The following is a 143615-nucleotide window of genomic DNA, read 5'->3' on the forward strand; positions in this document are numbered from 1 at the left end:
TGTAAAAAATGTAAAAAAAATAAACAATCACTCATAATGACAAGTTTTACAACTTTCATGAAGGGGTCAGCTTCGAAATCCAACACTATAATCCATAAACCTTAAATTTATATTTAACCGTCGATTATCATTTACGTTTTATTTTTCTTATTGAATTTCTTTTTTAAAATTTTCTTTTTTGAAAACATGATCATCTGATGGATGTAAGAAGATGAACGGTTTAGATCTTTGATATCACGTTTCGATATTTACGGTTAACTAAAATATGAGTTGATGTCATATAGTTTGTAGAAACTTTATAAACACCAAGCAATATTTTCACTAACTGTAAAACTCTAAATATAATATCAACGATCCAAACCATTCATCTTCCTGCATCCTCTAATAGATCATGTTTTCAAAAAAGAGAATCTGAAAAAACAAAATTTGATGAGAACCATGAAGCGTAAATGTAAACAACAATCAACGGTTAAATTTTGATCTATGATTTATATGATTATTGTGGCGAATTTCGAAGTTAAGCTTTTCATGAAAGTTGTAAAGCTTATCATTACGATCAAGTGTTTATATATATTTTCTTTATTTTTTACACTTCTACATTAATTAAAAAACTATTAAAGACTTTACTTAATTAATTAAGCTATTAATTAATTTATACCCATTTTGTTTCAGAAGCAATGGATGCTAGAGATTTAGATTCAATAAACCTTAGTGATGAGGAGCCCGTGGAAATTATAATAGGAACATAACGAGATCTTGGAGGCGAATGTATAGGCAATACAAATACGAGTCTTGCAAAGAAAAATGCTAGAGCAATCAATTTAGTTAAGTGAAAATATACTTAAAAGAAAAATGTGTTTTTATGTTTTGGATGTGACAATATGGTATGTATATACTTATTTAGTATTATGTTTTTCATTTGATTATTTATTGGTTTAAAATATATTTTTCTTAATGTGTAATAGGTCGGGTCATATTACCTGTTAACATAATCAGGTGGATTTCGGGTTGGATCATTGTACCCGTTTATTTTAACGGGTGTTACACGACACAATCCGTTAAGATATTAGGTATGACACGAAAACGGAAAGCACGACACGAATGCCAGGTCTACCTATATGATTCAAAAATTCTTTGAGTACAGCTAAAGGCAACGAAAAGAACCATATACAATGAGCAACTCCATCCCTGGCTCAGGAGTTGAAAAACCAGTATTATCCCACCAACACATGGTTTGGCAAGATTATCAGCCACCGCATGTATTGCCATTCTTTCTAAATGAGAAACTCTGAAGATCGATCATGCAGGCTTATTAGATAACATCAATGTCCCCACTGAGGACACAAAGACCAAAGAGCAGAAAGGGGTTTAGAGAAAAGAGATAGGACCAACTGAGAATTTGTATCCAACCATAGCGTAACCAACCCTTCTCCCAAGCTATGATCATAGCAAAGATGAAGGCTGCAAGTTTAGCCCTATGAGTAAAGGAGATTCCGATATTGTCACAAAAAGCGCTGATCATTACTTGACCAGCATGGCCGCGAAATAGACCGCCAAATCCAGCTTGCCCCAGAAAGCCTTTCCTTGATCCATTTGTATTGCCCTTCACACATCTGCAAATTCAGAAACTTCTTAAAATCCATTCAATTTCAAGGATGAAAATTTAAGACTTTCAATTTACTTTGATATGCATTATATTTTATGTACAGCAGAATATGCATGTATATAATGCTCTTGAAACAAGAATTTTGGCCTTGATGGTTAGAAACCCAAAACCTAAGAAAAGGTTATTTGATTCATAGTGCATTATCCACAGTAAAGAAACGTGCAAGAAATGCAATTAGGATCATATAATCCCTGGCAGCACAAGATGCTTAAGCCTAAACCACAAATATATGCAAGAATTAATAAATCTAATCAATAGTTTAGATTTAATACAGTTTTTCATATATATGCCGCTGAATATCCAACGATAATCAAACATACAGTTGCAAAGTAACCTAGGTAGCTTTAATTTTCTAGCATGCCATGACAACCCATGGAATTTCATGGAAGACAACTAAATGAAGTGATTGTAACTAGCACTCTAAAATAGTCAAGAGGCACTATTCTCCTCCCTCTCTTGTTTCTTCCATGAGCGTGAGTGCAAAATGACTATTTTTTCAAGTGTCCATAAGAGCATATAATGAAGAAAAAAATGAGCAGCAAACACACCATAATTTCATGCATGTGACTGATGGTGTGCTTGTTTTTCAATATTTTTAAAAATATCATTAGATTTTGGGAGCTCATGAGTTACATAAATGAAAGTGAGGATTAAAATTGCATGCCTTAACTGTGAACATACCTGATCGCTGGCGCTAGCACTCCCAAGATGCACGATGACTCTGTTTTCACAGTAGTGTTAATATTGCGACACTTCTCAGCTGACGCAGTTGATGAATTGGCAACCTTAATTGTTTGTTCAACATCACCATGACAACAAAGACCATTGCAGTCATTGTCATAATCATAATCATAATCACAATGACAATCGTAATCGTAATCATAAGCATCATCGTCGCCATCATAAGCATTGAGATTGTCATCGTAGAGCACATCATGATTATCACAATAGTACCCATCATTATCATCCACCTCCTCCTCATCATGATCATCATCACAACAAACTACTGGCGGAACCAAAACCTGGCCGTCAAGAGGGACAAGCTGTAGTCTAAGGCGCCCATTGGATCTATGGGCCCTGAAGTACTCATGGTGCCGAACCTTCTCCTCCGTCAAAATCAACCGTCCATCGGTGGTGTAATGCCTCTTCAAAACCCAAGGCATGTGAGAAGGCAGATTCTCCGTGCGCGCCAGCAACGAAAGTGGAGGTGGAAGTTCTTCATAAGTTCTTTTCTTCTCCTTCTCCCGCGCCCAACATAACCTTTCTTTTCTCTGACTATAACAATCATGACGACAGCCACTAAAGCTCAATTCATCGTCACTTACAACGTCGACACAGGACTCCATGCCAAGGTAGTCCCCAGACATTAATAGTGAGTCGGAGGAGGCGGAGGACGAGGAGGTCGGGGAAAACAAGTCGGAGATCATTGTATCGATGGAGGTGGAGGAGCAGCTTCTACTAAGAGAAGGGTTTTCTTGGGGTTCAAAAGTAGTTGTGAGGGGCTTGAGGTTAAATTCTAGAGGATAGGAATATTGGATTTGCGATTTGGATTTGGATTGGGATTGGCATGGACTAGAATCTATGAAACTGTTAGTGATCCGACTTGGATTGGGGATCTGCATACTGTAATATTGGGAAAAAACATGCGAGACTTACAAGTGTGTTATCAAGATAGGTATGGACTGTCTAGAAATTACAAGGGCCAGTTAGGTAAAATATGTGTCGTCAAGGGTAACTGGGTCTATTCAGGAATCAGCTGAATCACCTGGAATTTAAAAAAAAAAAATTTATTAAAACAAAATTAATTAATATAATGTAAATGTTGACGTGGTTTAACTATGACTGTTCAAATAGAAGGGAATAAAAGGGTAGAGAGATTAGAAGTGTAGAGAATCCTACTCCATAATTATATAACACATTAGATCGTTGTGTGGAGTACGTAGACGCGTCCTACAGCGTGGTTTTGCTAGACTGCACCACGCGTTGCTGTTTTCATGTCTTGCATGCATGCATGCAATGACTTTTGTTGTCTCAATCACTGTCAATCCCAGAAATGGGATTCTTGTGCATTGATTTGATTCAATCACATCGTGGTCATCCCGATCAACGGTCTAAAGTGTATGACTTGTGTGTTACTATTTTTGGTCAAAGTATACTAAATTAGTGATTTTGCCAGAAACAAAAGCAATAACCAGATGGAAAAAGTACAACAAAAGCAAACGAATACGCGTCCGAAAAGCCCGAGAGTTGAATGTGACAAAGTAAACAGATCAGCATGCAAACTTGAAACGTAGAAGCTCAAACCTCGACAATCCGATGGTTAGGCCTGTTTTCAGATTTGTTTGCTTCAGTTAATTTTATGTATAATTAATTAATAACTTATTACTGCGAAACCCTGATTTCATGAGGCATTGAGGCATTCCGGAGATTGTTGGGAGTTGATGATTCTGGAAAATATATTTTTATTGCTGCTAAAGCATGACTGGAAGAGGTGGTAGTATTGAGCAAAAAGCAAGAAATTCAATGAGAATTGAGAAGATGATGGTATTTCCCCGACTGGCCGAATCGAAGACTAACTACAAAGGAATTAACGAGTGTATGAAGTGTTTGTATCAATTCTTACTATCATTAATAAAACTGCTATCGTTTCGCTTCAAAATGAAGCCAAATATTGTAAACATGAAAGATGAAATCTCTAGACAACCCATATGCCGAACAGAAAGAAATGGTTACAGAATTAGGATAGGTAATGAGCTCGATATCATTTGATCTTTCATAAGTATATGAACTAATATAGACAACTATATATAATTGAGATATAGAAATTAAATAAATGGACTTACAGGAGGAGAAGAAGGGATGATTAAGGTGTAGGGCATGCTTGTTGTGGAGTCACAGACACAGAAGGAGCAGGTGGTGGAGGAGAAGACGACGACTGTAGGAACAACACAACTCATGACCATTATTCCAAAGAGACGCACCGATCGAGAGAGATAGAGACAGAGAGAGAGATTGTAATATTGTGTGTTTGTCTAATTGTTGAATGTGGAAGTTAACATATCTGCTGCCTTTTATTTCACGTAGCAAATGTTTTTTTGTTTTTGTATCTTAGCAGAACGAACGTACGTGTATGATGATTGTCTGTATTAATTGGTACATGCTAATTTTAGAGGCGGGGTCGTAGGAATTAGGGTGAAAACCGAGTAAGACTCGGCGCATTGCTGGAGATATCCGGACAATTTTGGTGTTCAGTTTTCACAATTTTGGAAGTGAATTGATCAAAGGAATTAAGGTTTCTGTATTTTATCTGTCACATGCCAAATTTGGCCGGCCGTAAAGATAAATATAGCCACAATAGTATAGTAATTAAATGTAGATCTCAATGTTTAAATTATGACTCATTACTTGTAGACATTTACAGAATATTCAGGATTATAATGACATACTTTTTACTAAATATATTATTTTAGGACAAACTTAAAAAATAGACAAAGGATCAAATTACACGGTGAAAGGAACAATATTAGTATGGTAAGTACATAGTAAAAAAAAGATCATGGATTATCTAATTGCTCTTTGAAAAATTTGCAATCGTCGGAGGAAAAAAAAAAAAAAAAAAACTCTGCTACGAGTCACTAATCACAACTGCCGAGCTTCAACTTCAAATTTCCTTGCCAAGAGCACAAACTATACTTCAATTTTGGACAAGTGTCGTCGTTAGACTTTACACGTGGGATAACCTATTCTGATACCATGAAAAAAGTTGAGGTACCACGATAAAGCCATTTGGCAATATGGGAAATAGCTCAATCTCTTATAAGCATAAGGTTCTTTCTCCCATTAATGTGGGATTCATTCTCAACTGTCATAACCACGAAGGCTCTCCTCGACATATTGAGGGGGGACCACTATCAGAGACAGAAACAGTGATGAATTGGACATTCAAGTTCAACATCAAAGTCCTTGCCCCTTCTATTATGGTCTCGGGTAGTGCGATGGAAAATGTTCAGCTCAACAAACCGATTGCCTCCATTAGAAGGCTTAATCTCTCTAAGGGAACTAGATATTGGAGGCTATGGAAATTTCCAAACCTCACTCCCCTGTCCAAGCTTTATATGCTATTTCTCTCTCTACAGAATTGCTTATACATATTGCTCCTCATGGTGTATACACCACCAGCGAAGGTGGCGTTTTTCTCTCTGGAAATGAAATTCCTGAGTGGTTCATGTTTGTCAATGAGGGAGGGTGACTGAATCTACTTAAAAGTTCCTCAAAGTATTGGTTCGAATTTAAAAGCGTTCTACTGTGTGCATCATTTCATCTCCTTGTTTAGAAAAATTTGAATCCGAAAACGCGACTGCCATTCTTGTTCAGAATCATAACAACAGCACGAGTATGCATATGTAGAGACTTCAGATGAAGACCACCTTTGGCAAGGACACTTACAAAAAGTTCAATTTGGAAGGGGGCGACTTGGTTGACGACGTTATTGTTTTCTTTCGAGATGGAGATGATATCAAGGAAGTAAATACGGGTCAATCTAGCATCGGACATGTTTATCCGTGAAGATATGTGGACGACGTGGGAAGGTTTACTATATGATTCACACTGTCATGATGGCAGCCACGGCCACAAGGAGCCAAAAGTCATGTCGAGTAGGGGCAGTGATGAGGAGTGACCTCCGAATGCAGTCTTGAAATGACGAGTACAGACGGATGAAAAACCAGCAGCTAAAGAAAGTTCATCGAAACATATTAGAGGTCAAGCAGCTGGTTAGAGGATTTGGTTGCACATTGACGATGTGGTACGAAAAGAACCTTGCTGCCTACAAGCATGTTAACAGTGTGATTCACCAAACACAAATGCAGAAAGGGTATCTCCAATTTTTTATTCAAATGGGGATCCCCCTTGGGAAGGGGCCTGTATATATATCAGAAGGAAGCCATTTTTCGGGTCAGATAATGAACACAGAGACCGGAAACAAGCACATTCATTATTTTGCACAAATTTATGTCAGACTTCAAGGTTTATAGGAGATAACACACTTGTCCATGTTTGGAAAATTAGTACCCTACCTGACATGACTAAGCATAGTGCTTATATATCTCACTGCTTTCATCTTGATCGCCTAGCGTGTCCCACGGTACGACCCATTGGCTTCATCTGCTCATGTCATTGAAAGGCACCTTGGAATTACAGCTGAGAAAGACATGATCAACTAATATAGACTCCATGGGACACCGGGGAGGCTTTTAATGCAAAATAAAGTATATGCCTACAGTTTAGTGGAAACATGAGCAAACAATTGAAGCATTATGATTCAAAAGATTTATCTGTGTATGTGTAAATATTTTTTTCGGCACAGTTGATGCAACAAGCTAGTAACAAAGAGTTCTAAAACAGCTTAATTACCCAGATTAAACTACTCCATTATCAAAATTTCTTCTGCCATAGTTACTTTCTCTTATTATCCTTATCCATTTCAATATATTTTTAGACATTTAGTATTAATTCTTAGCACCCCACTCACAATGGAGGTTACGGTTAGAACAACAATGTATAAGCCATCTACAAAGAGATGAACAACACCTTCATGTTTCTGAAGCTATTTAAGCTAATGAACCAGACAAATGGGAGGTTCTCCTCCTTTGCCAACGTAAAAGCGTTTCCATATAGCATACATCTGGAAGGTATCCTCCTCATCATCATTCGATTCAGAAGAAAGCCAATTTAAGTCACAAAATCCATCAACCCGTCTTGTTATGGGATCCTCCAGTACTGATTTAATGTGAAGTAACTTTTGTTGCAGAGGCTGCAGAGCCACTTTCTTCATATTTTCTCTGGCCACAAAGCCAATTTGGGCTTTTCAACTGTATTTCACTGAAAATATAGAATTCCACTGTTCGTTAACAACTACGAGAATTTGCCTTGGTTCCCAACTGTACAGGATAACCAGACAGATGTATAATCAAATCACAAATAGTATGCTAAACATAGGGATAAAAAAGCTTAAGTTGAATATAATTACACTGCATCAGGCGCCACACTAGAATTTGCAGTACCACCGCCTGGTCTTTGATCTGGTTCACTACAAAGTCTAACATCCTTTATTGAACTACATGTCCTTTCAATCAATTTATCAAAGGATGTCAACTTCATCCTCAAAAAATCTTCTCTGCAAGCAGGAATAGGGGCAAGAGTGTTACCCAACCCTCCTAAGCACGTAGAATTTATTTTTGAACTGAAAAGTTGAAAATCAAGATGAGATTAAACAGAAACATTAACTTTACAGAAGACTTGGAAAGTCCGATTGGAGCAGGTAATTGTAAATGTACAAGGTGCATAGACGTGCAATGGTCATCAATTCCAGATACATAGAAATATACCACACATCTCATCCATTCCAGATACATAGAGATTTACTAAAAACACAACCTACGGCATGTCATTGTAGTATCACAGTAATACTACAAGTTTTGTGTTTTAGTTTATTGTGATCTGAATTATCCAGGCTCACCTTCAGTCCTGTCTGTTGCAGATTGTCATAGTAGCCCCTTCTGAAACTGATACCTCCGATTTCAAAGATCCTAACTGAGTTCCGACCCAAAATGGGTTCTTGAGCATTTCGTGTGTATCTGCTTTTAAGTTCATGGTACTCCATCCGTTCGGAAGGGTTATGGGAAACACTGTCTTTTTGGAGAGGTAAATCTTTGACGCTCAAAGGCTTTGGGGCTTTTAATGTCGAGAAGGGCACCATTTCAAAGCTCAATTTGCCGTTCGACAGTGGCGGTATCGATAGCTTAATGGTTGGCGACGTGGGGAGTCACGTCTTTTTGGAGAGGTAAATCTTTGACGCTCAAAGGCTTTGGGGCTTTTAATGTCGAGAAGGGCACCATTTCAAAGCTCAATTTGCCGTTCGACAGTGGCGGTATCGATAGCTTAATGGTTGGCGACGTGGGGAGTCACTTTTGGGTTGTATGATGAATGACTCAATTTGTTAAAAATATGACGATTAGTAGGAGATGGTGATGGTAATTTATGGGGATGGACTACCAATGAGTTCTACTAGACTAACGCCTTTGGTAGTCCATCCCCATAAATTTCCATCACCATCTCCTTCTAATCGCCATATTTTTAACAAATTGAGTCATTCATCGTACTGACAACCAAAAAGTAACTCCCCACGTCACCAACCATCAAGCTATCGATACCGTCATTGCCGGCCGGCAAATTGAGCATTGAAATGTTGACTTCTCGACATTAAAAGCCACAAAACCCTCGAGCGTCACAGATTTACCCCTCCAAAAGACAATGTTTCCCATAACCCTTCCGAAAGGATGAAGTACCATAAACTTAAAATCAGATACAGACGAAATGCTCAAGAACCCATTTTGGGTCGGAACACCTGAAAAGTTAGGATCTTTGAAATCGGATAAGGAAGAAATCGTTAGATGAAAAACCAAAAGCCATAAGCCGCTGTGCCGTCCATTCCTTCGATCTGCATGAAATTGTTGTTGAGTGGATTCCAAAGGAGTAAATTTTTCTCCGTCCCCAAGCAGAAAGCCTCTACAATAACCTACGATTTTGAAATATTCTGTCAGTCAAACCGGGTTTTTCAAAGCAAAATCACTATCTTCACCGGTGAATTTTATGAAATGACGTTGTGTATCCCATCTATAGATCATAGAGGCGGAGCCACCGTGGTGGAAGAGGGACTTCCCGACAGCTTCCGACGACGCAAGATCGTTCCAAGACTTGGAAACAACTTTTAATTGTCCTAATTCTCTCAGGGGTAAGCTTTTCAAGAAGCGACAACAATGGGGCCTTCAACTTCAGTAGCGTCGGGCGGCATTGAAAAGGGTTATTAACTACTACGCCATCATCTCCATCATCTTCTTGGAGGTCTCGGTTTCGCATCCAAGAGGCGGACTCCATTCTTGGTAGGGATTAGGGGTTTGGTTTGGTAAATTTGGCAAGAAATTTTGGCAAATCACAAGAGAGGGATATGGTGATCCTGATGCAGGATATAACTGCTCGCAAAAGGGTCTCAAAGTCGCACTGACATTTGTGGGTAATTATTAGACGACACAGTACCACGTGGCACTGACAGCTTGTAGAACATACCAACAAATGCAGGACACGTTGCAAAATTCACAACTTCGACTTCCAGCTCATTTCCCTGTTAGTCCTCCTTGAATTGGGTCCAGAGGGAGTTCCGATCTGAGTTACACTCTCCTGGATCTCCTATGGAATTGGTTCGGAAGCACATTCGAACGGAACCCATCTTCTCCAAAAGATCCTTCAATTGCAGCAGGGAACCATCAAACTGATTCATCTCCGATTGTTTGAAACCAGAAACCATCTTCTTCGCCATTGTTGATCAAGTTTGCTTCTTCTTTTAAAGATTAAAAACTAAATTAAATTTAAAAAAAAAAAACCAAAAATTAAGGATCGAAATGTTACGAACGCGATTCCGTGAAATATGGACAAAAAAGAGGAAACCCTAATGTGCCTACCGTGTTCAGTGATCAAAAAAGGTGCATTTTTCAATTTCTGAAAAAATAAAACCCTAAAAACAGAGGACGTGAGATTACTGAAAGAGAGCGAAAGGCCGCCATTGCTGATGAAATGAAGAAATCGCACACCTTTGAGTTGGAATTTCTCAGCTTTGAACTTGAAATCGACTCGCACGGAGGAAGGAGGGCGCAAAGCTTGACGCTTGGTTCTTCTTCTGGAAGCCAAAGATGTGAACTTTGCCACTTATCATGCATTTGTTGATGGGCCAGCTGCCAGTGCCACACTTATCATGCATTTGTTGATGGGTACTACCAGCTGTCAGTGCCACATGATAACACTGTGCTATCTAATAATTTCTCCTAATATAAAAAAGAGAGACGCCGCTGCTCTCAATGCTCCAAGTGCTGCTGGCTCCAAAAGTAGTTTGTCTCTCAGAACTTTGTAAGAGCACGTCCACCCTTCTAAGGCCACCGTAAATCGCCAGTTTACATCATTTTGCTTGCCTAAAAAATGCAAACAAAAAAAAAAGAGAAAAAAAAGAAAGTATAAAATTCAAATGACCCGTATGAACAAAATCCAGAAAGGTAGTTCCTGAAGTTCATAGTTCCTTGTATTCCATAAATGCAATAAAAAAAAAAGTCCGTGTCTCCATTTTCCAAACAACGAAGCAAGCAAGCAACATTTCGAAAACCCTAATTCGAACCCAATTTAGAAGTATAACCAAGTAAACCACTTAATCAACAAAACCCACTACTTTTCTCAAAAACCCAACTAATTCAAAGGATACCCAGATGATAAATCCCAGTAAAATTCCAAATTTGAAAACCAGAAGAAATACTCAAAAATATTTGCCTCTTTTGCATTCATAGTTAAGAAACAATGGAAGAAACAAAAATCATAACTATACGCAACACCAAATATCTCTCTTCAAATCCTCTCAACTTTCTCTTCACCAATGATCCACCTCGTCAACCAGCTCGGATCTTCCGCTAACGATTTACACGATGCGGGGATGCTCCCGAGATCACTACCAATTTGGTCGTATTCCTTGAGGGCGGCTTCCATCTCTACCTCAACAGCTGCATCATCTACAATGTTAATTGTTCCCATATGAAGAGCATCAGCATAGTGCTTCTCCATTTCACCATCATTTTTTAAAGGCTCAATGCCACGGCCCTGCACGTTGCAGCATTTCACAATATCAATAAAATCAAATGTACCACATATGTGAGAAAGTAGGTGAACAATGCCATTTTTTAAAGGCTCAATATACAAGTGTCAAACTTCAACGAAATATCGGAAAACCATCCAAGATATAAAACTACTATAGTGCATTTGAAAGAGATTTAAGGTGTCTTATCGGTGGTGAACAATGCCATTTTGTTTGGAAACGTGACATGATAATTGTGCTTCTATAGATGGATTTTAGAGTCAAAATCCCATTTCAGGATGCAGGGATTTCAATGTAGTAGGTGTTGTTTGAACCCTGAACTACAGACCGCAGACCAAAGCTTCAAGCCAGGGATCCGGACATCGAACCCAACCACCCTAACATGTACCCCAGAATCCAATAACAGATCACAGACGCAAATCCTAGAGCCCTGGCATGGGCCCCAAATCAAACCTCAAGATTAGGCCCCAATCCTTGATCCCTAAACCCTAAACCTCGTAAACAAACAACAATAGAGAAATCAGGGAGTTAATGGTTAACTGTTTCTACACATGTTAGCGTTTTTTCTTTGTTTCCTTTCATTGAACTATGCCCAAAAGGTACACTCCCATGTGCAGCATACAGACCTATCCGTTAACTAAAATGTTAACCTACAGGGTTCACCTACAGAAAGAAATTTATAATTATGTTTCTTCAATTTTCTGGTCAGAGAATGAAGTTAATGAACACAAAGACCAGAAAAAAGCGCATTCATTATTTTGCACAAACTTATGTCAGACTTTAAAGTTTAAAGGATATACCACACTTGTCCATGTTTGGAAAATTAGAAGTACTATACCTGACATAACTCAGCATAGTGCTTATATATCTCACTGCTTTCATCTTGATCACCTAGCAGTGTCCCACCGTACCACCCATTGGCTTCATCTACTGATGTCATTGAAAGGTACCTTGGAATTGCAGCAGAGAAATACATGATCAACAAATACACTCCATAGGAATATAGGATACCCTGGAGGCTTCTTTATACGAAACTAAGTATATGGCTACAGATTACTGGAAAACATGGAATAAAGAAATGAAACATTATGATTCAACAGATTTTCTGTGTATATGTAAATCTTTTTGTCGATGTTGATGATGCCAACAAATAGTAACATAGAGTTCCAAAACATCTTAATTACCCAGATCAAACTACTCCATTATCAAAATTTCTTCTGCTATAGTTACTTTCTTTTATTATCCTTAACTTGGTTAGCAGCCCACTTATATTAGAGGTTACGGTAATAACAACATTGTATAAGCCATCTACATAGAAATGCAGAACACCTTCATGTTTCTGGAGATATTTATGCAAATGAAAAAGCAAAATGGGAGGTTCTCCTCCTGTGCCAACGTAAAAGCATTTCCATATAGCATACCTCTGGAAGATATCCTCCTCATTATCATCGGCTTCAGAAGAAAGCCAATTCAAGTCACAAAATCCATCAACCCCTGTCTTGTTATGGGATCCTCCATTACCAATTTCATGTGAAGTAACTATTGGTGCAGAGCCACTTTCTTCGTATTTTCTCTGGCCAAAAAGCCAATTTGGGCTTTTCAACTGTATTTCACTGAAAAAAAAAAAAAAAAAAAAAAAAAAAAGAATTCCAATGTTCAGTAACTACTACAAAGAATTTGCCTTGGTTCTCAAGTGCACAGGATAACCAAAGACAGATGAATAATCAAATCACAATAGGATGCTAAACATAGGGGTAAAAACTGCTTAGGTTGAATATAATTACGCTGCATCAGGCGCCACACTTGAATTTGCAGTACTACCGCCTGGTCTTTGATCTGGTTCACTACAAAGTCTAACATCCTTTATTGAACTACATGTCCTTTCAATCAATTTATCAAAGGATGTCAACTTCATCCTCAAAAAATCTTCTCTGCAAGCAGGAATAGGGGCAAGAGTGTCTCCCATTCCTCCTAAGCGTGTATCATTTCCTTGTGAACTGAAAAGTTGAAAATCAAGAATCTTATTGTAAAAAATGGGAGATTAAAATGAAACATTAACTTTACAGAAGACTTGGAAAAACCGATTGGGACAGGTAATTGTAGATGTACAAGGTGCATAGACATGTGCAAAGGTCACCAATTCTAGATACATAGAGATTTACCACACATCAAAGAGAGGGTCATCAATTCCAGATACATGAAGATAGTAATCAGAATCCAGCTCCCAGAGAGCAGGTTTCCCTTCCTGTGGTTTGAAGTAACCCAAAAATCTGGTAAAACCCACAAAAAGATCAAGGTATTAGAACCTTTTTTTAAGGCAAAAGACAGTACAACAATGTGCAATATAGCATTGTATAGTAAATTGCAACACAGTGAGATATAATACAGTACAACATAATATGACATACTATAATACAACATCGTTTCAATGTGAAAATAATACAACATAAAGTTACTACTACCTCAAGACATTCAAAACACAATATACAACTACTGCAGCAACACAACAAGTTCACATATGCAGAGATGCATCTATTTCTTAATGCAGAATGGAGAAGCTAATGATCGAGATCAATCTCTATATTTTATTTTATCTGAATTGATGGAGATCGTACGTAATAAGTCTCATCTGTTGCTACAGGAAAGAGGAGGTAATACTTAAAAATAGAAAAATAAATTTCATTAGAAACTATAATAGAGATGAACAAATACAAATTTATGGCGTCTTGCTTTTCACCATCAGTGTAAGCGTTGCTGTAGTATCGCTTAATAGACTTCAGGAACTCTCTTGATTGGGTTGTAGCTTTCCACTTTCCCTGCCTCTCAGGAAATACCTAGCATTCGTTATGAGGAAAAGGTTTCAGGAAGAAAAAATAAAGATAAATATGAATTTGAAATCTATCTATACGCATGTGCGCACACACTTCTTACACAAGCACATACACACAGAGAAACATAAATATATTAAATATTTGTTGTAGGTTGCATTCAAAAGGTGGACTCCTTGTCCACTATATGAATTATACTATTATTGTTTATATGTCTTTATAAACTTCTCAAGAAAAACCTAAGTTGAGAGGACCACATTGTTAACACCCACCCTACAATGTGGTGAAATGATCCGAACCGTCTTTCAGGTTCCCCAATCAAGGATGATCCTCACCCAATGTCCGTCTATCAGAAGCATTATTCATCTTTTTATTTCACCACAATTATAACACATTGGTTTTTTATGTGATTTTTTTTCAGTGGACATCTGATTAGAGTTGTACAGTTTTCTTTCATTTTTAACTTTGCGTTAGAATTATAGGGGTTGATCTATCACATCAAGCAACTGATTATATGCATACTCTAACCCAAGAAGAAAATAAGACCATACAGTGTTGTGAGCTGCAGAGCCACCATACTGCTGCGCAAGAGCGTCTCCCATGCTCTGGTACATATCCATGAGAGCTGCAGCAATAGTGCTATCAGGATCCACTTTGGGCAGATTTGTCAAACCCATTGCATGAAGTTGGCGGCCTAGAGCTGCAAGGCCATAAGCATACTGGGCAACATTTGTACGATCCAAACAATCAATGCAATTCGTGCGCAGAACGCCGCTTTGAAAATGTGGTGGTTCACCACTAAAATTATCATTTTTCTTCTGTTGAATAATATCAGATTCCCTGTCCCGATTAACAGAAGAATTTAGAGTTTCATTACTGCTTCCAAACATACTGAAATGTTAAAATTTTAGATAATGCGAAAACTATCACCTTTAATCATATTTATCTGTGGTAAAAAATTGAGAACATGTAATATAGAGAAATTTTACAATATAAAAAGGATTTTTACTTGCCAAACATTTACACTTCAGATGCCATGGGGATATTTTATATGCTTCTAAGCTCTAACAAAAGCGGTACACAATTCTTATTATAACAAAAGCAGTTTTACAAACACCCAAACAGGGCCTACAAGCAAGAAGATTGTATCACAAAGAAAACTAATTCTTCCTGGAACAAAAATTTGGCGCTCACTTGCACCATAGCACCTAATTTCTGCATATCCTATCTTAGATGGAATGACCAACTGAGTTGTTGAACTGAACCACCACCAATTGGGTTATATCAGGATCCATGTTGGTTATGGAGGACTAGATGTGTTCGGGCGTGCTCTGAACAGTGCCAAAGGTGCTTCTAAAGTGTATGATTTAAATATAAACAGGTACAATTTTGAGTTTAGGGAAGCATTTTACTGCTTCTTTAAGAACCTTATAAGTTTTCTGACAAAATATGCATGAAGCACTTTGAGTTTTTTAAATGCTTCTAAATTTCTAATAAAAGCAGTACAAACAAAAGTACATTACTCAGTATAGAAGTGCTCCCAACCAAACCCTATAAGTAAGGAGTTCACAGTAAAGCAAGATTGTGTTTCCTCAATAGGATGTCTGGCACTTGTCTGCCTACTAAAACTTATATGATACAAATTGATTCAAGGATAACAATCTAAGTGCAATGGAGATCTGGAACCAATCTTGAGAATACAGTTAGCAAATCACTGAACCAGCAAATATTGGGGTATATCCATGATTCAATATTTATAATTGTGCATTGTTTACTGGAGAACCAGTATGAAAGAATTGGAAAAAAAGGGTGTAACTTCAAAATATAGCATGCATGAACTGTAACTCTTATTAATAGACATGTCACCAGAAATATGCATGGAAATCAGAAATTAGGCTAAACTGTACAACTAGTGTTACAACTTCATTTTATTTTCCCAACACAAAAAGGACTGTGATTCATATCTATGATATGATTCCAATAACAATTGCAAAAACTAAGAAACCAACATAAAAAATTGCATACCTTCCCGTGCTTGTCTGACTTAATTGATTGAGCCTCCGTTTAACAACACTAGGTTTGCCACTGTAGTAAAAACCAGTCAAATCAAGCGCCTCACTTGCCACAGCACCCAAAACTGCTAAAACATTGGCAGACTTGCTTTGGAAGCAGAAAAGATAGAGAACAGTTAGACCGAAGAAAACAAACATAAACACAAACAGATAGAGATGGTTGAATTGAAAGCATTGCAGAGATATCTATTGCTAAATAAGTCTACTTCTTAGCAAGGTAAAAATGTGGGAGCAAAATGATGTATACCTATGTAAATGATATATACATAGACATAACAAATACATATACAAATCTGCAAGCCTATGAAACAGAATTAGTCATTCTTTATATGGAGAATTGGATACCAATATGGCCCGATACGTATCAAATACTCCAAATGGATCAATACAATTCCGTAAAGAATTTCTAGGTCTTGAAGAAGAATCCACTCCCCAACAATACTATGCGTATGTCTTATTTCAGTTGTGTGGGGCTCCTATAATGGTTCATGTAAAGGAAAAAGAATTTTGGTTCAATTGTGCTAACTGGTTTTTGACAAAACAAAAAAGGGGAATATGCTTTTCATACTTTTTTATGATTGCAACCAACCAGACAAGAAAAACATAGAACTAGCCTGCACCACACCAGATAGGGATGTAGTTTACCCTATTCTCTTAAATATACATACACACACACACACACACACACACATATACATATGATACAGCATTTTCTTTTATTCCCCTATCCTTATTCTAGTTTTAGGAGACTTTTTGTATAGTATGTAATCATGTATCCTATATCTATCTGTGCATCATAGGGGTGTGTGTCTGTGTCCACTTCGCCGAAAAAAGCAAAACAAAACACAAAAGGAAAATGAAAATTCAACTGGTTACCTTTTTGCAAACTTGTGAAAGTCCCAGTGAATAAATTTAAGATGGTTTTCTTCCGAAAATATTTGATTCAAGTACCCAACTGCACTTGCAAACTCACGCCTCAGCATCATTTCTCGAGGCCTTTTTTCGACAGTCTACAATAAAATTGCATGACACATGAAACGAAAAATAAGAAGAAAAAAATTGCATGATGGGCAACTAATAAATATAGCTTAACTTGTAATGCCAGCAAAATATTTATCTCTATGTATGCATGTATGTATGTATGTATCCAGAGTAGGCTATTACTCAAATATTGCTTAGAAAAGAATTTGGCACCAAAAATATTTTTACCAATTAACATCCTCGTAACCGCAACCTCCCTATGACACAGACACACGCACACACATGCACGCACACACGAGTGGAAAACTCAATCACTGTAGATCAGAAGCACAGAAAAAATCGTCAACTTATACTGAACATCAGAGAGATGTGAGAAACAAGAGATGCATTCTATTTTCAATATTGCCCCGCAATATTACACCATACTTATACAATCCTCAACTAGCTACAACTCATTCTTAATAACCAAATTTATTAAATAGAGGATCTACTATGTGGCGATAGCTATCACATAAATATTAGCCACTGCAGAATAGATGCACATTAAACTAATGTTTCTCTCATACAACAGGAAGACTTATAAAACCTCACTTTTAACTATTAACCAGAAACTTCGGCATCATTGTCAGAATTTTCTAGTGTTGTATTCTCTCTCTTCCTACTAGTTTATTAGAGTTTACATAGGTTGGCTGAAAAAATTGCATAGGTTGTTTATGATAAATATCCAATAACCAACTAGCTCTCGGTCTAGTGGTATATCCCTTCCCAATGTTCGAAAAGGTACAAAATAATGAAACAAAGGGGTGTTTCATAATGATCTGAATTGCACATTTATTGAATCCCCCACCCCCATTTAATTAAAACGAAAACAAGAAGACTAAAATAGTAATTGGTCATCCAACACATAAAAATGTTGTCACATCACATACAGTAATAGTAAAGAGTAACAACTAACAATAAACGTCGTCCCAGCATCTGTTCAGAAGGCATTTAGAAATAAACAAACCTTGATCAAATTAAGCACAATAACTGGGTTGCCATATCTCATTGCCAGGTCTTCGAAATGTAGTTTGGTAGCTTGATATGTGGGGTCATATCTCTGTACTAAAGTCAGAATAAAAACATGCAAAAAATGATTAATTCCAATGGCCCTTGTAACAATGTATGTGACATGCAGCATATGATTCAGTACAAATGAAATTAATATGCATCTGTTCTTACATATAATATCAGGCTTAGGACTAAGTCTTGAAGCTTCTTGTGACCAGAAAAGGGGAATCGAGCCACGCATCTGGACAACAGAACTCATTTTTCCTTTGCATGAGCCAACTTCTTCATCGAGGATTATCTGCTCTGTCTCAACATCATTTGCAACCCTTCCCCTATCATTCACTCCCCTTTTCAAGTAACTGCAACACAATTGAAAACATGATTAATACAACAAGAAATTTCTGTATCTCAAAACATTACCAAAGCTAATACCAGTGAAATTTCACCCTCAAAACAAAAAACTTAAACCTTTTCTTAAATTAAAGAAAAATGTATAGCTGAAAATTTTTTACTTTTGTTTTTATATGCCATGTGGACAGCTATGTGAATAATTAGAAGAAATGAAGATGGTGTGGTGTGATATTCAAACTACCACATACCGTGTTCCTGCAAAATGCCGAGAGCGTCTAGAGACCAGAGAAACACTGAAGTCCCTACCAAAGATTGATAGCCTAATCTGCCATAACGAAGTAAAATAAACTTAATCGAGATATTTAACATCTTCAGTTAAGAAGTTTTTCTTTTCAAAGAAGAAACAAGTTTTATCTAGAAAAAACATAAAGAAATACAAGAAACATGGGCGACCAGTCCATCAGACGCCTAAAGCATCAGTCAAAAAGCCTAAACTCATAAATCCCTCGGCACAAGGTAAATACATATGTAGCATGGGAAGTAAATACATAAGATATAAGTTCATCAAAAAAGAATAGATATGGTATAACCAAATTGTATCGGTTAAAATGTAGAGTAAGTCTAAAACAATGCCCTTTTCGGCCGGCTAAAACTGTCTATGGGTTCCACTAACCAAAACAATCTCCTTACCACGCACATACAGTGAGAGAGAGAGAGAGAGAGAGAGAGAGAGAGAGAGAGAGAGGGAGGGAGGGAGGGAGAAAGATTGCGTGTGTGTGTTTCATACCTGCTTAAAATGGCCATGCACTAATGCTATTGTCCAGATTGTGTTATTGCACCTTGATCGAATAGCTTGTGTTAGATAGGCATTCCATACAAATATATTATCAAACGGCATCCCTTCTTCGCCCATTGATGACACATTCTTTTGCAATCTCTGCATTATAGGATACGAGTAACTATAGAAAAAATCTTTGGTCAAATCAACACTGGATAGAAGCTTCTTGTACCTACAATTAAGAAAGAAAAATATAAGTAAATTCTATAGAAGTTGAACTAGGAAGTATGTTAGTTGGTGACCATGAAGTTGAGTAAAATTAAGCATTCAGAGTTCCGTTACAATATATTTTTCCGTTTTAGATATGAAACAATTAAATAATGGAGGGAACACTCCTTTAAGCCCCTCCACAAGAGGGATATTAAGTAAAACAGAAGTCTATGCATTTTCCAATGATCACAGATTAACTGCATAGTTCTCACATTAAAGGTCTCCACAGCATATGGCATTTGCTTCGCCAGTAACTTTCTAACATCAAATTCACACCCTTCTCCATTTACTATCCTAAGTTATTGGCGGTCACCTAACCCCTTCCCAATCCAACTTCCACGTAGTCAATACGAGAAATCATTAGCAGTGTCATTCGTGAACTGTATATTTGTACAACCATGACTTTGTCCATCTAAGCAAATAAAGGTGAACCCCCGAAGCAAACTCTCTCACTCCTCTAACAGGGCACTAATAAATATAAGTCAGGGTTTCTTTCTTTCATGTGTTAAGGAACACTGGTGTAATGACTTAAGTAGCCCCATAAAACTTCACACCGTCGGGACCCTTGTTGGGTAACCTCACCCTTCCTATCTTATTCTTTCTGGTACTCTTTGTGGCCTCTTGGTAGTATGCAAGCCTGATGTATGAAACCACGGTGAGAGACCATGCTGATTATACAATTAAATAACCCAGTGACCGTATATCTCTAATCAAACCAAATATATCTCTGCAACATTTATGCTATCATTTAACAGTCCAGACAACAGAGAAACATGAAAACAAAGGAGAAAATTACCGCAACTCAGTCTTAGAATAAGCAACATCAGTTTGAATCGTGACGTGCGGAATAGTAATCAACTGGCTCTCCTCTATGCTATAAATCGCATGACCACATATACTTCCTATTTGGCGACGCTTGGTGACCAAAATCAAGTAATACGATTCCAGAAACTTAATGCAACCTACCAAAACCCCATACAAAGAGTAAATACAAACATACAAGCAGGTAGTTCATAAATCTCAAGTAAATTTGAGGTCAAAGACACTGACCGGCGATCCCGAAAACCTTGGTGACAAAAGTAAGGCCGCCGGTGGCACGATTGCCCTCGGCGATTCGCTGGAGCAGGCGCTTGATCTCCTGCGGTGAGTACACAACCGGGTCTTCGCTGATATTCAAATCGTCGGGCTCCGAGCGGTCGAGTTTCAAGACCCGGAAGAGCCGCTTGTTCCGATCACTTCCGATCAAGTAAAATCGCTGGAATTGAGAGCGTCAATTGGAGGAGAACGAATAATTGGATTGAATTGAATTGAATTGGTGAGAGCGAGAGCGAGAGAGAGTGAAGAATTGGTTACCTGTCTGGTCTCGTAGAGCTTGAATTTTTCAAGGGAGTAGGAGTTGGGGTCGGCATCGAAGTCGGTGTGAACTTTGGCGGAGGAACGGACGTATTGGGGAATATTGGGCTTCGACTTGTCAGGTTTCGCCATTTCTGCACTGCGGATGGAGGAAATGGAAATTGCCGGTTTCGGTTGCATGTATATATAGTGTTCGATTTGGAAGTTGGAAAGGTGTGTTCTGCTTATTTGTCAGACAGTTCGGTTCGGTGCGAATCTGTTGAAATTTATTATTAAAATTATACGATTCAGTTTATGGGGTTTCATTCGGTTTTACGGCTCAAAATAAATAGGGAAAATTAGAATGATTTACAATTATTAGATTAAACATTCATTTATTTTAAAGATTTGATTAAGGTGTTTTGATCAATTACCACCTCAATCTTTTTCTATTTATTTAATTTTCATGTCACTAATTTAAAGGCATTCATATATAAAGGCATAAGGTAGCTTAGCAACTAATTACCTATAATATAGGAATTTAATTTAATCAATCCCCTTCTAAACATTAAATGACATTTTTTTTAATAAAATAAATAAAAAATTAATTAACTGATTCCTCATTACTTTATTATCAGTACTTTAAAAAAAAAAATTCTCTTTCTATTAAAAATGTCTCAATAAAAAGTCTTCAATACATATTTTTTTCACATATCGATATATAAAAAATATACTTAAAACTTATGGTACATTTAAGAACAAAAGTATCGACTTTTGGTACATTTAGATTTCAAATGTACCAAAAATTCAAATGTACCCATTGTTATGTAACCCTTTTGGTATGTTTAGATTTAAAATGTACAGAGAAACCAAATGTACCATAAAACCAAATGTGCCTACTGTCAGGTAATCATTTTGGTACGTTTAGATTCCAAATGTACCAAAAGACCAAATGAACAAAAAATCACAAATGTATCACAAAACCAAATGTCTCTATCAGATAACCATTTTGGTACATTTACATTCCAAATGTACCGAGAAATACAAAAAATCAAATCCATTGTAAAACTAAATGTGTCCATATTATAGGTAACTAGATGTAGCTATATAATCAAACAAATCTTTATTATGTGTTGGGTCTTCTAAATAATAAAATCTGACAATTTTTTTTATAAATATTCTACTATATTCACACAAAAAAAAAAGAGTAAAATTACAACAAACAATAAAAAAAATGCATAAAGATGGATAATAAATGTATAAATATATTGATATGAAGAAAAGGAAAAAAAAAAACGAAATGTCCAAGAAAAGTCGTAAAAAACTAAAATTTTAAACAAAATTGAACTTATACAAAACTGAAATTAATAACCAAAATTTTAGGAAAATGTTTGATCAAATTTTCAAAAGGAGTGTATGTTTAGTCTAAAAAATTAAAAAACACGGCGCCTATATCAAAACGTCCCAAATAAATATATACATACATGAATCCTTTAACAAGAGGGATCCCTATTTTTCTAAAAGAATAGAGATACTTTCTTGACTATTGGATTTGACTTTATGAAATTGTGTGGCCTGTGATTTAATCTCAACCGCCTGTGATTTAATATCAACCATACAATTTCATTAAAGTCAATCCAACGGTCAATAGGATGTCCATATTTTTATAAATAAAAAAAATAGTGATTCCTCTTGTCAAAGGTTCTGATATATATATATATATATATTATATAAGGTCGGAGGTGTGATGAACAGTGTAGCACAATGGATAGATTTTTGATAGCAAAATTACCAATTTACCCTTGCATATTGAAATATGATTTTGGGCAGCTTTTGAATTTTTTTGGCTAAGGGGCATTTTGGTCCATTAATTTTGTCTAAGTGGGTGACACCAAAGTTTTTGTCTCATGTGTAAAGAATAAAAAAAAATGAAGGGTAAGAGAGAAAATAATAAATAAATGACAAAGTTGATGGTGCCCACGTGATATAAAAAATGTCTTTCACACGTGGATAATAATGTGATTGAATAAGTTGTCAAATGATTGTTTTTTTTATGTAACAAACTATATTATCTACACTGAGAGGAGGGGGTGGGCTTAGCCTCAAAATGGACTAGCAATAATGTGATTCGATCAGTTGTATATTAAATATTATTTTCTCTATTTTTAAACACATTCAAAACATTGTAAGAAGCATGTAATGCTGGTTATAAAAAAGGTTTTTTGCTCGTGAATAATAATATGATTAAATTAATTGTCAAATGATTTTTTTTTAAATAAACAATATTATCTACACTAAAGGGGAGGGGGTGAGCTTGGCCTCACAATGGCTAGCAATAATATGATTCAATCAATTGTTTATTAAATATTATTTTTTTTATTCTTAATGTAAATTCTATAGAGATGAATTTTATTATGTGAATTCAGTTGTTTTAATTGGTGTCACCAAGTTTCAACAAAAAATTTGGACACAAATGCCCCCAAGACGAAAAAAATTCAAAGGCATCCCAAAATAATGCATCAAATAAGGCAGAGGCATTTTTGTCATTTTAACAGTATTTTTTTAATGATTAATTTTTTTGTGCTGTTTTTTTATTTTTATAATTAATACCTGACAATAGGCTAGCAATAATGTGATTCAATTTCTCTATTTTTAAACACGTTCAAAACATTTTAAGATGTGTGTAATGCCGGTTATAAAAAAAGTCTTTCACACGCGGATAATAATGTGATTAAATAAGTTGTCAAATGATTGATTTTTTTTTTCTTTTTTGTAACAAACGATATTATCTACACTAAGGGGAGAGGTGGGCATAACTTCACAATGGGTTAGCAATAATGTGATCCGATAAGTTGTTTATTAAATATTATTTTCTTTATTTTTAAACACATTCAAAACATCTTAAAAAGTGTGTAATGCCGGTTATAAAAAAAGGTCTTTAGCACGCGTAATGTGATTAAATTAATTGTCAAATGATTGTTTTTTTTTTTTTAAAAAAAAACAAACGATATTATCTACACTAAATGGGAGGAGGTGAGCTTGGCCTCACCAACAATGTGTTTCAATCAATTGTTTATTAAATATTATTTTCTCTATTTTTAATGTAAATTCTATAGAAATCGATTGTATTATGTGAATTCAGCTGCTTTAATTGGTTTATGAAAGGTTACTTCTAGCATGATCTAAATGATTCATTTACTTCAAATATTTGACTTTGTTTTTGTCAATTTACGCATATAAATACATTTAAAACATGTAAGTTGCGCGTAGCACGCCGTGATTCAAAAAATCTCTTTTGCACGCGCTCACGCACGTGCATGAAGGCTAGTGTGTGTGTATATATATTTGTATCTTCTATCTTCAATACCAAAGCCGGCCTAGACCCAATTTTGGAGGAACCGGATCTACTCGTTTTAAAATGTAACAGGGCGGGTACAAGGATTTTGAGTTTGAGAACCGGACCTAACCCGGCCCGTTTCAAACGGGTCGGTTTGGGACGGGTCCAATTACCTTTTTTTTTTCTTCACCCCCTCTCTGAGATTTCTTAGTCCCCAGTACGCAAAAAAAAAAAAAAAAAAACAAAGAACCCACCTCTTGGATCTCATCGCCCCTCCATATCCTACAAATTTCCCATTTCCCATTCGCTTGCCGCTTCAGATCCCACCTCCCCATTTCCCCATTCTCAATTCCCCATTCGGGCACCTCTGCTTTTGTTTTGATACAGAGCTCCAAAACCGATTTCTCAATCAACCGAAACTGATTTCCTAATTCGACTGTCTTTCCAGATGCAGCAGGAAATATACATAATCAAGGGCGTCAGTTTCAAGAAGATAGTGTAGGGGTAAAAGTCTAAATTGTGACCCTAATACCAAGCATGTCCTAGAGGGAGACAAGCTAACAATGAGAAACAAGGGGCTTCATTTTTCAAATCACAAACAATCTACCTGTGAAGGATCAATTTCAAATGCATGAGTTTTTTTTTCTTCAGCTGCAGCTACTAGTTCTGCTTCATTTAGCAAATCACTAGGACCAACTCCAATTTCACCCATTGTTTTGCTAATGGCAAAATCATCAACAGTTCTTGAAACACACCTTTTGCATAAAGAACTCCATTAACAGCTAATACAGTGACAATAGCTGCAACAACAACAATCATACTTGCACCAACAGCTGAACCACCAGTGGTGAATCGGTGAAGGTCTAGGGTGACGAAGGCAAATCAGTGACAGTTTGATTGGAATCAGTTCGCGTGCCAGTGATGTCGGCGTTTGGTGATGTCGGTGAGGAGAGATAGGAGTGGGAAAAGATGAGTTGAGTGGGAAGGGGGGCTAGGTCACTCGGAGAAACAAATCCCATCCATTCATTCCTTTTTAAAAAACGGGCCGACTGGGGTCCTGTTCTTTTACAGATTTGGATCCGCCCCGTCCCGTTTCTTCTTTAGAAAAATTGGACCGGGCTTGTACCCGTCCCGACTTGCAGTTCCTAGACCCACTTGCCCATTCCTACATTTTAATCACAAATTCAAGCAAATTATGTAGTTAAGCGTAATTAAGTATTAAATTAATGTTTTTGTTTTAATACGGTAGCACAACTTGATCAAATCCCAATTACTTACTGCCGAATCTGTTTCCCCTCGTTCCCTAAAACCAACAAGAATTGCTAATTACAACATACAACACAGCAGCCAAACAAAGGTCTGTCTAAATGTGATATATTATCTCTTATTTGACCCACCACCCACTACATACTTAAAAATTAACATTAAGCCCTAATCAATCAATTAATTATATAAAATTATAATAAAAAAATTATTTAAATTAAAAATGGTTCGATCCGGTTATTTCGTTTCTCAGCATTCCCAAACCAGAACCGTTTGAGAAGGTCTCAAACGTCCAATTTGGTTTTTGTCTCAATTTTGGCTTTTTTTGTTCAACGTGATTTTTACAATTTTTTTTTTTTTTAATCACGGTTCGACTTGGTTTTTCTGGTTTGACAGCTTTTATACCAACCCCTATTGGGAGGAGATCTTTCATAGTGACGAAAAAATACAGCTTGGTACATCAAGTCTAATTATACAATTAGACATAATTTCAAAAAAAAAAAAAAATCTAAACAATTGTATTATGACACTTCTTAATACCAGACAGTCCACATGCTAAAAAATTTCTACAATCATTGGTGCCACGAATTTTTTACAATTGTAAAAAATCTAAAGTCATTTTTCAATTTTGTGTGTTTAAATATCATTTATTCATCCACTAAAAAAAATAATTTATTCATGGCAATCATGTACAATTCATAACATGAGTTGCATTTTCATCTTTGAATTCCAAAACATTGTTGTATGTAATAACGTTAGCAACATTTAAGACAAATAATAATCAGCTGCAAAATGTGCGGTTGCACTAGTTTTTTTTTTTTTTTTTTTTTTTTTTTGAGTACATCGATATTTTTACAATAGGAGAGATGGAGTTCGGCTAAACCACAAAATAGGCAGCCTAATTTGGTATCGAATTCGCCATTCATGAGATTCAAACCTAAGACCTCTCACTTTTAAACGAAGAGGAATACCACCAAATCTTAATACTGTCTGACACTTGTTAAAGAGGGACATGGTAATACCAAAATGTTACTTGTTGTACACAACCCTTTCAGATGCTCACCTATGCTCATTTCAGAACTCGGATCGGACCTCGCGGGCGATCCTCATTAGAATGAGCCCGTCGCTCGGTCCTGCCTCGCCATTATCGCCGCGCTCTGTCTTCGACTTGATTCGTGGCTGATCATTGGAAGACAACTGTTTTCCCCACACTGAACTAGGGTCCGAAATCTACGATAAACTCACGTTCATCACAGCTTCCAAATTGAACCCTTTCCCTGCCAAAGAGATCTTCATGGGATGCTAGTTGCTGCGTCTATTGTCTCTGGCCTGGAGGTACGAATAGTGCCCGTGGTGTAATTTGTACCTAAAATACTACCATGGTGTCAAGGCATGCGGAATAAACAATGCACAGTCAACTGCGAATTACAATCAATGATATAAAAAGACCGAGGACAATCACACAGAGAGAGAGAGAGAGAGAGAGAGAGAGAGAGAGAGAGAGAACCTGTAAAACCTCGTTAAGAGCATCAGAGACCTTGTTGCAGCCTTCTACCACTCGAACGAATTTCATGGACTTCAACATAACCAAGCCTGGAATCGCAATGAGTTCGTGAAACTTTGTAAGTACCAAAGTATCCGTATTTGAGACTTCTGTTCAATTTGGGATTCTTTTCTGTCTTCTTAGTGCAGTTGGTCCTTGAATTTTCCAATCCCTTCTTCTTAAGATATGTGCCACAACGATTTCCTGCCGCCGCCTCCTTGATACCCATCACGTAATATAGCTACATTACGAGTTTACAACTATTCCAAAGAGCCATAACTTTTGATCCATTTTCCACATCGTTACTCCTTTTCCATCAGTGTATATGCTTCATATATAAAGCTTTGCCTAAGACTGAAACAGAGACACAATGTAATGATCCCATGCGACTTGGTCAATCCATACATATGTATTAGTGTTATGCAGTTTTTAGACGAGAAAAAGGAAAAGGTACTGGAGCAAGCCTAGCACACCTTGGAACGGCAATTAGTAAAACAAAAATCCGAGACATAGAAGATGTAAATGGCAGTAACTCTAGATTTTGAGTGTATAATTTGAATTCTAGAAATAGTTAGGTACTAGTTACAGCAATCCCAGCACATCTTTAGAGACAGAAACACATATTCTCAAACCATTTTTGAGTTACGATTATCAGCATAGCAGACTTTTATGACAGTTCAGAGTCAAGCACAAAACCCTTGTATATGATATGGTATTTTTACTTACATGCTTACATAATCAGTAAGAGAATCCTAGATATGGAAAGACTATAACAGAAACATGTAGATGTGCACCATCTACATTCACAGCATAAAACCTTTGGCAGAACTAAGCTTATCAACATAATCAATTCTGAATACTCGAACAAACTTAGCAACTGGAATACGTGAATCGCACAGCAAACATGATCTAAATGACAGAAACTGAAATGAAATACGTAACTGAAATTTAAATCAATTAATAAGAAGTAATCTATCTAATCTTGAAGTAGACAAAGCCCCTATCTCATAGTCAAGACAATGCCCCTATTCTCATGGTAATGTTAAAGCCCTAATCTGAGAAAAATTGAGAGCTTCCAAATCCAAAAGTAAAAAATTGTAAGGAGATATATAAACTTACAGATGAGTGATGACTTGATGAGCGGGTAGTCACCGTTAGCAATAAAATTTCTCAGATGAGAGCATAGAGGTCTGCAGCTGCAGTCGACTGCTAACTAGTGAAAGCTACACCAAACTCAGTAAAGGTAAAACACAAAATTGGAGGGATAGGGACTGTCACTTAATTAAAGTGCTTTTGCAGGCTCCGTAAGTTTTAAGTTTTAAAGCAGCTTTTTACAACTTTACCAAACCATTTGATGATCAAAATTTTAAACATAAGTCATTCTGGAAAGAAATCCCAAACGCTCCCTAATAGTATCCACCATTGCCGATTATCAAATGCACACCACAACTCACTCTTTGACTTTGCGACTGATAAACATCTGATATATGATCATGAACCATAAACACATCTTGCAAATTAAAACTATATACATAGTTTAATATACATGTGAGGTGGTAACAAGAAACATTTCAGGTGTGAATTCTAGCATACAGCAAGCATTCACATCATAGACCTCAATCACGATACTGCAACAAAGTGAGGTCAGAGTGGAGAAAAGCATCTTGGTTCACCTCCCTCTCGAGCTATTTCATAAGTCTTCATCAGCATTCAGGAAGAGATTGAGCAGAAGAAAAAGGAGAAAACGTTGCAGCTGATTCACTACAATGTAGTGGATGCGGTCGATGATTGGAAGAGCTCATGTAGCTTGGTGATGCATTGCTAGGGCTTGGAATGTGTCCAACAGACATGTATCTTGAATTCGGGGGTAATAAGGTTGGGTAACCCAAGGAATGGGGTGAAACAAAATAGGAAACATGGGACCTTTGAGACGAGGCATTTCGGAGGTCCATTGAACTTCTGCTTGCACTAATAGAAGGGGACTGGCGATAGGAGGACCTAAGAGACTGCTGAATGTGACCTGTGCTAGCGTAAGAGGGAGAATGAGACAATGAAAGGTTCCGTGACAATGATGGTCCTATCTGTATTGCTGAAGATGATGCTATTGATGATCTCATAGATGAAAGTACGGAAGATGCCATGGAGGATGGGCCGGACGAAAGCAATGGTGTGGATTCTGAAGCGGGTAGTTCACCCGTGTTAGCTCTTGCATCACGCTTGCAAACTGGACAAAAGGTTCTCCATGAAGTAAGCCAAGAATCCACACAGAGAGCATGAAACTCTGTCAAAATCCGGGTAAGTGACAGTGAGATATGCATACTACAAAATAATTATTGAAGTCAATATACAGCTGACGAGAAAAGTTGTTCAAGATTCTACATTATGTATGCAAGCTCCATTGACATTGAACAACTTCCATTAGGCTAGGTTAATAGCATAGCAGGTTATCAAAGTGGGAGATTCTTGAAGTTTACCTCCGCAACTACTTCAAATTTTATCACTATTCAAATTTAACCACTAACAACATTCTAAAGCTACTGGAAAGGTATCTGAATTTTCAGCATAAACAAATATTTAATTGCCATAACAACAAGCATTACCAAGAGTTTGTAGTTTGCAGGATAGGATTTGTAATGCCATACCATGAAGTAAACATCAAACAAATGAGATGTTTTATATGATTCTTCCATTGGTTTCTCAATGATTTTTTATAATGTGGAGTGCAGCAAATAAATCAGTTTGCATCCACTTATATGTATTTAGAGACTGATTAAGATAATATTAAAGGTTTGAACTTCAGAAGTCCCATTTGCTGCAATACCTGGCAGAAAGACATAAATTTTTCAAGGAATATGAAATCTGCGGAAATGCGTATCATATTTTTTTTTAACTTTTCACCCCTCCAGAATAATGCCAAGTTTATGCCCCTTATGACTTGTTTAATCAACAAACCAGCACTCTGTTGACTATATGTCTAAGATAAAGCAAAGTTCTTGGAGGGAAGGACCAAATTTGGACCTTTCAGCATACAAATTCATTTAAATAACTAAGTATTGTTTTCACAATATGTTATCCAAACAAAAATTGAACACCACAAGCTAATGTGCCACTGTCTCAACCCCAAGTGGGTCTCTCCTAGTGGCCCACTACTTAGTATTTCAAACAACAATAGATATTTGCCCAAAAATTCAATCAGGATTTCAAGCCTTGTATGAATGCATCAATAAGCTCTTTTTTCCTCTACTAAACAAAGTTCTGAGATCCTATATGATTTATTTGCATAGACAAGTGACTTTAAAATCCCAAAAAGTAGCACAACTTGTGGCACCCTGGCCACCAGGTCAAGCCCAGTTGAAGTCCCAAAAATAACGCAACTTCTGAATACTGGTAATTGGGAAACAATGAGAAATCAATTCTTTGTTTATATGAAGTGAGAAATAAAATGTGACCAACGAATAAAATTTTGCATAACTTAGTAGAGTAGCTATCATAGATGCATTAAAATGCTAATACAGGAAACATAAGCCAACCAATCATACAAAAAAGCTCTGCAAGGAACAATATTTTTTATATGGTGGAACAAAAAGAAACTTACTATGGCGACACGGCAGAATCCTGAGTTTTTCTCCAAAGTTATAGTCCTCAAGACATATAGCACATGTGCTTGATGTGCAGTTGTCCTCTAAAACAGTGGTAAATTTCAAACTTGGCATTGCTTTTACTAAGCGTTTGCTCATCCCATGAAATCCTTGAACACGAGAAGCTTGAGGCCTCTCTCGTCTTATTCGATGCCTGCGAACGAAAAAACAAGTAGCCAGCACTGCAGACATGGCAAGCAATGAAATGAAAGAGATTGCCATGATTGACCATGCTGTATTCTCAAAGCTTGCAATTAGCCACAGCTCCATGTTAGTAAGTCCAGTGTACTTCTTTAGTAGTTCACCAGAAGTTTTCGAAACAAACACGGCGTATATTTTTATACCAGCTGAGCTTCCTGCCACTGTATTTTCCACACAAAAGGGAATTACAGTTTCTAGAATGGGCGAACAAATAAAATAAATAATTAAAACTTAAACCACTTGGGAGGGTAAAAGGGTATAGAGAAAATTAAAAATAGACTAGAAAGTGCACGCACATTAACATATGGTCACAAATCTCAGAACATGAAGAAAGTCTGTGTATCTTCTACTGCATTTATGCATTCTTAAATGAGGTATTCATCAATTTACCCCCTGAACTTGTAAGGATTGGCCAATTTCCCCCCTCAACTCTCATAATTAGTCAATTTGCACCCTACTGTTAATTTTTTGAATTTTCCTCTATTCTTCTATTAAGTAGGTATCCACATGACTGCCTTTAAAGGGCAAAAAAGTCATTTTCCCTACACCTTCAATCTTCTTCCTTTTCTTAGAACTTTCTCTTCTTCTTCCTTGTCTCCATGCTGAGCCCGTGACTGCCGCCAACGCCTCCCTCCTCCGCTGTTTGCAGCCCAGTCCATTTGATATGCTGCTTTTGCAGTTTGCAGCTGCCCACACCCCCGTCGCCTCCTCCCTCGGCCTTGTCTACCTCTGGTAAGGTGTAGGGAAACCTACTTAACGGAAAATGACAGTAGAGTGCAAATTGAAAAAATGACAGTAGGGTGCAAATTGACTAATTATGAGAGTTGAGGGGGGAAATTGGCCAATGGTCACAAGTTCAGGAGGTAAATTGATTAATACCTCTTCTTAAATTACTTGGGGGAGAAGGTTCTTCACCACTACGAAAAGTAGTAGATTGAGGTGTAAACCTTTCGGGCATTGAACAGAAATGTAAAAACTATACACACACATATATATATGTGTGTGTGTGTGTGTGTGTGTATAATTAACAAAGTCTGAATCTATCATTCAAGCAAATAGTCAACCTTCAAACAGTTTTTTACAATATCTTCCTCCTGTGAAACTTTTTGCTATCATTTTATCATCTTTCTAACTTTAGTTTTTAAACACCTAGTTCGAATAGATAAAAAGTAAATACACCTAAGCTGAGTTATAACTAGCAAGACAGTGGTTTACTTAGGAGCTTGTGACCATTTGGGAGGCATGGACAGACTTGTGTGTTGTTTTTTTTATGGTCAACTAGACTTGTGTATTGTTTACATCTCCAACAACACCGTTAATTTTCATTGATCAGTGAGTAATTGCTGGAAAATATGGAGCTTGACAAATCAAAACACTAAGCGTGAAAAATTGTTATCGGAAAAGGTCATTACTTGAAACCAAGATGTTGCTATCTTCATTGTCGTAGATAATTGCAGCTTTGAAGCCGGCCTTTTGTGCTCTTCTAACTTTATCCTCAAAACTACACCCTCCTCTTACGATCAAAACGAAGGGGGAGCTATAATTCGTGCCTTGTTCGACTTGATTAGTCAATGTCGAGCATGCATCAGGAGGCTCTGCCAAATACAATACTCCGCATTCCCCGGAACCCTTAACCTCCGGAGCTGTAATTAACATCATTGTCCACCACAAAAATCAACAAAAACACAAACATGGAAAACAACAAACAAACACACATGCATAGAATTATTAGTTTGGTTTAACTTTCAGCTACTCTTGTTTCCCGCAATTTCTTAGCAACCAAACAGAAATTAAAACATGAAGAAAAAAGCAAAAGCAAAAGAAACTCACCAAAAGTAGCTTCCTTGTCGTCGAAAGAGAGAGTGACGTTGTTCCCCATCAGCACCACATTGGCCTTGGTGATGAAAAATCGGCCGAACAGAACCACCGCCACCGCCACCAGAACCACCGCCAGATTCATAGTGCTCATCAATCCCCCCGATCAAAACCCTAAAGTGTCACCAATTTGGATAATTTAACTCTCAACCAGTTGGGGAAAAGGACAAACAAGGAAGCAAAATTGATAATATAATTTAACAAAATCCATTTTCTGATCCACAAAGCACCTAAAATCCCCCTTTTTATATACTTTGATGCTTTTCTGCAATTTCCTGATTTGATTTCAACAGCTGAGAAAAAAAAAGAGAGAACCCTTTTGATAGCTGATTGATTTATACATAAAAGGGGTTGGTTCAATTTTACAGGAACCCCAGTTACTGCCTATCCATATTATCGTGTGTGCATTATTGATTCGTTAAATATAAACGATTTTCGAACCAAAAACAAAAAGAAAGTTTTAACGAAAAACCACGATACTGTTTACTTTTACAAAAAATTACATTTTTATATTAAAAAGTCAATCATGATAATATTTATTTTACCATTTATTTTGTCATTATCATTAAAACTTAAAGTTTTTAAGCTATTTTCATTAGTTTTCTTAAACAAAAAGTTATAGTGGCTTATTTAACAAAAAGGTAAGTTAGGTTTATTTAACTGAACTATTCTAAAAGAATAAAGAGAGAACGAGGGTGGCGGCAATAAGATTTAATTGTAAGATATGTGTTGAATCATGTCATTGTACCTTTATTTATATAGTAGTAAGATAGATTAAATCTTTATGATTACAACTCTAATAGGATAATAACTACTAAAGAGAATATTAAAAAATATGTCTAGATATAATAGGATTTACAAAATCACATTCCTATTCTAAATATAATTGTAACAAAAGGTTTTTTTTTTTTTTTTAATCACAAATTATTTTTTATATTTTGTCAACTCATCAATTTGGTCCTTTATATTTCAAAATCATCAATTTGTTCTTTTATTATATTGTTTTGGTCATCAAATCGTCTTTACTAGGGGTGGGCAAACGGGTCCTAGACCCACGGGTCAAGCCGGATCCATGCGGTTCGGGGTGGGTCCAAAAATTATAAATACAAAATGAGGCGGGCTGGGCCAGTTCTTGGTAAATAATGGGGCGGGTCGGTTCTAAAGATTGGAGAAAACGATCCCCTGACCCGGACTGTTTAAATCTCTACACACTCCTGCCAAAGCCTTTGGAGGCCCACCAACAAGATGTAACAAGTTTGGTATTCGAGGCCCATCGAACATTGAGGCCCTTTGGGAGGCCAATAGTTTTTTACACTCTTCCTTCCTCGAAATTGTTAATCTTCCTGATATTCGCCGACTCAAAAATCCCTAGGTTTGCTCGCTGCCATAACTCGCCGCTCAGGAGGTACGCACCGCCGTCTCTTCTCTTCCTTATATCTGTTTCTGCTTTGTGATTCTGTAGATCAGAACCCTCTGTTGGCAACCTGGTAGGTTCACAGGCAGGCGCTATGCGTAAAGTCGCCACCTTTTTCGCTGAAGCCCTGGCCTCAAATCTTCAGAGTCTACCATCAGCCGTCGATCGACCACTCATTCTCCGACATGTTGCAGATGCACTTCTACGAGACCTATGGCGGTAAACTCAGTCTTCGAGTTGCACAAGTTGCTGGCCCGACCCTGCACGATTGAGAATGTGCTATGAGTGGTGAAGCAAATGAAGCGGGAAACTGTGACCGTGGTGGAGCATGAGTTGAATCGCTTGGAATCAGTACGGCAGCGGATGAGGGTCTTGATGTCGGACACCAAGTCGAAGTTCGAGAGGCGATCCAAACAGGGAAAAAAAAACCCGTGGACTCATCTCGAACCAAACGGGCCGGGTTAGGTCCGGTTCCAATGATAAGATTTGTAACACCCGGCCCATGCCCACCCCTAGTCTTTACCGTCTACCTCTTTTAAAAATTTTGTTATCTGCTTCAAGGCCTTTTATTTAAAATGGTTTTTAAAATTGATATAAATCTTTACTTTAGTCTTTGAGATTTAAAATTAATAGAAGTGGTTTCTAAGATTGTTCACGGTATATCATTTTGGTTATTATGTGAGAAATTTCTTGTTAAATTGATGATATTTTTGTCAAATCAATCCCTCATCTTAAATCTGTGATTTCTTCAATTTAGCGAAATTTTTTCACAAAAAGACTAAAATAATTGATGTTAAACGATTTCAAGATTACGTCTATCGATTTAACGGAAATTTTAAATCCCATAAAACCAAACAGTTATACCATTTAAAGTATCATTTTTTAAAAAATAGTGTAAAATATTAAAAATATTTTCAGTTCGGTACGGATTATCGAATAAACGGTCAAGTGAAACCGAATACCATACCGAAACTTTCGTCTTTCTTGGCTTTTCGGTTTTTGGTATGCCCCAGTCTCAATGTAGATAAATTTCAGTTCCATTTCGAATTTTTCAATCATTTTATCCACCCCTAGTTATTAATTCAAATATTGTCTGACTTAATTTAAATCAAAAACTGAACCGAATCAGATCAATTGGTCCAGTTCAATCGATTTTCTCTGCTCCTGTGGCCACCACAAAATTATCCTATATGTTTAATTTGAATTGTCAAATCGGTGGGAATTGAAGATGGAGGCCTTCCCTTCTACTTTCCGTGCCTTCCTGTTGTGTGATCACGGTTAAACAACGTTAACATTTTATATTATTATTTTTTTTAAATCTTATTATCTTTATAAAAAATAATAAAAAATATTAATATGACTTAACTGTGACCACACAAAAAAGAGGACAAATAATCTGCCTCCATTGAAAATTACAATACTCTGTCTGTCTCGCTCCAATTTTAATTCCAAAAAGAAAAGAAGAGAGAGAGAGAGGGGGAGGGTTCCCTTTTTCTCTCTGCAACTAAATTAGGGTTTCTGCAGTTCAGATAACCAGAGAAACCCTAATAATCGCAGAGAAGAGAAAGATGAGCAGCCAAGTGGGTGTGAGGCGGACCAGTCTCAGCCAAAAACGCGGCCCCTCCGCCGGGGTTAAGAAATCGGCCCCTCCCGAGAACGGAACCTCTAATGGCACCGCCACCAAACCTTCCTCTCCTCCTCATCCTCCTCCCCTTTCGTAAGTTTTTCTTGTCCTTTCTCGTTTGCTCTTTGTTTGTTTCCCGAGAAAATGGTTTCTTGGAGAATTTGTCTTGCGTTTGTATAGTTGAGTTGATTTCAAGTTTGGGTTTCCTGAGAATTGGGGTCTGCAAAACTTAGCTTTAATTTTAATTTTTAACCGAAAATGGTGTTTTAATTTTAACATTTAAAAGGTCTGGTGGTGGGGAGAGGACCGTGAAGAAGCTAAGGTTGTCGAAAGCCCTAACTATTCCGGAGGGGACTACAGTATCCGACGCATGTCGGAGGATGGCGGCTCGCCGTGTGGATGCTGTGCTCTTAACTGATTCAAATGCGTTGCTTTCCGGAATTGTGACGGACAAGGTTCAAGTTATAACTCATAGTTGGCTGTTCTTGTGAGTTCTTGAGTATCCGCTTTGCTTATGGTACTTTTGCTTTCAGGACATTTCTGCTAGAGTGATTGCCGAGGGGCTGAGACCAGAGCAGACAATTGTATCGAAGATCATGACGCGGAATCCTATTTTTGTTAATTCTGATTCATCAGCTCTTGAAGCTCTTCAGAAAATGATCCAAGGTTAGTTTTTTTATCTAACAAGGTTGTAGTTTTTGGTATTTTTTTATTTATTAATTATTATTCGTGTCTGCGAGTGGGTTTGTCTAAGAATTTGCATCTAAATCTTCATTTATCATGGCTACGTTGGGCAACGCGTATGACTTCATTTCTTTTTCTGTAACAGGTAAATTCAGACACCTCCCTGTCGTAGAGAGTGGTGAAGTTATTGCCTTGTTAGATATCACAAAATGCCTCTATGATGCTATATCAAGATTGGAGAAAGCAGCAGAGCAGGGGAGTGCCATTGCTGCTGCAGTTGAAGGAGTTGAACGCCAGATGGGAGCCAATTTTTCTGGTTCGTATTAATGTATGAAAATATTATTAAATTACTTAGAGTGTGATTGGAAGTTGCTTCCTACAGTAAAGTTTTACAAAAGCCTCTGTTTTATAGAGAATGTGCACTGTATTAACAGAGCCTATTTGTTTATTATTTTGGTACATACATTTGATACATCTGTTAGAATTTAACTTATTCTGTTCTGTTTATCATCATGCATTGCAGCTCCATATGCTTTTCTAGAAACTTTGAGGGATCGAATGTTCAAGCCATCCTTGTCAACCATCATTGGTGAAAATACGAAGTACAGTTCTTTAGCGTGACTTGCCATTTGGTCTTTTTGGGAGGATGCAATTTATCACTTTTGGCTTAATTTTTGTTTAAGGTTTGTGACAAGCTTGTAGCTCTATGATTTCAGGGTTGCCATTGTTTCCCCATCGGATCCTGTCTATGTTGCAGCAAAAAGGATGCGGGAGTTGCGGGTTAATTCAGTTATAATTGTAATGGGCAACAAGATTCAGGGGATACTAACGTATTGTTCTTTACGTTATATTTGTTTATGAACATTTGGAGTTAGATGCCATTCTTGGATGTTGTATGTCCTCTCTAATGAATATCATATGATGCTTGCTTTTGACTGACTGCAGTTCCAAGGATATCCTTATGCGAGTTGTGGCGCAAAATCTCTCTCCTGAGTTGACTTTGGTGGAAAAGGTTTCCTCTAAACCATCGAATGTTTGATTATTCTATATTTAGAATTAACTATATAGCTCTGTTCCTTTTTTGAAATAAGCTTCCTTGAACAAACATGAATCAACTTGTGCTATCCAAATAATTTGTTTAGGTAATGACTTCAAACCCTGAGTGTGCTACGTTAGAGACAACAATCCTTGATGCACTGCATATAATGCATGAAGGGAAGTTCTTACATCTTCCTGTCTTAGACAGAGGTGAGTGGTACTTTTTATAGTACATATTTTTACTGTTTATAGGGTGTATTGACATCTGTTTGTGCAGATGGATGCGTTGCTGCCTGTGTGGATGTTCTGCAGATAACTCATGCGGCAATTTCTATGGTAGTCATCCTGGTTATGGTTTAGATGTGTGCCTTATTCATCAGAGTGAAGAAATTTTTTTTTTTTCATTTTTTCCTTTGCCTTTGGATATGAAAGATGTTGATTTTACATTGCAGAATATATTGAACTTTTAAGGTATGGGATTGCCCAGTATATAATATATATTCAATGCATTCTATTGGTTTAGTTTTTAATTTTCCAATTGTGATGAAGCTCGTCTAACATGTCTTGTGAGTGTGTTTCTCATGGTTGTCTTATTTTATTTTATTTCCATTTCGTTCCTTATATGGTTTACAAATTCTACATGCATCTTTTCCTCCTTGATTGCCATGTAAATTCTTGATTTTTTATCTTTTTCTTATGTAGATTATATGTATCTTATGTGCATATACTGTAGTTGTTGCTGAGTATTTTTTTTTTTTGGTGCATGCGAGTTATGAAATTTTGCCATAAATGTTTGAAACTTGAATTCAAAATTTGGTGCTATAAATGCATTAAATTGAAGGACTTTTAATTTGTTTCCATTATTTACCTTCAAGGGTTAATTAGCCTTGAAACATAAATAATAAATGCAAATTTGGCCCAAATTGAAATGGAAGAAAAAAACTTGGGTTAATTCTAATGATAGTTGCATTGTTTAGGCTTGAATCTAAAAGCCCCTTTGGATGTTCTCATTTATCACTTTTTTAAAGCGTCCAAGGATAAATTGATTAAGTAGTTGTTTATTCCTTTCCTAGGTTGAAAATAGCTCAGGAACTGTTAATGATATGGCAAACACAATGATGCAAAAATTCTGGGATTCAGCACTTGCTTTGGAGCCACCTGATGATTGCGATACTCAAAGGTATTCAAAACTTGCTAATATATGTATTTTGTTCACTTACACAATTTTTCTACAGACTTAAACAGTCTAGTGCTGAAGTGAGACTAATTTGATCGGAAGTGCTGAGGTTAGGAAAACTATACAACAACAACAACAAAGCCTTTTCCCACTAAGTGGGGTTGGCTATATGAATCCTAGAACGCCATTGCGCTCGGTTCTATGTCACGTCTTCTGTTAGGAAAATTATGGAAAGGAAAAATTATCTGCACAAATGCATGTTGTAATTTTGTTTCATCACTGATTCAGTGATTCTGTTTTGGATAACCTGGTTATTCAGTAACCATAATTAGGGTCTTTTGTTTTCAGTGAAATGTCTGCACTGATGGCATCTGATGGGGCAGATGGAAAGTTTTCTTATCCTTCTCTTGGTCTTGGAAATTCATTTGCCTTCAAATTTGAAGATCTTAGGGGTCGAGTGCATCGAATTAATTGTGGTGAGTGGTGGTTGAAGGCCAAAAATCATTGCAAGCATACTTTGTTGTCACTTTGCTTGATTACTTATATATACCATTCCTAGCATGAATATTTTGTGGAGTGATTGCTTGGTGAAAGGATAGAGTTGGGTACAAATTGTTAAACTATTGCACCCCTCTGCGTCAAACAATCAAGTTTATCCTTATCATTTTACAATGCAGTCTATGAGTCTATCTTTTGGTTGCATGGATGCCAAATTGATGCCGGGTTGCTCACCCTTCACTTATCTAAATTTAGAAGCTTAAGTCTTTCTTTAGAATAAAAAGTTCTTATTTGTTATGTGGCATCTGTTAATCCAGGTGTCATCGATTTGGAATCTACATAAGCAAAGAATAGGCCAACTGAGTGCTGTCTAAGACAAACAAAGGTTTACTTGACAGTTAGACTGACCCTTAGTTTTATAGCTTTTTCCATCTTTTTCTCTTTTTGGGAGTATATCTTCTTTTTTCCTCTTGGTTGATAGCTAGGTATAAACTAAAAAATAGGGGGAAGCCTTCTATCATAATCCACCTCTACTAATAGTGTCTAGAAATCTGGGGTCTCGATTTTCATTTATTTAGTGACCAATGGGATTAGTTGTGGCATAGATTCGCTGTGTGGTGACCTTGGTCTCTGTGGTTTGGTTTTTACATTGGGCTGGATCAGCACTGGGTGGGGAGAGCTCTGTGACTGAGTTGATGGACGTGATTTTTTTATTTTTACTTTTTTGTGCTTACAGACCAGATGTTTCAACGCTAGAATTGAACCCACAATGACCTTATGTTTTGCCTTTTCTTATTCTTTTTTTTTTTTTTTTTTTGTTTATTCTCCAGGCATGGAAAATTTAGATGAGCTGGTATCTGCTATCATGAAAAGGATCGGTGCTGCTAATGATCATGATCGTCCTCACATTTTGGTTAAAACTTTGAGCTAATCTTTGGTTTCATCTGATTTATTGGGCTGCAAAGCTTCACAGTGTTTACTTTAGTAATTATTTTCTTTCCTCCAGTTTGAAGACGAAGATGGTGACAGAGTTCTACTTGCAACTGATGATGATCTTATTAGCGCAGTCAGCCATGCTCGAGGAGTGGGACTGAAGGTAGTATAAATGTTAAATCTATGCTCATTTACTGGATTTCTAAGGCTTTTTTTTAAGCATTTTGGAGCAATTATTTTATTATTTAAACTCATAATTGCCTCCCCCCCCCCCCCAATCATCTGGTTGTTAATATCTTGTGGACAATATGTTGATACAAGGTGACAAATGATCATTTAATAACGGTTTGAAGTTGAGAAACTTTTATATTCATAGGTTTGGGGGTGAAGGGCTGAGTGTTTAGATTACAATTGGGGAAAGAGAAGTTTTTCATGAGGGAAAAAAATGAAATACTTAAAAGATAATTATTGTGTCCATTTTTTCTTCTAGATTTTAACAATTATACCGGAATTCAATGGAGGATATGATACAGCGAGCCAGGTTTATGTAGCTTTTTGAATTCGATTGTTGAGGAGCTGTACCTCTACATATTGTTCGTGATAGGATTAGATCACTAAAGGGGTGGGTCGGAGTTTATGTGTAATTATTTTGGGATGTGTTGGAGTTTATACTTGTAACCATTTTTCAGCTGTATGGTTTATTCCTCAAGTGTACCTCCTCTGTATCTCAGGTTCTAAGGTTGCATCTGGACTTCTCTGATTCTGGCCACCCAAGCATATCACAGCCAGGAACAACAATGACCCAAAAAAGCAGATGGACGTCCGTGCAAACCGGAGTTCTTGCAAGTGCTGTTGCGTTAACTGGCGTTGGGGTGCTGGTCTATTTGAAGCGCACGAACCTGTAATGCATGTCCCGATTGTGTAAAAAAAACATACTAGGATCGATCATAAAGGTAGTCAAGAGCCTGCCTTGCGCTGCCAAACCTCGGTGGCAGAGGATTTAAGGAAACCAAACATTTTGGACTCGAAACACGAGCCGGATGAAGGCAGAAGGATAATCCATGCATATTGTAGGTTAAACATAAAGAGCCGGATGAAGGCGACGACCGGAAAATCGTTATATTTTTGTTTCAGATATTACTGTGGAAATGGATCGCGTTTCGTTCGCAAGGGAGAATATCGGGAAGAAAAAAAATAGAGAATTTGACCCCCAATCAATCTGTAAATATCCTTTTGAAAAATTAAAAAGCTCACTCCAATTATAGCAAATTGCGTTTAACCTGTTATGCGGTAGGGATCGCGTCGTAGCAAGTTTAACTTGTTTATGATTAAAATGTTTATATTATAAATTACTTTGAAAAAAAATTAACCACTAGTTGGTGATTCAGTAGTAAATGACGGATTGCGAAACTTCCTTCAAATTAAAAATTGGAGGCCTTGGGTTCAAAATCCATTGCTGGTGTGGAAGCTAGACTTGTGGTCATGTGAGGTTGAAATGTCTTTGCGAGTCTTTTGGGCTTTTAGAAGGGGTGGATAACCGTGGGTTGTCTTGTCCCCCTTTTAAAAAAAAAGTAGACAAAAAAAACTTTTCAAAAAATTAAGTCAACTAACTGTAACTATATCTGGCTATTGTTTTCATATAGTTTGATGACTAAATAATTTTGTTTTATTATTTTGTACATATATTATATTTATAATGTTAACATAAACAGTACTATATCTTGCTATTGTTTTTATATAGTTTGATGGCTAAACAATTTTTGTTTTATTATTTTTTACATATATTATATTTATAATGTTAATATAAACAGTATCGATTATAATTACGAAATTCTATAAATCGATAATAAATTATATTGAGAAACTCTTCTCATCAATAGACAAGTCAAGTTAATTCCAAAAAGGCTAAATAGTCAAAATGATCCTTGATATTTACATAATCAATAGAAATTATTCCTGAGATTGAAAATCAATAGAAATGGTTATTGAGATTGTCCACCATCCATGATTTTGGTTATTTCGTTAAAAACTCTTTGGCCAATTTTCAAAGCTTCGTAGCTCATTCGTTTCTTAAACCAAATTCGACCCGTAATATATCAAATGAAGATAGGAAAGTGTAGAACAAGATTATACCTATTTGGAAGTCCAATGATTGTTGGAGATGGCAAGAAAATAGCCTGAAAGGAAAAATGGAAAACTCGCCGTAAACTGGATAAACTTTAAATGTTCATAACTTCTTTAATACTCAACAAAATCGAGTGATTAAAAAACGAAAATCATATTTCTCAGCGAGACGAAGATAATGGTTGCCATTTTCGAGCCTTTTTCTGGTCAAACCATGACGAGTTAGCTATCAAGAAAGGTACCATTCTCTTTGTCTCATTGAGAAGTATGATTTTAGTTGTTGAATCACTCAATTTCGTTGAGTATTGAAGAAGTTATGAACGTTTAAAATTTACTCAGTTTCCAGCGAGTTTTCCAGTTTTCCTGCAGACCAGTCACCTTTTAGGTTATTTTCCGGCCATATCCGACAACCATTGGCCTTCCAAATAGGTATAATCTTGTTCTACATTTTCCTATCTTTATTTTGATATATTATGGGTCGAATTTGGTTAAGAATCGATTGAGTTACGAAGCTTTGAAAATTGCCAAAGTGTTTTTAATGGAAAGACCAAAATCATTGATGGTGGACAACCTTAGTAACCATTTCTATTGATTTTCAATCTCAGAGACCATTTCTATTAACTATGCAAATCTCAGAGAGTATTTTGGCTATTTAGTCTTCCAAAAATACTTACGGGCTAACTTAACTCCAAAAAATAAAGGGGTGTGATATCCACACACCCTTTTTTACTTCTTACACACCCTTCTAATTTTCGGCCGTCGGATCGAATAAATTGAAGAAGATCAACAGACAAAAATTAACAAAAAGTGTGTAAAAAATAAAAAAGGATGTGTGGATATCACATCTCAAAATAAAACATGGGTGAGTTCATTATTACTCGATTTTTAGTGGGTCAAAATAAAAAGCAGTGTTACATAACCTTTCACCCTGCCCGTCGTCACTGCGTTTGAAGTGAGAAGCTTCAACAGTAGCAGAGAGCTAGGAAATGGAGGACATAGAGGATTTGTTGATTGGGAGCGGCGGCGGAGCTCCTCCTGGTTTTCGTCTGCCGATAAACACCGTGGGATTGAACCCAAAGAACAAACCCATTCCCAATGGCCGCAATACCACCGCCAAGCTATCTCAAATCCTAGACCCACTCGCTCCTCTCTCTCCCAAAGTCCCTGGCACTCAGGTCCCCCCCCCCCCTCTCTCTCTCCTCTCTCTCTCTCTGAAGATGGCTTTCTTCCTAACCTTGTTTTTTTCATTTGGCAGACTATATATATCAAAACATTTGGATGCTCACACAACCAGGTCCGTCTTTAGGGTTTCTTCTATTACCGTTCCAGTATTTTTCTGTAGTTAGTATTAACAATTACCAATTGTACTCTGCAATTTTAACTATATAGTATTAGTTTTAGCTTCATGTTCAATAATTAGGGGCCGAGTTTCGGTTTTTGTTAAGTTTGAGTTGTGGAGAATGGTTCATCAACCGTGTGGGTTTGGTAGCCGAATTGAAAGGTTTATGCGGTTCGTGGAAAGAATGATGGAATGAAAACAATATGTAAATGTAATACAAAAAAAATGGGTTGGGTTTAGGGTTTGTCCCATTGGAAGAGAAGACTGTTATGAGAATGCTACACTTTTATTCCCATCCTTTCTTTTATTTTATTTTTTATTTTTTATTTTTTTTTATGACAAGGGACAAGTTAAATTGTCTAGGTAAATGTGTACTTTGCCTTCAACATTTGACTAATCAGAAATCTGTCATTCCAACGGATGAGGCAAATTGTTAGGCGAATGTTATCCATTGGAGACGGTAAAAGGTGATGGTGCAAGGTACATATGGTTTGCCTTGCCCATTGCCTAGCCCCTTGGAGATGCTCATGGAATTGTCCCATTGGCTTCTGTTACGTGGTTGGTTTTCCAATGCAATGATGTAGATGTGCTCATCAAGTGCCACATGGGTTGGAAAACAAAAGTAGCCACATAGGTTGGGTATTTAAGCAGTTTCCATATGTTTATTGTGAAACGGAGTAACTGAATATATTGTTTCATCTATAAAAAGTGCTGGAAGGGGCTCAAAAGATTAGAGAACATCAAAATTTGAGGGAGTAATATTAGGTTAATTTCTTAGAATTAAATATATAGAAGTTAGTGGAATGTTAAGTGATCATTAGCGTTGGCCGGAAAGCCATTGGGTGGACAGACTACGTCCTATCGATAAATGGTCCACTTACGAAATGCATGACGTCAACTGGGGCTTCAGTAAAGAACTAGCAATGGCTGCATTGCTTTTATAGGTCTCAATGAAATAAAGGTGTATCCAATTAGATTTGCTGGTAGAGGTTTGTGTAGATCTGTACCTTCCATATCAGCTATTTGCTGATTATCCTCTCTTATCAACCTATTGCAAATGGATCTCTTGATATCAAGTTTTAGGTTGTCAGTGTGGGTACAAGTAGGATTTATATGGCGGTAAAGGCTATTTCTTTTGTTGGTTGGAGTGTTAAAGTCCTTTGTTCTATTACCTTGGATTTTGCATCCTTTCTGATGGTACTGATGGGCTACTTACCGTATTTTTCCATTTTATTTTCCCATCTATAAAAAGACAGTGGACTGACCATAATGTTATATTAGCATGAGATCTGGTCTTGTCACTGGAATTGTTTCCTAAATTTTCTATTCATTAGAGAATGCATTGAATTTCTCATTTTTGTTTTCGCCCCCTGCACTTTGTTGTTGTGGCAGAGTGACAGTGAATATATGGCTGGTCAACTTTCAGCTTTCGGGTATCCATTAAGTGACAATCCTGAGGAGGCAGACCTGTGGCTCATAAATACGTGAGGATTCTTTTATTTGTTTCATTTTTTTGGTAGATCTGGTCATGCGTTACCCCTGAAACCAATCTAGTAATTATATTTTAAAGTCAAAGTTAGGGAGTATTTAGTGCTTCAGTCCTTGGGACATTATTTTGGCACTTGCTAGAGTTTTATACGTATTTTATAATTTGTGGCATTGTAGTTTTTGAACTTTAGTAGACCTATTTTAAATGCTATTCCTATATTTAAGTCAACTATTCCGTATGTGTGCTTGCCTTGCTTATCTTTGAGTGCACATGTTTTAATACTGAAGTTCTCTCTTTGAAGTTGGCTTTTTTGTTTTGTTTACGATACTCTTTATAATTTGTCCATTTTTTTAACATCTATGTAAGCACATGCTTATGAGAGATGTCTTTTATTATCCGTTAACTCATAATTCTCCATGTATTGATTTTGTTACTTGATGTAGATGCACGGTCAAATCTCCAAGTCAGTCTGCCATGGACACTCTGATAGCAAAAGGTAAAGGTGCAAGAAAGCCCCTGGTGGTGGCTGGGTGTGTGCCACAAGGAAGTCGAGATCTAAAGGAGCTAGAAGGTGTCAGTATTGTAGGAGTCCAGCAAATTGATCGTGTGGTTGAAATCGTTGAAGAGACTTTGAAAGGTCATGAGGTGCGCCTTTTGAGCCGTAAGACACTGCCTGCACTTGACCTCCCTAAGGTGCGTTTCAGAGATTTGTACCATGGTGTTTGCATTTTATGTTGTCCCTTCTAAAATTTAGTTTTCTTTGATTGTTACCCATTCAAGCACTTTTTTTTGCTTTCTTCACTCCTGCCATCTGTTTCTGTTTCTACCTTATATTGTTAACTAGTCTAGAGATGGGGTATTTGAATGGAATTTTTTTCCACAGGTGAGGAAAAACAAGTTCGTTGAGATTCTTCCCATAAATGTTGGTTGTTTAGGTGCTTGCACTTACTGCAAGACAAAGCATGCTCGTGGTCATTTAGGAAGTTATACTGTTGATAGCCTTGTAAGTATCATGCCATTGGTTTTTCTTAAATATTATATCTGTTTCCAGTTTAATTAGAATTTTAGCACTGCAGGTGGGACGTGTAAAATCTGTGGTAGCTGATGGAGTTAAGGAAATATGGTTGAGCAGTGAAGATACTGGTGCTTATGGTAATTTTTTGTTATAATTCTATTGTCTTGATTGATTAGTGATTATAGTTGAGCTTGATTGATTAGTGATTGTGGAAGTACTTGTTTATCTGGAATACTAGATATATATTAGATAAGCATTGTTTTGTTTTTGTTTTTATTATTTTCCTGAACATTCTCATGATTGGCTGTAGAAAAGAAAACATCTTTTTATTTGGATTATTATTTTCTTAATGTTATATTATTATTTTTTAAAAAATTCGTTATATTTTTTTCCTTATTTCTCTTTTTTTAGGACTACCTATGCCACCCAAATATTATCCAAAACTCTCATATAAATAGGCACTTAAGTAGATGTTTGAAATTGATTAATTTGATTGCTTGATTAAACTTGGTTATGTGAGTTAAAATAGTTTGTGACTATTATATTTTTATATGTATAAAATATGTATTAAAAAATTAGGTCTCGTGAGGCTTCGCCTCATGCCTTAAGGCTTTCGCCTAGGCGGGGCTATCCATCAAACGCCTTGCCCACGCCTTAGCCTTTTAAAACATTGATCCGGGGAGACTTTGTCTCCGTTTTGGAGGTACTTGGTTTGAGTGATTTATACATCCATGTGAAGAATTCTTGCAAGCATGATGGATTGACCCAACTATGTAAACATTGAATTTTTATTTATATACTTAATTAGTTTGTAAGAATTTTTATAATTTCTTTTAACTTGTCTTTCTGCAGTGTAAGAATTTGTAAGGTAATCTCCAAATAATCACTATAAATCTTCGGGTTTTATATCTCAAAACTGCAATGTTGATCTGGTTGGTTGAGATCTATGTTAAACATGTAAAGTATATTTGAACAGAAAAATAGAGTAAATAATAAGTATACCATAGTCATGTGCGTTGACATCTTCACAGTTTTAGTATATTGTTTGTTGGATGTTGGAGGAGAAATCATTTCTGGCAGGACACACCAAAAAAGTATTACTTAAAGAAAAAAGAAGTCAAAATGTTGTTTAAGCCATTGTTTAGTTTATTAATAATCGGTTCCTTGATGTTTACAGGTCGTGACATTGGGGTCAATCTACCAATTTTATTGAATGCAATTGTCGCAGAACTCCCCCCTAGTGCAAGCACAATGTTACGGATAGGGATGACGAATCCTCCATTCATTCTGGAGCACTTGAAGGAAATAGCAGAGGTTTTGCGTCATCCATGTGTATACTCATTTCTACATGTACCAGTCCAATCTGGAAGTGATACAGTCTTGACTGTAAGTCCTAATTTTTTTTCTTCTCTCTTTCTTCATGGATTGGTCCATTTTCTTATAGCTAAGTTTGATGTATCCTTTACTTTATCTTCCTTCGGATTTAACATTTAACAAATGTACAAACCTAGACTTCCGATTACATTATGGTTGCTTTATTCAAATAACTATGCTTATTCATTCAGGCAATGAATCGGGAATATACTGTAAGTGAGTTCAAGACTGTGGTAGATACCCTAACTGAGCTTGTGCCAGGGATGCAGATTGCGACTGATATAATATGTGGATTTCCTGGTCAGTGAGTAGCTTGATTCTGATGTCGTGGCTCCTGTTTGTTTTTGTTTTTCACAAAGATCAAATGTTTTATGCCCACATTCTTTGTTGATCAATTATTGATGTAACATATCTCTAAATTTCAATTTAAGATTGTGACTCGGTGGCACTCCAAAAGCAAATTCAAAAAGCAAGATAAAGCACTAAGATTAAGTTGGAAATGTTGAGGGATAAACTTAGCATGAAAGGGATATAAATGATTTCTGGTGGTAAACTTAGTGATTGTTTACTTCCCAATGCTTCCCCTACTTGGTTAATTTGAAGGAATTGCTTCCCCTGTTCTTCCTTATTTCTTGCCTTTATTAAAGGAAATTAAGGTGGTTTAACATTATAGATAATAACGGCAAGTTTGTAAAGTTTTAAAAAACATGTTTGATAATATTTGGTTGCTAATAACCTAATCAGCGAGTAATCAGTATACTCTCAGCTGCTAAATTTAGCTTGCCAAGAACAGCGTTAACAATAACATATTCTTCGTATCTCTATATTTTGAGATATGGTGGGTAATTTGGGGGATTTGATTACTTTATTCTCTGCATTGAGCAATCCAGAGAACATTACAGGAGGAGTTTACACTTATTTCCTGGCTTCTCAGGTGAAACGGATGAAGACTTTACTCAAACTCTTAGCCTTATTAAAGAGTACAAGTTCTCTCAAGTTCATATTTCGCAGTTTTATCCTAGACCAGGTATGATAATTTCTGGTCAAGTTACTTTGGGATGCCGTAAAGGGCATCGTATGCATATACACAATGGTTAAAGTATGGCATCAACATTTTTCATTGTCCATATATGAGAAGTTGATATAATATGAATTTACAATAAAGTTTATTGTTTTTAGACCATGTGACATTATGCATCCCCTGCTCAGTTTGATAAGCAAGAAAAAGTATACATGGATTTGATTTGAAGAATATTTTATAAAATTACGGACGGATGAGTATAATGTGATATTACTAAATTCCTGGCTACTACTGTTGTAGAAATTAGTTTCTTCAAAATTTGGAGTGCTTTATCACTTTTTGGCAAATAGTCACTAATGTTGGACAAACCGGACAAAAATTGCTCTGTGCCCAAATGTATGCAGGACCAGATATAGAGAAGATAGGAATAAAGAAAAAAGAATAAAACAATGGGAAGAAAGGAGAAGATAGGGGGCAGAGAACAATGGGGAAAAAGGAGGAGAGCGGGCAGAGAGCTAGAAGAGATGAGATAGAGAAACAGAGGGAGGGAAAATTTGGGTAAACCCAGTCTTTATTGCCAATCTATATGCCATCGCTAAAACCTAAGACAGCCTAATATACAGATAATCCTGCCTGTATGATAAGCTAGCTACAAATTTTTAATAGAAACATATTATTAGTTGGGTTGTCAAGGGATTGTTTATCCTTTCTCTGTGAAAGTTACAAATTGTTTTGGAAGGGCAAGAAGTCCAAAGCAATATGGCAATGGTGGTGTTACGGTGGAAAGTTTGTTTTTAGTCGGCTCTTTGGGGATCTGTCTCCATTGAGTTCAGAGCTTCTTCTTTCTCGAAATGTGGTGAGATTGGTAGGCAGCTTCATGTTAATTTGCTTGTGGGAGGGATTTAGTTCTCCCTAGTTTGTTTTTCTTTATGCTGTCCCGTTTCCTCTTTTTGATGTTGTTTGGTCTTCTTGACCACCAGTTTTCCCTTCTGATTGTTCATTTTCTAATGTATAATTGTCTCCTTAGTACATATTAAAAATAAATACAGATTTTCCTATAGATTTGTTTTAACCACTTGATGGCGTCGTTAAATTTCCATAACATTTACATACCAAAACTGGTGTACTTCGGTTTTGGAACAAAAATCTTTCTAACAGAAAGTGAGGATGATAAGTTAGGTGGTGCACTATATTACAGAAATCAATGAGTTAATACATAGATTTGTAATTGGCTTTTGTGATCTTGTTTGTAAATTTAGGAACACCTGCTGCAAGGATGAAAAAGGTCCCCAGTACTGTAGTGAAGAAAAGGAGTCGTGAATTGACTTCTGCTTTTGAAGCTTTCGCACCATATGTTGGGATGGAGGGCAGGGTGGAAAGAATATGGATAACTGATATTGCGACTGATGGAACTCACTTGGTAAGTTTATGTGCTCTTTGTTTGTAACATTGTAGTTTGTACAAGTTGTCTCTTCCTAGGGTATTATATATATCATGTCAGTTAATGTTGTGCTGGGGATAAACGGCTGGCTTCTTTTGTATTGTCTATGGAATAAAACATGATATTCAAGCAGGTATCTGGAGTAATTCTACGCTTTGCTTTGAATTAGTCTCACTTTGCCCCCTGAAATTCAAAATGTCACTTAACTCCCCAAATGTCAACTTCCCGTGTCACTTTGCCCCATTCCATCAACTCTCTCATATGTGCTTTAGATTATGTAGCAATAAAATGGCAATCTCATCAGCATTAAGTGGGCCCCACTCATTCCACATCAGAGGACTTAATGGATTTCTTGCAGAGTTGACAAAGAAATGGGGCAAAGTGAGACACGAAGTTGACGTTTTGGGGGATAAGATGACACATTTTGAGTTTCAGAGGGCAAAGTGACACAGACATTGTGCTTATGTTTAAGGGTGTTTAGCAATAATTAAGCCTTTTGTTTAATGATAAACTTGAGTTATTACTTAATTGCATGCATAATTGAAGAAACTAAAAATTCAGTTTAATGTTTAATAATAAAGGTATTGATCTTTGGATCTACATTTCATTACAATTGAGTTGAACAAACATTTGTTTGTTTGTTTATATTTTCTCGAAGTGCAAGGATGACTTACAATTTGCAGTCTTATGTCTCTCGATGATATAACTCATACTGTTATGTATTGACGCAGTGTTTATTATTTCAATTTTGTTGCCATTTATCTTTTGGTCTATAACACCATGATGGCCATTGTTAGCCAAAGAGTTTTGGGGTTTAGGACAATTATTCAATCGTGGATGGAACTGAAGTGATGTTTACAATTTATGTTCTTTATTTGCCCTAGGTTGGCCATACAAAGGGATACGTGCAGGTTCTTGTAGCCGCTCCAGAAAGTATGTTGGGGACTTCAGCAATTGTGAAGATAACATCGGTGGGAAGGTGGTCGGTTTTTGGAGAAGTGATTGAGACCATCCCTCACATAAACGATAAATCCGCCTCAACAAATGAAAACCGTAGTCAGGAGAAATGTTTCCCTGGTGCCAACAGTTGTGAGACTTGCGCGTGTTCAACTTCGCCAGAAACTTGTGCCTGTGGACCAGAAAGCTGTGGAGGACAGGCTACCTCGGAAGAATGTGCTGTAACAAAGAACGCCGTTCCGCTGGAACACTGGAACAGTAGAAATCCGATTGGATGGTTACCGAGGAAGCGAAAGAACCATGTTGAGAAACAGGTGGAGGATGAAATTGGCTTGCGATCCCAGAACAAGCAAGAGCAAGCCCAAGGATGTTTGAGTGATTGGGGTTTTGTCGATAGGGCTCTTCTAGGCGGGATGCTCATGAGCTTCGTGACAATTGTAGCGCTACTAGTACATCTTGGCTTTAGGGTTATGTCGTCTAATTAGAGAAATTTAGTTGTACTAATCCATTTTTTGGCGAGATTTTCATGGAAAAAAAATGCCATATGAGCTTGCCTGTATCTTCAAGGATAGATTATTTTTGGAGTGATGTTAATGTTGGATATAGCGTGTTGTTGGATGGAAGAAGTTAAAACATAACGGCTATAAGTCATCATGCTTTTCTCTCAAGTGCTTTTCTTCGCTTGTAATTAAATCTGGAGCTACTTTTTATTGATTGAACCTGATTAGGGATGACCAGTATTACTCGAATTGGCTTTTACTTTATAGTATGGAAACAGCAGTCTGGAAGGTAGCGATAAACAACCTGTTTGAATATGCTTTTGAAACAATTAAAAGCGTTTTCAGATTTTACCAAAAGCGTTTTTGATCACCAAAGCGCTTCTGATCATGTTTGCCAAATATAAAGTGCTTTTGAGTGCAAAAGAGCAATTGAAGTGTTTTTTGGTAGAAACACATGTTGTGCGCTTCTTTCGTGAAACACTTTTAAGTGCTTTTCTAGAAAAGCACTTGCATATTTATTAAAATTTCAATGTACATATTCAAGAATTGATCGAGAAAAAAGCACATTGTGGCATCGTCTTTCCAGCTATTATTTGGTTGGGTTCTTTACTAAACAACCTTTTCTTCACAAGAATTAGGCGAATATACAAAGAATCCAGATAATTAACTGCAGGTAATAGCTTCAGTTTCATAGTAGCATATCTGACTTGGATGGCAATCTCTTGAAGAAATTAACTGGTGCAGAATGCATCTTGTTCCTGAACCGTGGATGCCGAAGAAGGTAGACACCGAACAGCACTGCCACAAGCCCGAACGGAGTAACGTATATCAACATGGCCCAGATCAACGCGAAGATGATGAAGATTGCCGTTGCTCTCGGATCCCTCCAACTTAGTAATGCTTGTGCTCTTTCCGCTTGGGTTGCCAAATCTCCAACCACCATCTGCACCCTGCCCGCCACGCTACGCAACCTGTCGTACCTCATCCTCACAATGTCCGGGGGTCGACTCGTGGGGAAGCTGTCAAATTCCTCGTCCAACTCATCCGAGTGGGCAGACTCTGCATGCGAAAGCCGAGCATCCATGTGAGGTGGGTGCCTTGGCCTGAACCTGTAGTTCCACATGCCAATGACGAAGAGGTAGAGGAAAATTGTGGGCAATATTAGTTCTGGGTAGCAAACTAATATCACAAACAAGATATGGACGAGGCAGGTTGTGATCGGGTTTCGCCAGTTGCAAATGTCATTAAACCATCTGCAGACAGTCATGACCCAGCTAAGAACCGACATTATGCGCTGGAAGTTGGCTTTGCTTCTCCTCATACTAAACATATGGTAGTCTATGTCTAACATGTACTCGACAATCTCCCGCCTGAGCGGTGGCTCTGAACGGGCTAGCCTCATTGCTACAATCTGCATTGCTTGGTGGCGGAGCCAATCAACGTGCCTAATAGGTATAGGTTGGACATAATGCATCTTTGGAAGCAATGGTCTTCCATATTGAGCTAACATGTTAACCCAAGCAAAGCAAGTGAACCTCAATGCTAACTGAAGTTCCCCGTGCTTTTTTAAACCCGAGGGTGTGAGCATCAGCAGGGGATAGAAATGCGTATAAACTCGATCAGTTCCTAAAGTCGATAATCGAATTCTCACCTTCCCAATCCTTTTATCTCTCGAGTCTTCCCTGCTTCCGTTGATATGGCAATTGTCGAAAACACCAATGGTGATTACAGTATATGGATCATAAACTTCCCAAGTATACTGCTCATTCCAGCGAGGAGTCAGAGTGTCCAGAAGCGTTCTGGTTCGTACCCACTTGTTTCCGTACTTGGCCACGCAGTATGCATCAGTAGTCCTACCCTCATTTCCCTTCAAAGGTGGAAATTTTCTGGCACTCAGGATCCCAAGCTCAAGAATTCCAATGCCTGATTTCCTCAGGTGCCTGGACGACGGCTGAAAATCGCTGCTAAAGTGTGTGGACTCATCAAGAACATGGTAACCCACGTCTAAACAGATGCGCAGATGAATCTTACTTGAGAACTTCTCCTTCTGCTTTTCAGTTTCCTCTTCAGCAGCTGCTGAAGGCTTGTGGAGATTGAACCATATCGGCTCGGGGAGCTTATGAGTGTCAATTCTCTGCGGAAGGTCTTTAACCGAAAGAATCACCCTCCCTAATATCTCATCCTTTCCAGGACCAACCCTGTCCTCAACTGATATAACTAAGATATCTTCGAAAGGCTCGGAGGCCACGAGCATGAGGTCATCATTCCAAACGGGGTTAATAGTACGCACTTGGGAAGGCTTTGAGACCCTCAGCTGGTTCCCAAGCTGCACCTTGACATATGTATCCAAAGGGCGGTTTCTATCCCAAGGAACAAGATCCTGAGCTTGCAGAATTTGAACTCGAAGGTAATATAACTTGGGGGAGAAGTAAACCTTTGATCGAGTGGTGGCGAGATTGACGTGCCTAATGTCGTGTGCATCGGAATGCCAAGCATCGGGAAAGGACTCATCGGCCTGAGTCCCCATCCAAACAGCAAGCATAAGCTCCCCTCTGACCTTGTTCCCGTGCATGTCCTGCAACATGTACCACTGAGGAGCCAAAGGGCTGTCAGGCGGCAGGCAAAGGGGGACTTCGCTGAGATCGAAATGTAGCCTCCCCACGAAATCATCCTTGGTAAAATCCTTGTCCTTGACAGTGACTTCAAGCAAATTGGATTGCACGCTCTCTTTCGAGAAGGCGAAAACCTGGTGCCACACAGGGTTCTGGTCCTTGTTCAAATGCTTGGTCACCCCTTTGTAGTTGCCAAGCTTCACCTCCACATAAGGATCAAGGCTTCCTGTAACATCCATGGTTGGAAGATCTCTTGCCTTCACCACACTCACGTACAAGTAATGCATCTGCTCAACCAGATCGTATGTGCTCGAGGTCTTGTCCCCTCCAAACCCTCTGTACCGCCGCGCCGCCAATGGTGGACTTGTCTCCACCAGGGAAAATTCCGGGTTCTGCTGCGGAGTCTGCTGCATGTGCACAACCGTGGCAGGACCCGCCCGAGCGAAATCCGTCCTTGTTTCAACGGTGGATGCCTTCATTGGAGGAGGAGGAGGATAAGAACCACCGCCGCCGCCGCCGCCACCACCCATCCCAGTGCCTATGGAGTGAAAAGTTCTCACTTCTTTTTCCTTCTTCTTGATCTTCTCTCCCCCAAAATGGTGGTGATGAATCTCCTCATCGATCCTCTTAGTATTCATTTCCTGCAGCGGAGGAGGATGAGCGGCACCACCAGTACTAGTAGTAACAAATCCATCATTTAGTGTAGGTGGTGGTGGTGCTGGTGTTGGAGCAAAGTCGCCATTGCTGATGTAATCTTGAACAGCGTAGATTCTGAGGGCAATATCGCCTTTGACATGAGAGAAGACACCGCGCTTATCGAGCGGGTACCGTTGGATGGTGGCCTGAGACTCGGAGAAAGGGACGGAGACGCCGGAGATTCTGACTCGGCCGAGGAAGTTCTTATGGTGTCCAGTTTGTCTGTCATTGTAAACGACAACGTCGAAGGTCTTGTGGGGGAGGTGAGAACGGTCGTTGATGTTGAAGACGAGCTTCTCGTTCCAGTAAGGATTGAGGTCTTTTGGCTTGGTCTGAGTCCGCTGCCGCTCCCCTTCAAGGTCTACCTCCACGAAGGGACTCGCAAAACCGTCGCCGTCTTTCGGCATCAGGTCGCTTGCGTCGTGAACTTCCACTACAAGTTTAGTATTGGCCATGGCTAGCTCGGCGGAGTTGAGAGAGCTCAGAGCTCAGAGAATATTGTCTGGTGAAATGGAAGGGTAGCTAGAAGGAGTGGGAGTGAAGAAGAAGAAGACAGAAGTGGTGGGGGAGAGGAAGAGTTGGCGGTGGTGCTGGAGATGAGGTAAGAGACAAACATTAGAAAGAATGACAAGTCGATTGTCTTGGGTCGTCAAAACTTTACTTGCAATTCCTTACATGTAGAGTTTAATATTTTTTTTTTGTGTTAATACGTGTATAATATCGTTTGTAGTAAAAAAATATTTCTTCAACTCAATACGTAAAAGAATGTAAATGTGTTTTTTCGTGCATGATATCATTTTTCCTAAAAATGTTTTCTTTTGCAACTCAATGCGTTTAAAATGTAAATATTTTTTTTGATGTAAATTTGTGTATAATATCGTTACATTAAAAAATTATTAAAAAGAGAAGTCAGGTGGCTCTTTTAAAAGTGAATCTCTCATATTATATTTTTTACATAATATTTTAAAAAAAAACATTAAATTGTTAAGCGACGTAATATTGTCTTTTTGTTTGGGGGGGGGAGAGAGAGAGAGAGGTGAATATTTAAAAAAAAAAACATTAAATTGTTAAGCCACGTAATATTGCCTTTTTGTTTTGGGGGGGGGGGGGGGGGGGGGAGAGAGTGGTGGGTTTGGTTTGATAGGGAAAGATTTTCTGCTGGTGGTGGTGACCGGTGGGAACGTTTGTGCATTTTAGGAAATTAGGAGAGAGATTGTATATTCATGCAAAGAAAAGTAGTCTTTACTTGTCATAACTCTCTTGTTTTTTTTTTTTTTTGGTAAACCATAACTCTCTTGTTTGGCAAAAGTTGTCGACATGAATCTGGACCATATATTTTGATAACAATATCAACTTGATTCATAATTCTAATTCAAAGTCTCAAAATATATATCATATTTTTTTTATGAGTAATTTTAGCATGTATCCAGAACATTAGTGTCACATTCCGGTTCGGGTTCCCATCACATTCCGGCCTCGACTCTATTGTAGCACGATATTATCCGCTTTGGGTCCCGACCACGCTCTCACGATTTTGTTTCTGGGAATTCACACAAGAACTTTCTAGTGTGTCACCCATCCTGGGAATGCTCTCGCACGAACTCGCTTAACTTCGGAGTTTCTACGGAACCCGAAGCCAGTGAGCTTCCAAAAGGCATCGTGCTAGGTAGAGATGAGAATAAACATAAAAGGCTTACATGATCTACTCCCCTGAGCGATGTAGGATGTTACAATCCATCCCCCTTAGGGGCCCGACGTCCTCGTCGACACACATCCGGCCAGGAATTGGCTCTGATACCAAATTCACAGAAATGAAGATCTCAAAGAAAGGAACAACTTTCGTACCTGCCACGAAGTTCAAAAGTGGACGGAAGATAGTCAATTTTGCCTACAAAGCCATCTAGTGGGATGTTACAATTAGTCGGTAGATTATGTATTATAATATAAGTGAGAGCATATATATTGTTCAGTGTCTAACCAATTATATCATAACACGTAATGTATCAACTCGTGTTCCAAATACATTGAAATATCTCCCCTCTTTTATGAAATTAGGAGAGAGATTGTCTAATCATACAAAGAAAATTAGTCTTTACTTGTCATGACTCTCTTGTTTGGCAAAGGCTGTCGACATGAATCTTGACCATACATTTTGATAGCAATATCAACTTGATCCATAATTTCTAATTCCAAGTCACAATTGTCAATATAAACCATATTTTCTTTATGAGTAGCATGCAATATTAGTCGGTAGATTATGTATTATAATATAAGTGAGAGTATATATATTGTTCAATGTCTTACCAATTATATTATAATACGGAATAGTGTTTCAAATACATTGAAATATCTTCCTTTGTTTTAAACCATATGTAGGAATAGAATATTTAAGTTGATTAGAATATTTAAGTCCATTTCCTTGTTCATGTGTACATAACATATTTAGTGATAGATATTTTGGCACTTGTCATGGATGTATGAAATGGGTGTATTCCACTACTCATATAGGCTCCATGTAGATGTAGATCCCGCTGCTACTTTTGAGTGAGAGATGGACTTAAGGCAATGGTGGGGTTTGATGGAGACAGCGCTTAGGAGGACAGAAGAAATGCAAAAAGGTTTTTTTTAGTTAAAATGATCTTTTAAATTGTTATAATTTTTTATTTTTATTTTTGGGATTTATAATCGATAGATGTGATTTTTAAAATTGTCTACTGTTAATCATTTTGGTTCTTTTATGAAAAATTTTCATTATTAAAAAAACCATAAGTTCAAGTGAAGAGGTTCATTTGACATAAATACCCTTAATTTATGGAAGAGTTTTTACATAATAATCAAAATAATTGATGGTAAACAATTTTAGTGACTACTTCTATTGATTTTGAATCTCAAATATCAAAATGAGGAGTTGTGATAATTTAAATAATCTTTTGACTAAAAAGCCAATGCAAAAATAATTGTTAGTGAAAGCCATGGAAACATACACACTTTTGCCAAAAGCAATATACCCTTTTTACTTATTGGGATCTCCCCGTGTCAAGGAATTAGGCAGATCCATTATTTTTGATTAATTTCTTTTATCTGTGATTGTTGCGAAGTCTTGTGGCCTCAAAGGCCAGCAGCATCATAACTTCCCTTTTGATTAGAAAAAGTAGAATTTATACTATAGGAAAGAAATCATGCTACAAAAAAATGGTTTCCAGCACAATTCAAATTACAAAAATCTCAATGCTAAGTTGATCTTGCTTTAGAAGGACGTATGTCATTTAGGGATGAACAATGATTATGTCGCATGGGTAATTGCAATTATTTACTTAGAAGCCGTTTATGTTCATACCTCAACAACCATTTACTCATTGTGTAATTGCCTAAATAGTTATATCTATTTCCATAACCATTTAACTGTAATCATTTACCCCTTTACCTCTTTTTAAACCCGTTTACCCTTTTTTTTTTCTAAATTTTTTTTTACCCATTTACCCTTTTTTCCACCTATTCACATGTATTTTTTTTTAACATCTTGAAAATTTAAAAAGACAAATTTGTCATAGATTTTTTTTTTTGACAATTAAATGCCGTTATAGGTATATTTAGCATGCATTTTCGTATTTTAATCTTTTAAATCCTCATACAATTCTAATAATTGAGTTTATTTTTTAATTGTTACCAATAAAGATAATATAATATATTTGCTAAGAATTGATTTGCTACTAACAAAATAGCTCTCACGTGAGCAATGTGACATCCCACATCGCCCAGGGGAGTGATCCTTAAATGTATATTCACATCCCTACCTAGCACGAGGCCTTTTGGGAGCTCACTGGCTTCGGGTTTCGTAGGAACTCCGAAGTTAAGCGAGAAGGGGGCTAGAGCAATCCCATGATGGGTGACCCACTGGGAAGTTGCTCGTGAGTTCCCAAAAACAAAACCGTGAGGGAATGGTAAGCCCAAAGCGGACAATATCGTGCTACGGTGGTGGAGCGGGCCCGGGAAGTGATCCGCCCCGGGTCGGGATGTGACAAATTGGTATCAGAGCCAATCCCTGGCCGGAAATGTGCCGACGAGGACGTCGGGCCCCTAAGGGGGGTGGATTGTGACATCCCACATCGCCCAGGGGAGTGATCCTTAAATGTATATTCACATCCCTACCTAGCACGAGGCCTTTTGGGAGCTCACTGGCTTCGAGTTCCGTAGGAACTCCGAAGTTAAGCGAGAAGGGGGCTAGAGCAATCCTATGATGGGTGACCCACTGGGAAGTTGCTCGTGAGTTCCCAAAAACAAAACCGTGAGGGAATGGTAAGCCCAAAGCGGACAATATCGTGCTACGGTGGTGGAGCGGGCCCGGGAAGTGATCCGCCCCGGGTCGGGATGTGACAAGCAAGCATATTGGAAAGAAAATTCATGTATTTTTGACATATTTTTTTGCTATAACCAAGCTGCTCTTCAATCATATGATCCATATAATTGTGAGTTTATGTCAAGAACTGATTGATAACAGTTAAAAATATTAACAACTGATTGTTGGATAACTAATTAAAGATGTTTTTTAATCTAAATTTATTGTTAAAGAACTAATTAAAGATATTGTTAGAGAATTAACAGTTAAAAATATCAAGAACTGACTGTTAGCGAATGTTCCTACATTTACGAACGATATATATATATATATATATATATATTTTTTTTATTTTTTTATTTTACATATATTAAAATAAATGGATAAAAAATACTACGGTTATATTTATCTATTATAACTGTAGATAATATCTATAAATATCCATTTAAATTTCACGAGTAAACGATTATATCCTAACTGTTTATTTGTCTAAACGATTACTTATAACCGTAAGCTTTAGCTTTAAATGGATGAGTAATCGTGTTTACCCATATCTATGAGTATTTTGTTCATTCCTAATGCCACTAAACCACACAAAAGGTGACTGAGCATTTTCACAACTTCTCTAAAATGATATTTTTATCATTTATTTGTATTATCATTTGTATATTTTATTTAATAAATATAATATTTACAGATTATAATAAATTTTATTTTTATTAAAGAGATAATACAAATAACACTTAGAACTAGTTGATCGAGCCCAAATGTTTGAATTACGCATTAGATATATGCGTATGTTTATTATTTTATTTTATTTTTATGGAGGATGCATGTTTCAATTGTGATATGTACGAGGGAGTCTGTGTTTTCACTGGCATAAGACTTTGGTGTCAGTAAAATACAATACAATTTCAATTTGGTCATGTGCTCATATCAGGTTGTTGGAGAAAAGAAAACGTCACAACTGGTGGTTTGACAGTGGCTTCCTAATTAGATATTTGCTTTGTAATAAATGAAGCATAACGTTAAGGTCATCCAGAAGGTCAAAGGTTCAAAATTAAAAAAATAGCTTGATTTGTTTCAGAAATTATAATTTATAGAGTTCATAAAGATATTATTTGGTCAAATGGACATTCGGAGGCCAAATATATCCTCTCTTACCACTTTTTGGAGGTTAGCTATTTAGAATAATTGATTCAAATAGCACAATTAGGGTGCATTTGTTGCACTGGACTATCTCGGACTGGACTAGCTTTAGGGACTAAGCTGGACTGACTTAGACTAGACTAAACTGGACTAGCTTAGTGAAGCGTTTGGTGCAGTATCGGACTAAACTACAGACTAATTATTTTTTATTATTATTTATTTACTTTTGCGTTCAAAAACAACAAAACAACAAATATTAAAGTATTATTTGTAGTTATTTAACTTCTAAAAACCTAATTAATGTTTCATGTGCTGCCTTTACTTTTATTTTAGAAGAACAACCTTTATTTTTTGAAGAACAGACCGATATTTCCAAAGCAAATCCTCTATGCTTCTTCATTCCTCTCCACCTCCTGCCTCGTGCCTTTTCACTTCCTCTCACAAAATCGGTTGCAAATCTAAAAGTCAAAACACATAGCAAGAAAGAGATTGAAGGAGGCAAGGTGCATGTGTGATTGGCTCGAAGGTAGAAGATGAGGGTTGGATTTGGTTTGGGTTTTCTGGGTGAAATTTTCAAGCTCATCCCACTGCAAATTCTTTTTTGGTGTTCTGGGTTATCTGGATTTGAATTTTGGGAGTTGGATCTGGTTCTGAAAAGGGAACCTTGGGAAATTTTGTTGCTTTTTTGTTTCGGATTTGGCAGGATCTGGGTTTGAAATGGGTTGTGGGACGCGAGGAAGAGGTAGATGGGAGGACGAAGCGGGTAGGAGTGAAGCAGGAAGTCACTCTTTCACGATTTTCTCTGGGCTTACGAGTCCGTCTGAAATTGGGGATCCTCGTTAAGACCTCGTAAGGAGGTGTATAATCCGAGCGAGTCCCACCTAAGGTCATTAAACCTAATCCTGCAGCAGACCAAACAAGGGACTATAGTCCAGTCCAATCTAGTCCTCCTTAATCCTGTCAAACAAACGGGCCCTTAGATTTTAAAATATTCAACAGTAATTTAATTAATTAACTAATAATTTTTTTGGAAAAAAAATTAACTAATAAATATAAGTATAAACTTAAAACTAATAAATTATTAGATGTTATATTTAATCCTTTCAGTTAAAGATGGTATATGAGTATCTGATATTATTTATATATAAATAATTTTTTATAGAACCATAATTCCGGACGAGAAAGGTAAGAAGATTTTATATACAAAGAGAGGGCGGTCTTATTTTTTATTTTTCTGTTAAACTGTGTTTGAGAGGAGGAGGCAGGGTGCGACTGCTCTATATCCCATGCTTGGGATTAGTTTTTCGCGCGAACACATATACAAGCGTTTCCAATCTCCTTAACCAGAAAATTCAGTCTATTTGTCATTCTTCCATGTTAAGCTTCTTACTAGTACAACAATCACTTTCTACATCTTACTTTGTTATAGAACCAAATATCCTCTAAAAATAAAAATGTGAAATAGCCATAAGTAAATTGTATGTCTGTAACATTACCTGTTCAATCTGCATCAGTATACCCGTCTATACTATGTGATCATTCTTTGAAAACATTATTCCTCTTCTCGGTGCAAACTTTGAATATCTAAAAATTCGAATAATTGCATTAATTTATGTGATTAAAATTAGACCCACATGTGTTGGTGGGTCCTGTTCATTAGAGAGATGGTGTATATATATGGTAAGTGTATCATTACTCTTTGTATCTAATTTTAGTTGAAATTTGATTAGCAAAAACGATACTCTTACTAATTTTTCATACTACATTTGTATCGTTCCGGTAATAAAGATAAGGCCCACATGTATTAGTAGGCTTTACTTCTATTAAAGAGATTATACAAATTTAATATGAAAACTGTGGTAAATTATATTATAAATTTATATAGTCATTGTGCGAAACTATTTGCTGCACAAATTTAGTGTAGCACGGCCCTTGAATAAACTGTCTCGTCTAAGAAAATAGGCACCCATTATAAACACAAGATAGGAACACAGGGAAAGAAGTAAAGCCATGCCAATAGCTGAAGCATTGTCCCATTGACACACAGCATCCGCTGTGGCCATGCAGGTGAACACATGTCACTCACTCAGCCGCAACGCATGTCAAGCCGCCAAGCACCACGTCGCAGATCAACAACGGGTACCAATTTCGTACACACCCCCCCATCCTTCACCCCCAAAACAAATTTTTAATTGTTATAGTATATCATGTGTTTTTATGTAAGTAGTGAAATTTTTTATTTTTTAAGTTATTAACTTTTTGACACACATATCCTACTCTTTATCTAATGACACATGGTATATCATCCCCTCCCTTATGACGGTCACATTGCAAAATCTCTCCACCCCCACCGTTGTTTCGAAACACTGAGCAAACAAAGAAAACCCTCTCGAAATTGTTTGTGATCTTCAAAGCAAGAAATCATCGAATTATTCGTATTTATACCAAAAGATCAAATAACCCGGAAAATGATGAACTTTGTGGCTCTGTTCCTTGTTGTGAGTTCACTGTTCAACGCTGGCGTGTGGCCTCCATCTGCAAGCCCACTAAATGGTCAGACTCAACAGCAGAAGCAGAGGCAAGATGATCAATAGCAGCAGCATGCTAGGGATCAGGAAATCATTGTGAAAAATGGGCACAAGGTGGTTGTCGTGGAGTACGACGAGCACGGCCTGTAACAATTCCATGTGGACTTAACTAGTTAGGATAAAAGAGAAGTAATAGGTTGGTAATACAAATCAAATAGAGTTTAAATACGTGTAAAGCTACATCCTAAAATTGAGGAATACACTTCCAACGTGCATTTGAAAATAAGCACTAATCACAGCTGCTCCATACATGGTTGGATTGGGTGCAACGGGTGAATAACCAACCCTCCACGAAGCCACGCCTGGGCTTTTTGGGCCTATCCACCAGAGGACGTTTATCCGACCTACCTGCAATTCTAGGCACATGAAGATCATGAGGAGGTGATGCGACGCAGCGGGGCGGTGGAATGTCAGAAGGTGGAGAAGCCATCGTAGGAGAATAATTCGAGTCGGAATCCGTGTCCGATTGCCCTGGCTCCTCTCCTTATTCTCTTTCGTCCTCTTCCTCTGAGCTCTTCGTTCGGGAGTCGGTCATAAGTACGGGAGACTCTGCGTTGAACTGAATATCAAGGTCGAGAGCGAAGATAGATTTAAGCAGAGGGTCTGGGGGCAACGACCAGTCGACCAAACAATACGGGAGTAAATGATGGAATTGCGAAGAGAGGTGGTTTGAGTAAGGGTGTTAGCAACTTCTTTAGAGTTCCATATCTTCCTCGTCACAAACCTCTTTAGCCAACATTTTCGGTCTTTGGAGAGTATCTGTTCAGGACCATCCGATAAAGCTGCGAAAGAAGCTCATGGTAAGTAATGTTTGCATATTTATGGAAAAACTAATAACAATGGTAAATTTATATACTAGGTTTAGGACCAAAAGTAGAAGGCATAGGTAGTTGAGACAACTCGGGAGCCTTCAAGTTCCCCGAAATTAGAAGTGGGCGGTTCTTCCAATCCCTAGCTCTTAAGGGGGCCAATGACAAGAATTTCTTGCGATGTCTAGGTTTAAAATTAAAGAAGCTAGTTTCACCCTTAATGGTAGTCATGTCGAAGAGATAGAGGAAATCTCTAAAACCTAAGGATACACCTAGCTTCAGACCCAATGTTAGAAGGTTGACATAATCAAGTAAGAGTTTGGGTTCAGTTGCATAGGGTGGGTGCTTGTGAAGAATAAGATGAGATGAATCATGGGGTGGAGCGGGAAACTAATGGCCCCTAGGTCGTCTGGAGACAAAATGGTAAACCCAGCTGGGATACCGGAGCCCAAATGCATGTCGGCTCCGGCAGAAAGTGGGCTGAGGTGCACGTTATCTAGGACATGACCTTGGTCACGAGCCTTGACGATTTCAAAGCATGGTGGAGTGCCACCATATTTAGACCAAGGTGTACGTCTCGACATGAGAAACAGGGTGGAAGACTTGTCAGCCAAAACTGATTCGAGAAGATAAAAAAGGAATATGTGGAGCATTCCTGCAAGTGGGGTTTGAAATAAAGAGTTACCTGTAAGCCAAGAGGCCACTTAAGAAACCACATGCTTGGTGGAGGAATTGAGCAGAGGAAGTGAAGAAAAAAGGGATGGAGAAGCCTAAGGTAATGACATATATATATATATATATATATATTTATATATGTGCATGTGAGCATAGAGATATATACGAAGATATGAAAAGTACGTACATATCCGCATGTCGGTACACAGAGATATGCACGTAGATGTTACGCGTAGGTGTGCCTATATATGCCTAGGTACCCAGACACATACATACATACATACATACATATATATACATATATGGATTTGGATCTTCTCCTGAGCTTAGCATCCTGATCTTACTGAGCAAATAATATGGGTCGTTGGATCAAAATCCAACAGCTACAATTATTATAATTTTTAAAGAACCTTCTATTTGTAGCCGTTGGATCAAAATTCAATGGTTCATATGATTTGCTCAGTAGGCTTAGGATGCTGAGCTCAGTAGAGGATCCAAATCTTATATATGTGTGTGTGTGTGTATAGATAGTTAGATAGATAGCCCGGTGTGCAAGTCTGGCAAGGATGTGATGTCTGCAGAAGTGTGTGTATATATATATATATATATATCTATATATTGTGAATCAAGTCAGGGTCGGAATGCATGTATGTCTATATATATATATAGAAAAGCAAGTTAGTGTCGATGTCAGTGTCAATATATATGCATGCGTGTGTGTCTGTATAAAAGCAGATGGGTGTGCAGACTAGGCGTGTTCGGCGAGAGGGACGCGCTTTTAGGCTTCTGTACTGCAGTTGCTGCTTTTGTCAGTTCAACAAGATGAGATGGTGGTTTATGTAATAGGTAATAGGTACATATATGTATAGCTTGTCAGACAACCTACTCAGTCACATTTTGTCAGTCAGTCAACGTTCGTAAGATGTCAGTTCACTTTCGTAATGTGTCAGTCGTTGTTCGTAAATCTTCGTTCGTAAATCACCTCATCCCTAAATGCACTCATTCCTTGTTCGTAAATCACCTCGTCTCTAAATCCACTTGTCAATCCTCGTTCGAAAATCCTTCTGGGAAGATGTCAGCCCTCGCAACGAAGCGAGGACTTCAGTAAATTTACCTTTAGTAAGTTTATTCTTAGAAAAAGCAATTTCCACAAATTTGGCCTTAGTAAAAAGTGTTTCAAGTTTAGCTTGGTTTAAATAGTGTAGTTTCAAGGCCCCATGAGATTGAAAAACTCAGTTTTCCCCTATTTCACATAAGTAAAAAAGGAAAAAAGGGGGCACTATGGGAGGATAAAATCCGGTTTCGACTCACGGGCAATACCAATCATCCAAGGAGAAAGTGTTGTGAAAGGTAAAAAGCCCACAAGAAATATACGGATACAAGGGAACCTAGAAAACTACCCCACTACGGAGGAGAAGTGGGAGAGGGCGACAGGTTGTGGCACTTGTTCCCAAAGCATGCAGTCATATGACGGATGACCACTAAGGAAGTGGGGAAGGAGGACTGGTCGTGGTGCTTGATCCTCAAGCATGCAATCCTATAAATAGGGAAATGAGCCAAAGAACAAGGTACGTGAGGATAACCTGAGAGAATCCAGAAGAGAAATCAATCAACTGACTTGAGCGTCAGAGTATTTTTCGCAGGTACCCCGCCTAGGCAAGCCACGGAAGAGGAAGATTATTTTAGAACACCTCAAAGAAAGATTTGATGAACGTGAGAATTGCGATTAACATATCTATGGAGGTATTTCTTCTCATAGGAAATCTCGCTCCAACACCCTCTAAGAACAATACGAGTCTCATCACCCGCAACATATGGACCCTGAAAGGCACAACAAGTCGGCTAAATGCATCGGAGGTCGGTTGCTCTCTATGTTGAAGCGTGTTGTGTTTTTCTGTGTGTGTGAATGAAGTAGAGCATTCATATATACACGCACGAGGCAACTTCGATCACAGATGAGTATAATTAATTACGTACAGTGAATCTCTTCTTCTTTTTGTAGTTGTCACTATTTTAAAGTGTCTACTGTTTTTGAATGTCGAGTTGGAATTTTTTGACACTTGTATCAATATATCTTTTTATTTTGGAAATTTTAACGAAAAATCAAAATTTTATTCTAAAAAAGCAAACTTGGTACTATTCACTTACAACACATTTTTGTCATTTTCGTTAAAACACAAAATTTTCAAGTCATTTTCATTAATTAATTTATTTATTTATGGACCACTTCATGGACGACACATGGTACTCGTTGAAGTTCTACAGGCCCATTTTGAGAATTTTTAAAACTCCTTGTCCTAACGAGTAAAATGGGCCAAAAATTGGGTTTCTCATTAGTTCTCCCTTTTGTTCTTCCTCGTTCAGAAAACACAAGTTTACTCAAAAAGTCCTAAAGCAGAGAATGGTGGTTTCTTTAAGAAGTCAAATCAGTTACAACTCCTTCCTTGTATTGAGATTATGGTTGTTAAAAGCTCGTGGTTCTTTAAAAGCTATTATATTTTCCATCGGTAGTATATAATTAAGCATAATCCATGATCATGAAATTGTTTCATGGACGCAACAGAAGGGTAGAAAATAACCATCAAGGGATGGCTTAGTGATTTGTGGACAAATTTCAGACTCATATTCTACAAGGCATGTCTTGGGTTCAATTCCTGATGAATTAGACGATGGTGGTCAAGGGATGCTGAAATGTCTTTGTGAATCTTTCCTACCCCCAAAAGGGCGGACTGCCATGACGAAGCCATCAATCAATCAGTCCCTTTTTTCAAAGAAAGAAAACAGAAGGGTAGAAAATAAAATCCATACATAGAGCAGAAAGGAGTCATACTACTGTCTGAATTACATATGAAAGTGATAATTATCTTAATCAAAACACCTCTGCTGCGACCGTAATCGATAGACAAAAACTGCGTTTATTCAGGTAAACAAAAATAAAAGTACATTCAGGCAATTGTAGGTAAATAAGATACCTGTTTCATCAACATTCAACACCTACACTCTGCTCACAATTTATTTTGAATGGCTTGCACTACTACTTCCCCCAACAGACAATAAATTAACCTTGGTTGTCGCCAACGACTCCCCCTTTAATACCACGGACCACCATCCCATCAGAATCGAGTTCAGCATCGACTTGGTTGCGCCTCAGACCCTCTAAGAACTCAATCCTATTAGTAATGAAATCAATTCTTTTATCCAATTGTTGATCAAGTCCGTTCAAACTTTCAAGGCGACCAGGATCAAGAAAATTCTTACCTTCTAGGTATTCAATCAAAAGTAGCTTCTCATCAAGTTCTTGATTCTTAAATCTCGCTCTTTCCAATTGTCTGTTCAGCTTAGATATATTGTTCTTGAGAAAGGATTCTTGATCCACCATGAACTTGCCTCGCCTTTCTTCAGATAAATTCCTGAATTTTTCGAGTACATAAAATGCTTCTTGTGGAGAAGGCCACACGTCCGTCTTGGTATCAGAAGGATTGTAAATAACAGCGCATGCAATAACACCACATAAAGTTGTGATCTCATTCAGCTTTCTGAAGAAACTTGCCTTCCTATTTTTGAAGGTTGCTCTCCTGCTTGGTTCATGAGAAATCAATTCACGCTTAGTCCTATTTTTAGCCATGGTTGAGAATACAAAGAAGCAACAGGTACCTTCTGGAAGTTGCATTGGAGATGGTTATAAAGGGAAGAACTTCGGGGGCTGCAAGGAGTCAACCCCATTTATTCTTGCTCTTAATTTGTAGCATCTTCACGGATATAGGTATAATTGGTCAGGGAAAGAGTAAGTATGGTATATAATTGAATAGGATTTCTAAACAAGATTTTCAGCATTTAGTTTGTCAACTGAATTCAGTTGGACAATGACGTATGTATTTCATTTAAGAATAAACAACCTTCTAAAATGATATTCAGCATACGACTAAAATTATTTGCATGACCTAGTGCATTTTTAGAATACATGATACCTTCATGTCGAATCTGGAATTGTTTATAATGTTGTTATCCGCTGCAAAAACTTTGACAATGTTTTGAGGAGTTCTGTTTTCATTTTTAAGCAGAACTCTTACAAGTCTTACATGCTGGTTTTGCATCCTAAAAATCCGCTAAAATTATAAAATCATATCAAATAAATCAAAATAAGATTGCTGGCTAAAAAAGACATTGAACCGTTGACCAGAAAAAACATTGAAGCTTCAACATAAAAAGGGCATTGAAGTTCCTTTTGTTTGGCTTGTTACCTAACAACCAATAAAACTTACTTCATTGAGGGACTAGATGACATGGTGAATTGGTTAAGTGAAGATATGGTGAATTTATACCATCAAAGAGTTCAGTTCAAAGTCCAAAGTAAATAGAGAATGTGAATACAAACTAACTTAGCCAATAAAAGTTACCTGAAATATAGATATTAAGTATCTAAGATCAATTGCTTGGCTTCAAGATCAATCTCCAACAAGCGTCTCCATCATTAGCCAACTGTTGAAGGTAACAAGATTAGGGGCTTTTAACAAATGAAGTTAACCGCTTGAATGTTAGTCCTCTAACCTTTTAAGGAACCACAACCATGAATATGTCCAATTCTTGTATAAACAGTATGGACCCTCTTTTTAACAATCATACTCTCATAGAAGGAGTTGCAACTGATTTGGCATCTTAAGGAAAACACCATTCTCCGATTTAGGACTTTTGAGTAAAGTTATGTTATCTAAACGAGGAAGAACAAAAACTAATACATTTAGTAGAAGTTACCTGGCATATATGATACGGCTCCCAGGTCAGATGCTTCTCTACCAAGCAGTCCAATTTCTTCCCTACCTAGCATTTTCAATCATAAAGGAAAGTGCTGGAGGAGTAAACAGGATGAAAGAATACAACAGATAACAGATGAAGAAAAGCTAAAATTTTTAATTGTCTAAACATTTAAGGAAATATGTCTAGATTTCGCATTTTCTATCTCTGTAAAGGTCAAATTAGCAGAATCAATATCTCCAGATTTTGCATACATGCATTATGTGAATTTTCAACAATAGTAAATTCCCAACTCCAGCTTTTACAGAATATCCTTGGATCTGCTCTCCAGATCTTGCTGCGGCCAAATCATTACGCGCCCCCATCATGCTTAATACTATGAATTCATCAGGCTTCATTCCAGATTCCAAGAGTCAATAAAATAAATCAAATGCACTCTCAATCTCCCCATTTTGAATATAACCTGCAACCATGGATGTCCATGAGACAATATCTAGCCTAGGAGTTAAGTTAAAGCATCTCAACGCAGGATCGGATAAACCCAACGTAGAGTAGAAATCAATAAGTCCACTTCAATGAATTCTTCTCCTTGCAAGTCGGGCTTGCAGGCTTGAGTGTGAACTTGTTCCCTGTACTCGAGCTTCAACCAATTTACAAGCTCTCAATATGACTGAGGAGGTAATGTATATGGCTTGATTCCTATCCTTTGCATCTCAGATAGAAGATTGAACACTTTGTTTGCATGTCCATAAGAAAAAGTCTCTATTTGAAGGAACCCCGCAATCATGGCATTTTACAAAACAACATTACGGAAGGCATGAATTTGTATATTTGTATCACATCACCTAAACCAGCAGTCTTTGCATATCAAGCACTGCCGTGCTGACAAGAACATCCAAGTCCAACCCTAGTTTGACTGTGTAGCCATGAAGTATTTTCCTACATAGGCCTGAATTGTCAAATGTTTTGCATACGTCTTAAGGGCACTTCCCAGAGTTGTCAACGTTTCCTCATTAGCACCAATTCAAGCATAGCAAGCAGTCAAGGAATTCCATGAGACATGGTCCAAGTTATCCGAACTCTGAAACAAATTCCTGGCATGATCAACCTGGCCGCACATGGAGTACATATCAATAAGAGAATTGGTCAGAAAAACTTCTGAGTCCAACCCGTTGACGACTATCAATCCATGAACCAGCTTACCCAACTCAAAATCACCGGTTTGACCACATACACTCAAAGCACCGTAAGCTTATCAACTTTCCAACCAGCCATTCTTGCTTCCTTAAAAACACCCAATGCCTTATCAAACAAACCCGCCCGTGGTAACCAGAAATCAAGGAATTGTACGAAATGAGATTCCGCTTAGACATTTTATCGAACAAGTGGCGTGCACTGTCCCATTCTCTAAGCTTGGAGTAGAAGTGGAGAAGATCGTTGAGCAAAAACATACAGGGGTTAAAAGGAAGATTTGATAATGTGGGCGTGAGCAAGCTTGCCGTGGAGTGAAGACCCGGTTTTGGTAGCGAATGTGGGCGTGAGCAAGCTTGCCGTGGAGTGAAGACCCGGTTTTGGTAGCGTGTTGGTCAAGTTTCGTATAGGCAACATTGTCTAGAGAACTATTGGGATGGCAAAGTTTCGTATAGGCAACATTGTCTAGAGAACTATTGGGATGGCGAAGTTTCGTATAGGCAACATCGTCTAGAGAACTTTTGGGATGGCAAAGTTGAGACTTGAGAGCACTGCTGTGGAAACGGTGCGGGTTCAGGCAACATATTGGTCACATTTTGGCCTAAAATTTACAAAATCAGTCTCAAATCAAAGGTTAAAGGGAATCAAGTTAAAATAATCAGGCTAAGTAGCCTCAAAAAGTAATAAAATATGAAGGAAAATAAAATATAGTCATGGTTTCGGAATTGAAAATTTTAACCTACAATAGTCTTTAAAATGTTAACTTTTGGAGGGTTTAGCCCTCCGTGGTTGGAGATGGCTTATCAAGCGAGCTTTTAAGTGAGTTAAGAGTATATCCAACAAAAATGTCAAATATAAAATATAAAATTTTATTTGAAGGCTAATGTAAAAAAAATTTCATTCCAAAATAAGTGTTAAGTTATTATTTTATTATATATTGGACCCAAAGATTGTATTTGAGCACTGATGTCAAAAAAAAAAAAAAAAAAAGAAAACAAAAAAGAAAATTCAAGTCAAAATATGTGTTAAATTATTATTTCATTATATGTTGGACCTCATTGTGACAGCCCGTCCTAGAAATTTTAAAAACGTACGTGTGAAAAGACGATTTTGCCCCTAGTTCGATTTCTTTACGTGTTGTGTTATGTTTTGGGTTTTGTTGGCATGTTTTGAGCCACACACACACTCCCACACTCCACACCCTTTTCTCCCTTTCCCTGCACCTGTCCCGAGTTCCCATTCCTTTCCCATTTTCCTTGAAACGTATGTACACACCCACACACTCATCAAACCTCCACAGATCGAAGAAACCAAGCACATATTCAGACTCGTGAGGCTCGTAGGAGTCCAACCATACCCATTTCAGGTAAGAATACCTTCGTTTTCACGTCGAACTCACGATGCCCGATTTTGGTACTGTTCATGCACACGTAATTTCTCACGTTTTTGGGAATTTCAAGCTTGTAGGAAGCTTGGTGAGGTCCCTAGGAGGCTCGGGGTGGTTCGTTTGAAGGTTTTGGACGTCGGGATCACGAGTTTCGAGGTTGGCCGGAGTTGGGGTGATTTTTCAGGTGAGATTTTGTGGATTTTAGTACTTGAAAGTGGTATGATTGTGTTCCTCTTGTTGTAAGCTTCATTTTGGTACCAATTTTGTGAAATTTGAGTGAAAAACGAAGAAGTTACAAAGGTTTGAATTTTTCCCGATTTTCCGGCGCCGGAGAAGACGACGGAATATTCTGTCAAATCTGACGGAATATTCCTGACGCCGTTGGCAGAATCTGTTAGGAATAACGGAATATTCCTGACGGCGTCAACTGATGCCGTCAGCGTGCCAGGCACGTGCCTGCGCGTGGCCGGCGCGTAGGGGCGCGTGCGACGGTGAAAAATTATTTTAAAAATATGGGGATGTTCCTGAGGTTGAGTAGATCACGTTGGTGTATTCATACACCCCATTTGAGCATTGTATGAGAAGTTATTTCTAAAGGTTGGTTATGTGCTTTAAAATTAACGTTTTTGTAGTTGTTTCGCATATAGGTGATACCTATCCCGAGGACGAGCGTGGTCACACGAGGCAGGGGGGTTACGACCCTTCCACATACCAGTGAGTGGGCTTTTGGTTTTCCGTATATACCTATATACTTATACGTTTCCCAGAAAATGAATTAAAAATGTTTTTACATTATTATTATGCTGTGTTTTGGTTGCCGTTCGTTATGCATTATTAGTCATATATCTATACACATGTGTATTGGTGCTGTGGACGCACAGGTAAGTGCCAGGTAAGTATAATTCATGTTTATGTTCAGTAGTGATTTGAGATGCTTAGAGAGCTCATAACCTGCACCCCCGGTGTTAGTGTTCCCACCCAGAGTAGGGCACAGTCCTTCACGTGATGTTCACCTCCCGCACCACACGCTCAGCTTGGATCCAAGTTAGGTGCACAGTCCTGTCGTATAGACCACTTTAGGTGGTTCCGACTCGTAGGTGACCCGCGATTATTCGCCCAGCCTTCACGTGATCGTAGTACTAGAGCGTGTATATATATATATATATATATATATATATATATATTACACCCAGGCCTGTCGTACATACCACTTTAGATGGTTCCGACTCGTGTGCAGGTCTAGTTAGTGAGACAGAGATCTGAGCTCTAGATTCAGCCGTACAGGTCACGTTAGGTGACTTCGGCTGACAGATTAGATGATATTGATACGATATTACCTAAGCACTTGCATTTCATTCTGAGGTTTTGGCATGGCATATTCTTGAGCATGATTGGTATATATATATATATATGTATATCTATTTTCTGGGAAGTATACAGGTTTTACGGCGAGGGGTTAGAACTTATTTGTTAAATGGTTTTCGAAAAGCTTTGTTTTTGCCCACTCACGCTTTTGTTTTGCGCCCCTCCAGGTTCTAGTTGACTAGCAGGTTTGGTGGTCTCCCAGAGGACTTTCCGGCATCTCTGACAGACGATCACCAGCGTAGGGCCACCTGCGGGTGTACTGTTGTTGAGTTGTTTTCTTTTGGACTGCTTTAGGCTTATTGCTCTGAACTCAGCGTCACACTTACGCTGGCACTTGTTTTTATTACTTTATGTAAGCTAGTTTTATTTATCCGTACTATTTATATTACTGTTTTATTTGCTTCCGCATTGTGCACATGGTTACGTCACTCCCACGTGACGGCCAGCATGCCCTGATCTCGATCGGGGTGTTGTTACAGTTTTTAAGAAAATTAAAAGTTATCATATTAATGTAATACGGAACCTACACGCTTTATAATAAAATTGATTCTACCTTTGTTTGTTGTTAAAAAAAAAAAACGATCAACTTGGAGATTGAAGAATAATCATTGAAAGAAGAAAAATCATCGTCTTCTCAAAAATATACTTGAGGCTATACATTAAATAAAAAGATATTTTGAAGAGAAAAAACTGAAGATGGCCTTACAAATTTGTAAGGCTATTTCTCATATTTCCAGTTGAACTTGTACTCAACTATTGATTTTTCTCTCTAAATTTTAATTTTGACCAATTTTACCTTGTGGTTAGTATATTAATTATCAATTTTCTCTTATCATCAAATTTATCCACATTTATCCAACTCTTCAGGAAAATCGTCACACTTCAAGAAAGTAAAACATGTTAGACCTAAAATATAGAATCAAAGAGAATACAGAGAAAATAGAGAGGCCAAACAATTCTTATCATCAGATAGCCAATTTACATAAAAAAAAGGTGTACTATTGTCATATTACATGTTGACTCAAAAATGAACAATCATGTAATAAATACTATTCACAGCGCAACTCGTAATACTTGGGATAAAATTGGGGTTTCATCATAAAATCAATTGACAATATGGGGAGTAGCCCAAGATCATATAAGCATATAGCAAACCTTGTCCCTCACCGATGTGGGACAACTCTTAACACGGCCCCGCTCGTGTGGCAAATTTTCAAGCCTACACGTGGACAACAACTCGGTGATGTGGAGTGCGTGTGACCGTTTGGCTTCACACGAGGACAACCTGCTCTGATACTATGATGAAATTGAGGTTCCACCATAAAACCAATTGGCAATATGGGAAGTAACCTAAGATCATATAAACACATAGCAAACCTTGTCCCTCACCGATGTGAGACAACTCTCAACATTCAACAGCCATCACCGTATGATCGCAATCCTCGGTGACTCATTTGGAGTAACCAGGATCTCCTTCATCAACTTTTGGAGTTTTTCCATTCAAATATCCAAGCTTGTTCAAGCCCGCAGCTCGTTCAGTTTGAACGCAAATGGCATGGCATTAATGTTGGACGACTCAGACCCAGTCTGACATAGATAGGAATGCCTCCTCCTGCCTTTTTTCCGGCCATCGCGACGAATCTGTGATTGTGTAGGGTAGGTTTGTTTTAGGGTTTCTTGGGTTGGTATTGATTTCTTGTTTCGAGATTGGTGAAGATGGTACAACAACTTTTGAATAAAAGTTGCAGATTTGTGTGGCCAACAGAATTTTCAGTTGGCGGTTAGGTTTCGGGGAAAAAGACGGATTGTAACCCGCTGCCAAGCTCAGAGAATAACTTCGGGGTTTAATTTTTCTCTATATTATTTGTTTCTTGGAGGACCAACATATATACGAAAGTACAAGGCATTTTCTTGATTTGATAGATTTTTCTTCATTAGATAGATTTTGTTGTGAGTTTGTTGATATGGTCGACTAGCTCATCTGGTATTGGTCTCTCTTGCGTGGTAGAGTTGTATTGGTGATGGCTAGGGTTGGTGGATTATTAATGATGAGGATCCTCTCCGGATCTTTTTGTGAGGATCTTAACAATTCTCATATCTCATCCGTTCATCATATATCGTGCGACCAGCTTTCGTTAAGTACTATTTGTGTTTAATTTAAAAAAAAAAATATTTAATATGATTTATGTCCGCATGATGAACGGATAAGATGTGAAGATCCCTAGGATCCTCGCAAAGAGGATCGGGATGGGATCCAAATCCGTTTTCAAATGTTAGCTTGGCTTCTAATTCTTGCTTTGAGAAGCATGTATTAACTAATTGTCATTTCTTTTAGGTTATATATTTGTGTGGTTGGTGAGATGGGTTTGCAAATTGAATGGAGCAACGAGGAGCGTCTACAACTCGCTGCTGAAAGAATCATGTTTCGTTGCTGAAAGAAAAGCTACAAGTATTGTTGAAAAACCAATCATTAATGAACACGTCTTAATATTTGAAATTAGAAATTATATATCCGGATACTTGTTCATTTGTGATAGAGTTTCAGCAGCACTTACTTCTTTTCTTTCAGCAACAAAGCATGGTTTGTGTTGGAAATTATAACAATGTTGTGAATATATATACAACAAATATATTATATACTAATACTATAGGCATCGTATCAACACTATCCACATTATCCTTCAATACAATATATGCCTTATATCAATATACATATTGTAACAAAACTATCGCAATATAGTATTTGTGATATATTAAAGGATAATTTAGACAGTTTATTCTATCGTGATGTTGTCCATGTTATTGGACATGTCTATATCTTTATTTTGACTAGACACTTTTGAAATGGAAGTGATCTTTTATCATAATGGTGGAAATGTGTTGAGTCCTTACATGACAGCGTGTGTTTGAACTTCGTCGGTGGCTAATCTAACAAAATCTATTGTTTGATAAAAACAGAAACATTTTGAAATTAGTATAATTGTTGCAGTCCTATTAGATTAGGAATGTGATCGTGTAAATCCCATCATATCTGGGATATCCTTATGAGATTCTACCCTATCTCTTAGGCTATATATTATCCTATTAGAGTTGTAATCCTATTGAGATAAGGAATTTACCTTCCCTACTACTATAAATAAAGACACAATGGGGTGGAATAACACACACCTCATAATTACACATCTTTCTCTTTCTCTCTATGTCGCCGCACCCCCTCTCTGTGTCCTTTATATGGTTCAGTGAATTAGACCTACAACACGTTATTAGGGCTTATCATCAAGGCCTATGGTAGAATCAAGGCCTATTAAGGCGTGGCACATGCCTGAAGCATGATCCTTGGTACTTAAGACCTAAATCTTCAAAAATTAAGGAACCTTAACCCTGTAAATATACTCTCGATGGAATAAATCCTTGGTTATGCACCTGTTTACGCCCCTACCAATGTTGTTGAGGAATATCATTCTCGTAGTCAATATGTGAGACTAATTTTGCTCCACCGAACACCATTGGAAAAATAGAATTTTGACATGGATGACCTTGTTGGCCAAATCCCCTTAGTAAACCATTTACTTCGTGAACATTTTTATATGTTCTTGGATTCATCTTTGGTATTTGTTTTAGTTATGGATTATGTTATTGATATTGTCCTCGAATATGAGTTAATTGAATCATGTTTCTTAAACATGTGACCAAATTCGATTAAACACGTGATTAGGTATGAATGTGGGAAAGTTAGTCGTCTGGATGAATGCGATACTACGCACACTAACTTTATACCTAAATCACATCTCTAGCAATGACTTCAGGTCTACCCAATCTGATTAAGAGCATTGGTAAGCTCCTCGTTGTATAAATGGTACTACATTACCATTTAAGAGACATTATACTCTACTCGTTCCGGAAGAACGTCGTTGAGTTTTTTTTTTTTAAGGATATTCGAGAGAACAATAATCATAAATGAAACCACTGATGGAAAATAGAGTAGAATATCACCACCTCCAAAAATGAGCCTTAAGCTTTGTTTTGGGGCTAATGGGCTGTCTCCCAACTGGGAACACAACACATGTGGCTGACCTGGAGCCTGGTGATCGAGCAATTTACTTGCCTTGGCACGACCATTTGGGACGCTTAGGTCGAACAATGATGCTACAACACATCTTTTTACTCGAAATAAGGATTTTGTGCTAACAAGCACACTTTGCCAAGCTTGCTCGTTGGGGAAAATGATTTTCTAAATCATCCCTATCAAAGATACGAAACAACCCTCTTTTCATAGTGGATTCAAGGGAACATATTGGACTAATCCAACCAAAATGTGGACTATATAGATACTTATGGTTTTGGTTGATGAATCGACAAACTGGTTACATGTTTGTCCACACACATTGCTGCTAAACCTCCTGGCCGATTTAAGGGTTCACCACCCTAATTATCCCATAAATTCTGGAAGACTAGATAATGCTAGAGAGTTTATATCGAAGGTTTTCGATAAGTATTGTATGTCTTTTGGGTTTATAATTGGACATCGAATTCCCATGTTCACCCCAAAATAACATTGTAAAGTATCATAAAGCGCAATTTAAATGATCGTTCGGACCTTGGTGAACACACCAAGCTTTCGGTTTTTGCCTAGGGCTATGCAATCTTGTAACGCAGCTATGTTGGTTCACCTTGAGGCCCATTCCACCCAACCTATTCGATGTTACAGTTGGTTACTAGGTACAAACTTGACATTTCGTACTTACGTATTTGGGTGTGCATTCCATGTGCCAAGTTGCGCCGCCGCAACGTACCAATATGGGTCCTCAAAGAAGGATGTGAATCTTTGTCGATCATGATTCTCCTTTGCACTAGTCTCTTAGAGCCCTTGTATACAATCTCTTTACCGCTCATTTTGTGGTTTGTCACTCCAATGAGATAGTCTTCCTGCCATTAGGGGGAGATAAGAACATCAACATTCATGTTGAACGGTGAGAATTTGCATGGATGTTGCCCACTATGTCTTATTTTGATCCCTGTACCGCACAAGTGTGATGAGCAAGTGCAATGAATTCTAGCTTTCAGAATGTTACTCTAGACATATTCATCTGATCTAGCTAAAGTGACGAGATCATATACCAGCTGAAAGCATGCTTAGAAGGTTAAATGTACTTAATGGATGTCAAGTCAACATCCCTGAACAGTTTGGTAGCCCCTGTTGGACGACCGGTACATCGACGGATAGCCAATCAATCTGTCTCGGCCTAAAGCATGATCAATCACTAGGTTCATATGATTCACTTCCCTATAGGAGGAAGGTCACAGCACAACATGAATCCATACTTGATCATTGTCTCATATCATTTCCATCTCATGAGATTAATTCAGATTACTCCCGAGACTTGAAGTTCTTGGTCCAGTATACTAGTTTGGATGTGATAATGGAATTGGAATGAGATTATTATCGACGATATTTTCACTTATATGGTGGCTACCAACGTAAATGTAAAGCAACGATATTAAACCATGTTTAGTTGATTAGTGACAACGTAGAACTGATTAGACAACCAAAATCACAATCTAGGTTAAATTCCTTTCCAAAGTGTGTGTGGACATGTAGTTCCTACACTACCCGAGGTAACCTTATTATGTTACAAGTATGAAAGGAAGCGTAATGAGATGAATGAAATAGTGTGATATGATGCATGCCTTACGGCGCAAAGTTTCTCTTAAACACCCTGTGATTGACTGCAGCATTGCGAATATGGTTAGTGTTTCTCCATAAGGATATTAATACGGAGATTTTCATGTAACTTCCCAAATAATAACATAGACTAGTTCAAATAGTTCCAAACCACAAAACACCCTCTCAACTTGTTTGAGGCGTTCACTTACAGATTAAAGCAATCCGGCGGATGTGGTATACCCGTCTAAGTGATTATTTGATCAGTTAGGGATATGAATTATGCCCTTGCATGTTAAACTATGAAGTCTTATTCCAAATTGCTAGAGTTACAGTTTATGTCGTTGACATGAATCTCACTAAGATTCTAGAAGAGCTTAAGAAAACTGCCTTGTACCAGAAGACGAAATTTGAGATGACGGATCTTGGGAAAACTTGTTCACGCATTGACTTGAAGTTCAAAGTGTTGTTCTGACAATACTTTAGTCTACTAGTTGAATTACACCCTGAAGGTGTTACGTTTGAGTATACCTATGATCTTCTATACGTTATATGCAAATGAGACCTTTAAAGAGGTTAAGGAATCCAAAGTTCCATATTTAAGTTCAACTTTGCGCTTTGTTGTACTTAGCTCATTGCAATTAGATAGGACATCTTCTTCATTGTTGATCTATTGGTAAAGATGCAGCATTGCGCATACACGTAGCCACTAAATTGGTATTAAAGACGTTTTGCGACTACCCTGAAGGTGCTACGAATTTGTGCTAATCCAAATGCATCCCGAGCCGATCCAACTCCCTTGATCCTCAGAATGATGTTTGCCTTGTTTGTTATACTAACATTGGTTACTTATCAAAATTGTACAAGGTATGTCCCCAAAATGGTTATGTCTTTGTCGTTAGGGATATCGCAATATCTTGGAGGTCCACGATATGACCTTAGTTGCGAAATCTTCAAACAGTTCCCAGACTCACCCCATTTCACTACGCCACACATAAGACATGGTTAAGATCTCTAGTTGAGTATATTCAAAGTACTTACTATTTTCATCCATCGTTGAGTCCTAACAACGACCCATGAAGACTATGCCGCATGTATCGCCTGACCAAGACATGATACATCAATGAAGTCAAAGCCAAGACATATTGTGTCTACATTACATCAGCAAAGCATCAGGAGATTGAACTTATGCAAGACGATCCTAGATAACCTTGCCGACCTCTACACGGCGTCACTGCCGAAGTCAACGTTCCAGAAGCTTGTTCGAGGAATTGGTATGCCTAACTATTCATATGCAATGCTTGTAGTTCTCATTTGGAAGTTCTGTCAAACTCAAGAGGAGTATTGATAGGAGCATATTTAGGCGACTTACTTAGCTTGTTTTCGTGCATCTATGTTGTTAATTCATAATTGTTTTAGTAGTTTAAGCCATTTTCGTGTGTTTTTAGGTTCATATGGCTAAGGAAGCAAAAAGATGCATTTTGGAGCATTTTGGAGCAAAATTGGGCTTGGAATGGATAGCATATGCTTGGAGCCAAAGTGTTGGACGAATTTGAAAGCCTTGTATGCACTTTGGACATAAAACAAAGGGCCTAGCCCAATCAAACAATCCTTTGAGCCATGCAAAACCTCTAGCCCAATCAACAACCCTTAGCCACATGCATTCACATGCATCACAACCCCAAAACCATCAAGAAACACCATTCACACACACATGCACTTACTCTTTCATCATTGCACCACCATTCACACACACATGCACTTACTCTTTCATCATTGCACCACCAATTCAACACATGCATTTCCACCTTCCTACTTCATCATTTCATCCACATGCACTCTCAATCATAACGACCACATTCACTCTTAAACAATCACCCACATACACATGCATTTCCACCTTCCTACTTCATCATTTCATCCACATGCACTCTCAATCATAACAACCACATTCACTCTTAAACAATCACCCACATATTCTCCCATTCCCCCTATAAAAACCCATGCATTCATACACAAAAATCACATCTCATTTTCATACACAACACATCACAAACACATCCAATCTTCCCTCATTGCCTTGAGCTACCATTCCCTTATAATCCAAACACCACTCCTCATCCATTTCCATAATTCCCCAATCCATTCAACACACCAACAACATCCCTTAGACCTTGTGCTACGACGAAGAGGAAGATAAGAGGGCCTAAACGTTCATACAATTCAAGTTTGAGTTGTTGGAATGTTTAGGTGTTTCTTTGATTCTCTTTGTTTTGTACCATGAGGAACTTCCTCTCGGCTTCATTCCATTAGATACACTCTCCCATTTCTTAAAGGATTTCGACATCAGTTTTGCTTCAAGGGTTCTTTCTTCTTAATCCTATGTTCACTCATGTTATATATTTTTATGTCAAACCTTTTGTAAACATGAAGTGTAACTAATCTCTCTCTAGGGATTCGATGTAGCCTTGCAAGATTGCCATGTAGTTAATTCGGAATTCTCATTTAATCTATCTATTTCTTGTTTCATTCTCCGATTTAATTGTGACTTAGTGTGTTGATTTTAATGCTTGATCATCATTTGAATTAACCACAGGTTGTTTAGCCAAGATTAAAGCACACATCATGCATAATCTTGGTAGATACGTGAATGAATGAAGGGAATGTTTTGCAAACATCCTGCCGAGTGTTCCCTTTGGTTTTGTGAAAGTTTCTTGTGCACTACATAGTCTTGATTAGGAACCAAAGTTGCACATCACAATTAGGCTCATGATTAGAGACATTTGATCAAATCCACACATCATATGGCTGATCATATCTAAGTGAAACAAACCCAAGAAATAAGTAGAGGGATGAGTATAATCTGACTTAACAAGCATGGACTTGGCTTAGCAATGGTGAAATCGAATCTCTAGCTTCATCTCCATTTGTGCTATCTCTTTTTATTAGCTGTTGATTCATTCATTTTGTGTTTACTTCATTTCCTTATGCTTTAATTTACAATCTGTCATTTAGTTTAATCAAAACCTAAATCCCCCTTTACCTTATTGTTCAATTTAGTTAGAAATCAATTTAGTTTATGCTTTAAAGCATTTTGAGTCTTTGGTTTGTCTTAGTGTTTTAAAGTTTAGTTTTGCATTCTTTGAGTCTAGTATAGTGTTTTAGATTGTGTTTTTAGCGTTTTTGAGTCAAATCCAAGTGATTAACAATCCTTCCTAATCCCCGGTCCAGAACGATCCCTACTTACATACTTACTACAATTGTCAAAAAGAGGGTTTAATTTGTGTGCGTATAATTCTCGCATCAAGTATCCAGAAGTATACGCACTTGATTCAATGTACTCTTTTTCCCATGATTAAGAGCATTTTTTCCATTGGGTTTTTGCTACCTAATTAGGTTTTGACGAGGTACACATCCTGGGCTGGTTATACCCTTGTGAGCTTTTCTACTTGCGTCCGGAAGACATATAGTTTTGACTTAATGCAACTTCTCACTTTTTTCCTTAGTCTATGGATTTTCTCCCACCTTGGGTTTTGCCATAGTGAAGTTTTGTGAGTTTTACCTTTTATGCATTCTTTCATTGTTTTGAGACTCGCATTCACTCATTATGCCAACGACTTCATCAACTGTACTTATTTCATTGCTGAAGACTTGATGTGCCAAGTGTTTGAGTATTTACACACTCAAGGGGGAGTGTTGTAGTCCTATTAGATTAGGAATGTGATTGTGTAAATCCTATCATATCTGGGATATCGTTATGGGATTCTATCATATCTCTTAGACTACTTATTATCCTTTTAGAGTTGTAATCCTATTGAGGTAAGGATTTTACCTTCCCCACTACTATAAATAAAGACACAATGGGATGGAATAACACACATATCACAATTACACATCTCTCTCTTTCTCTCTACGTCGCCGCACCCTATCTATGTCTGTCCTTTATATGGTTCAGTAAATTAAGCCTACAACAATAATGACTAATTTCCCGTTCTTTTAGGACAATCTTATTGTTTGTCAAACTTTTGAAGATTTCCTTTAACTGGATCATCGTGCGATTATATTTTTATTATTTTAAGGTATTCGTTGATGATAATCTCTTAACCAATTGTAATTACTAAATTAGAAAACAAGACAAATAAATAAAAGGAAAAGTCAAACAAATCATGGTCCACTTTCTTGTTGTTTTGGAGAAAATTTTCAATGTGGCAAGAACACAGAATAATACATCACATGTCATTATGTAATTAGAGAGAAGTTTGTGGCCGGAAGTGGTACACTACACATCATAGTGGAGGAATGTTGTATATTTTAACCGTTCATCTACTTGTATCATAACATATGATGTACCACTTCATGTTCCAACCACACTAAAAATCCATCTTCTATTTTATTAAGTTTTGCTTTTATTCTAAAAAATTGGTTGGGTTGGGGCAGTTCAGGTTCGATGAGAGGAGACGCGCGAATTACCAAATTTTATTCAGTGAAGTTTTTCTTCTCAAATCAAATCAAATAATTGCACCAGAAGCACATCACACAAACTGCAAACCATAAACAAATCAGCAGCAACCGCCGCCATGGGAGACACCATAGTGCTGTACATAACTCTAGGAATGGGGCACATCATCTCTGTGGTAGAGATGAGCAAACTTATTCTCCAGCACAACGGGTCTCACAAATTCTCCATTACCATTCTGTACACCTACGGCAGCTTCATCGACACCCCTAGCATCCTCGCCTATATTCGACGTATCTCCCACTGCACATTCCTATTTCCTTCCACCACTTCCCTCGCCTCACCAATAAAATTACCTAAAACATCAATGGCTTCGCAATCATGAGCGACTTTATCCGCTAAAATGATCCCACGTCCGCCGTGCTCTCCAAGATGTCTCCAAATCTGTCGTCGTTCGTGTCTTTGTCATCGACATCTTTTGCACCTTCGTGCTGACCATTGCCAAGGAATTCGACATCCTCACATACTACTTCTGCCCTTCGGCTGCCGTAACTTTGGCTACTTTGTTGTATTTTCCTAAGATCCATGAACAAACCACCCAGAGTTTCAAGGACCTCACTCACATCGTTTTCAAATTCCTCGGACGGAAATCTCCTGTGAAGGCTATATACATAATGGAATTGGTGCTCGACCGAGATGACCCTACTTATTGAGACGTGTTCTCCTGTTGCTCACATCTTCCCAAATTCAACAGAATCATTGTCAACACGTTCAAAGAGCTCGAGCCACCTGCCGTCCTCTATGCCATTACTGAAGGCCTGTATGTTCGTGATGGGCCAACTCTGCCTGTGAACTAAGTTGTACCATTGATTGACAATGAAAAAGAATCGGGAAATGTTGCAGATGCGGCAGAGAAAGAGGATTGCTTGTCCTGGCCCAATAAGTAGCCAAGTCGAAGTGTAGTATTTCTCTGTTTTGGAAGCAGGGGATCGTTGCTTGCAATTCAACTGAAGGTTGGAGGCAAGTGGGTAGAGGTTCCTGTGGGTAGTGAAGAAGTCGTCGGTTCATGAGAAAACAAAACAGGTCTTTGGAGTTGACGACTGTGATTTGGAGGATATGTTACCTGATGGGTTCATGGAGAGGACCAAAGACAGAAGGAAGATAATGAAGTCATGGGCGCCCCAGGTGGCAGTTTGAAAAAGAAATCGGTTGGTGGGTTCGTGACACATTGCGGATGGAACTCGATGCTGGAAGCAGTGGTTGTAGGGGTGTCGATGATTGCTTAGCTGCTGTATGCGGAGCAGCATTTAAACATGAATGTTCTGGTGACGGACATGGAAATGGCGATTGCGGTGGAGCAGAAAGATAAGGAAGATGGGTTCGTGAGCGGGGAAGAATTGGAGATGAGAGTGAGGGAGTTGATGGAGTTGGAAGTAATAGTTGAAGGGTAGTTGATGTATATATGACGGTTGTTGATTAGTTATAATGTAATAAGGAGAGATGTAGAGGATTGTCATCTATGCAAATTAGTTAGAAATGCAGTGCTATAAAGGTTGTTGAGAAACAATTGCGGTTCATTCAATACAGTTAAACATTTCTCTTCCGTTGCTTTACTTCTTTCTCTCTCTAGCTTTGCTTCTCTTAGCTTTCTAGAATATCATCTTTCTCAGATTTCTTTTAGCTGTTTAGTTTAGTTATCATGGTATCAGAGCCAGTGATCGTGTGTGGGTAGTGTCGTTGCCCATGGAAGTTTGATTATTTTCTTCAATTTCAGGCAAATTGGGAGATTTCGAGTCGCAATTTCTGCGAGTTTGCTTGAAGAATTGGGAGTTTTTCTTGGTGATTTAGGGATTTCTCTTGGCAAATTGGGGGATTTCTCTTGGCGATTTGAGGAGCTTTGCAGAAATTTCAGGTTCTATGTTTACAGTATCTCTGAAGATTGCTTTTTCTTGAAATTCTTTTGGGCGATTTGTATGCAATAGTATTATTTGATTTGCAAGGATAACATATTGTTTATGAAGTTGTGAAGGCCAAAGCCATTATTACATATTTGTTTTTGCACCGAGTATTTTGAGAAGGCCAATGCCATTACTCGGTGTTAAGTAAGAATCTGAAGGCCAATGCCATTGATTCAAGAAATCTACTGCTTGTAGAATTTGACAGAATTTTCGTTCTTTTTCAAGATATTGTCTAAGGATTGATTCTTGAAGGTTATTAGATATGTCTTCTTCATCTATGAAAATTGAGAGTTTGTTAGGTATGTTGACTATCAAACTTGGTGAGCACAATTATACCAAGTGGTGTTTTCAATTCAAGTCAGTGTTAAAAGGGTATAAATTGTTTGATCATTTTGATGGGTCTACGGTTTGTCCATCAAAATTTGTAGCGAGTGCAGAAATTGGAGTTACAAAAGAATTAACTGCTGCTTTTCAAGACTGGGAAATAATAGATTTTTCATTGTTAAGTCTGTTAATAGAAACATTGACTGATGATACTATTGAACATGTTATTGGGTGTAAGACTGCTGCAGAAGCTTGGACAAATCTTGAAGAAAGATATGCATCGGTTTCTCAGACAGGGGTTAATCATTTGAAAACTGAACTGCATACAGTGCAGAAAGGTGGTGATTTAATGGATAAATATCTGTTGAGAATCAAGTCCATAAAGGATCAGTTGAAGGCTATAGGGGAGTATATTTCAGATAATGGTGTGATGATTGCAACCCTTGTTGGGTTACCAAACGAATATGCCACTATCAAGACAGTTATACTTGCAAAAGATTCTAATGTCACTATGAAAGAATTTAGAGCACTATTAATTAGGGATGAAAGGGAAAATGATGTGGTGATGAATTCACTAGCTCCAAATATGGCTACCTTGTATATGCAGGGAAATAGTGGTGGTGCGAGTTCTTCTCTGTACAACAATGGGGCATCTAGTTTAAACTCTTTTGCTAGTAAGCCATCAAGTACATGAGGTGTTATCACCTCTACTCCATTGCCACAACAAATGTCATTTCTTCCACAGCCTCAAATAGGCCAACCTAGTTATTTTCCAGACCATAATTATCTTGGTTCAAGTGTTGGTTTTGTTGGTAATATGGATCATTCACAGGATAATTCAAGGCAACATCAACCTTTATCACAGTATAATGGGGCTCAACAAAGGTTCTACAATGGTGGACAGTCAAGGGGAAACAATAATTACAAGCCAGGGTTCAAAGGAAAAGGGTTTAGTTACAGAAATAACAGTGGCTGGACTTGAAATACAGAGTCAAGAACAACTTTGTATTCGAAGTGTCAAATTTATCAAAGAAGGGGACACACTGCTCCCACGTGCTTTTACAGAAATGCTCAAAGTACTTCACCATGCTTTACCACTGAGTGTCAAATCTATGGTAAGAAGGGGCATAGTGCGCTTAAATGTTATCATGGGGGGAATTACTCTTATTAACCCTTTGGACCTCCTACTTCTCTTGCTTCATTTCCTGGTCAATCTCAAGTGGTTCCTCAGCCACAGGGTTTTATTCAACAACCTCAAAACTTTGCTGCTCATTACTCTTATCAACTGAATCCATCTGCATCTCCTATGCTTCAGCAACATATGCTTATACCTGATCTATCATATGAAGTCCACCCTACAATGCAAGGAATGGTTGCTCAAGGTTCACCATTATACTCTAATGCTACTACTACTTGGATTATAGATATAGGAGCATCACATCATATGACATCTGATCTTACTAGTTTAAATCAAGTTTCTCTTTTTGAAGGTTCTGAGCAAATAAAGATTGGCAATGGTCAAGGTATGCCGATTAAGAATACTGGATTTGCAATTGTTAAAACACATTCTCACTCTATCGTTTGGACAAAAGTGTTGCATGTTCCATCTCTTGCTGTGAATTTAACGTTTGTGAAGTAGTTGTGTAAAGATAATAGGTGTTGGCTAATTTGTGATGACCTAAATTTCTTTGTGCAGGACAAGGTGACAAGGGAGATCTTGTACAAATGAAGGAGTAGACCACAAGAGTTGTTTCATATTCCTGTGTCATCTTGGACAGTTCCGAGTACTTTCATTGGACAGTTGATAAAGTTTTCTCTGTGGCACCAAAGGCTAGGGCATCCTACAAATGAAGTGTTGGCAATTATGTTAGCAAAGTCTCATATTCCAGTATCCATAAATAATAAACATACAATGTGTAATGATTGTATTCATGGGAAAATTACTAGAAAACCTTTCTCTAATGAGTCTTCTCGATGTATCTTACCTTTTGATATAATTCACTCGGATGTGTGGGGACCTTCCTCAGTCAAGTCTATTGGAGGGTATTGATTCTATGTTGTATTTGTTGATGATTTTACAAGATACATGTGGATTTTCCCACTTTATAATAAATCAGAAGTATTTTCAATATTTGTCAAGTTTTACAAGTTTGTTGAAGTTTAATTTGGAGTACAAATTAAAACTTTACAATTAGATAGGGGTGGAGAATTTGTCAGTAATACATTCATAGAGTTTATGCAGTCAAAAGGAATGGTTCAAAGGATTTCATGTCCTTACACTCCACAACAAAATGGGTTAGTTGAAAAAAGACATAGGCATATAGTTGAAACAACAATAACCTTGATGAATATTGCTGGGTTGTCATAAGAATTCTGGTTTTTGTCATGTGTACATGCTGTATATTTGATCAACATGATGGCTTCTAAGTCATTACAGATGAATTCACCTTACTTCTGTTTATATGATAAACATCCATCATTGCAAGATTTGAAAGTATATGGTTCATCTGTGTTTCCATATTTGAGACATTATAATGACAGTATATTTCAAGCAAGGACTTCAATGTGCGTATTCTTGGGTTATGCTGCAGGTTATAAGGGTGTTATATGTTATAACTTGTAGACTAAGAAATTGATTTTGTCTAGACATGTTCTGCATGATGAGTCTGTGTTTCCTGCAAAATGTAGACCTGTAGTACTATCAAGTAGTGATTCTGTGCAACACTCAAGTCTTTCTTCTCTAATCATAGTTCAACTGAGGGTTCCAAATGAACAAGACAGAAGATTCAGTGAGCATGTTCAATCCATTTATGAGAATACTTCATTGCAGCAAGATATCGATGGAACTGCTTCCACTAATCATATAGAGTATTCATCACAGTCTGCATCATAAACACAGGGATTTGAAACACAGGAATCTGAGTCATTGGTATCACAACCTACTCTTGTACAAGATCTCAATCAACCCTTGTTACCTGTCCTAGATCCAGCACAACTTCAGGTATTACTTACTATCTCTGTGAATGATGGGAATCAATCTCCCAACTCTGATCTTATTAATGCTTCTCAAACTCATTCTATACAAACAAGACTTCAAACTGGAGCTATTATGAGAAAAGATTATACAACTTTTTATGCTAGTTTACCTGAATTACAATCTTTAACACATGATGATAATTCTCTGTGCTATAGTGGGTTTTCTTTTGTGGCTAAAATTGTTGATCCTGAAGAACATAAAAGTTTTAAAGTAGCAGCTACAAATTCGAAGTGGCAAAATGCCATGCAAGATGAATTTGATGCTCTTAAAGGACAAGGAACTTGGGTCCTTGTACTTTATCCTCATGACAGAACTATAATTGGGAGCAAATAGGGGTACAAATTGAAGAAAAATCCTGATGGGAGTATAGCTAGATATAAGGCTCGTCTAGTAGCTCAAGGATTCACACAGGAGTATGGTTTGGATTATTCGGAGACATTTAGTCCTGTGGTCCGTCATACTACAGTAAGGCTAATCCTTGCCCTTGCTACAAGTTACAAGTGGGAACTTAGACAACTAGACATAAAGAATGCATTTTTGCATGGTGAGTTGCAGGAAGAAATATACATGAAGCAACCACAGGGTTTTGTGGATCCCAATGCTCCAAATCATGTCTGCAAATTGGTCAAATCACTATATGGCCTCAAACAGGCTCCAAGAGCCTGGAATTCTAAGTTCACAGGTGTGTTACCATCTCTGGGATTCACTGTATCTCAGTCGGATACAAGTCTTTTTATTAAGGCAGATGACAAAGATATTATCATTCTACTTTTATATGTAGATGATATTATTATGACAGGCTTCAATGTCTCTAAAGTCCAAGATGTGATTACTGCACTCAGTGAGATATTTGATTTAAAATACATGGGAAAGTTGACTTACTTTTTGGGATTGCACATTCAGTACAAAAGCAATAAGGATGTGTTTATTAGTCAGTCTAAATATGCCAAAAAGCTTATAAAAAGGGCAGGAATGGAGAATTGTAGGCCTGCATCAACACCTTCAAAACCTCATACTCAGTTACTCATGTTTGAGGGTCAACCCTTAACTAATCCTAGCCTTTACAGAAACATTGTTGGAGTTCTTCAATAATTGACCTTTACTAGGCCTGATATTGCTCACTCTGTAAACGTTATATGTCAATATATGACAAATCCAACTGATGCACATATGTCCTTAGTAAAAAGGATACTTGGATATCTTCAAGGGACACTGCAATGTGGAATTACATATCCTTCAGATGTTGATATTTATATTTCAGCATATTCAGATGTTGATTGGGCCTCTGATACCAACACAAGACGGTTAATCACCAGATATGTAGTGTTTCTGGGATCTAACCCCATTTCATGGCAATTGAAGAAGCAATCTTCTGTGTCTCGAAGCTCAACATAAGTTGAATTCAAAGCTCTGGCTAATTGTGCAGCTGATATGTGTTAGATAAGGTCATTAATGAAAGATCTCAATCAGTTCTTACCTGCTGCTCCTGACTTGTACTGTGATAATCTCTCAGCATTGGCACTCAGCACCAATCCAGTGTTTCATTCCAGAATCAAACACCTTGATACTGATTATCACTTCATTCGCGAACGGGTGCAAAAGAGGATGTTGTTGTTCATTATGTTTCCACAGATAATCAAGTTGCTGATGTTCTCACTAAAGGATTGCACAATCCTGTCTTCATTAAGCACTACATCAATCTCAACCTTGGTCTCCCCAGCTACGATTGAGGGGGGTAATAACTGAAGGGTAGTTGATGTACAAGTGGCGGTTGTTGATTAGTTAGAGTGTAATAAGGAGAAATGTAGAGGATTGCCACCTATGCAAATTAGTTAGAAATGTAGTGTTATAAGGGCTGTTGAGAAACGATTGTGATTCATTCAATACAGTTAGACATTTCTCTTCTGTTGCTTTACTTCTTTCTCTCTCTAGCTTTACTTCTCTTAACTTTCTTGAATTTCATCTTTCTCAGATTTCTTTTAGCTGTTTAGTTTAGTTATCAGGAAGAAAGGAGAGTGCTTAGAGAGAGGAGCAAGAAAATTGGGGAGATGGTTGTGGCTGCTTTGGGAGAGAATGGTTCGTCCTCGAGAAACTTGGTTAACTTTGTTAATAGCATTACATAATTAAACAAGTTCTGGATTTGCATTTGATTTGGATTTTGGTGAAAAATAAGCAAATGTTAGGAAGATAAAATTTTTAGGTCATTTTTTGTATATCAAATGATGTGGCAATTTGATGGTTAAATTCCTTTTTTTAAGGATATAAAGAAGAAGTTCAACCATTAAACACTACATTATGTGGTTACAAAATATTGTCTAAAAATTTGGTCTTTTTAGCATAAACATAAAAATAAAATTAAGAAAAATTGTATTTGTATGATACTTGAATCTTGGGTTGTATTAATTATTATGTATGTAAATGAAGTTGATGAACACAAGTACATTGTTGTATTATGAATTTAAAGTATTATTTTAATATTTATTATATTTTAATTGCTATGTCTAACATCCGTGTCCTTATTTTTTGAGATTTGTCGTGTCGTGTCTCGTGTATCAATTTCTATGCAATATAGGTCGCAACCAACATGAAATCACAATTCACTCGATTGTAAATATCCAGATACATGATAGTAAACGTGATAGATGAATAAATATCCAGGTATACGTCTCTTAGAAACGATTATCAACATACCACTGCTATGAGCCGAAAGTTCCATATGGTCATTCTTTAGCTATGCATTTGCACCTACGCTGATGCTCCAAAAGTTCCTGCCATGTTTCGAAGTTTTTAGTACGTAACTTCCCTTCAATTACACAGCAGACAGACATAACATCTTATTCAAAAGAGGGAGCAGGAAAGGAACAGCTAATGCAAACTTTTTCCCTTCGAATCTTTCCCAAGTGTCTCGTTAGAGGTAATGAGGTATAATACGTAATGACAAAGTTTCTTAAGAAGGTCAACGTATTAATACCTGAATATTCTTCTGAAGAAACTTGACATACTCCACTGCCTCGTCTAACATGTTGACAATATTAGTTTGCTACAAGGAAAATCGACAGAAGCACCACATCGAACAATTGTAAGCTGCTGTCTGCTTAGTTTCGCAAAACACATGCAAAGTTTAGACAAAATTCATATACACAAAATATCTTCTGGTTTCTATTCTTTGTGCAATGTTTTAAGATAGTTTTACAAGAATGAGGATCTTAGGGATTTCTAAATCGTGTACGTTCATCGTACATCGTGCGGTCAGAAATTATTTTAAATATAAATAGTATTTGACGAAAACTGACCGTACGATGTATAATGAATGAACACGAGGATCCTCACAAAGAGGATCCTCATTCGTTTTACAAATGGTAAGGTTAAGAATTCGTAAAGACATAAAGTTTTATAAATAAATATTCTCTTGGTCACCTTTGATTAACACGTAACTCTTGATCACTCTCTTTGATTAGAAATCAACTATTGGATATTTTTTAATGTTTTTAATCTCAATATAGTATTGTGATGTTATATGGATAATTTAGACATTTCATTATATCACGATGCATACATTATTGTTCAGGACTATATTTATAAAAAAAAAAAAAAACAGCAAAAGACAAACAAATCATGGTCCACTTCCGATTTTCTTCTAAAAAGTTGGTTTGGTTGGGTTGGGTGGGGTGGGGCAGTGTAGGTCCTCTCTTTATCTTTATTTAATTGGTGAGAAGTCATAAGTCCTTGATTGTTTCAAAGTTGACAAGACTCCACTGCCTCGTCTAACAATTTGACAATATTACTTGGCTACAAGGAAAATCGACAGAAGCACCACATCGAACAATTGTAAGCTGCCGTCCGCTTAGTTAAGAAAAACACATGCAAAGTCTAGACAAAATTCATATACACAAAATATCTTCTGGTTTCTATTCTTTGTGCAATGTTTTAAGATAGTTTTACAAGAATGAAGATTTTAGGAATTCTCAAATCATGTACGTTCATCGCACATCGTGTAGTCAGAAATTATTTTAAATATTTTTATTTAAAATTAAATAGAATAGTATCTGACGAAAACTGACCGCACCATATACGATGAATGGACACGAGGATCCTCACAAAGGGGATCTAAAGAGGATCCTCATTCGTTTTACAAATTGTAGGGTTAACAATTTGTAAAGACATAAAGTTTTATACATAAATGTTCTCTTGGTCACCTTTGATGAACAAGGAATTCTTCAACTATTGGATATTTTTTAATGTTTTTAATCTCAATATAGTATTGTGATGTTATGTGGATAATTTAGACATTTCATTCTGTCACGATGTATACATTATTGTTCATGACTATATTGAAAAAAACAGCAAAAGGCAAACAAATCATGGTCCACTTCCGATTTCCCTTCGGTTATGATTACTTCGATTTTCTTCTAAAAAGTTGGTTTGGTTGGGTTGGGTGGGGTGAGGTAGTGCAGTTCCTCTCTTTATCTTTATTTGGTGCAATTACTTTAGCCGGAAGAGAGATTTAGCAGAAGTCACTATCCGGGGCGTCAAGGGTCGTTGGATGAGAGCACCCCGGAATTACCAACTTTTATTCAATTGAATTTATCTTCTCAAATCAAATCAAATAATTGCATCAGAGAACGCACCGCAGAAACACCAAAACGCAAACAAACCGGCAGCAGCAGCAGCCATGGGAGACGCCATAGTGCTGTACGCAGCTCCAGGAATGGGTCACATCATCTCCATGGTGGAGCTGGGCAAGCTCATCCTTAACCGCTACGGCCCCCACAAATTCTCCATCACCATTCTCTACACGTGCGGCAGCTTCCTCGACACACCTAGCATCCCCGCCTACATCCGCCGCATCTCCCACTCCCACCCTCCCATTTCCTTCCGCCAGTTCCCTCGCGTCGCCAATAAAATTACCCAAAACATTAGCGGCTTCGCAATCATGACCGACTTCATCCGCCAGAACGATCCCCACGTCCGCCGTGCCCTCCAAGACGTCTCCAAATCCGCCGTCGTTCGCGCCTTCATCATTGACATCTTCTGCACCTCCGCGCTGACCATTGCCAAAGAATTCGACATCCCCACATACTACTTCTACGCTTCCGGTGCCGCAGCTCTGGCTGCTTTTTTGTATTTTCCTAAGATCCATGAACAAAACACCCAGAGTTTCAAGGACCTCACCGACATCGTTTTGAAATTGCCCGGACGGAAATCTCCCCTGAAGGCTATATACATGATGGAACCGGTGCTCGACCGAGATGATCCTGGTTATTGGGACGTGCTCTCCTTTTGCTCACACCTTCCCAAATCCAACGGAATCATCGTCAACACGTTCGAAGAGCTCGAGCCACCTGACGTCCTCCATGCCATTGCTGAAGGCCTGTGTGTTCCTGATGGGCCAACTCCGCCTGTGTACTACGTTGGACCATTGATTGACGATGAAAAAGAATCGGGTAATGATGCAGATGCGGCGGAGGAGGACTGCTTGTCCTGGCTCGATAAGCAGCCAAGTCAAAGCGTTGTATTTCTCTGTTTCGGAAGCAGGGGATCATTCCCTGCAATTCAGGTGAAGGAGATAGCGAAAGGGTTGGAGGCGAGTGGGCAGAGGTTCCTGTGGGTGGTGAAGAAGCCGCCGGTTGATGAGAAAACAAAGCAGGTCCTTGGAGTTGACGACTTTGATTTGGAGGGTGTGTTGCCAGAAGGGTTCTTGGAGAGGACCAAAGACAGGGGGATGGTAGTGAAGTCATGGGCGCCGCAGGTGGCGGTGTTGAAGAAGGAATCGGTTGGTGGGTTCGTGACGCATTGCGGATGGAACTCGGTGCTGGAAGCAGTTGTTGCCGGGGTGCCGATGATTGCTTGGCCGCTGTACGCGGAGCAGCATATGAACAGGAATGTTCTGGTGACGGACATGGAAATGGCGATTGCGGTGGAGCAGAAAGATGAGGAAAATGGGTTTGTGAGCGGGGAGGAATTGGAGAGGAGAGTGAGGGAGTTGATGGAGTCGGAAGAAGGGAGAGTGCTTAGAGAGAGGAGCAAGAAAATTGGGGTGGTGGCTGTGGCTGCTTTGGGAGAGAATGGTTCGTCCACAAGAAACATGGATAACTTTGTTAATAGCATTACATAATTATGCAGTTCTGGATTTTCATTTGCATTTGGATTTTGGCAAGACATAAAATTAAGAAAAATTGTATCTGTACGATCACAATAGGATTGTCGTCCGATCACCTAAATTTTCTTTAAAAGTTGGTTTTCTTTTCGTTCCTAGTGTTATTAGACGACCGTCTATATTCTAAAACGATCGTTTTTTATATTACCAGACGATAGTTTGAAATTGAACCGTCGTTCCTAGCATTACTAGACGAGAGTTTGTCTTCTAAAACCGTCATTATTTATATTATCAGACAATAGTTTGAAATTAAACTCTCGTTCCTAGCATTACTAGACGACAGTTTGTATTCTGAAACCATCTGTTCTTTATGTTACCAGACGACAATAGTTTGAAATTGAACCGTCGTCCCTAGCATTACCAGACGATCGTTTGTATTCTGAAATCGTTGTTCTTTATATTACCAAACGACGGTGGTTTGATATTGAAATGTTGTTCCTTGCATTACCAGACGACTGTTTGAAATATGAAACCATCATTCTTTATATTTGTTAAAGGAAAGAAAATCACGTGATCTGATTGAGAGTGATTACAGCTTATGGAATTGTCAACTCTTGTAGAGTGATTGTAGGATGTAAATGTAATTAGCTTGATTATAGGTTCTATTTACTTAGAATAGCTTATTAGCTTTGTATAAAGGTCATGCCTTGTGTGCCAATATTGTCATAAATACAATATACAAGTTCACAAATTTATATGGCATCAGAGCACTAATCCTGGTGACTCTTTCACGCTTCCGCCACCACAAACACCATAACCACCATAGCCTTTCCATAATCTCTACATCTCTCCCACAAATATCATTGACAATACCATGACAGAACCAACCAAACCCGAAAATAAGAAACCAGATGAGAATCTCATGGAGTTCTCAGACTCATACACAATACATCCCTCAGATCACACTAGACTTGTTCTAGTTTCCAAAACTCTTGATGGAAACAACTACGGGCAATGGAACCGTGCCATGCGCATGTGTCTTAGCGCAAAGAACAAGATTAGGTTCATTGATGGAACCATCAAGGCTCCATCACCCCTGGACGCAAAGTATGCAGCCTGGAAAAGATGCAATGACATGGTTACATTATGGATTGTGAATTCAGTCCACTCCGACATAGCCGGCAGCATCATGTACACTAAAACTGCTACCGCAGTTTGGAACAACCTCAGAGACAGATTATCCTAGAGTAATGACTCGAGGATCTACCAGATTCGACAAGAAATTGTCGAGAATCGTCAAGGGCAGCTCTCCGTTTCTACTTATTACATGAAGATGAAAGCTTTATGGGACGAGTTAGCGTCTTATCATGACCCATTCGATTGCACTTGCACAGGCTTGAAAGGAGTTGCTGAACAGGAAGAAAAAGAGAGAGTTATGCAGTTTCTGATGGGATTAAATAACTCCTATGCAACTGTATGAGGCTCGATTCTGATGATGAGCCCACTACCTAATACACGCCGAGTTCATGGCCTCATTCTCCAACATGAACGACAGATGGATGTGGCCAGTCATCGTGATATGGGGACAAACTCTCATACGATGTAGGTTCAGCGAACTGATGCGTCGTCATCTCATAGCAAAACTTCCAACACGTTTTCACGTAAGTCACTCAAATGTACTTACTGCGACGAAGATGGACACTTGGTGGATTGTTGCTATTACATTATTGGGTTCCCAGAAGGACACAAATGGCATGGAAAAAATGTGAAGCCCAAGAATAAGAGAGCAGCCAACAATGCCGAGGTTATCAATCCTGCAACAACCACCAAGACCAAAGCTTCTGATGGTCCTACGTTCACTACCAATGAATATAATCAAATCATCGCCATGCTCCGTAACGGTAATGGACAACCACTTGCAAATGCAACAGGTATTTTCTTGCCTAAATGCAATATAGCACAAACAGACCCACATTCGACTCTATATTAGATTGTTGATAGCGGAGCAACTGACCATATATCTCATTCACCACCAACACACAACATCATGGATGCTCAACATGACTATGTTGGGTTACCAAATAGGGGACAAGCGGAAATAAAAAAGATTGGTTCTATAAAATTGTCACATGAGCTATCTCTTGATAAAGTTCTTTATGTACCAAAGTTCCACGTCAATTTGTTGTCTGTTAGTAAATTGACAAGAGCTTTGCGATGTATAGTGACGTTCTATCTTGATTTTTGTGTTGTGAAGGACATGGATACGAAGAGGGTGATTGGCCTGGGCAAGCATTTTGATGGGCTCTACTACCTTACACCGAAACAAAATCCTCACCTCGCCAACCACATTCATCATACCACCAACCTGTGGCATCGGCGCCTTGGGCACCTATCATCCGCACCTTTACTTTCATTGGCCAAGAATAATACTGAAATAATGTTTGATTCCAAACACATTTGTGAAGTTTGCCCTTTAGCAAAGCAAACTCGTTTACCCTTTCATAATAGTGAAATTAAAACTTCCACACCATTTGATTTAATTCATTGTGACATTTGTGGCCCTTACAGACACCAAACACACTTTGGGGCATGATATTTTCTCACTATTGTGGATGATTTCACTCGTTTTACTTGGGTACATCTTATGAATTTCAAATCTGACACCCAAACATTATTAAAGTCCTTTTTCTCTTGGGTCAAAACCCAATTTCAACGTACCATTAAAGCCCTTCGTGCGGATAATGGGAGTGAATTTCTTTCCATGCGTCCTTACCTAGACTCGTGTGACACCTCCTTCCAACATTCTTGTCCTTACACACTACAACAAAATGGGGTGGTTGAACGTAAACATAGGCACCTTTTAAATGTTGGTCATGCTCTTAGATTTCAAGCCAACTTACCCTTAAAATTTTGGGGGGAAAGTATCCAAACTGCTTGTTATCTCATAAATTGTCTACCTACAACCTTGCTCTCCCATAAGTCTCCGTATGAACTTTTGCATAACACACCACCTACTTATACCCACTTACGAGTTTTTGGATGCCTTAGTTATGCCACCAACCTCACACCCATCACTAAGTTTGACGTCCGTGCTCGTCGTTGTATTTTCCTTGGTTATCCACTTGGCCAAAAAGGTTATAAGGTATATGATCTTGTCACACACAAAATCTTCACCTCACGAGATGTCATCTTTCATGAACATATATTTCCTTACACAACTTCACCCACCATTGACCAAAATGACATGCCTATTACTCCCATTATCCACCCAACACACGGCACAAATACCAATACCCACATCACCTCCACTTTTGACTCAATTCCCACGGTGCTTGATTCACTACCTAATCAGGTTCCTATTTCCCCGACCGACCTTGAGAGTTCCTCACCACCTACACCACTCATTATCTCCACCACACTCGAGCCTTCCTTACCCAACTTGAGCCTTCCCATTCCACCTGCCACGACCGACAGTCACACACCACCTGAACCTTCCCCATCTGTACTCCCTCGTCACTCTACTCGTCCCACCAAACCCCCTGCACATTTCAAAGATTATGTGGCTCATCATTCAACCTTGCTCACACCCACGAATCCCCTCTCACCATCCATGTCCAACACGAGATATCCACTACATCAGTATGTTTCCTATTCTTGCTTGTCTCCTGGGTATCAACGCTTTGTTTCTCATATTTCACACTTGGTGGAGCGTACTACCTATGAATAGGCTTGTCAGAATCCCCACTGGGTTACAGCAATGCAAGCCGAACTCACAACTCTTGAAGACAACAAAACGTGGAGTTTTGTTCCACTACTGCCCGGACAATGACCCATTGGTTGCAAATGGGTTTTCAAGCTCAAGTACCACTCCGAAGGAACTCTTGAACGCTACAAAGTGCGTCTCGTGGCCAAAGGCTTCACCCAACGTGAAGGTATCGACTACAAGGAGACCTTAACATCAGTGGCCAAACTCATTACCGTGCGTTGCTTATTGACTGTGGCTGCTGTCCACAATTGGCCTTTACATCAAATGGACGTCCAAAATGCCTTTCTTCATGGAGAACTTCAAGAAGAGGTATACATGTTGCCTCCCCCGGGTTGTCGTCTACAGGGGAGAATGTTGTGTGTTGATTCCACAAATCTTTATATGGTCTTAAACAGGCGTCCAGAAGTTGGTTTCGAGAATTTTCTTCGGCAATTTGTGACATTGGTTTTTGCCAATCTAAGGCAGATTACTCTCTATTCACTCAAGTCAAGGGTACTTCGCTCACTATTGTATTGTTATATGTTGATGATATGGTGATTACATGCAACAATGAGACAGAAATCAAGAACCTAAAGGATTTCCTTAGCAGTCGATTTTGAATTAAAGATCTTGGACTTTTGAAATATTTCCTTGGAATTAAGGTCGCACGTTCGAAAGCTGGAGTCACAATATGCCAACGGAAATATACACTGGACATATTGGAGGAGGCTAGGTTACTTGGTGCTAAACCTATGAAAGTTCCAATGGAGGCCGATTTGGTGCTTACACCAGCAGGAAGCACTTCACTTCATGAACCTGCGGGGTATAGGCGCTTAATTGGAAAATTGATTTATTTGACCATCACAAGACCGGAAATAACATACACTGTCAACACATTGAGTCAGTTTATGCAAGATCCACAATGACACCATCTTGATGCAGCATATCGACTTCTTAGATACCTTAAAGGAGCTCCTGGGCAAGGTTTGTTTTCTTCCCAAAGTGAATTACATTTAACTGGTTAATGTGATGCAGATTGGGCTCATTGCCCCATTACATGTCGATCAGTGACCGGTTATTGTATTTTTTTTGGAAAGTCACTAGTGTCTTGGAAAAGCAAGAAACAAGTTATAGTAGCCCGTTCATCCGCAGAAGCGGAGTATCGATCCAGGGTTGCAGCCACTTGTGAATTAAGTTGGTTAAGATATTTACTGGAAGATTTGCTTGTTAACCATCCTCAGCCGGCAAGATTATTTTGTGACAACCAAGCCACCTTACACATAGTAGCAAATCTGGTGTATCATGAACGTACAAAGCATATCGAGATTGATTGCCACACAATCCGAGAGCGAGTTCAAAAAGGAGAAATCAAAACTTCCTATGCTAGGACAGGGGAGCAGGTTGCAGACTTGTTTACCAAGCCATTACGTGCGCCTATTTTCCATGCACATCTAGGCAAGTTGGGTGTGATTGACATTCACACTCCAACTTGAGGGGGAGTGTTAAAGGAAAGAAAATCAAGTGATCTGATTGAGAGTGATTACAGCTTCTGGAATTGTCAACTCTTGTGATAGAGTGATTGTAGGATGTAAATGTAATTAGCTTGATTATATGTTCTGTTTACTTAGAATAGCTTATCAGCTTTGTATAAAGGTCTTGCCTTGTGTGCCAATATTATCATAAATACAATATACAAGTTCACAAATTTATAATATTACCAAAAGATACTTTGAAATTGGACCGTCATTCCTAACATTACCATACGACAATCTGTATTCTAAAACCATCATTTTTATATTACTAGACGATAATTTGAAATGAACCATCATTCCTAGCATTACCAGACAACAATTTATATTCTAACGAGCTTGCTCAGCTCCAGGCCTAAGCGTGGAAATAATGCAGGACTGGGCCTCCCATTAATTCCTGGACTATTGTGCCTTTGCATGCTCATTAATTTGGGTTTGCTTTTTTTGTTGCTCAATTTGTGTTTGTGCTCAAACATTTTGGAGGAAAGAGACCTAGGCAAGATTTTGTTGTCTGTTGAAAGAGATGTACCGAATCTTGAGTCAATACACCATGTGTTATAATATAAATAAATAAAAAAGTAAAAAATATATCCTCTCTTTATTTATATAATGGCGTCGTGTATTGATTGTGTTCCGATACATGGGAAAAATCTCTAGTGGAGAGATTTAGTCTGAAAGTTGGGTAATTATTCTATGGCAGACTGCCTCATCATCTTCTCAAGTCAAACAACATGTGGTAACGTTGACCATCAGCTTAATTCCATCCAATAAGATGCATTTCTTTCTTCCTAAGTCGTTGGTTAATTCGTTGGTTGGTTTCGGAAGAGATGATCCTTCAACAATGACCTTAAACAATGAGTTGATCTGCTTCAACACTGTCAAACTTACTAGCTTATTAATGCTTCGGTGTGTATAATACCAATGCAGATGTTGCAACCAACATGAAATCGCAATTCACTCAGCCTGGACATCATCACAATTCACAATCGCAATTTGGTTGTGACTCGTGAGTAGCAAATGAAAAGCATATGCAGTTTTCTTATTAAAACAAGGATCATGATCCTTAATTCCTACAAACTTTATGAGCAACAGACAATTGAGGGTTACTAAACCAAAATACTTGACCCAAATTTCAATCCCAAGGTTTCCGCATCCTCCCACAACTCATCATATATTCCTTTGTTTATCTCTCATTTCTCTCTCGTATTTACCTTTCATATCTAAACAAAAAGTGAAAACTAAAAACTAAAAACTAAAAACTAAAAACCAAATAGTTAATTGGTGAAGCAACCGTACATTTCTTATTCTCTTTTGGTTTTTCTTCCAAACTTTATGCGGAATTGACATTATTGATGAAGGTTCTCAAGAAAATTCAGGTTGACAGCGCCTCGTTGCTTAGTTACAATTTTCCATATCCTACCACTCTCCCTTATTCGTCAGCCTCTCACCACCACCCACTAGAGAGCCCACATTCCACACAAGAGGTTGCAAATGCAAGGATTCGAACATAGGATTTTTAGCTATGATTCCCTAAGCTCTAAATTTTTAGATATAAACTAGCTGCGTGAATGATGAAGACAGCAAATCATTTTGTAATTTTGTTCTAAATAACTATCAGCCATATGCAAGTCGATAATCTCTCACTTGAGTCCTCCTGTATCGCGATAACAACATATCAAAACTCAATATCACTATGCTACACAGTAACTGAAGTTAATGAGTTATGAGAATTCCACAAGAGATTTTATTAACTGAAAATATAACTTTAACCTTTCAAATTCAAATTTTTCCATATAAAATTCGACATAATTTTTTTACTAAAAAAAAACCAGTAACTAGGATCCACTTAAGTGAATTCATTAATTACATATTACTTTACACATTTTAAATATTTTAGATGCCTAAAATACTGACACACCCCGACCGAGATCGGAGCGTGCTGGCCGTCACACAAAGGTGACGTAGCCATGTGCACGTGCGGAAGCTAATAAGTAGTAATATAAAAGTACGAATAATTAAAAACTAGCATACAAATACTAGAATGAGTGCTAGTTAGTGCAATACAAATTCAGAGCAGGTCTATAGCAGTCCAAATAAAACGACAACAGTAGTACGCCCGAAGGCGACCCTACGATGTGGAGTGTCTGTCAGAACGCCGAAAAGCTCACAAGGGAAACCACCGCAACGGCTAAGCAACTAGAACCTGGAGGGGCGCAAAACAAAAGTGTGAGTGGGCAAAAACAATTCTTTCTAAAACCATTTACAAAATACTTTCTAACCCCTCGCCGTAAAACCTGTATACTTCCCAGAAAATAAACATATATACGTACGTGCAAACATGCAAAACATGCTCAAGGGTATACCAATCATGCTCAAGATATGACATGCCACAATCTCAAAGTGATATGCAAGTGCCCAGGTATAACCATATCAATATCATGTAATCAGGCAGCCGGAGTCACCTACGTGACCTGCACGGCTACATCTAGAGCTCAAATCTCAATCTCGATATCTAAACCTGCCCACGAGTCGGAACCACCTAAAGTGGTCTGTACGACAAGCCTGGGTGTAACATATATATACGCTCTAGTGCTACGATCACGTGAAGGCTGTGCGAATAATCGCGGGTCACCTACGAGTCGGAACCATCTAAAGTGGTCTGTACGACAAGCCTATGCACCTAGCTTGGATCCAAGCTGAGCGTATGGTGCGGGAGGTGAACAACACGTGAAGGACTGTGCCCTACTCTGGGCGGGAGCACTAACACCGGGGGTGCAGGTTATGAGCTCTCTAAGCATCTCTAAACACTATGTAATGCAATCGTTAATTAACGCTTACCTGGCACTTACCTATGCCTCCACAGCACCCACATATAAATATAAATGACACATGCATATGTATATGTATGCCACAAATAATGCATGCAAAGATGCATAAACGATAATTAATAAAGTGCATGGCATAAGGCAAATAACCCTTTTTAATTCAATTTCTGGGAATATAAATGTATATAGGTATATACGGAAAACAAAAGCCCACTCACTGGTATGTAGAAGGGTCGTAGCCCCCCTGCCTCGCGTGTGCACGCTCGTCCTCTGGGTACGTGTCACCTAAATGCGAAACAACTATAAAAACGTTAACTTTAAAGCACATAACCCGTTTCTCGTAATAACTTCTCATACATTGCTCAAAATGGACAAATGAATATACCAACGTGATCTACACAACCTCAGGATCACGCCCAAATTTTTAGAAAAATTTTTGGACCACGCACGCGCCCCCACGCGCCGGCCAAGGCACGGCCCTACGCGCCCCCACGCGCGGCCACGTGCACAGCACACTGACGGCGTCAGTTGACGCCGTCAGGAATATTCCGTCAACTAGCGGAATATTCCGTTAGACTTAACCCCTGCCGTCAGGAATATTCCGTTAAGTTTAACGGAATATTCCTGCTTCTTCCTCGCCCAGCCCCCGACGCCGGCGCCGTCGCCGTCGCCGGCACCGTCGCCGGAAAACCTGCAAATCGCTATAACTCTCTCGTTTCTCCACCTTTCTCCACGTTTCTTGCACCAAATTAAAGCCCTAAACTAGTAGAACAAGTCCCAACAAGTTTTAAGGGCTAAAATCACGAGATAATACCTGTCCAAAAACTCCAAGTTCGGCCAACCTCGAACCAGGCCCTCCCGACGTCCAAAGTCGTCCAACGAGCTACTCCGACGCTCCTGGGAACCTCACAAACACAACCACGAGCTCAGAAAACCCAAAAGCTTAATGTACAAACTTTGCATGAACAGTACCCAAAACGGAGTTTAAGAAATCGACGTGAAAACATCGTTGTTCTTACCTGAAAAGGGTATATTCGTGCTCCCCTCGACCTCACGATCACAAATCCACCCTTGGTTTCCCCGATCTGCTACGGGATAAGGTTCTTGGTGTGTGTCCGTACATGTACAGTGGCAAAAAGGGAGCTCGGGGGAGAGGGAGACAGGGAGAAGGCAGAGGGAGAGAGAGCAATGTCAGTGTGTGTGTGTGGGAGTGTGTAAGGTTCCAAACACATGCCCCAACACACAAAACAACCCACAACGTGACAAAATCGAACTAGGGGCAAAATTGTAATTTCACATGTGCGTTTTCGATAATTCCGGAACGGGATGTCACAACCTTCCCACCTTAAAAAAATTTCGTCCCGAAATTCAAAACAACCAAGTAACAGCCCCTAGTGGTCAAAGAACAAACGAGGATACAAATCCCTCATTCGATCTTCTGTCTCCCACGTTGCTTCCTCAACTGAATGGTTCCTCCACAAAACCTTCACTAAATTCATTGTCTTGTTCCTCAGAACCTTCTCTTTCCAATCTAGTATCGTCACCGGCTCCTCCTCGTACGTCAAATCTGGGTTAATCTCAAGCGGTTGAGGAGGTATCACGTGAGATGGATCAGCAACATAGTGTCGGAGCATAGACACGTGAAAAACATTATGCACTCTAGCCAACTCCGGAGGCAACTCCAACCTGTAAGCTACCTCACCAACTCGTTCGGTGACCATGTATGGTCCGATGTACCTGGGACTCAACTTCCCCTTCTTTCCGAACCGCACAACACCTCTCCACGGTGAAAGCTTCAGGAATACCCAATCTCCGACCTCATAAGTTCTATCCGTAGCATGCCGATCCGCTAGACTCTTCTGCCTGTCCTGAGCTGCTTTCAGGTTAGACTTGATTACCTGAACGTTCTGAGTAGTCTCCTCAACAATCTCTGGACCTACTAAGTGCATCAGCCACTACATTCGCACGACCAGGATGATAATCAATCGTGCAATCGTAATCGCTGAGTAACTCCAACCACCTCCGCTGACGAAGATTGAGTTCCTTCTGAGTAAAGAGATACTGGAGACTCTTGTGATCCGTAAAGATCCTGCACTTTTCTCCGTAAAGATAGTGCCTCCACAACTTCAACGCAAAAATGATAGCAGCCAACTCTAAATCATGTGTAGGGTAATTTGACTCATGAGGTTTCAACTGCCGCGAAGCATAAGCAATCACCCTACCATGCTGCATCAATACGCATCCCAAACCATTCAAGGAAGCATCGCTGTAAACCTCGAAATCACCACTATCGTCTGGGAGTGCCAAAACAGGTGCATGAGTGAGACAATGCTTCAACCGTTGGAAACTCTGCTCACACTTATCATCCCACTCAAATTTGACATCCTTCCTCGTTAACCTCGTCAGTGGTAAGGCAATCACCGAAAAATCCTTAACGAATCTCCGATAATACCCTGCCAAACCAAGGAAACTTCTCACCTCGGTGACGGTTCTCGGTTGCTCCCAACTCTCTACCGCTGCAACCTTCTGAGGGTCAACCAAAATACCCTGAGCAGAAATGACGTGCCCCAAGAACGCAACTTGGTCTAACCAGAACTGGCACTTGCTAAACTTAGCATATAACTGGTGTTCCCTCAACCTTTTCAACACCAAAGTAAGATGTCGAACATGCTCCGATTTCGACTTAGAATACACCAGAATATCGTCAATGAAGACAATAACAAATCTATCCAAGTAAGGCTGGAATACTCGGTTCATCAAATCCATAAAGGCGGCTGGTGCATTCGTCAACCCAAATGGCATAACCAGAAACTCGTAATGACCGTAACGAGTCCTGAACGCCGTCTTAGGGACATCATCCCTACTGATCTTCAGCTGATAGTAACCAGACCTCAAGTCTATCTTAGAGAACACGCAAGCACCTCTCAGCTGATCAAACAAATCATCGATACGAGGCAAGGGATAACGGTTTTTAATCGTCACCCGATTGAGTTGCCTGTAGTCGATGCACAGCCTCAAAGTTCCATCCTTCTTCCTCACAAACAACACTGGAGCACCCCAAGGCGAAGTACTAGGCTGGATAAATCCCTTATCTACTAACTCTTGCAGCTGAACTTTCAATTCCCTTAACTCCGCAGGAGCCATACGATAAGGAGTTAAAGAAATAGGATTGGTACCTGGAATCAACTCAATGGTGAACTCTATATCTCGATCTGGGGGTAATCCAGGTAAATCCTCAGGAAATACATCAGGGAAGTGTCTGACCACTCTCACATCCTCTATTCTGCTAGTAACAACCTCATCCAGCACCACATGAGCCAGATACCCCTGACAACCCTTAGTTAACAACTTTTTCGCTCGTAGCGCCGAAATAACGCCATATCTCACCCCACTCTGCTCACCCACGAAGGTAATCACAGGTAGTCCAGGTCGGTGAAACGTAACCACTTTCCCATAACAGTCAATGTTGGCACGATAGAAGTGCAACCAATCCGTGCCCAGAATCACATCAAAGTCCACAATATCTAACGGGATAAGATCGGCTGACAAAGCAACACCCTCTACGATCACTGGACACCCCGGGTACACACAATCTACAACGCAACTCTCTCCCCTAGGCATAATAAACTCTAAATCATACCCTAGGGGTGTGGGGCGAGGTTGCGTCGCTTGAGCAAATGTATGAGAAATTACGGAATGTGTAGCTCCACAATCAATTAAGACTCTAGCAAAGCAACCAAGAATGTTCAACGTACCCATGATCAAGTCTGGGTTGTTCTGAGCGTCCTGCAGAGAAATATTGTGAAGACGCCCCTGTCCCTGCTGACGCCCGCCGCGGCCTCTGCCCGCCTGAACGTCGCGTCCCTGGGCACCACGCCCCTGACTGGGCTGGCCTGCCTGTCTCGAAGATCCTGCACTGCTAGTGGCAATCTCCCCCTGCTGATACTGTCCTCCCTGATACCACTGAGAACCACCCGCTGGAGCTGGAGGATACGGCATATAGCCGCCTGAATACTGGGGATAGCCACCCTGGGGATAAGGATCCTGTGGGTACTGATACTGCCCCGGAGCATAAGGAACAGCATCACCCTGATAGTGGTAAGCACCACCTCGACCCGTCTGGCCGTAGCTACTAGTACCCTGAATCTGCTGGAGTGGTGCAGGTGGTGGCATAAAGGTCTGCTGTGGTTTCTGCTGCTGCTGACCTTGGGGACAATTCGCCGCTCTATGTCCCACCTGTCCACACGTGAAGCAACCATTGCTACCACGTCTACACTCGCCGAAATGCCGGTTGTTACACCTGCGGCAAATAGGGGCTCTACCTCGACCACCCTCGCCCTGCCTCTGGCCTCTAGCGCCACCAGAAAATCTACCCCCACGACCCTGCCCAGTGGCACTGAAGCCACCACTCGAAGAACTAGAACTAGCTCCACCTCTCTTGAAACTCTGAGTCTGACGGGCCCCGAGCGATGCCTGACCTTTGCCTTTGTCATCTTTCTTCTGGTTGCCGTCCTTCTCTTCATCAGTATCGCTCGACATATTCTCGGAATCCTCGATCCTCAACAGTATCTCATAGAAGTCCCGGTAAGTCTCGCTGTGGACCGTAGACGCCATTGAACGCCACTTCTTCCTGGTGCCCAGACGGAAAAGACGGAGCATCTCCGCCGGATTACCAGCGACATCAGGGTGGTAACGAGACAAGTCCGTAAACTTGCGATAGTACTCATTCGCTGACATCTTCCGCTGTTTCAGTTCGGAAAACTCTTGTTTCTTTCTATCGATGTACTCAGGGGGAACATACCTTCTCCTAAACAACCCCGTAAACACGTTCCAATCAATCCTCTGATCCGGAGTCAACCTACGAAGCTCCTGCTCCCACCAAGCTGCCGACTCCGTATCCAGAAACCAAGCGGTCGTCTCGACCCACCTCTCCATAGGCAAGTTCCCCTGATTATGTAGCACCCGGAAAGTCTTCTCTATGTGTTCTAGCCAGCGCTCTGCGCTCTCGGGTCCCTCACTGCCCTTAAACTTATCCAACTTCAGATTGTACATGGTCTCCAGAGGAGTCCTCTGGGGAGGGCGCATCACTGCCTGAAGGGCTGTAGCAAAAGCTTCCCCCAACTGAGTAATATCGGGGAACATAGGCTCAGAAGAGCGACGGGGTTCCCGACGTGGCGGCATAGTTCTGACAGAAGACACCAAAATTATTAGAATACTCACAAGGACACAGGACTGCCAAACCTAGACTCTGATACCAAACTGACACACCCCGACCGAGATCGGAGCGTGCTGGCCGTCACACAAAGGTGACGTAGCCATGTGCACGTGCGGAAGCTAATAAGTAGTAATATAAAAGTACGAATAATTAAAAACTAGCATACAAATACTAGAATGAGTGTTAGTTAGTGCAATACAAATTCAGAGCAGGTCTATAGCAGTCCAAATAAAACGACAACAGTAGTACGCCCGAAGGCGACCCTACGATGTGGAGTGTCTGTCAGAACGCCGAAAAGCTCACAAGGGAAACCACCGCAACGGCTAAGCAACTAGAACCTGGAGGGGCGCAAAACAAAAGTGTGAGTGGGCAAAAACAATTCTTTCTAAAACCATTTACAAAATACTTTCTAACCCCTCGCCGTAAAACCTGTATACTTCCCAGAAAATAAACATATATACGTACGTGCAAACATGCAAAACATGCTCAAGAGTATACCAATCATGCTCAAGATATGACATGCCACAATCTCAAAGTGATATGCAAGTGCCCAGGTATAACCATATCAATATCATGTAATCAGGCAGCCGGAGTCACCTACGTGACCTGCACGGCTACATCTAGAGCTCAAATCTCAATCTCGATATCTAAACCTGCCCACGAGTCGGAACCACCTAAAGTGGTCTGTACGACAAGCCTGGGTGTAACATATATATACGCTCTAGTGCTACGATCACGTGAAGGCTGTGCGAATAATCGCGGGTCACCTACGAGTCGGAACCACCTAAAGTGGTCTGTACGACAAGCCTATGCACCTAGCTTGGATCCAAGCTGAGCGTATGGTGCGGGAGGTGAACAACACGTGAAGGACTGTGCCCTACTCTGGGCGGGAGCACTAACACCGGGGGTGCAGGTTATGAGCTCTCTAAGCATCTCTAAACACTATGTAATGCAATCGTTAATTAACGCTTACCTGGCACTTACCTATGCCTCCACAGCACCCACATATAAATATAAATGACACATGCATATGTATATGTATGCCACAAATAATGCATGCAAAGATGCATAAACGATAATTAATAAAGTGCATGGCATAAGGCAAATAACCCTTTTTAATTCAATTTCTGGGAATATAAATGTATATAGGTATATACGGAAAACAAAAGCCCACTCACTGGTATGTAGAAGGGTCGTAGCCCCCCTGCCTCGCGTGTGCACGCTCGTCCTCTGGGTACGTGTCACCTAAATGCGAAACAACTATAAAAACGTTAACTTTAAAGCACATAACCCGTTTCTCGTAATAACTTCTCATACATTGCTCAAAATGGACAAATGAATATACCAACGTGATCTACACAACCTCAGGATCACGCCCAAATTTTTAGAAAAATTTTTGGACCACGCACGCGCCCCCACGCGCCGGCCAAGGCACGGCCCTACGCGCCCCCACGCGCGGCCACGTGCACAGCACACTGACGGCGTCAGTTGACGCCGTCAGGAATATTCCGTCAACTAGCGGAATATTCCGTTAGACTTAACCCCTGCCGTCAGGAATATTCCGTTAAGTTTAACGGAATATTCCTGCTTCTTCCTCGCCCAGCCCCCGACGCCGGCGCCGTCGCCGTCGCCGGCACCGTCGCCGGAAAACCTGCAAATCGCTATAACTCTCTCGTTTCTCCACCTTTCTCCACGTTTCTTGCACCAAATTAAAGCCCTAAACTAGTAGAACAAGTCCCAACAAGTTTTAAGGGCTAAAATCACGAGATAATACCTGTCCAAAAACTCCAAGTTCGGCCAACCTCGAACCAGGCCCTCCCGACGTCCAAAGTCGTCCAACGAGCTACTCCGACGCTCCTGGGAACCTCACAAACACAACCACGAGCTCAGAAAACCCAAAAGCTTAATGTACAAACTTTGCATGAACAGTACCCAAAACGGAGTTTAAGAAATCGACGTGAAAACATCGTTGTTCTTACCTGAAAAGGGTATATTCGTGCTCCCCTCGACCTCACGATCACAAATCCACCCTTGGTTTCCTCGATCTGCTACGGGATAAGGTTCTTGGTGTGTGTCCGTACATGTACAGTGGCAAAAAGGGAGCTCGGGGGAGAGGGAGACAGGGAGAAGGCAGAGGGAGAGAGAGCAATGTCAGTGTGTGTGTGTGGGAGTGTGTAAGGTTCCAAACACATGCCCCAACACACAAAACAACCCACAACGTGACAAAATCGAACTAGGGGCAAAATTGTAATTTCACATGTGCGTTTTCGATAATTCCGGAACGGGATGTCACAAATACCCCTATTGCGTATTTGATGTGCACAATTAATTTTAGGGAACTTTAACGAAAAGCTCATTGTACTATTCACTTTAACGAAAAATCACATTTTTACACTAAAAAGTCAATCCTGATGCTATTCACTTTACCCTTTATTTTTAATTATTGTTAAAACTCACAGTTTTCAAGCCATTTTCATTAGTTTTCCTTTAATTCTATGCAAATTGTAAGGAGAGAGTTAATGATTTTGCAAAAATACAAAAATAAGACATTAATGTTAAAAAAATTCATTGCATATTAATATCAAATATGAGAATTGTTGGCTTAATTCTATGTATTTGGCATTATGAGTTCATATATATATATATATATATTTTTTTTTTTTACAAAAAAAAAAAAAAAAAAAAAAAACCTAATATATGTAATAATACATAAAAAATAAAAAAAAGTAATTTACCTACCATGCACAAAAATGTTATTTGATTCAAAATATGTGTGTGTGTGTGCGCGCGCGTGTATTTATATAATTAGACCATATTAATTTACCTACCTACTATTTGAAATGTTCATTTCCAATTATGCAAAATATTGTATACCAACAACAAAATATTGCATAAACTTAGAATTGGATCATGCTTTTGATTTTATCTTTTACCTACAAACAATCATATATATATTACTTTATATATTTTTACCAAAAAACGTCCCTAATAGGCTAATATATGTAATAATACATGAAAAATAATTTACCTACCATGTATACAAAAATGTTATTTGATTCAAAATATAGAATCTAGGTTTTCTTAAGAAATATATATATATATATATATATAATCTAGGTGTAGTATATATTTTTTTATATAATTGGAACAAATTAATTTACCTACCTACAAATTAATTTTCAATAATTTACCTGCAAAAAATTATACCATGTGTGTAATATAATTTCTTTTTTTTCACTAATACATGGAGAATAATTTACCCATAACAAGAAGAAATATAATTTGATGTATCATATTGAAAAATATTATGTCATACCTATATTTATACAACAATAAAACGTGCCTAATATATGTAACAATACATGAAAAATAATTTACCTACAAGTTAGAGAAGTGTTATTTGATTTAAAATATATAATACGGATTTAATATAATTTTTTTAATAATTGGAACAAATTAATTTACTTCCCAATTAATGCAATATATATATATATATATATATATATATATATATCACAAAAAGGTAAATTTTTGGTATGGTATGGATACAATTAATGCAATACAACATTTTACATATTTTATTTCACTTTTTCTACAACTTTTAATTTGGAATAAATTTAGGGATTTGAGAAAGTGGCATAGGTGTAAATAAAGAGAGTTTTAACAAAAAGCTCACGGTATTGTTCATTTTAACAAAAAACCACATTTTTACACTAAAAAGTCAATCCTGGTACTATTCACTTTGCCCTTTATTTTGTTCTTATCATTAAAACTCAAAGTTTTCAAATCATTTTCATTAGTTTTCCTATAAATAAATTGTATTAGTAGGTCAATAGTGTTCCGATGTGGCTGCAAATTTTAAATTTGAATTTTTATTGGACGTTTACATGGAGATGGGTTTTTATCTCGAAATCATGAATTGTAAGGACCAAAATCTAAAGCACGCTTTTATTAATTATGTAGCTCCTCACCACATAACAAAAAACTTTGTGAATATATAAACATCCAGATACACGACGGTAAACGTGACAGATGCACAAATGAAGTCTGTTAAGAATAAATAGAACAAAATATATTGTCATACTATCGTACGACTATAATTCCAGAACAATAATCTGTTTCCTTGGAAGTGAAAACCAAAATCATAGCTTTTCCAAGTAGAAGCAGCTAAGTGCATGATCATGGAATCTAGGTATGGCACTCTTACCCCTATATACTTCCAACAACACTAATATTGTCTCCAACTTAATAATTACCACATGCACGATCCATTAGGTATGGGGCGTTATCACAAAAAGCCTCAGTATTAGTTGGAGTGAGGTTAGAATATTAAAACTCTTATTTTTTCATAGATACGGTCAATATAGGATATTTCAACAATTACACTAAATAGTAGGATGCATTTCAGGTATCTTCCGGTCATTCTTTAGTTATGCATTAGCACCTGCGTTGATGCTCCGAAATTTCCTACCATGTTTCAAAGTTTTTAGTATGTAACTTCCCTTCAATTACATAGCAGACACACATAACATCTTATTCAAAAGAGGCACCTGAATCAGCTTCTGAAGAAACTGGAATACTCCACTGCCTCATCTAACATATCGGCAGTATTAGTTTGCTGCAAGGAATGAAGGAAAATCGACAGAAGCACCACACCAAACAATTGTAAGCTATTGTCTGCTTAGTTTTGCAAGACACATGAAAAGTTAGACAAAATTCATGTACACAAAATATCTTCTGGTTTTTATTCATTTTGCAAAATTTTAAGATAGTTTTACAAATTCTAAGGTTAAGAATTCATAAAAACACGGAGTTTTATACATAAATGTTCTTTGGTGAATAAGGAATGCATGGCCACTTACTCTTGAAGTTGTTATTAACAGTTGGATGTACTTTGACTGTTTTAATCTCATTACAGTATTATAATATTAAGATGATGTCTGCATTGTTGTTGTGTTTGTATTTTTATTTTGACTAAACACTTTTAAAATTAGTCTGTAATGGACTAATTTCCCTTTCTTTTATAACAATGTTACCGTTTGTCAAACTTTAAACGTTTCCTTTAATTGGGATCATTGTCTGAATTAGATTTTTATTATTTTAAGCTATTTGTTGATGTATATCTCTTGGCCAATTGTAATTATTAAAATACAAAAAATACAAAGAAAAATAAAATAAGGAAAAGACAGACAAATTATGGTCCACTTCCATGTCGTTTTGATTGACTTTTGTTTACTCCTAACTATTTGGTTCAATGAGAGCTTCCGCAGGTTAGATAAGAGCATACGCAATTTACCTAACTTTTATTCAGTTGAATTTTGTCTCATATCAAATCAGCTAATTTCAGCAGAAAACACAACACACAAACACCAAACGCAAACAAATCAGCAGCAGCAGCCGCCATGGGAGACGTAATAGTGCTGTACGCAGCTCCAGGAATGGGGCACATCATCTCCACGGTGGAGCTGGGCAAGCTCATTCTCCACCGCTACGGCACCCACAAGTTCTCCATCACCATTCTCTACACTTGCGGCAGCCTCTACGACACCCCTAGCATCCCCGCCTACATCCGCCGCATCTCCCACTCCCACCCTTCCATTTCCTTCCGCCAATTCCCTCGCGTCACCAATAAAATTACCCAAAACATCAGCGGCACCGCAATCATGGTCGACTTCGTTCGCCAGAACGATCCCCACGTCCGCCGTGCCCTCCAAGACATCTCCAAATCCGCCGTCGTCCGTGCCTTCATCATCGACCTCTTCTGCACCTCCGCGCTGACCATCGGCAAGGAATTCGACATCCCCACATACTACTTCTACACTTCTGGTGCCGCAGCTCTGGCTGCTTTTTTGTATTTCCCTAAGATCCATAAACAAACCACCCAGAGTTTAAAGGACCTCACCGACACCGTTTTCGAATTCCCCGGACGGAAATCTCCCCTGAAGGCTATACACATGGTCGAACCGACGCTCAACCGAGACGACCCTGCTTATTGGGACTTCCTCTCCTTTTGCTCATATCTTCCCAAATCCAAAGGAATCATCGTCAACACATTCGAAGAGCTCGAGCCGCCTGCCATCCTCCAGGCCATTGCTGAAGGCCTGTGTGTTCCTGATGGGCCAACTCCGCCTGTGTACTACGTTGGACCATTGATTGACGAAGAAAAAGTATGGGGTAATGATCCCGCTGCGGCCGAAGAGGGCTGCTTGTCATGGCTCGATAAGCAGCCAAGTCGAAGCGTGGTATTTCTCTGTTATGGAAGCAGGGGATCATTCCCTGCAGCTCAACTGAAGGAGATAGCGAAGGGGTTGGAGGCGAGCGGGCAGAGGTTCCTGTGGGTGGTGAAGAAGCCGCCGGTTGATGAGAAAACAAAGCAGGTCCTTGGAGTTGACGACTTTGGTTTGGAGAGTGTGTTGCCAGAAGGGTTCTTGGAGAGGACCAAAGACAGGGGAATGGTAGTAAAATCATGGGCACCGCAGATGGCGGTGTTGAAGAAGGAATCGGTTGGTGGGTTTGTGACGCATTGCGGATGGAACTCGGTGCTGGAAGCAGTTGTTGCCGGGGTGCCGATTATTGCTTGGCCGCTGTACGCGGAGCAGCATTTGAACAGGAATGTTATGGCGACGGACATGGAAATGGCGATTGCGGTGGAGCAGAGAGATGAGGAAGATGGGTTCGTGAGCGGTGAGGAATTGGAGAGGAGAGTAAGGGAGTTGATGGAGTCGGAAGAAGGGAGAGTGCTTAGAGAGAGGAGCAAGAAAATTGGGGAGATGGCTGTGGCTGCTTTGGGAGAGAACGGTTCGTCCATCAGAAACTTGGATAACTTTGTGAATAGCATTACATAATTATGCAAGTTCTGGATTTTCACTTGCATTTGGATTTTGGTGAAAAATAGGGAAAATGGTAGAGGTGTTGCAATTTTAATTAGGTTAAGAATTTGATTGTGTAAATTCCAAATCCTATTGGAATTATATCCTATCTTTTAGATAATGTTATGTTTAGCATGTAATACCTAAAAGGTATGGAAATTACCTTCTGTGCTATTATAAATAAAGGCAAAGTGGTTTGAGAAGATACACTTAAGAATTCACTCAATTCTCTTTATGTTTGCCCCACCTTTCTTCCCATCTCTCTATAACCCTCCAGTTATATAGGCTCTACAGTTATATAGACCCTGCAACAAGGGAATTCAAATTTTAGATTAGTTTTTGTAGACCAAATGATGTAGCAGTTTGATGTTTGGACCTATTTTTTAATGAATTAAAGAAGAAGTCAAATCATCAACTGTCATATAATGTGGTTTATAAAAATAGTCTAAAATTTTGGTCTCTTTAGCATCATTCGGATGATAAGATTAAGAAAAATTGGGTATCTATAGGACTTGAAGATCATTGAGACTTGAATCTAGTGTTGTTTTAATAGAAAACTTAATCCTAGGAAAAGATACTTTTAGACTATAATCTTGTTTAGGATTAAAATGTAAATTGCATCCCTTAATACATTTAATCACCTCATTTATTAATTATATTTTAATGTTTTATTTCTCTTCTTCTTCCTAATTTTAATGTATTAGGTACATTTAATCACAATTTTCATTTCATTCATCATAATATATTTAAGTAAGGGTAAATTACATTTTCATAGCTCAGGTTTGGGGCCTATTTCAATTCCTTACAACATCTTCAAAACATTTCACTTTCATACCTTAAGTACTATTTTATTTCAAAATAATACATCCGTTACATTTTCCATCCATGGATCCGTTAAGTGCTAACATGACTGCCACTTATATGCTACATGGTTGCCAAATATGTGCCACGTGGCAAAAAAAAAATTTTAATTTTTTTTAAAACCTGAATTTTCTCAAAAAAAAAAAAAAAAAAAAAAAAGGGGGGGGGGGGGTAAATTATATTTTCATACCTCAGGTTTTGGGCCTATTTCAATTCCTTACAATATCTTCAAAACATTTCACTTTCATACCTTAAGTACTATTTTATTTCAAAATAATACATCAGTTACATTTTCTATCCATGGATCCGTTAAGTGTTAATGTGGCTACCACATATATGCCATGTGGCTGCCAAATGTGTGCCACGTGGCAAAAAAAAATAATTAAAATTTTTTTTAAACCTAAATTTTCTCAAAAAAACAAAAAAAACCCATTATCCCTTCTCCCTAGCGACCCACACATCCCCAAAGAACCCAAAAACCTGAAGAAGAAGAAGAAGAAGAGGGAGGGAAAAAAAAAAAAAAACTGCAACCCCTACCCCCCAGTTCCCCACCTACAAGAACAAGAAGAAGAAGCGGGAGGGAAAAAAAAAAAAAAAACCAAACCCATTTCCCCACCTGTAAGAAGAAGAGGAAAAGAAAAAAAAAAAAAAAACTGCAACCCCTACCCCCCAATTCCACACCTACAAGAAGAAGAAGAAGAAGAGGAAGAGGGAGAAAAAAAAAAAACAAACTGCAAGAAGAAGAAGAAGAAGGAAAGAAAAAAAAAACTGCAACCCAGTTCGTCCCCTAACACCCCCAACCCTCCCTGCACACGCCCGCGACCCAGCCACCAACCTCCCCTCCCTCTCCCTCTGGACCCCGCGACCCACCTCCCCTGCACAGAGACCCCGAATCACACTTAATCTCGGGTGGTTTTGTGGTAGATTCATCTTGGGAAGTTTGAGATGGGGATTTTGAGTTTGAGATGATTTTTGGACTGGTTTTGTGGTAGATCCACCTAATCTCAGGTGGGATTTTTGAGGGTGGGGGATGGGAGAGAAGGGTGGCTCATGTGCGATTTTGGGGTGGGTGATGATGGATGGGAGACGAGGGTGGCTCGGGGATGGGTTTTTTTTTTTTTTTTTTTTAATTCAGGTTTTACAAATAAATAAAAATAAATAAAAAAATTTGCCACGTGGCATGTAACATCCCACATCGCCCAGGGGAGTGATCCTTAAATGTATATTCCCATCCTTACCTAGCACGAGGCCTTTTGGGAGCTCACTGGCTTCGGGTTCCATGGGAACTCCGAAGTTAAGCGAGTAGCGCGCGAGAGCACTCCCAGGATGGGTGACCCATTGGGAAGTTCTCTTGTGAGTTCCCAAAAACAAAACCGTGAGGGCGTGGTCGGGGCCCAAAGCGGACAATATCATGCTACGGTGGTGGAGCGGGCCCGGGAAGTGGTACCCCCCGGGCCGGGATGTGACAATTTGGTATCAGAGCCTAACCCTAGCCGTGGTGTGCCGACGAGGACGTCGGGCCCCTAAGAGGGGTGGATTGTAACATCCCACATCGCCCAGGGGAGTGATCCTTAAATGTATATTCTCATCCCTACCTAGCACGAGGCCTTTTGGGAGCTCACTGGCTTCGGGTTCCATGGGAACTCCGAAGTTAAGCGAGTAGCGCGCGAGAGCACTCCCAGGATGGGTGACCCATTGGGAAGTTCTCTTGTGAGTTCCCAAAAACAAAACCGTGAGGGCGTGGTCGGGGCCCAAAGCGGACAATATCATGCTACGGTGGTGGAGCGGGCCCGGGAAGTGGTACCCCCCGGGTCGGGATGTGACAATTTGGTATCAGAGCCTAACCCTAGCCGTGGTGTGCCGACGAGGACGTCGGGCCCCTAAGAAGGGTGGATTGTAACATCCCACATTGCCCAGGGGAGTGATCCTTAAATGTATATTCTCATCCCTACCTAGCACGAGGCCTTTTGGGAGCTCACTGGCTTCGGGTTCCATGGGAACTCCGAAGTTAAGCGAGTAGCGCGCGAGAGCACTCCCAGGATGGGTGACCCATTGGGAAGTTCTCTTGTGAGTTCCCAAAAACAAAACCGTGAGGCGTGGTCGGAGCCCAAAGCGGACAATATCGTGCTACGGTGGTGGAGCGGGCCCGGGAAGTGGTCTCCCCCGGGCCGGGATGTGACATGGCACACATTTGGCAGCGACATCAGCACTTAATGGATCTATGGATGGAAAATGTAACATATGTATTATTTTGAAATAAAATAGTACTTAACGTATGAAAGTGAAATGTTTTAAAGATGTTGTAAGGAATTGAAATAGGCCACAAACCTGAGTTATGAAAATGTAATTTATCTTTTTTTTTTTTTTTTGAGAAAATTCAGGTTTTAAAAAAAAAATAAAAAATTAATTTTTTTGCCAGGTGACACACATTTGGCAGCCACGTTAGCACTTAACGGATCCATGGATGGAAAATGTAACGGATGTATTATTTTGAAATAAAATAGTACTTAAGGTATGAAAGTGAAATGTTGTGAAGATATTGTAAGGAATTGAAATAGACCCCAAACTTGAGGTATAAAAATGTAATTTACCCTTTAAGTAAATTGTAGCTATAGTCCCTGAATTATTACTGAAAGGTAGCTATGGTCAATTAACTAAAAATCATTAGATTTTGTCTCTCAATTTGACAAAAGGTGTAGCATTAGTCATTTCGTGCTAACACTGTTAAGTTTTCCGTCAATGTGGTGGGCACATGGGATCAATAATTAAAATAATAGTATATGAAAATTTTAAAAACATAAAAAATAAAATAAGGAAAAGAGCTTTCTTTTATCTCCTTCACCAGCAACGCTGCCGTCAACACCAAACCTTGTACCTAATTTTTTCAAAATCCAATCAGAACTTTAAACCCAAAACTCATCGCAAGCATCAATACCAACCGCTGCATTTGGTGCATAATTTGTTATGGAATGCGGCTGGAATGTCGGGGGTGGGGCTGCGATGGTGAGGGATCGGCTGTGGCGTGTGGTTGGGAGAGATAAAAGAGCGAATGTCATCGAATGTGGGAGAATAGAGGTAAGCTGTGAGGTATGGACCTCTCTCTCTCCTGAAGCATTTCTCCTTTTTTATTCCAATAGTTTAAAGTGTTTTGTTTCAATTCTTAAAATTGAATAATATTATTTAATAATTTATTCCTGCCACGTACTCACATTGACGGAAAATCCAACGAAATTAGCATGAGGGACCAATGCTACACATTCTGTCAAATTCAAGGACCAAATCTAATTTTTAGTTGAGGGACCAAACTATAATTCAATCATAATTCAAGCACCATAGCTACAATTTATTCTAATATATTTTGTTGTAGACATTTAAGTAAACTAACTGTTTTTATATAATACACTCTGATACAATTTTTGTTCTTCATTTGGGGACATTATTTCATTGATATATATTTCGGTATATCCATCGATATAGAAATTTAGGTACATTAATTCTTTAATGCACTTCAGTACATACATTTGTGTATTGACATTTTGATACATGAATTTCATTTAATACATTTGGGTACAGACATTTAGGTTCATTATAATATACTGCGTTCAAAAATTTAATACAGACATTTGGTATATACGTGCATACATTTAGGTTCATTATAATATATTACGGTACAAACATTTATGTATAGGTATTTTGGTACAAAGCAATCAATTTAATATATTTTTGTACAATCATTTTGGTACACTTATGTATTTACATATTTTTCTTATGTGTCACAAATTTCTTTTATTGTTTTCTCATTTAGGTTTATTTATAATTAGAAGCAGCAAAATGTGCATATTAATACAATTAATATGGAGACATTAAATCAAAACACACATTAGATAACAAAAATAGAACATGAATTAAAATCAATATGTAAGCTAACATCAAGTTTTTTATTTTTAATTTCAATCTTTTTCAAGTCCTAATGTTGAAAAACCCCTTGAGAAACTTTAAATGTGGTCCCAATCACTAATGTTATATGATTGAAACCTTATTCGTTTTCAAATTTTAATCAAAGTTCCTGATTTTTAGTATTAATGTATTTTCGTGTCAGTTAATTATTATTTTTTTTTTTATCAATAACGAATGATTTCATTTTATAACAGAGCCAATTATACAACTTGAATGAAAGAGACAAGTAAAGAAACGACAATAACAAACAAAGAATCATACACCTCTCACTAGGGTGGTCATTCTTCATCAGAAATGTTCATATAAAAATAATCAAGGGTACATTCATCAATTCAACCAAAAAATTAATGGACCTGGATTATCTGCCCTCCTCATCCTATACCCTTCTCATACCCTCCTATTTCTGTGGTCACGGTTAAGCCAAGTCAACATTTTATATTCTCATTGCTTTTTGTCTTATTATTTCTATAAAAAAAAAATCAATATAAAATGTTAACGTGGCCTAACTGTGACCACATAAATAAGAGAAGATAAGTAGGGTATGGGATGGAAAGGGTAGACAATCCGGGTCCAAAATTAATATACCATAAAGCGTTTGGTAGACTCATCAAACCTAAAACATGAACTCAAAACATAAAAAAAATAAAATAAATAAATAAATAAAATAAATAGATATTATGCTTAATAACGAGACTTGCCTCTAGTGGATGACCTTGATTCTAAAGTTTTGTGGCATATTTGATTGAGCTAAACCCCATTAGCATATTTGAGTAGCGTTTAAAGATGAAGATAATTTTAAAAAAAATTCAGATAATCTCGTTGATTAGCTAGAAATAAGTCGTTCAGAATTTTAAAAAACTTACCATAAACAATTTTCCAACAAGAAGGCTATAAATTATGCAAATCTTAGGAATCCTATTGGAATTCTATCATATCTTGTAGATTGTGATCTGTTTAATATGTAATACCTAAAGGATAAGAAATTTACTTTCTCTACTATTATAAATAAAGGTATAATGAGTTGAGAAAATACACCTAAGAATTCACCCAATTCTCTCTATGTTTGCCCCACCTCTCTATCTCTCTATAACTCTCCAATTAAATAGGCCCTACAACAAGGAAGTCCAAATTTTTAGATTATTTTTTATAGATCAAATGATGTGGCAGTTTGATGTTTGAACCCATTTTTTAATCATTTAAAGAAGTCAAACAATTAACTGTCGCATAATGTGGTTTATAAAAATAAAAAATAAAAAATAAAAAACTAATGAAAATTGCTTGAAAACTTTGAGTTTTAACAATAAGGACAAAATAAAGGTAAAATGAATAGTACCAGGATTGATTTTTTAGTGTAAAAATATGATTTTTAATTAAAGTAAACAGTACCGAAAGTTTTTTCGTTAGAATTCCCTATAAAAATAGTCTAAAAATTAAGAAAAAGAGCTTTCCTTTATCTCCTTCACCGGCAACACTGTCGTCGACACCAAAGCCTATAATTTCAACAACAAAAAAAAAAAAACAACACCAAACCTTGTTCCTAATTCTCTCAAAACCCAATCAGAACTTTAACCCCAAAACTCAACGCAAGCATCAATACCCGCCACTGCATTTGGTGCGGAATTGGTTATGGAATGCGGCTGGAATGTTGGGGGATATAAAAGAGTGAGTGTCGTCGAATGGGGGAGGATGGAGGTAAGGTGTGAGGTATGGCTCCCTCTCTCTCCTGAAACATTTCTCTTTTTTTTTTTATTCCAATAATTTAAAGTGATTTGTTTCAATTCTTAAAATTGAATAATATTATTTCATAATTTATTCCTACCACATAAGCACATTGATTAAAAATCCAACGAAGGGACCAATGCTACACATTCTGTCAAATTCAAGGACCAAATCTAATGAATTTTTAGTTGAGGGACCATAGCTACAATTCATTTTAATATAGTTTGTTGCAGACATTTAAGTAAACTAACTGTTTTTATACAATATACTCTGATACAATTTGTGTCCTTCATTTAGGTACATTAATTCATTAATATATATATATATATATATATATATATATATATTTCAGTATATCCATCGATATAGACATTTAGGCACATTAATTCTTTATAATACACTTTGGTACATACATTTCTGTATTGACATTTAGGTACATTAATTTAATATTGAGTGATATTATTCCCATCCCAATGTCTTATCTTCTCACCCACTTTTTATTGAATTTTATGATTACTAATTTTTCCATTTGTAAAATGACTGATAATGACATTAATTATCCTCTTTTGCGTTAAAAAAAAAGGGTTGGGTTGCACGCTCAATCTATCTTAAACTCTAACTCATCTTTTCATCTCTTTTCATTCAGAGAAAGCAGCAAAAAAAAAAAAAAAAAAAAAAAAAAACAATGGATTTAGAAGATGACATTTTCATTGAAGAAGTACATGATAACGCTTCTGTGGAAGAGGTAAAAGATTATGTTTCCATTGAAGAGGCAAATGAATAATTTTGTATGTGGGTCGTTTGCATTTGCCGCACCGTATATATGTCATCGAAGTTTTCCTTTTGGATTTGGATACCTCTATGTTTTCCAATTGAATTTGCATACTTGTGACTTCAAGATCATCAAAAAGGATTTGGGCAACATGTATTTTTTTGTATTGCTTATTTGAATTTGGCCAACATGAAACACAAAACCCACCTACGAAAATCTATAAGCAAATCAAACAATCCTTTCCTTTTTGCTGTTTCACTGACATGTGTGTTTTAGAATGCTTGGAATGAATCTGCAGCACCCTGGCATGAGAGCCAGTTGAAATACCATGTTTGTGATGCATTATGAAAATTATATGTTGTTTTATAATTTCATATGTATATATATGTTAAACGTTATTTTGGGAATAATAGTGGGTGGAGAAATAGCATTTTAATTTTTTTAATTTTTTAAGGTGGGTGACATTATAATATGGGTGGGGAAATAAGACAATATGAAGGCTCTAGTTGCTCTCTTAATATAATACATTTGAGAACAAACATTTAGGTTCATTAAACTATTTGGTTAGATGAGAGCTTCTGCAGGTTAGATGAGAGCATACGCAATTTACCTAACTTTTATTCAGTTGAATTTTCTCTCAAATCAAATCAGATAATTTCAGCAGAAAACACAACACCAAACGCAAACAAATCAGCAGTAGCAGCCATCATGGGAGACGTAATAGTGATGTATGCAGCTCCAGGAATGGGGCACATCATCTCCATGGTGGAGCTGGGCAAGCTCATCCTCCACCGCTACGGCACCCACAAGTTCTCCATCACCATTCTCTACACCTACGGCAGCCTCTACAACACCCCTAGCATCCCTGCCTACATCCGCCGCATCTCCCATTCCCACCCTTCCATTTCCTTCCGTCAATTTCCTCGCATCACCAATAAAATTACCCAAAATATCAGTGGCACTGCAATCATGGTCGACTTCGTTCACCAAAATGATCCCCACGTCCGCCGTGCCCTCCAAGACATCTCCAAATCTACCGTCGTTCGCGCCTTCATCATCTACCAGACAAAGGGAAGAAGGCATCCAATTCATACTCTAGATATTCTAGTAAGAATTCCAATGCCAAACTGACCTCTTTTAAATAAAATGCACCTGTTATGGTAAATGACTCTATTCAGGGATCTAACAATCGTAAAGTAAAGACCAAAAATATTGTCAAACTTAGATGTTTTTTCTGCAAAACTAAGGGACATTTAAGGAAAGATTGTCAAGTTTTCAAAGACTATCTCAAAAGCAAGGGTCTAGAACAAGTCAATGTCTATGTTGAGTCAATTTTGATAGAAATTCCTGTGAATTCCTGGTGGTTTGATACTGGATGCTTAGTTCACATTACAAATTCTTTAGAGGGTTTTATAACATCAAAACAAACAGGTTTTAAGAATTACAACGTCTTTGAGGGTGAAGGAACCAAGGTTGCAGTAAAAGCAATTGGAATGGTAAATTTGAGACTGTCTTCTGGTTTTATATTGAAATTAAAAGATGTGTTTTATGTGCCAAAGATGAGGAGAAATTTGATCTCTGCTTCTAAGATTGTCAAAGATGGTTTTGCTTTTCTAGGTGATGATGAAAGCTTGAATTTTTTTTAAAAGAACCATCTAGATTGTGTTTTGGGAACTGTATATTTGAGTGACAATCTATGGTGTCTGAATTATACTCTGGAGTCTAATAATCAACATGTTTTAAACACAAGTACTAAAAGGATGCATTGCATTGATGATTCTTTCATTCTTTGGCACAAAAGGTTAGCACACATATCCAAAGAAAGAGTTTTAAAGCTGTCGAAAGCTAAGTTGATTCCTGAATTGAATTTTGCTACTGTAACTAAGTGTGTTGATTGTGTCAAGGGAAAAATGACTATTTTTTGGAAATTGGATTCTAAGAGAAGTCATAATTTGCTAGAAATTATACACACTAACATATGTGGTCCCTTTCCAACTAAAACTATTTGTGGTAGTTCCTATTTGGTCAACTTCATTGATGATTACTCAAGGTATTGTTACACTTATGTAATTAGTGAGAAGTCATATGTCCTTGATTGTTTCAAAGTTTTTAAAACTGAGGTAGAAAAACAATTGGGAAAGACTATAAAGATTGTTAGATCAGATAGAGGAGGAGAGTACTTTGGCAGGTACATTGAGGCTGGACAACACAAAGGTCATTTTGCTCTTTATCTTGAACAACAAGGCATTGTAGCTCAATACACCACACCTGGAACGCCACAACAGAATGGGGTTTTAGATAGGAGGCATAGAACTTTGATTGGAATGGTAAGGAGTATAATGACAAGATCTAAGTTACCAGGATTTCTATGGGGAAAAGCACTGAAAACAGCAACTTACATACTAAATAGAGTCCCAAGTAAAGCAGTTTCATCTACACCTTTTAAAATTTGGAATGGTAGGAAGCCTAGTTTTGATTACTTCCATGTTTGGGGATGTAAAGTTGAGGCTCGAATTTCCAATCCAAATGAGAAGAAACTGGATTCAAAGACTGAATCATGTTACTTCATTGGCTACTCAAAGAAATCTAAAGGTTTCAAGTTTTATTGTCCTTAAGCTCACACCAGGATTCAAGAAACTGGCAATGCCAAATTCTTTGAAGATCAAGATGTTGCATAATTGTCACAAGGCAGATTCCTTTTTGAAGAACCTGATCAAATTGAGAATCCTTCTTGCAGTGATGCTTATAAAGAGATTTTAATAACTCCTTCACCTGCAATTGACTTGGAGGAAGATCAAATGCAAATTTATCCTAATGTAGATAGAATGGAAGTTGATTTTGGGTCTCAATTACAGCCACAAAGGGATCAAACTTCAAATTCTGGAGTGCAATTAAATCCGAGCACTGAAGTTCTTAATGAACCAGCAGTCACGTTGAGATAGTCATCTCGAATCAGGAAGCTATGTGTATTTGCAAGAAAGTGAATTTGATTTCGGTGATAGAGATGACCCTTTCACCTATTCTCAGGCCATGGACAGTCTTCAACAAGCTTTATGGAACATTGCAATGAATGAGGAGTTAGAATCGATGTCACAGAATAAACTATGGACATTAGTGGCTTCTAATCCTTAAATCAAGGCTATAGGATACAAATGGGTCTATTAGACCAAGAGAAATGCTCTACGCAAGATTGAAAGGTACAAGGCCAGATTGGTTGCTAAAGGTTTCACTCAAAGAGAAAGAGTTGACTACAATGACACGTTTTCACCTGTCTCTTCCAAGGATTCTATGAGAATCATAATGGCACTTGTTGCACATTTTGACTTAGAATTGCATCAAATGGATGTGAAGACTACTTTTCTTAATGGTGAACTGCAAGAAAACATTTACATGAAACAACCTCCTGGATTTGTTCAAAGGGAGAAGAAGATATGGTCTGCAAGCTCAATAAATCTATTTATGGACTGAAGCAAGCATTAAGACAGTGGTTTTTGAAATTTGATCAAGTTGTTACAAGACATGGCTTTGTGGAAAACAAATTAGATGATTGCATATACAACAAATGGTCAGGTCCAACCTTCATCATTTTAGTATTATATGTTGATGATATTCTCCTTGCAAGTTCTAATATGAAGCCTTGCAAGTTCTAATATGAAGCTCCTTAATGACACCAAGGCCATAGTTAGCAAGAACTTTGAGATGAAGGACCTTGGAGAGGTACATTATGTGCTTGGCATTGAGATCATTCGAGACAAGTCCAAAAGGCTACTTGGACTATAACAAAAGGGTTATCTAGAAAGAATAATGCTAAGATTTAACATGGAAAACTGCAATAATGGTGAAGTGCCTGTGAATAAGGGAGACAAATTCTCTAAAGCTCAGTGTTCCAAGCAATCATTTGAGGTGGATAAAATGAAAAACAAGCCTTATGCCTCATTGGTGGGTAGTTTGATGTATATTACCATTTGCACAAGACCTGATATAGCATTCATAGTAGGAATGTTAGGTAGGTTTCAAGCAAATCCAAGAGAGTCTCATTGGGTAGCTGCAAAGAAGGTTCTGAGGTACTTACAAAGAACCAAGGGGTATATGTTGGTTTATGGCATAGAAGAGAATCTAGAGCTAGTTGGCTAAACCGATTCAGATTTAGCTGGTGATGTAGATGACAGAAAATCCACAGGTAGCTATGTGTTTATGCTTGGGGGTGGTGCAGTTTCATGGAAAAGTGCAAAACAAACTATAATAACAACATCTACAATAGAGGCAGAGGTTATAGCTTGCTTTGAAAGAATGAAACAAGTTGTATGGTTAAAAAATTTTGTGACAAATTTGAAGGTTGTCAATTATGTGCAAAGGCCTGTTAAAATTTACTGTGATAACAAGTCTGCAGTATTCTTTGTCAAGAACAATAGGAGAACTTCAGCTTCAAGGCTGATGGATGTAAAGTTTCTTAAGGTTCAAGAAAAGGTTAGAGAATGAGTAATTCAGGTGGAATATTTGAGTACTGATGCGATGATTGCAGATCCTTTGACCAAGGCATTACCAATTGGAGTGTTTAAAGCTCATGTCTCTCTGATGGGACTTCTTGAATCATTTGATCAGTGGGAGTGATCTGTTACTAAGTAACTATTCGATTGTTGCTGTGAAGTTCAGAGAGCTGGTGCAGCAATATAGACAAGTTTTATGTTTAAATTTTAAAGTTATGGCTGATTAAAGTTAGTATCAGTTTAGCTAGTCTTGTTTTCAGCTTGTTTCGTTTTTTCAAATTGGGATATGTTATGATGGTCTATTGTTTTGAGAAATAAAATTTGAGATAGTTCGTTTGATGCTTGAGTAACAGGTTGTCAGTTTAAATCAGTTGTTATTGAATTATCAATTCATGCATTGATTGGAGAAATTATCTTAAATTCTGACTGTCAATGGTTTGAAATATTGGGAGTAAATTGCTTTGCTTGGTTAATGATGATTGATCGAGTTCACAATGATGAAGATACAAATTGAATGTACGCAACTCTTGAAAACTGTTTTGCATTATGGTGGTGATGAAGTTTCAGAGTTCTACATTTTGAAATGTATATGAAATTGGTTGTGATTGAAAAACTTTAGTTAACAGATTAAGTGATCACTTCTACCTAGGTATGATTGAATAAGCCGAGTACCTAAAGTTGTTCTCATACTCAAGTGGGAGAATGTAAGAATATGAGTATGAGATGGAGAAGTTTTAGGAATGGTTATAGGTATTCAATTTGATAGAAAATCTTGTTGATAAAAGGAATGCTGATCCTTGACAGAAAAGGATTTTGTGTAGCATTTAGATTAGTTTTTGCAGGACACGGAATCAACTAGTGTTTGGTTCCTGTGTGGATTTTGATAGGGAATCCTAGTCCGTTTTGGTGAGGATTATATGTATACATATAGTGGCCTCTTTTCTCACAGATGGAATGCTTATTTTGGACTAAAACCTATCTGTAAGTCGAGCCCTTGATAATTGGCAAGAGAAGAAAAAGACCACTGGAAGTTTGTTGCTATGGCTTCGAGTTCTGGCACTGCTGCAGGTATGTTTTTCTTCCTAGTTTTCTTCCACGCATGAATTGGTTGATTCACTTGAGGTTGTAGTTCATGTTTCGATCTTGGTGTTTATGAATTTCGTGCTAACAGACACACATAACATCTTATTCAAAAGAGGCACCTGAATCAGCTTCCGAAGAAACTGGAATACTCCACTGCCTCATTCCTTCATTCCTTGCAGCAGACTAATACTGCGGACAGGAATGCTCTCCTAAGGTCCTCTTTTTAAGGATCTGTGAGGACCTCTTTCATTAGAGTCATAGGATTAATCTAACGGTACAAAAACTAATGAGTTTATATAATCCTTTTACACCTAAACAAATTTGTTACACGCCATAATTAAAAACAGGAGTCACGATCAAGAACCAAGACTGCTGCCCTTTGAAGAGGTCGAGACCCTCACCCCGGATTGCCTCCGAGGTAATTCTCCTTTCCGTTTCACTGCTCAATTTTTGTCTCCAAACCAACAGATTCTTATGATTAATTAACAACTATATATTGTGTTCGACCCTTTTGGGAAGAATGTCAATGACCTACCCAGCTTTTCGAATTGGTCGCACTCGAAAATTGTTAGATCAAAAGTTTAATTGACTTGTAAAAAATCAAATCCTGTTATAATTTTAAGAAATCAACTTCTGTGGTATCTTTTAATTTTGGTTTTCGTTTCGTTCGTGAGAAAATTTTGAAAAGAGAAATAGGGTTCACGCTCATTCTCCCTCTCTACCACTCTACTCCCGCCCTCTCACCATTTAGTAGGTGGGAAAATTGATTATATTGCATTTGCCGTTATGGTGGTGGTTCAACCTTTAGCCCCATTTTTTTTACTTCACTTTTGACTTTAATTGCAGATTGCTTTATGATGGAAGAACAATCTTCCCAGAGACCTCACCTCAAACAAGTTGCAGGTGAACGTAATCCCATTGTTGGCCAAGAATTTGGATCAATAACGGAAGCATATGATTTTTACAATCAATATACTCGAGAAGTTGGATTTAGTGTCAGAATGGGTTCAAGTAAGAAGAAAAAAGGAACAAATGAAATCACCTGGGAACAATTTGAAGGTGAACCGGATGAGACTTATCAGAAAACAAAGAAGAATACATCAACCAAGGAAGAAAGGAATGTTGGATCAACACGTGTGGGTTGTAAGGCAAAGTTAAGCATTTCTCGTGACAAGTCAAAGAAGAAGTGGTCTATTTGTAACTTTGAAGATTGTCATAATCATGTACTTTCAACACCCACAAAGGTACACCTACTACCTTCACACCGAAAAGTTTCGAAAGCAAAGAAGCTTTACATTGAAACACTAAGTAGTGCAATGTACCTACAAGTCAACAATTCAGAATAATGGAAAATGAGGCAGGTGGAATTGCAAATGTTGGATGTATTGACAAAGATTTGAGAAACGTTGAAAGAGATTTGTAGAAAGAAATCAAGGGACATGATGCCGACATGCTTCTTGAATATTTTCATTCAAAAAAGGAAAAGAACCCATCTTTTTGTTTTGAAGTTGATAGAGATGAGGAAAATAGGTTGAGCCGTTGTTTTTGGGTCGATTCCACATCAAGAAAAGCGTACTTCTTTTTTGGTGATGTAGTTGCTTTTGATACGACTTACAACACAAATAAGTATAGTATGATCTTTGCTCCATTCGTAAGGGTTAACCATCACAATCAGACAATTGTATTTGGATGTGGGTTTTTAAGTGATGAGAAAACTGAGTCATTTATTTGGTTATTTGAGCAATGGTTGAAAGCTATGCCTAGCGGTCCACCTCAATTGATAATAACGGATCAAGATCAAGCAATATCAAAGGTCATTGCTCAAGTTTTTCCTCTTGCATTCCACCGGTATTGTATTTGGCATATAATGGATAAGTTTCCACAAAAGCTTGGCCCAATGCTTTCAGTTTATATGCCACAATTTAGCGTTAGTGTATACGGTTCCGAAACTATAGAAGAATATGAAGAAAGTTGGAAGCATGCAACATAGTGCATTGGAGAATCATGAATGGCTGCTACAAATGTACAAACTCCATGAGCAATGGGTCCTTGCATTTTGCATGCATATATTTTCTACAGGAATGTCAAGTAGTCAAAGAGTTGAAAGTGGACACTCCTTCTTCAAGAAATACGTTTCAAAACGCAACTCTTTGTGGGATTTTGTTACACGATTTGAGAGGGCACTTGGACACCAAAGACATAAAGAGTTGGTTTCTGATCATGTGGATGTTAATGAAGTGCCAAAGTTGAAGACATTATTTCCAATTGAAAAGGAGATGCGCAGTTTATATACAAAAACAATATTTTTAAAGTTTCAGGATGAAGTGATTCAAAGTACTGCTAATTTGAAGTGTGATGCTATAAGGCAGGACGAAAAGGAATGTGTTTATGTTGTTATACGTGCTGATGCAAAAAGCTCAACATTGCGACGTATTGTTCACGACAAAACTTCTAGTTTTGCAAGGTGCAGCTGTCGAAAATTTGAGTTCGAAGGAATTCCATGCGGACTTATTGTATTTTTTCTTAGAAGTATTCATATTGTAGATTTGCCAAGCCAATACATCATGAAAAGATGGACCAAAAGTGTGAAGGCTGAAAGAGTTTGGGATGGAGATGGATTGGAAATAAAAGATGTGCAATACAAGTCATTAATGATGAGGCATATTCAGTTATCTCAACTTTCACAGTGCTTAATTGATGAATCATTCCGTATGGAAGAAACAACTAAACTTGTAAGAAAAGGAATCGAATCGCTTCGTATTGAAGTTAAGGGATTACGCTCCAGTTTAGGTGTTGGAGAAATGCCAACAAAAAGAAAACTTCAAAAACATATGATCAATGAACCAGCTCAAGTAAAGGCCAAGGGAATTGGGAAAGGAATGAAGTCTTCCAAAGAAAAGGCAATGGGGAAAGCTAAGAAGTATAAGGCATGTGGAGGACTCGGGCACACCATAAGACAATGTCCGATATCCGTAGACGGGTAGTAATTTATTTGATTTTAATTAGTATGTAAAATTCTTATTTTTTTTAATTGACTTCTGCTTGGTCAATCATTGCATAAGATTGTAGTTCATGTATACTTATATATCAAGTATATATTTCATTGATCAAGCATACACAATGCCGAATCTTCTCATGACAGAATATGTGTGCCAAATGAAACACCACATATTGTTGGTATGCATGGTAAGTGTTTTATAATGAAGTTACAATTATATATTACTTTGGCATAATAGCACTGATTTAGTTGGTTCTAATCCTACAATTCACTTCTATCTTCTTTGCCAGATCACTGATGTTGATTCTAAGTTCTACAATTCACTGCAGAGGGAGAGATGTTCTTAAAAGTACATTCTAATATTTTGGTGCCATGGTTCTTTGAGATAAATCTCAAGCTTCTTAGTATAATCACAAGAACTCAATAGATGTTGAACATTTGTAATTTATTTGGTGTATATCCCAATATAATAAGGAAATTCTCAAATTTGTTTACTTGGTACTACTTACTTATATTAAAAAAAATTGCCCTCGATTTTCTTGAGAAAGCATAAGATCAACGATAGCACCATTCATCGAAAGTTGCTAAAAGACATGACTTGGTTAAATTTGAAACTAAGCTAACAGAGACAAGACCTCTATTTGTTCACCTAAAGAAAGAAAAAAGAAGACTTTGGAGCCAATTTAGAAAACTAAACTGAGTTGTTCAAATACTAATTTAGTGAGATTGAGAATCAAATGACTAACAAATGATTTGAGATTGGAATCAAACCAATTTTTTTCATACTTACATAAATATTGCTTACATTCAATAAAAAGCTAGACAAGCTTTCTAGATTCATTGATAGATGATTACATTCACTGTACAATACTCCAAATTAGTGCCTTTGCAACTTGTACTACTGCATTCGCAATTACATTCTCACTTGGTTGAATGGGCGCGTATCCGTACAATATGTCCTTTCTAACACTCCTACGGTATGAAGTAAACAGATCACACCAATACCATAACCAGTTGTTGCAAGACTGCATTTACAAAACATATCCAGTCAAACTTATGAAAAATTCAGTCTATAAATCGAAAAGCTGGGTAGGTCATTGACATTCTTCCCAAAAGGGTCGAACACAATATATAGTTATTAATTAATCATAAGAATCTGTTGGTTTGGAGACAAAAATTGAGCAGTGAACCGGAAAGGAAAATTACCTCGGAGGCGATCCGGGGCGAAGATCTCGACCTCTTCAAAGGGCAGCAGTCTTGGTTCTTGATCGTGACTCCTTTTTTTAATTATGGCGTGTAACAAATTTGTTTAGGTGCAAAAGAATTATATAAACTCATTAGTTTTTGTACCGTTAAATTAATCCTATGGTTCTAATGAAAGAGGTCCCCATAGGCCCTTAAAAAGCGGACCTTAGGATAGCATTCCCGTCGGCAGTATTAGACCTGGTTTGGTACTGAGGTAATTCTGAAAAAAGCTGCTATAAAAAAAAACTGGGAGTTGTTTTTGTGTTTGGTAAACACTCAGCTTCAGCTTTTTTTCACAGTTTTGGGTGAAAAAAAGCCAAAAACAAGAAGCTGCAAAACCCAACTTTGAAAAACTGGCTTTTTTTCACACCTGTTTTACATAAAAGTTTACCAAACACTTTAATACTACTTTTTTTTTTCAAAAACACTTTTACAAAAAAGTTTACCAAGCACTCTGCTGCTTTATTTCACATCTGTTTATTCTCACAGCACAGCAGAAACAACTTGTTTTCAAAGCACAGCAATACCAAACCAGCTTTTAGTCTGCTGCGAGGAAGGAAGGAAAATCGACAGAAGCACCGCACCAAACAATTGTAAGGTATTGTCTGCTTAGTTTTGCAAGACACATAGACAAAATTTCCTCTGGTTTCTATTCATTTTGCAAAATTTTAAGATAGGTTTACAAATCTAAGGTTAAGAATTCATAATGACATAGAGTTTTATACATAAATGTTCTCTGTTGAATAAGGAATGCATGGTCACTCACTCTTAAAGTTGTTATCAACCGTTGAATGTGCTTTGAATGTTTTAATCTCAATAAATATTAAGATAATACCTGCATTAATGTTGTGTCTGTATTTTTATTTCAACTAAACACTTTAAAATGAGTCTGTAATTATTAAAATAGAAAAAAGACAAAGAAAAATAAAATAAGGAAAACACAAACAAATTATGGCCCACTTCCATGTCGTTTTGATTGACTTTAGTTTCCTTCTAACAATTTGGCTCAATGAGAGCTTGCGCCGGTTAGAATTTTCCTGACTTTTATTCAGTTGAATTTTCTCTCAAATCAAATCAGATAATTTCAGCAGAAAGCACAACACACCAACACCAAACGCAAACAAATCAGCAGCAGCAGCGGCCATGGGAGACGTAGTAGTGCTTTACGCAGCTCCAGGAATGGGGCACATCATCTCCACGGTGGAGCTGGGCAAGCTCATCCTCCACCGCTACGGCACCCACAAGTTCTCCATCACCATTCTCTACACGTGCGGCAGCCTCTTCGACACCCCTAGCATCCCCGCCTACATCCGCCGCATCTCCCACTCCCACCCTTCCATTTCCTTCCGCCAATTCCCTCGCGTCACCAGTAAAATTACCCAAAACATCAGCGGCACCGCAATCATGGTCGACTTCGTTCGCCAGAACGATCCCCACGTCCGCCGTGCCCTCCAAGACATCTCCAAATCCGCCGTCGTCCGCGCCTTCATCATCGACCTCTCCTGCACCTCCGCGCTGACCATTGGCAAGGAATTCGACATCCCCACATACTACTTCTACACTTCTGGTGCCGCAGCTCTGGCTGCTTTTTTGTATTTCCCTAAGATCCATGAACAAACCACCCAGAGTTTAAAGGACCTTACCGACACCGTTCTCGAATTCCCCGGACGGAAATCTCCTCTGAAGGCTATACACATGCTCGAACCGGTGCTCGACCGAGACGACCCTGCTTATTGGGACTTCCTCTCCTTTTGCTCAAATCTTCCCAAATCCAAAGGAATCATCGTCAACACGTTCGAAGAGCTCGAGTCACCTGCCATCCTCCAGGCCATTGCTGAAGGCCTGTGTGTTCCTGATGGGCCAACTCCGCCTGTGTACTACGTTGGACCATTGATTGACGAAGAAAAAGTATCGGGTAATGATCCCGCTGCGGCCGAAGAGGGCTGCTTGTCATGGCTCGATAAGCAGCCAAGTCGAAGCGTGGTATTTCTCTGTTTCGGAAGCAGGGGATCATTCCCTGCAGCTCAACTGAAGGAGATAGCGAAAGGGTTGGAGGCGAGTGGGCAGAGGTTCCTGTGGGTGGTGAAGAAGCCGCCGGTTGATGAGAAAACAAAGCAGGTCCTTGGAGTTGACGACTTTGATTTGGAGAGTGTGTTGCCAGAAGGGTTCTTGGAGAGGACCAAAGACAGGGGAATGGTAGTAAAATCATGGGTACCGCAGATGGCGGTGTTGAAGAAGGAATCGGTTGGTGGGTTTGTGACGCATTGCGGATGGAACTCGGTGCTGGAAGCAGTTGTTGCCGGGGTGCCAATAATTGCTTGGCCGCTGTACGCGGAGCAGCATTTGAACAGGAACGTTATGGCGACGGACATGGAAATGGCAATTGCGGTGGAGCAGAGAGATGAGGAAGATGGGTTCGTGAGCGGTGAGGAATTGGAGAGGAGAGTAAGGGAGTTGATGGAGTCGGAAGAAGGGAGAGTGCTTAGAGAGAGGAGCAAGAAAATTGGGGAGATGGCTGTGGCTGCTTTGGGAGAGAACGGTTCGTCCATCAGAAACTTGGATAACTTTGTGAATAGCATTACATAATTATGCAAGTTCTGGATTTTCACTTGCATTTGGAATTTGTTGAAAAATAAGGAAAATGTTAGAGATGTTGCAATTTTAATTTGGTTAAGAATTTGACTGTGTAAATCCAAATCCTATTCGAATTATGTCCTATCTTTTAGATAATGTTATGTTTAACATGTAATACCTAAAAGGTAAGGAAATTACCTTATGTGCTATTATAAATAAAGGTAAAGTGGTTTGAGAAGATACACTTCAGAATTCCCCCAATTCTCTCTATATTTGCCCCACCTCTATTCCCATCTCTCAATAACTCTCCAGTTATATAGGCTCTACAACAAGGGAATTCAAATTTTTAGATTAGTTTTTGTAGACCAAATGGTGTGGCAATTTGATGTTTGGACCCACTTTTTAATGAATTAAACGAGAAGTCAAACCATTAACTGCCATATAATGTGGTTTATAAAGATAGCCTAAAAATTTGGTCTCTTTAGCATCATCCAGATAATAAGATAAAGAAAAACTGTGTATGTATAAGACTTGACGATCATTGAAACTTGAATCTAGTGTTGTTTTAATAGAAAACTTTATTTTAATCCTTGGAAAAGATGACTTTTAGACTATAATCTTGTTTAGGATTAAAGTCTAAATTTCATTTCTTAATACATTTAATCACCTCATTTATTAATTATATTTTAATGTTTTATTTCACTTCTGCTTCCTAATTTTAATGTATTAGGTATATTTAAGAAAATTGTAGCTATAGTCCCTGAATTATTGTTGAACAGTAGCTATGATCCATTAACTAAAAATCATTAGATTTTGTTCTTCAATTTGACAAAATATGTAACATTAGTCATTTCGTACTAACACCATTAAGTTTTCCATCAATATGCTGACGTGGTGGGCACATGGGATCAATAATTAAAATAATAGTATATGAAAATTTTGAAAACATAAAAAATAAAATAAGGAAAAGAGCTTTCTTTTATCTCCTTCACCAGCAACGCTGCCGTCCACACCAAACCTTGTACCTAATTCTTTCAAGATCCAATCAGAACTTTAAACCCAAAAATCAATACCAACCGCTGCATTTGGTGCATAATTTATTATGGAATGCGGCTGGAATGTCGGGGGTGGGGCTGCGATGGTGTGGGATCGGCTGTGGCGTGTGGTTGGGAGAGATACAAGGGCGAATGTCATCGAAAGGGGGAGAATGGAGGTAAGCTGTGAGGTATGGACCCCTCTCTCTCCTGAAGCATTTCTCCTTTTTTATTCCAATAGTTTAAAGTGTTTTGTTTCCATTCTTAAAATTGAATAATTTTATTTAATAATTTATTCCTGCCACGTAAGCACATTGACGGAAAATCCAACAAAATTAACATGATGGACTAATGCTACACATTCTGTCAAATTCAAGGACCAAATCTAATTTTTAGTTGAGGGATCAAGCTACAATTCAGTCATAATTCAAGCATCATAACTACAATTTATTCTATCGACGGACATGAAAATGGCAATGACAATGGCGATTGCAGTGGAGCAGAGAGATGAGGAAAATGGGTTCGTGAGCGGGGAGGAATTGGAGAGGAGAGTGAGGGAGTTGATGGAGTCGGAAGAAGGGAGAGTGCTTAGGGAGAGGAGCAAGAAAATTGGGAGGATGGCTGTGGCTGCTTTGGGAGAGAATGGTTCGTCCACCAGAAACTTGGATAACTTTGTTACTAGCATTACATAATTTTGCAAGTTCTGGATTTTCATTTGCATTTGGATTTTAGTAAAAAATAAAATTAAGAAAAATTGTATCTGTATGAGGACAATAGGATTGTCGTCCCATCACCCTTATTTCTTAAAAAGTTGGTTTTCCTTCCATCTTAGTGTTATCAGACAACAATTGGTTTTCTAAAAACTGTTGTTCTTTATATTACCAGACGATGGTTAGAAATTGAACCGTTGTTTCTAGCATTACTAGAAGAGTTTTGTCCTCTAAAATCGTCGTTCTTTATATTACCAGATGATGATAGTTAGAAATTGAACCATCGTTCCTAGCATTACCAAACGACAATTTGTATTCCAATGAGCGTGCTCAGCTCCAGGCTCAAGCGTGGAAATAATGTGGGACGGGCCTCCCATTAATTCCTCGACTATTGTGTCTTTGCATGCTCATTAGTTATTGTTTGCTTTTTTTGTCACTTAAGAGCATCTCCAAAGAAGATGTCAAATTTTAAACATCAAAATGATGGTTGATAGCTTATATGGTAATTTGCCACTTTGTACAATATTTTGCTTCACCCGATATGTTAAATAATAATATCATTTAATAATTTTTTTATCTTTTTGTGGAGTCCAATGATTAAGGTAACCAATCAAATATTTCAAAAATATAACAACATTTATTATATCTTATATTATTCTATTAAAAAATCATTTAATAAATTTGACATCTGTTATAAAAAAGACTTTGCCTTTAAATGACTTAGCGCCACATAAGAAATTGAAGGATCGGTTGGAGAGAGTTTGCCGTCATTTTTTATTGTTGTATGCCTACGTGGTAATTTTGACATTTCCTTTGAAAATGCTCTAATTTGTGTTTGTGCTAAAAAAATTGGAGGAAAGAGATGGAGCGGCAAGATTTTGTTCTCCCATGAAAGAGATGTACTCGAAACATAAATCGATACATAACGTGTTATAGTAGAAATGGAGAAATGCTACAAAATATATTTTCTCTCTACTTATATGATAATGTGGTATACCAACTGTGTTCTAATACAGGAGAAAAATCTTCAGCGGAAGATTTAGCCTGAAAGTTGGGTAATTATTTTATGACAGACTGCACCACTTCATCATCTTCTAAAGTCAAACATGTAGTAACGTTGACCATCAGCTTAATTCCGTCCAATAAGATGGATTTCTTTCTTGCTAAGTCGTTGGTTGATTTTCGGAAGACATGTTCTTTCAACAATGACCTTGAACAATGAGTTGAGCTACTTCAACGATGTCAAATTTAATAATTTATTAACACTTTGGCGTGAATAGTATCAATGTAGATATCATCATCAACAGGAAATCACAATTCACTCGGCCTGAACATCATCACAATCGCAATTTGGTTGCGACTCGTAACCAAAATACTTGGTTTCGACTTCTAATGTCCCAAAGAAGCTAGACCATCTGCAAGTGCAACAATGGCTTCACGCAAAGCATGACGAATATGAGCAACCCGAACATTCACCATTAAACTCCACATATCTTTCATTAGTGAAAGAAGACGGCATGATGGTCGTTTCTCTCCACCAAGTAGGTTGATCAAAATTTAAGAATCTTCCACCAGAATGTTCGTTAGATCTAATCGTAAGTTTCAACCCAAGGTTTCTGCTTCAACCACAAAAGACAAGCGGGATAGCTCTAACTCTTTTTGATTAGCAAAAACTAAAAACCAAATAGTTATCAAGCAAATCCTACATTTCTTATTCCGCTTTGGTTTTTCTTCCAAACTTTGTGCGGAATTGACATTATAGATGAAGCTTCTCAAGAAAATTCAGGTTGAAAGCGTCTCAATGCTTAGTTACAATTTTTCAACTAAACCCATCTGAACAGATAGACACCATACTTAGACCATCTGCAACCGAAGGGTCAAAGTGCCGAAAATGACCCGAAAACTGTCTCCAACTGAGGGTCAAGTCAAAGAGCTCGTGAACCCCACTGGACAAAAAATGGCCAAAAGGCCAACCAGCGGGGCCAAATGAGCCAGCCAACTTTTTTTACAAATTTTTGGTTTTTTTTACAAATTTTTTTAAATTCTATTTTTTCCCTATAATTTCCTACCATTAAATTAAATTAAGTAACATGAAACAACATTAAATAAAAATTATACAACATAAAAAAAAAACATTTAACAACATTTTTTCAGCCAAAATTTGTAAATAAATATTTAAAAATTCTCATTTTTTTCCTACAAATTTAAGTTGTTGTAGTTTTTAAATTTAATTTGTAGCTTTTAAATTTAAGTTGTAGTTTCTAAATATAAGTTGTAGTTTTTAAATTTAAATAATAAATTATGTTTAGCCCTTTGACTATCGTTTGGAGACGATTTTTTGTAACAGGACTAAAACAATCCCTATGGCCCTTTGGCTCTCTGTTGAAGATGATAAGAAATATGATCATGCACTCTTCATTAAAATATTAATTTCTTGGAGGGCCAGAGAGCTAAAACGAGCCCTCTGACTCTCCTTCGGTTGGAGATGGTCTTACAAGTTCATGTTGCAATTCGTCGAAATGATCATAAATCATCCAAGAATGATAACAAATTACGCTCTCGTCCGTATATCAAGCTCCAAAATTATATGTTTCACAAACTAAAGCATCATGGCTGAATGCATTGGTGAACCTTTAACTCAAAAATGCTAATCCAGAAATTCCCTAGGCTCTATATATATATATTAGATGTAAACTAGCTGCACAATTAACGTAAACAGCAAATCATTTTGTATTTATTCAAAATAACTATAAGCCATATGCAAGTCGATAATCTCTCACCTGAATCCTCCTTTATCGCGATGACAACGTACACATCAAAACTCAATATCACTATGCTATTGTTACACAGTAACTTAAGTTAATGACAGCTCTGAGAATTTCACAAGATTTTATTAATTATATAGCTCCTCATCACGGCTCCTCACCATGTAACAGAAAACCTTATGAATATAAATATCCAGATACACAATAGTAAACGTAACAGATGCATACATGAAGAATGTTAAGAATAAAATAAAAAATCCTGTCATACAATTCTAGAACAATAATCTGCTTCCTTGGAAGTGAATACCAAAATCATACCGATTGAACTTTTCCAAGTAGAAGCAGCTAATTGCATAATCATGGAATCTAGGTATGGTATATCTCAAAATTACAACGGTAAGTCTTTTAGAAACGATTATCAACATACCACCGCCATGATGAACCTTGGCTGAAATTAATATATCTAGTAATTACACTACACAGTAGGAGGCATTTCGGGTACCTTTTCGTCATTCTTTAGCTATGCATTTGCACCTGCGCTGATGCTCCGAAAGTTCCTGCCATGTTTCAAATTTTTTATTACGTAACTTCCCTTCAATGACACAGCAGAGATAGACATAACATCTTATTCAAAAGAGGGAGCAAGAAAGGAAAAGCTAATGTAAACTTTTTCCATTCAAATCTTTCCCAAGTTTCTTGTTTGAGGAACAATACATTTTGACAAAGTTTCGTCAACAAGGTCAATGTATATAATACCTGAATCTGCTTCTGAAGAAACTTCACATACTCCACTGCCTCGTCTAACATATCGGCAGTATTAGTTTGCTGCAAAGAAAATCGATAGAAGCACCACACCAAACAATTGTCCGCTTAGTTTCACAAAACACATAAAAAGTTTGGACAAGGTTCAAATACACAATTTACAGATTTTGAAGTTATTGAAAATATCTTCTGGTTTCTATTTTCTGTAGAAAATTTTAAGATGGTTTTACAAATGCTAGGGTTAAGAAGTCGGAAAGACAGAGTTTTATACAAAAATGTTCTCTTGGTCACCTGGTGACCACGGGATGCATGGTCCCTCATCCTTTGATTTGATATCAAGGATTAGATATGCTTTTAATGTTTTAATCTCAACCCTTGATATCTAATCCATGGGTAAGTGACCATGTATCCTTGGTCACCAGGTGACCAAGAGAATGGGACTCGAGTTTTATAAGCATTAGGATTTCAAGTTTGAAGGTAAAAATTTAATAAACATGAAACAAAAACAATTACACTATCATGGGACAAGCAGTCCTATGATGTTACAAAATTGAATAACCAGCAATTACATAACACACACCACAATCTCAATAAATTGTAGCCACAGCCCAATCCGAATGGATGAAGAAAGTGTTTATTTAAGCTATTTAGAAACCGAAGCCCACTATAATGCCAAACAACACACTCGTTCCCACAAAAGCGATACCTCCTCTCCTCATATTCCTTCAAAATACTAGCATTCCTTTAGACACAAATGTTCAAAATCCATCAGCTCCATCATATTTGCACCTTTTCTGCTCCACCGAAGGTACAACCTCTCTCGTTTATAAAGTATGCATGACTTGGGAATCATAAAAGTCAACCTTGCCTCCCTAAATAACTTTCTCCATAAGCAAGTGAGACCAATGGCCAAAATAACACTAAGTTCACCAACATATACATATTCTTTTCAAAAATCGCTCTACTGTTATGGCTTCACTGCAGCTGCGGCGATGCAACTTGTTCCCGCACATGACGTTTATTCCATACACAGAAAAATGCTCACGTGCTACTCTCTTAAAGCATTTCATTCACTCAAATTCTTCAATACAAGATTCAAGTGATTACAGTTTGAAGCATGAAAAGTATTGCTACCACATCATCATTATAGCAACGATTACTGTGCCAATGGCGTAGCCACACCAAAGGCTACGGTGGGCTGTAGCCCAGGGAAAGTTTGTGGCAATATGTATAATTGTACATGTATTTTACTGCGTAGTCTAATAAAATAGACAAAAAAATCTGCAAGAAGAATTATTTTTTAATGAAACTAGCCTAGCGACTATATAGCACAACTAGAAATATAAAAATTATCACAGAAATTGTGATACCATTTTGTTCAAGATTATTCTGCTTTGATTCAGCAATAAGTTTCAATCAATTTTTTTTTTTAATATTGCCTTTACATCTACTTTCATTGTTTTGCTTTGTACTAGCTGTGTGTTTGTAATTGAGATGTCAAGTTTTTTATATTCTTCTTGTGTTTGCATCTAAATATATGTAAGTTTAATGATTCATTGTAATTTTTGCGGTATGCAAATGCGAAGCTTAATTGAGTTCATACCAAGCACAGAAGTTAAACTTAAATTTTTGCATATAATATGTATGTAGCAAAAAAATATATATATCATTTGATTTTGGGGTAATTTTTTTAGCTAGCCCACCCACAAAAAATTTTCTGGCTCCACCTTTGTACTGTGCATAGAAATACTCTATTTAAATAGCCCCCAAGCCAAAGAGTACTCGCGACCTCTACAACAACAACACAACACAACAAAGCCTTTTCCCACTAGGTGGGGTCGACTATGGGAAAAAATGCGTTAGTGTACTTTTCTCATTTCATTGTAATTTTCTTGACCATTATTATTATTTTTTTTATCTAAAAGAGATTATCTTTATCAGTAACATTCCTAACTTGTTACCCTACGGGTTAAGCTTGATGGTAATTTGAAATATAATGGATGCTTACAGTTTACTGCATATCGTGATAACTTAGCATCTCAATAAAAAGCGGAGAAGAAAGGAGTTGAAAATACGAAAGTAAACAAGAAATCATTTAAATGTTTATTAACCATTAAAATTGATGCAGATAATTAAAACAACCCTTCATAACCCAATGACCTATCTGGGATAATTTTCTTGTAGATACACTCCTTAAACAAGCATCAACCCACGAGCCTTTAAGGAAAGTTGATGCAACTTAGAATAGACGTGGGTCTGAATTCTAAGATTTCATCATAAACTAGATACTAATTGCTTAAATTAAAAACCTATAAAATGGGTATAATAATAATACATCAACCATATACTGTTACCATTTCTGTAAGTTATCTTATGCTGTAAAATGTTTAATTCAAACATCTAGACTCCAAATCTACGAAAATTTGATTGCCTAGATTTAAAATCTAAATAGTTGAGAATCCAAACCGAGCCTTAAATTTGTTTGAGATATGATTTTTCATACAATTCTATAGTTTAAATTAATTTCACCACTACTTAGTTTTGAATATTCATGACACAAATGTTAATCATAAAAAACATGGTTAAAGTAAGTGATGCAGGACTCGAAGGAGAGATTTTTCCAAGTACCAGGTATTCAAGCGGTACTTCACATGTAATACTACAAGTGGAGTAAATAATATAATTTTTTTTTGTGGCCCTCCACTTATTTTACGACACGTGAAGTATCTGCTTGAATACCGGACATTTGGAAAATTTCTTGACTAGAAGAACTAAAATGTGTAGAAAACCGGGGCCCTAAAACTATACAAAAATTGATAAAAATAAAATGAATAGGAGGGAGGGTCAAGCGTCAAGGGTGTACCTTATCCATGTTGGGCACAAGCTCTTGAAGCTTCCTTATGCGATCACTGATCTTAGTCCTCCTGACCTACAATATAACAAATTAACCAACAAATTAAATTTGGTATCTTATAATTAATATAAATAAATTCCTTCACCTTTCAAATTTCTGGAGAAATATATACAATTAGTGTGTAGGTAACGAGTGATTAAGTTAAGTTAATGGAAGCAATTACAAACCCTTTCAGCAATGCTCCTGGGATGCGTAGCACAACCACGCTTGGCCCTCACCCTGCAACCCACCGAATCCTCCAATCCTCCTTCCTCCACTTTCTGCCATTTCACAAATTAATCCAGATTACTAAATTTAATTATAATTAATTAATTAATTAAACTAGATTAACAAACTAATAACCATATAATTCATTAAATAAAAAATAAAAAACTGACCACATGTGTGTCGGAGGAAAAGTGGTGTTGCTGTTGCTCCCGAACCCTCTTATTAGCAGAGGAAGAAGGGCTGTTTGGGGACAACGACGACGACGACGACACAAAGTCGAGGTGGGCCGGAATTCCAAACCCGGCGAAATATCCCCCCGACCCCCCGCCGCCGCCATTAAAATCAGCCGGTGAGCTTTTCTGTCGACTAAGGTACCCAGCTGCACCATCATACGAAGCTGGATCCACCGTCGTACAAGGCGTGTTGCCGGCAAGAAGCTCAGTCAAGCACTGTGTCGGCTTCAGTGGGTCCTCCTCGTCGTCTTCAAGCAGCGCTTCTAACCATGTGGCTGGGGCCGAGCTGTACCGCCCGAGTCCGCCTCCTCCTTGACTCACTTCACCGCCGCTGCTTCTGCCGGCTGCCCGTTGCATCTGCTTTGGACGGACACTCAGACTCAGCTCTTTGCTTGCTCGCTCGCTCGCTCCTTCAGTACCTTTAATAATAAAATAATAATAGCTTGAATTATTTTCTATTTTTGTTTCCGCCCGTCCTTCCTTTTCCCCTCTGAGCTTTTGATGGTTTCAATATTT

The 143615-nt window shown here is 38.1% G+C and overlaps 11 protein-coding genes, 1 long non-coding RNA gene and 5 pseudogenes across 22 annotated transcripts in view; 8 read left to right on the plus strand and 9 right to left on the minus strand.

The window, feature by feature from the left end:
* Window positions 1-1090: 1090 nt before the first annotated feature.
* LOC148694591 (uncharacterized) lies at window positions 1091-4772 on the minus strand. Its single transcript, XM_088699232.1, has 3 exons — window positions 4510-4772; window positions 2348-3431; window positions 1091-1613 (listed from the first exon to the last, which is right to left on the minus strand). The coding sequence occupies exons 2-3, from the start codon at window positions 3286-3288 to the stop codon at window positions 1313-1315; spliced, it is 1242 nt and encodes a 413-aa protein (XP_088555358.1). The 5' UTR covers window positions 3289-3431; window positions 4510-4772; the 3' UTR covers window positions 1091-1312.
* Window positions 4773-5944: 1172 nt separating this feature from the next.
* On the minus strand, window positions 5945-21319 carry LOC137717567 (phosphatidylinositol-3-phosphatase SAC1). Of its 6 annotated transcripts, XM_068456973.2 has the most exons (16): window positions 21038-21319; window positions 20735-20939; window positions 20481-20646; window positions 19424-19646; window positions 18885-18961; window positions 18457-18644; window positions 18242-18339; window positions 17131-17264; window positions 16208-16342; window positions 14734-15022; window positions 14067-14188; window positions 13517-13624; window positions 13139-13351; window positions 12776-12967; window positions 12193-12304; window positions 10769-11359 (listed from the first exon to the last, which is right to left on the minus strand). In XM_068456973.2, the coding sequence occupies exons 1-16, from the start codon at window positions 21215-21217 to the stop codon at window positions 11111-11113; spliced, it is 2691 nt and encodes an 896-aa protein (XP_068313074.2). In that variant the 5' UTR covers window positions 21218-21319; the 3' UTR covers window positions 10769-11110. The 6 variants fall into 6 exon arrangements, 2 of the variants coding, with proteins under 2 accessions (XP_068313075.2, XP_068313074.2); XR_015965231.1 differs by lacking the exons at window positions 10769-11359; window positions 12193-12304; window positions 12776-12967 and adding exons at window positions 5945-6491; window positions 7348-7546 and having other exon boundaries at window positions 21038-21300; XR_015965230.1 differs by lacking the exons at window positions 10769-11359; window positions 12193-12304; window positions 12776-12967 and adding exons at window positions 6643-6829; window positions 7348-7546 and having other exon boundaries at window positions 21038-21300.
* A 5077-nt stretch (window positions 21320-26396) lies between these two features.
* LOC148694592 (uncharacterized) lies at window positions 26397-28272 on the minus strand. The gene is made up of 2 exons (XR_015965611.1): window positions 27124-28272; window positions 26397-26982 (listed from the first exon to the last, which is right to left on the minus strand). It is a non-coding gene; the product is annotated as an uncharacterized LOC148694592 (long non-coding RNA).
* A 375-nt stretch (window positions 28273-28647) lies between these two features.
* LOC137718820 (receptor homology region, transmembrane domain- and RING domain-containing protein 2) lies at window positions 28648-33268 on the minus strand. 2 transcript variants are annotated; one of them, XM_088698976.1, is made up of 5 exons: window positions 33104-33268; window positions 32829-32987; window positions 32411-32641; window positions 30755-31159; window positions 28648-29440 (listed from the first exon to the last, which is right to left on the minus strand). In XM_088698976.1, exons 2-5 carry the CDS (start codon window positions 32965-32967, stop codon window positions 28863-28865), a joined length of 1353 nt encoding a protein of 450 aa, XP_088555102.1. In that variant the 5' UTR covers window positions 32968-32987; window positions 33104-33268; the 3' UTR covers window positions 28648-28862. The 2 variants fall into 2 exon arrangements, with proteins under 2 accessions (XP_088555102.1, XP_088555101.1); XM_088698975.1 differs by having other exon boundaries at window positions 30755-31192; window positions 33104-33259.
* Window positions 33269-35667: 2399 nt separating this feature from the next.
* LOC137717578 (CBS domain-containing protein CBSCBSPB3) lies at window positions 35668-41411 on the plus strand. Its single transcript, XM_068456988.2, has 14 exons — window positions 35668-36004; window positions 36198-36366; window positions 36445-36577; window positions 36741-36911; window positions 37119-37197; window positions 37312-37425; window positions 37541-37607; window positions 37738-37843; window positions 37911-37969; window positions 38707-38813; window positions 39159-39286; window positions 40139-40221; window positions 40315-40404; window positions 40973-41411. Exons 1-14 carry the CDS (start codon window positions 35856-35858, stop codon window positions 41144-41146), a joined length of 1629 nt encoding a protein of 542 aa, XP_068313089.1. The 5' UTR covers window positions 35668-35855; the 3' UTR covers window positions 41147-41411.
* Window positions 41412-43283: 1872 nt separating this feature from the next.
* LOC137717750 (uncharacterized) lies at window positions 43284-51669 on the plus strand. 2 transcript variants are annotated; one of them, XM_068457214.2, is made up of 11 exons: window positions 43284-43540; window positions 43621-43659; window positions 45097-45188; window positions 45637-45886; window positions 46077-46196; window positions 46270-46345; window positions 47386-47594; window positions 47774-47882; window positions 48517-48609; window positions 49863-50023; window positions 50929-51669. In XM_068457214.2, exons 1-11 carry the CDS (start codon window positions 43352-43354, stop codon window positions 51484-51486), a joined length of 1896 nt encoding a protein of 631 aa, XP_068313315.2. In that variant the 5' UTR covers window positions 43284-43351; the 3' UTR covers window positions 51487-51669. The 2 variants fall into 2 exon arrangements, with proteins under 2 accessions (XP_068313315.2, XP_088554720.1); XM_088698594.1 differs by lacking the exon at window positions 45097-45188 and having other exon boundaries at window positions 43296-43540.
* A 300-nt stretch (window positions 51670-51969) lies between these two features.
* Window positions 51970-55477, minus strand: LOC137717795 (multiple C2 domain and transmembrane region protein 6-like). Its single transcript, XM_068457282.2, has one exon. The coding sequence runs from the start codon at window positions 55262-55264 to the stop codon at window positions 52190-52192; it is 3075 nt and encodes a 1024-aa protein (XP_068313383.2). The 5' UTR covers window positions 55265-55477; the 3' UTR covers window positions 51970-52189.
* Window positions 55478-67157: 11680 nt separating this feature from the next.
* LOC137717198 (agamous-like MADS-box protein AGL80) lies at window positions 67158-68036 on the minus strand. Its single transcript, XM_068456495.2, has one exon. The coding sequence runs from the start codon at window positions 68034-68036 to the stop codon at window positions 67425-67427; it is 612 nt and encodes a 203-aa protein (XP_068312596.2). The 3' UTR covers window positions 67158-67424.
* Window positions 68037-69281: 1245 nt separating this feature from the next.
* On the minus strand, window positions 69282-71560 carry LOC137716738 (pentatricopeptide repeat-containing protein At3g13880 pseudogene; annotated as a pseudogene).
* Window positions 71561-83300: 11740 nt separating this feature from the next.
* On the plus strand, window positions 83301-90646 carry LOC137717197 (UDP-glycosyltransferase 88F3-like; annotated as a pseudogene).
* A 2207-nt stretch (window positions 90647-92853) lies between these two features.
* On the plus strand, window positions 92854-94746 carry LOC137718001 (UDP-glycosyltransferase 88F4 pseudogene; annotated as a pseudogene). The gene has a single exon (XR_015965762.1). The product of XR_015965762.1 is annotated as a UDP-glycosyltransferase 88F4 pseudogene (transcript).
* An 876-nt stretch (window positions 94747-95622) lies between these two features.
* On the plus strand, window positions 95623-96893 carry LOC137717196 (uncharacterized; annotated as a pseudogene).
* A 6015-nt stretch (window positions 96894-102908) lies between these two features.
* LOC148694593 (uncharacterized) lies at window positions 102909-107875 on the minus strand. Its single transcript, XM_088698125.1, has 2 exons — window positions 106450-107875; window positions 102909-102979 (listed from the first exon to the last, which is right to left on the minus strand). Exons 1-2 carry the CDS (start codon window positions 107873-107875, stop codon window positions 102909-102911), a joined length of 1497 nt encoding a protein of 498 aa, XP_088554251.1.
* Window positions 107876-113220: 5345 nt separating this feature from the next.
* Window positions 113221-114985, plus strand: LOC137718372 (UDP-glycosyltransferase 88F3-like). Its single transcript, XM_068457909.2, has one exon. It carries the CDS (start codon window positions 113312-113314, stop codon window positions 114752-114754), a length of 1443 nt encoding a protein of 480 aa, XP_068314010.1. The 5' UTR covers window positions 113221-113311; the 3' UTR covers window positions 114755-114985.
* A 14630-nt stretch (window positions 114986-129615) lies between these two features.
* Window positions 129616-130641, plus strand: LOC137717194 (protein FAR-RED IMPAIRED RESPONSE 1-like). Its single transcript, XM_068456492.2, has one exon. It carries the CDS (start codon window positions 129619-129621, stop codon window positions 130639-130641), a length of 1023 nt encoding a protein of 340 aa, XP_068312593.2. The 5' UTR covers window positions 129616-129618.
* A 2268-nt stretch (window positions 130642-132909) lies between these two features.
* LOC137718406 (UDP-glycosyltransferase 88F4 pseudogene) lies at window positions 132910-134712 on the plus strand (annotated as a pseudogene). Its single transcript, XR_015965793.1, has one exon. The product of XR_015965793.1 is annotated as a UDP-glycosyltransferase 88F4 pseudogene (transcript).
* Window positions 134713-139148: 4436 nt separating this feature from the next.
* The window catches only part of LOC137718770 (transcription factor bHLH80), a 4529-nt gene continuing 62 nt past the window's right edge, over window positions 139149-143615 (minus strand). The window contains exons 1-5 of one of the 2 annotated variants that reach the window (XM_068458306.2): window positions 143037-143615; window positions 142827-142919; window positions 142609-142674; window positions 139740-139808; window positions 139149-139540 (exon numbers count right to left, since the gene is read on the minus strand). The exon at window positions 143037-143615 is cut by the window's right edge and continues 62 nt beyond it. In XM_068458306.2, coding sequence (XP_068314407.2) covers window positions 139493-139540; window positions 139740-139808; window positions 142609-142674; window positions 142827-142919; window positions 143037-143456 — 696 coding nt within the window. In that variant the 5' untranslated portion in view covers window positions 143457-143615 and the 3' untranslated portion in view covers window positions 139149-139492. Of the gene's footprint in view, window positions 139576-139739; window positions 139809-142608; window positions 142675-142826; window positions 142920-143036 lie in introns of both variants that reach the window. The other variant, XM_088698200.1, reaches the window with a different exon arrangement.

The sequence above is a fragment of the Pyrus communis genome, chromosome 8, assembly GCF_041283825.1.
Source record: "Pyrus communis isolate YQ-2024b chromosome 8, ASM4128382v1, whole genome shotgun sequence".
Lineage (NCBI taxonomy): Eukaryota > Viridiplantae > Streptophyta > Magnoliopsida > Rosales > Rosaceae > Pyrus > Pyrus communis.

Coding starts and splice junctions, on each gene's coding strand:
- LOC137718820 (XM_088698975.1), bottom strand. CDS start 32,967: ATGAGCACTATGAATCTGGCGGTGGTTCTGGTGGCGGTGGCGGTGGTT. Junction 32,642..32,828: donor CGACAAGGAAGCTACTTTTG/GTGAGTTTCTTT, acceptor TGTTAATTACAG/CTCCGGAGGTTAAGGGTTCC. Junction 31,193..32,410: donor TAGCAACATCTTGGTTTCAA/GTAATGACCTTT, acceptor CGCCCATTCTAG/AAACTGTAATTCCCTTTTGT.
- LOC137717750 (XM_068457214.2), top strand. CDS start 43,352: ATGGAGGACATAGAGGATTTGTTGATTGGGAGCGGCGGCGGAGCTCCT. Junction 43,660..45,096: donor TTGGATGCTCACACAACCAG/GTCCGTCTTTAG, acceptor TTGTTGTGGCAG/AGTGACAGTGAATATATGGC. Junction 47,595..47,773: donor GAAGTGATACAGTCTTGACT/GTAAGTCCTAAT, acceptor TTATTCATTCAG/GCAATGAATCGGGAATATAC.
- LOC137717578 (XM_068456988.2), top strand. CDS start 35,856: ATGAGCAGCCAAGTGGGTGTGAGGCGGACCAGTCTCAGCCAAAAACGC. Junction 36,578..36,740: donor TCTTCAGAAAATGATCCAAG/GTTAGTTTTTTT, acceptor TTTCTGTAACAG/GTAAATTCAGACACCTCCCT. Junction 37,970..38,706: donor CTCATGCGGCAATTTCTATG/GTAGTCATCCTG, acceptor TTCCTTTCCTAG/GTTGAAAATAGCTCAGGAAC.
- LOC148694591 (XM_088699232.1), bottom strand. CDS start 3,288: ATGCAGATCCCCAATCCAAGTCGGATCACTAACAGTTTCATAGATTCT. Junction 1,614..2,347: donor GTGCTAGCGCCAGCGATCAG/GTATGTTCACAG, acceptor CTGAATTTGCAG/ATGTGTGAAGGGCAATACAA.
- LOC137717795 (XM_068457282.2), bottom strand. CDS start 55,264: ATGGCCAATACTAAACTTGTAGTGGAAGTTCACGACGCAAGCGACCTG.
- LOC148694593 (XM_088698125.1), bottom strand. CDS start 107,875: ATGCCGCCACGTCGGGAACCCCGTCGCTCTTCTGAGCCTATGTTCCCC. Junction 102,980..106,449: donor CAACCCAGACTTGATCATGG/GTACGTTGAACA, acceptor TTTCGCATTTAG/GTGACACGTACCCAGAGGAC.
- LOC137717194 (XM_068456492.2), top strand. CDS start 129,619: ATGAAGAAAGTTGGAAGCATGCAACATAGTGCATTGGAGAATCATGAA.
- LOC137717198 (XM_068456495.2), bottom strand. CDS start 68,036: ATGCAACTTCCAGAAGGTACCTGTTGCTTCTTTGTATTCTCAACCATG.
- LOC137717567 (XM_068456973.2), bottom strand. CDS start 21,217: ATGCAACCGAAACCGGCAATTTCCATTTCCTCCATCCGCAGTGCAGAA. Junction 18,962..19,423: donor TGCATGGCCATTTTAAGCAG/GTATGAAACACA, acceptor TCGTTATGGCAG/ATTAGGCTATCAATCTTTGG. Junction 16,343..17,130: donor TTTCACAAGTTTGCAAAAAG/GTAACCAGTTGA, acceptor CTGCTTCCAAAG/CAAGTCTGCCAATGTTTTAG.
- LOC137718372 (XM_068457909.2), top strand. CDS start 113,312: ATGGGAGACGTAATAGTGCTGTACGCAGCTCCAGGAATGGGGCACATC.